Source organism: Mchenga conophoros, linkage group LG23 (genome assembly GCF_057382185.1).
Source record: "Mchenga conophoros isolate Kocher_MC1m ecotype Shallow Benthic linkage group LG23, M_conophoros_male_GT1.1, whole genome shotgun sequence".
NCBI classification, from domain to species: Eukaryota; Metazoa; Chordata; class Actinopteri; order Cichliformes; family Cichlidae; genus Mchenga; species Mchenga conophoros.
Genome location: NC_140547.1, coordinates 47,981,279 through 48,125,457, shown reverse-complemented (window position 1 = coordinate 48,125,457; position 144,179 = coordinate 47,981,279). Strand labels below are relative to the sequence as shown.

At 42.3% G+C, this 144,179-nt stretch overlaps 5 protein-coding genes, 1 long non-coding RNA gene and 1 pseudogene across 6 annotated transcripts in view; 2 read left to right on the top strand and 5 right to left on the bottom strand.

Annotated features, from left to right (window-relative positions):
- Nucleotides 1-6,424, bottom strand: part of LOC146548202 (NLR family CARD domain-containing protein 3-like) — a 6,467-nt gene extending 43 nt beyond the window's left edge. The window contains exons 1-2 of the mRNA XM_085266235.1: nt 6,151-6,424; nt 1-1,732 (exon numbers count right to left, since the gene is read on the bottom strand). The exon at nt 1-1,732 is cut by the window's left edge and continues 43 nt beyond it. Coding sequence (XP_085122361.1) covers nt 1-1,732; nt 6,151-6,424 — 2,006 coding nt within the window. The remainder of the gene's footprint in view (nt 1,733-6,150) is intronic.
- A 31,495-nt stretch (nt 6,425-37,919) lies between these two features.
- On the bottom strand, nt 37,920-70,035 carry LOC146548200 (ribonuclease inhibitor-like). The gene is made up of 6 exons (XM_085265038.1): nt 70,005-70,035; nt 68,418-68,517; nt 53,087-53,263; nt 50,804-50,980; nt 48,521-48,697; nt 37,920-38,115 (listed from the first exon to the last, which is right to left on the bottom strand). The coding sequence occupies exons 1-6, from the start codon at nt 70,033-70,035 to the stop codon at nt 37,920-37,922; spliced, it is 858 nt and encodes a 285-aa protein (XP_085121164.1).
- On the top strand, nt 61,421-62,987 carry LOC146548201 (uncharacterized; annotated as a pseudogene).
- A 4,896-nt stretch (nt 70,036-74,931) lies between the features above and the next one.
- Nucleotides 74,932-81,632, bottom strand: LOC146548199 (protein NLRC3-like). Its single transcript, XM_085265946.1, has 3 exons — nt 81,359-81,632; nt 75,189-76,959; nt 74,932-75,109 (listed from the first exon to the last, which is right to left on the bottom strand). The coding sequence occupies exons 1-3, from the start codon at nt 81,630-81,632 to the stop codon at nt 74,932-74,934; spliced, it is 2,223 nt and encodes a 740-aa protein (XP_085122072.1).
- A 20,791-nt stretch (nt 81,633-102,423) lies between these two features.
- Nucleotides 102,424-104,378, top strand: LOC146548198 (uncharacterized). Its single transcript, XM_085263850.1, has 2 exons — nt 102,424-102,923; nt 103,812-104,378. Exons 1-2 carry the CDS (start codon nt 102,664-102,666, stop codon nt 104,080-104,082), a joined length of 531 nt encoding a protein of 176 aa, XP_085119976.1. The 5' UTR covers nt 102,424-102,663; the 3' UTR covers nt 104,083-104,378.
- A 39-nt stretch (nt 104,379-104,417) lies between these two features.
- On the bottom strand, nt 104,418-114,495 carry LOC146548197 (uncharacterized). The gene is made up of 2 exons (XR_014890632.1): nt 112,645-114,495; nt 104,418-104,686 (listed from the first exon to the last, which is right to left on the bottom strand). It is a non-coding gene; the product is annotated as an uncharacterized LOC146548197 (long non-coding RNA).
- Nucleotides 114,496-140,143: 25,648 nt separating this feature from the next.
- On the bottom strand, nt 140,144-141,450 carry LOC146548196 (dynein axonemal heavy chain 5-like). The gene is made up of 3 exons (XM_085266304.1): nt 141,424-141,450; nt 140,529-140,715; nt 140,144-140,313 (listed from the first exon to the last, which is right to left on the bottom strand). Exons 1-3 carry the CDS (start codon nt 141,448-141,450, stop codon nt 140,144-140,146), a joined length of 384 nt encoding a protein of 127 aa, XP_085122430.1.
- Nucleotides 141,451-144,179: the final 2,729 nt, after the last annotated feature.

The following is a 144,179-nucleotide window of genomic DNA, read 5'->3' as shown; positions in this document are numbered from 1 at the left end:
AAAAATGCCTTCTCTGAACGGGAGTATTTCTCCAGGTCGAACTCATCCAGATCTGATGACAGTAAGATGAAGACCAGAGCCGACCACTGAGCAGGAGACAGTTGATCTGTGGAGAGACGTCCTGATCTCAGGGACTGTTGGATCTCCTCCACTAGAGAACGATCATCCAGTTCATTCAGACAGTGGAGCAGGTTGATGCTTTTCTCTGCAGACAGTTTCCCACTGAGCTTCTTCTTGATGTACTGGACTGTTTCCTGATTGGTCTGTGAGCTACTTCCTGTCTCTGTCAGCATGCATAGAAGATCCTGATTGGTCTGCAGTGAAAGACCCAGGAGGAAGCGGAGGAACAAGTCCAGGTGTCCATTTGGACTCTCTAAGGCTTCGTCCACAGCACTCTGGTAGAAGTCTTTTACAGTAAGTGTTTTCTGGAAGATTTTAAAGAGAGGAGATTGTTTCTTAAGCAGGTTGACTCCAGAGTTGATGAAGGTCAGATAGGCATGAAGAGCAGCAAAGAACTCCTGAATGCTCAGATGGACGAAACAGTAAACAACGTTGTTGAACATGTGACACTCATCAGCTTTAAAGATCTGTGTGAACACTCCTGAGTACACTGAGGCTGCTCTGATATCGATGCCACACTCTGTCAGGTCTGATTTATAGAAGATCAGGTTTCCTTTCTGCAGCTGATCAAAGGCCAGTTTTCCCAGAGACTCAATGATCTTCCTGCATGACTCTGTCTCAGCTCCTCCATCATACTTGATGTCCTTCGTTGTTAGGTGAAATAGCACAAGGCGTAGGTAGAGCTCTGTGAGAGTCTTAGGCAGATCTTGACTCTCTTTGTTCTTCATGACAAACTCCAGAACTGTAGCAGTGATCCAGCAGAAGACTGGGATGTGGCACATGATGTGGAGGCTTCGTGATGTCTTGATGTGGGAGATGATGCTGCTGGCCTGCTCCGAATCTCCGAATCTCTTCCTGAAGTACTCCTCCTTCTGTGGGTCAGTGAACCCTCTGACTTCTGTCACCATGTCAACAATGTCACAAAGGATCTTATTGGCTGCTGCAGGTCGTGTGGTTATCCAGAGGCGAGCAGAGGGAAGCAGTTTCCCCCTGATGAGGTTTATCAGCAGCACATCCACTGAGGTGGACTTTCTAGGGTCAGTCAGGATTGTAGTTTTGTGGAAGTCCAGAGGAGGTCGACACTCATCCAGACCATCAAAGATGAACACAACCTGGAAGTCTTCAAAGATGTAGATTCCTGCTTTTTTGGTTTCAGTAAAGATGTGATGAACAAGTTCCACCAAGCTGAACTTTTCCTCTTTCAGCAGATTCAGCTCTCTGAAAGTGAATGGAAACATGAACTGGATGTCCTGGTTGGCTTTGTCTTCAGCCCAGTCCAGAGTGAACTTCTGTGTTAGGACTGTTTTCCCAATGCCAGCCACTCCCATTGTCAGCACTGTTCTGATTGGTTTATCTCTTCCAGGTGGGAGTTTAAAGATGTCTTCTTGTCTGATGGTTGTTTCTGGTCTGTCTGGTTTCCTGGATGCTGTTTCAATCTGTCTGACCTCATGTTCATCATTGACCTCTGCAGTCCCTCCCCCTGTGATGTAGAGCTCTGTGTAGAACTGACTCAGGAGGGTCGGGTTTTCTGTTGTAGAAATCCCCTCGAGCACACACTGGAACTTCTGCTTCAGGTCTGACTTGAGTTTGAGCTGACACTCAGTGAGAATCTCTGCATGAATAAACAGCAAATGACACAAATGAGAAAACTGCATTCTGGTTACTGTGGTTATGTGTTCAGTTCACTGGACTCTTGGTGTCATGATCCGGGTGAGTCTGAGTAACTTTCCACAGGATCAGCTCTCCTCGCCTGGGTGGAGCCCTCCTCACTCCTCCCTGCTCCTCACCTGTTGCCAATTACTCCGGCAGTATCTATGAGCAGCACTCACAATGAACCTTCTCCAGATTGTGTGCTTAGCACAGTCAGTTCTCTGCCTCACATTTTGTCTTGTGCTCCTCAGCTTGTTTCGCGTAACCCTCTTTTCCTGTTCCCTAGTCGGCACCTGGATACATCTTCCAACTCTCGCCATAAGTCACGCCTCAGGATTCTGGCCTGCCACTGCTGGGAAAACTCACTCTTGCAAACTGCCATCCTCAGCTGCCTGCCTCCCTGTGCACCCACATCTCACTCTGTACCCAGATTTAATTCATCTCCTCCTCCAGCTGATCTCCACCTGCAGCCACGTAACACCTCTTAGTTTTTAAATCTTGGACTCATTCACTACACTGTGGACCACTCTGATTATTATCTCCTTTGTTCCAGTGATCCTGGATAGTTTCTATTCGCCCGATTCTGCCCCTGTTGTTCCTTTGACCTGCCTCAGCTTATGTTCTGGCCTCAGCTCTGCACTTCTCATAATACCTCGCTTGCTGTTGAATTTAGCCGTGATTCAGCTTTCTCCGTCAAGAAATCTAGTAAAATACATTTCTGTTAAAAGTCACTCAGCCTCCGTTTTTTGGTTCTGTGCTTGACTCCATTCCTTTTCATGAGCCATTGAGCCCTGACACTTGGGTTATAACTGAGGGCAGGTTTTATAGAGACACATTTGATTTAATTATGTTTATTTATACAGCACCAAATCAATACTAGCAACATTTCACATATTACATAAACAACACTATGGAGCCAGTGATGAATAAATATGTAGAATAAATGAAAGAATTTCAAGTATAAAAGTTTTTTTTTTAATTCCTCCAAATAACAACAACAGTCACCCCAATGTGCTTTATATTGTAAGATAAAGAACCTACAATAATACAACAGAAAAAACCCAACTATCTTTTTGGGTCCTGAAAACTGAAGGCTCTGCCTCCCATTCTACTTTTAAATACTCTGTGAACAACAAGTAGGCCTGCAGAGCGAGAGCGAAGTGCTCTAATAGGGTGATATGGTACTACAAGGTCATTAAGATAAGATGGGGCCTGATTATTTAAGACCTTGTATGTGAGGAGCAGGATTTTGAATTCAATTCTGGATTTAACAAGAAGTCGATACAGGAGAAATCTGCTCTCTCTTTCTAGTCCCTGTCAGGACTCTTGCTGCAGCATTTTGGATTAACTGAAGCCTTTTCAGCGAGTTTTTAAGACTTGCTGATAATAATGAATTACAGTCATCCAGCCTTGACGTAATAAATGCATAAACTTGTCACGGCTGGGGCAGCAGTCGTGCGGTGGAGTTAAATGAGGACCCAAGTTGCAGACAGTGGTGGAGATGTGAGTGAGGTTTTATTTACAGTGAACAAACCAAGGTGAGGGCAGAACTAAACATAAACCTAAACTGGAAAAACTACAGTGGCTTGCAAAAGTATTCGGTCCCCTTGAACTTTTCCACATTTTGTCACATTACAGCCACAAACATGAATCAATGTTAGTGGAATTCCAGGTGAAAGACCAACACAAAGTGGTGCACACGTGAGAAGTGGAACGAAAATCATACATCATTCCAAACATTTTGTACAAATAAATAACTGCAAAGTGGGGTGTGTGTAATTATTCAGCCCCCTGAGTCAATACTTTGTAGAACCAGCTTTTGCTGCAGTTACAGCTGCCAGTCTTTTAGGGTCTGTCTCTACCAGCTTTGCACATCTACAGACTGAAATCTTTGCCCATTCTTCTTTGCAAAACAGCTCCAGCTCAGGCAGATTAGATGGGCAGCGTTTGTGAACAGCAGTTTTCAGATCTTGCCACAGATTCTGGATTGGATTTAGATCTGGACTTTGACTGGGCCGTTCTAACACATGGACATGTTTTGTTTTAAACCATTCCATTGTTGCCCTGGCTTTATGTTTAGGGTCGTTGTCCTGCTGGAAGGGGAACCTCCGCCCCAGTCTCAAGTCTTTTGCAGACTCCAAGAGGTTTTCTTCCAAGATTGCCCTGTATTTGGCTCCATCCATCTTCCCATCAACTCTGACCAGCTTCCCTGTCCCTGCTGAAGAGAAGCACCCCCAGAGCATGATGCTGCCACCACCATATTTGACAGTGGGGATGGTGTGTTCAGAGTCATGTGCACTGTTAGTTTTCCACCACACATAGCGTTTTGCATTTTGAACAATAAGTTCCATTTTGGTCTCATCTGACCTGAGCACCTTCTTCCACATGTTTGCTGTGTCCCCCACATGGCTTGTGGCAAACTGCAAACGGGACTTCTTATGGTTTTCTGTTAACAATGGCTTTCTTCTTGCCACTCTTCCATAAAGGCCAACTTTGTGCAGTGCACAACTAATAATTGTCCTATGGACAGATTCCCCCACCTGAGCTGTAGATCTCTGCAGCTCGTCCAGAGTCACCATGGGCCTCTTGGCTGCATTTCGGATCAGCACTCTCCTTGTTCGGCCTTGTTCGATTACACACAGGTGCACTCTATTTAGTCATTAGCACTCATCAGGCAACGTCTATGTGCAACTGACTGCACTCAAACCAAAGGGGGCTGAATAATTACGCACACCCCACTTTGCAGTTATTTATTTGTAAAAAATGTTTGGAGTCATGTATGATTCTCATTCCACTTCTCACGTGTACACCGCTTTGTGTTGGTCTTTCACCTGGAATTCAAATAAAACTGATTCATGTTTGTGGCTGTAATGTGACAAAATGTGGAAAAGTTCAAGGGGGCCGAATACTTTTGCAAGCCACTGTAACAGACAAACCTGAAAACATAAGGACAGCGGGGAATACACAGAGATGACACAAAGAAGGCTGGATAGAGAGACGAGTAGTAACACTGATTAACACAGTAATGCAGACGACACAACGAGGAACACAGGCAGACACATACTATAAATACACACAAGGTAATGAGGGAATGACACACAGGAGGGGAGCACAGCTGATCCTAATTCACAAGACGAGACACAAACCTTCAAAGTAAAACAGGAAACAGACTGTTTTACAACACAAACTCGGGGACACGAACAGAACACAGAGGAAAGACACAGGTAGAGATCAACCTAAGAACTAATACAAAATCAGAATTAACACAAAGTACACAAGGTGATACCAAAAATGAAACAAAACGCTGAACGACCCAGGACCATGACAGAACTAGTTTTTCAGCGTCACTCTGAGACAGGATATTTCTAACTTTAGAGATGTTGCACAAATGGAAGAAAGCAGTCTTACATGTTTGTTTAATATGTGCGTTGAAGGACATGTCCTGGTCAAAAATGACTCCAAGGTTCCTCACAGCGTTACTGGAGGCCAAGGTAATGCCATCCAGAGTAAGAATCTGGTTAGATACCATATTTCTAAGATTTTCAGGGCCGAGTACAATAACCTCAGTTTGATCTGAATTAAGAAGCAGAAAGTTAGCGGCCATCCAGGTCTTTATGTCTTTAAGACATTCCTGCAGTTTAACTAATTGGTGTGTGTTATCTGACTTCATGGACAGATGGAGCTGGGTATCATCTGCATAGCAGTGTAAATGTATGCTATGTCTTCTAATGATGCTGCCTAAGGGAAGCTTGGTAACGGGAGCGTTGCCAGCAGAAGGCTGAAGTGGAATCTCCCAGAAAGCTGCAGAAGAAAAAACATGAGCTGAAATGGTGGATTTCAGTCAAATAAGGAGAACTGTGGCTTTCCTCCAACCTTTGACCAATCACCTTAGTGTCCTGTTTATCAACCATAATAAAAAGCATTTACTGTGTGGGCATTTTTTTGTTTGGGTCTCCAAACAGCAGAAAGAAATGGCAGCCATTTTTTTAACTTTACCTTCAACTGGTAAATAGATTTAAGAGAAAGCACTTTGATCATATTTGTGACGTGTCCCAAACTGTTGTTGTCGCCTCATTTATGTTGATAAAACAGCTCTAAAACCAATCTGACAATATAAATCTGTAAAATGGGCAGAAAACCTGCTGCTGGTCCCATTTTAATCAAACCAACCCAAAGAGCAGATATTCATGTGTGTACACAGGAGGTTATTTGTGCAGATGCATAAAACACAAACTGTTGGCTTTCTGCAGTCTCTCACTCCTGAAAGTGTTGGCAAGTGTTTTGGATTTATTATTTATATAGATTTTAATGGCACCTGTGTAATGTTAACTAAGGTTTTTATTGTTTATGTGTTTTTTGTTTAGTCATTCCCTGACTTACCTGTGGGTTCTGGGATGGTTTTATTTAAATTCTCCAACAGATCATTCCTGTTTATCCTCCCCAAAAGATTTTTAGCAACTTCAAAAGTGTTGATAGAGTAGGTATCAAACATCAGATCCACTATGTTCGTCCTCTCTGCATCCTCCAGTTCACTCTCTGGGATTGCTGGGAAACCTTCTACAGACCCGTTCTTCAGATGCCACTTAAATTCTTCAAAGTCATCACGTCCCAAATCCTTCAAAGTCCCCAGAAGGATTTCTTTAGGTGTCGTCATCTTTTACCCTGTAAGGACCCGATAAACAAAGACTGTAACAACAGCTGGAGAGGTAATTGTCTGATTTATCAGAATTTAACTTGATTCTAACAGCAGTTCATCACAATAAATTTCTTAGGCTCAGAATGCAACAAAATTGCACATGAAGAAGCACATAGAGAAGTATCCAAGTAACACTTTGCTACAATATAAAACAAACTATTATAAATAAAGAAAATATATAAACTAAATATATACACTACCCGTCAAACGTTTTAGAACAGCCCAATTTTTCCAGTGTTTTTGTCACGGTTTGCGAGCCGTGTGTAAATTATTAAAGGACCCTTTATGCAGGCAGCTCAGATGCAAGTGAGTTTATTCATCACATGGTGATACAAACAGAAATGGCGAAGGTGAGCATGGTAACTAAGCAAAAACCTAAACTGGGAAAACTAACAGTACACGAATATGAAGAATTACACGAAGGGAAGACGAAAACACGGAACACAAGGGGTGGGAGCAAAGCACCACAACACATCACTATATAGTAGTGATGGGTCCAGCAACACTGATGCACCGACGCTTGTATCAAGCTCACAGAGCGAAACCTGTGTCGGTGCGTGTGTCGCTTTAAGAAAAAGTCACGTGATCGATACAGCTGCTGTATCGCTCATTACCAACGCGCTAAACTGTGTTTAAAAGGTACCGCATCTGCATCTGTCAATGGGATGAGTCGCCACCAAAAAAAACCCCAAAAAACCAAAATTACTCTCGCAAAGATAAAAAAAACAAAAAACAAAAAAACATCTCTCCATAACAAAATTGAGCTTGAAAGAAAAAAAAATGTTTCTGCTGTGTGGGATCATTTTGATCTTTTAACTGCAAATAAGGGAATAGTTTGTCTGTCTTTGTTTCAGTGTAATCTATCAGAATAGGAAAAACAGCAATGTGACTTGCAGTGTAAATTATTTATTTTCTATTCTGCTGAGCTTTGTTACACAATCAAAAGCACCTCCTCAGTGTTCAGGCATTACAGAACCAAACATGAAAATGAGGAGACAAACACACCGAGAATGAACACAGGTCGGCCTATATTGACACTGAACTGCTTTATCATCATTTTTTAATTAACATGCGTTTTATTATTTTGAAATCAAGCACCTAGGAAGTCTGTTCTGGACCATGCAGTCCTGAGTTTTATTATAACGGACTGCCAACCCCTTAGTATTGTGGAGAGTGTCGGAGAGAAACATTCCAAGATCAGAGGATCCTTTAACGTACTGGGGGAACAGGAAGACATCTTATCTGAACCTTTTCCACCTGGCTTTACAGTTTTTGTGTACCCCAGCTTCATCTGTGGCTCTGAATTTTCCAAAGCTGGGGAAATGCACCTTAGAACACACATGCATCAACACTACAATGAGCGGGCGGAGGGAGGTTTTGGAGTCTTCTCACACCCCCGTTCTCTGCGACAGGCACGTGCAGAGGGGGGGGGCTAGAGGGGCTTGAGCACCCGCCCCTTTCCTGATGGGTGCCCAAGGTGCCCTTTTGTTGAGGCAACTTTTTAAAAAAAAAAAAGTATTATTTTTTTTTTATGTGTGTGTGCGTGCGGAGTCCTGTCTGTGCCCCTCAACAATAATATTTAACTATTAATCACAGTTTTGCTAAATAAAAGGATCTGGCTTGCATCAGTCACATGATCACATTTAACCAATGATCGCCCTCGACGGCAGAACGCGCTGGTTACGAGCCGGGAACGAGCTCACAAAGAGCACGCGCATTTGTTGCGGTCCGGAGCTGTAAGAGAAACACAAGTTAACTCAGAGACACAGACTGATGCGACAAACCCAGTAAGTAGGTGTACAGCGTACACTGTAGTGTGTAGCACCCAGGAGTATTAGCTTATTACGTACACGTTGGTAAGTTGTCTTGTGGCAATTTGACGAACTGAAACAAACGAGCGTGCTGTGTGTGCAACAGCGTGACAAACATTACCTGTCCTTTTATTAACTGCACAAGTAGTGCTGGTCATAGCTGCTGGCTACCTGTGTAAGGCTGTCATGGGTCTGTAGCTCTGTCACCGTTTTAGTGAACATATTTAGTTTTAAAGTAAGTTACAGAGCATTTCCTGCCCTTCTGGGGGGATTATATTTCACTAAAAAACGATCTAATATACATGTCCACATAATTATGCATTATTATAATTATAATATATTAAAAACACGCTGTATTTTAAAGAACATACATTAAGATGCAGATTATATTAGATTTATATTTTAAATAAGACAAAATTTGGATTTTACAGCAGTAAAATGATTGTATCTCTATACATGTAATAAGCTTTGCTCTGCACAGAGTGGATAGTGAAACAAATGCAATCATCATAAATACATTATTTCATATTTATTACTTCCCCCTCCTCATTGCTTTATTATTGTAGCTCTAGTAATAAATAATAATGTAAGGATTCTGGATCAGCACCATGATGCCCATAGTATATACAGTATTCTGAAGAAGGTCTAAAATGTCAGTGTGTTGCACCAAAATATTTAAGTAATTATCAGTTTTAGTTCTTAGAGTGTACCTCAAAGCACACTGTGTTCTGTTGATCTTATGTGCTGCACAATAATGTTTAATATTTAGTATTTACTGTTATATTACTATATATCATTGTGATGTTGTTTATTGTATTGCTCTCGTTTTCTTCTGCTTGTTTTCTTTTTTCTTTCTCAACAGGTGATCCAGGTGATTGATGTATGTGTGTGTGTGTATATATATATATATATATTTTTTTTTTTTTTTTTGTCTGCTTATTTAGTTGGTTTTTGTTTTTTTGCCCTTTATCCCTGTCCCAGGACACAGCTGGGAGTGATTGACAAGATGAGACAGAGGAAACGCAAACTAAACACACTGACATGAGACACGGACCTTCACCACAAAGCAGTAAATACATAGACTGAGGCTACGTCCACACGTACACGGGTATTTTTGAGAACGGAGATTTTCCGTTTTTGTTTTCAAAAATAATCCCGTCCACACGTAAAGGCAGAAATGAAGGAAAACACTGCTAGGAACATGCCAAAGCAACAGGTGGAGATATATTCCTAACCGTGCAGAAATGCTGGCCAATCAGAAGTCTAGAAGCCTCGGTGGGAAAAAGTAAACAAAGCTGGGGCATAGAAGGAGAACCAAGTCGTATGTGTGGAGGGACAGTAACTGTGTGTATATGTAATCATTTAAACACTGCAGAAAGTACAATTAACACTAATAGTATAATAATAGTACCTGAATTGTACGGAGCCCCTCTGATGACATGGTCCAAAAATAAATAAATTGTGGCCACAAAATACCCTCGAAATACTATTTTCGAGAGCACGAAATGGGTATAACGTGGCAACGAATTACGCATTTGTGGCAACATCATATTGATACAATTCCTGGACAGCTGCGTAGAGACACAAGCATGAGAGTAGGCTAAACCTATACACCGTGGACAGAGACGGTATGAGTGAGTTTTATTTTAGGCTGGGAATGAGCTACAATGCATTTTGAAAAGCCTGCAATGCAAGGAACCATTATTACGGAGAGACATTTAAACAGGATACTGAGAGCCCAGCTGCTTTACAGGACCTGGACGCCGGGATAGATTTTATTGTCAACCAACTGCAAGGGCCTGGGAAGGATCACGGTTATTGGTCAAGTGTTTCGTGCCCACAAATTAGCATTTCGTGCGCACGAAGTAGTATTTTGTGGCCACAATTGATTTATTTTTTGGACCATGTCATCAGAGGGGCTCCGAAGAATTGGGATACAGCCTCTGAGATAGAAAGTGTGCGACCGTGAACTCGACTCTCTTTATGACACATACACACACAGACACACACACAGACACTTGTTTTCAGATTTTAGTGAGGACACCAAAAAGCCTCAAAAATATCCTCAAACTCGTGAGGACGGCCATTTTGTGGGACTCTATTAGCCCACATAGTAGCATACCAACTCTTTGTCCTCACAAACATGTCTAAACAGGTACACACACACACACAGACACACACACAAACAGGTTTGTCAGGTTCCTCGGCTCGTTCTCTGCGTTCAGTCCATTGAAGGTGATTATTGAGCCAATCACAGCTACAGAGCTCACTGTGACTCTTCTTCTCTCTACAGTCACACAAACAAACACACTCAGAGACTCTGACAGCAAAACTACAACAATGTGGTGTTAACACTCACCCTGCCTCAGCTCCACCGTCCTCCTGCTGCTCTGACGGAGGCTCAGCTGTTTCTCTTCCTGTTCCCACCTGCTCGGGTGGCTCCTCCCCTCTGCAGTTACAGGAAATCAGGTGTGTGTGTCTCTTGTTGAGACTGGTTCTTCCTGCTCTCTATCATCACATTGGGTGTTTCCAAATTCAGGGAGAGGATGCTTCGAATGCCACATTTGTAGGAAATTGTATCACATGGACGCGACGAAGGCTGTTCAAATTTGAAGTCTTCCAAATGCGTCCTTCATTTCCCTGAATTTGAAGGATGGGTCAGGTGTGTCCTTTGTGGCCCAACATATCCCAGGATTCATTGCGGGCCATACAGGAGATATTTTTCTGATAATGATAGTGATCGAAGTGGGAGTTAATGCAGGAGACGAACACTTTCAAATGTAAGTATATGAAAATCTGGTGGTGCAAAAGTTTTTATAGCGGGTGTGTTGTTAGGCTCTGGGCATCTGCATAGACATGTTCTTTTTTTGAGAATGTGAGGACAAACTTGAAAGAGAGACACTGTGAGAGTGGACACATCCACACTGCTGCTGCATCTGTGCTCACCACGATGGCCTCCTTCAGAGAGATGGAGGACTCACTCTGTCTTCTGGCTGATGTAAGTGTTCAGCTTTGAACAGCTGTCGTTCCAGCTGCTTTTAACTTTGTAGTTTCACATTTGTACAGACTTTATATTTTTTATAGACGTGTCATAAACCAGTCCTTAAATCATTTTCATTATCACAGATACAGTCTACACTCTGCATCATGAGCTGGTCAATATCGCAAAAGTTGTAATTCGTTTCATGTTTCATGTAAACTGCTCTGAGGTCACAGTGACACCAGCAGATGTAGTTACAGCCTCTCTGTCCCCACCATCCCGGCCCACGTAGACCGCAAAGGCCGGGTCCTCCGAAGGATGCAGCCGACGAATTGGAACACAGCTCATGTCTGACAGCAGTTTGAAGAGGAAATGGATTCTGTTCTGTTCTTCACTCATCACCTACCTGACAGCTGACACCTCACACCTGTTTCTCAGCTGCAGGTCAGACAGAAGGACACACAGAGGATGGAGGGAAGGAGGATGGATCTGCTAGTCTGAAAGTTGGTATGTCAGTTTCTGGTCAAGTTTTTGTTCAACAGGAAACATAAACAGAAGCAGGATTCATACCAGCCTCCACTTGAACAGCAGCCTGCTTAAACTGTCTGCGTGTCTCTAGCTGATCTCTGTCTCCTGCTGATGTCACAACGTCTCCGTTTTATTTGAACACTGGAGGTGAAGATGGCAGATTGTTGGCTAAAATGGATGTCTGTGGCATCCTGCATTTAATGTTCAGCATCTTTGTGAAAAACCCTTTAAAAGTTGTTTAACATGTCCAAAAATCCAAAACTGTTACAGATTACAAAGATGTTGTTTCTATGAGCTCAGGCTGTACTTGCTAGTTCACATTTCGGTAGTAATGTTGATGATGAGGATCATTATTTGTCATTGCTTTAGTTTTTATTCCACTGTTTCAAGGACATGCACTTAGTAGGGACAGCGGACTGGACAGGTCTTCAGTCTGTCTCGCTCTAAGACAGCTGGGTTAGGCTCCAGCGCCCCCGCGACCCTGAAAAGGATCAGCAGAAGTGGATGGATGGAGGGTCAGTTTGTCAACATTAGAAAAACAAACATACTACCTGCCTTAAATGTGAAATGGACGGGCTTTATGTTTGCTCGTTGTTTGCTAAAGAGACTTTTCTGCAGCATTTCTCTCCCGACTTCTTTGTAGCACCTTTCACTGTCACACATTTGATCTTTACAGCAGGGCTGTGCCATATCATATACCATACTATAGAATTTTGACATAGTAGCTATATAATGTTACTCCTACTTTATAGATCTCCATCACCCGATCCTCCGAAAACCTCTTGGAGTTGGCAGCACTCGACTGAGCCATTTTGTGCAGAAGAAGATTAAAATGATGCTTTAAACTCCAGATGTTATCTGAGCTCAGATCCTAAAGCCAGACCTCTGCATCTTCATTCTTGTGGAAAAGCAGAGCAGATGTTGTTTTCAGGAGGATGCTGCTATAATGGCTTTAGTTCCTTGCAGGTAATTATGACGACAGCGGAAGCAGCAGGAACAACAAACAGCCCAAACTAACAGACAAACTATTAATGAAAGTCCAACCCAATCTCCTCCATCCCCGTATCCTCCACTATTTGCATCTTCATCTGTGAAACCTGCAGAGCAGAAACAGTGTGTGGACAAAGTTAGCCGGTATGCAGACATGTTTGCTTTTGTTACAGGAGTTTGAAACACATCTGCAGCTCATTCAGAGGCTTTGGGGCCGTACACACTTCATTTTAAATCAGTACAGCCGATCTCACAGCTGCTGGATGTTTCTTTGAATCATAAGAACATTAAGACAAACAAGATGATCATGAAAATCATATTAATGATTGATTTGGCCTACGTTTGATGCTGAACTGCAGTAGCTCCTGACATTGTGCTTTTATTTCGTCTGGATTAGTTTGCAGCACTGCTGCACAGTTTACATTAAAGTGCACTTTTGCAGAGCAGACGACCCCCTGCACGACTGATGGGGTGAACCAAGGCCCTGCATCAGACAAAGAAGCATTATTTCAACTGTGAGTCATGCAAAGCAGCTCTAGTAGAGTCCTGTAAATGAACAGACTGGATCCCTGTAACGTACCACCTCAGTGACCAGTGGAAACATTCAAATGTTCAGGTAGTCATCCTAACTGACTTGGGGTTTCTGCCAGTGTGTTACAAGTGAAGCAGCTCGCCTGGTCTACACACTGGGACTCGTTTCTTTAAATCACCATTAATACAGTTTCAGCTGCTGACACATTCACTAGTGGGTAGTAATTAAAGCATGCTGCACCACTCATGAGTGCTATCATTCAGCACTCTCATTCATTTGTCTTAAAGCTGGTAATTAAACTCCCTGATGCCTCACTCTGTCTCACTCTTTTCTGTGTGTGAGAGAAAGAAGATGCAGCTGTGTTTCTAACAGCTGCTCTGGAGGAAGCCCTGCAACTCTAGAATCTCACCTGAGTCTGTGCCTGTGAGCTTGATGGAGTGCCTGAACTCCTTGATGACTCTCTCACCACAGATGCTGTGGTTGGTTGGTTCACTCACTATGTATTAACAGACCTCTCTGCATTGAATCATATCTGTTATTAATCTCTGTCTCGCTTCCACAGCATGTCTTCATCCTGTCTTCCTTCTCTCACCCCAACCGGTCAGCAGATGGCCCCGCCCCTCCCTGAGCCTGGTTCTGCTGGAGGTTTACGTTGAAACCAAGCACACCATTGTTTTTCTTGTGACATTACCAATAAGTTTGATGTGTCACATGGCCCTCTTCCTATTGAAAAAACAAAAGTTGTATCCAAGATGGCCGACTTCTAAATGGCCACCATGGTCACCACCCATCTTGAGGAGTTTGCCCCTCACATATACTAATGTGCCACAAACAGGACTTTAATATCACCAACCATTCCCATGTTATTACGGTGTATCCATATAAATGGCCCACCCTGTACTTACATTATAACCAATCCGCTCCTTTATCCTCACTTAAAATATTTTTACTGAACTATTGTAATATTTGCTGCCATTGCTGCTCTCCTCTTGGCCAACTTACTCTTACAAAAGACATGTTTAATGTTAATGAGATTTTTTTAACTACATAAATAAAGGTTATATAAAAGTCGCTGCCAAAAACTGATCGCGGCTTCTACCTTGTTACACGAATGTTGTTTGTGGCTCAAGATGACTTTATGTCATCCATGAGGGAAGCATTTGACATATGTTTCACATATTATAGCCCAACAAGTTACTTATAGCAGTTTAAATACGAGCAATCACTTTTTGGCAAATACCAGAAATCAGTTTTTGGCAGACAATCACTTTTTGGCACAACACCGGTGTCTAGCAGGTTTTATATTTTAGAAAGTTTAAACATCAGCTTAATAGAAGTAGTGTGGTCGTGAGTTTTGCATAAACAAATTTGTGCAAACCTCAATGAAGTGAAGCAACATTATAAAGAAGAGTGAGCTTAAATGACTCCCCAATGATGTGAGAGACTGATAGTCATACAGAAAACAATGACTTTGAGCTGTTGCTGCTAAACGTGCTTCTACAAGCAACTGAATCTTGGAGTGTACTTTGGTTTGTCTGCTCATAAATTGGTGGTTCATGATGATAAATGAACTTCTGAACTGGTTTAACATCAGTGCAGTGGCTGGTCCATTCCTTGATGTATATGTCAACGTTCAAAATGAGCCATTTAAATCAGCTGTGTTGGATCAAGGACACATCTAAACCCTGCAGGACAGCGGCCCCGAGGCCTGGAGTTCCCACCCTCAGTGCAGTGGAAATAGTCTCGTGCCAGTCTTGGTGCTGCCTTTGAGTCTATATTGCCGAACACTGTGTGCACACATTTTTTTCCTTCCTAAACAAACACACATTTGTAAAGGAAAATTTAAATTGAACTCACAGTTGGCGGTTAATCGTTATATAGTTTAGATGTACACCGAGAGACGCATTTAGTGGGACTTTTACACCGCCACAGATTTTCTTCTTCTTTTTTGTTACATTATTGACATATACTAGATATTTTAACCTAAGCAGCAACAATCATGTCTCTGGTACAGGCACTTTCCACCATGCAGGTTAAGCTAAAATGTGACTTGAAACAAATTCTGGGTTTCCGTTCCATAAAGGTTCATTTCATCTGGTAAGTTAGCCCCTGAGGTAACAGTCTATGTGAACATAACATACTCACTGACTCACACTCAACTTGACTGATAGTGATTTCCTGAATTAGGCAAAGCGCACAGAGGAAATTCATTTGCATATGTTTGTTTTCACAATCACTGAAATCCAAGTTAGGCATGTTTCCCTTTTTTGTTGTTGTTCTTGACACGAGTGCTTCAGTTATTTTCTCATCAGTATGTTAGGACAGAAAGGATTCTGTTGTGGATTTATGATCATCTCACGTGTGTCCATCTTTCAAACTCTTAGATTGTGTAGACATTAATGCAGCTGTCAGACTGTAGGCCAGTTTCTTTGCACTGTAAGCATTGATTGGATGCTACTGTAGCAATCAGTGCTTACACAAAACGTCCCTGCGTAAACCCTCAGACACACAACAAACAGATCAATAGTATCTGAAATTCAGAGGACGGATCTTTTTACACATTTCTCACAGAAAATCACCTAAATCGCTTTCGTGTGAGATGCATATCATGTTTGCCTCATAAAGACTTGCCCTGTATGTATTCATTTCTTTTGACTTTCACGTGGAATTGTCACCTAATATAACAGGTCCATCAGTAAATGGTGTCTATCTTCAGTTTCTGTCTCCTAGACTTTGTCCCTGTCAGGTTACAGCTGAATAGATAGTCATATCATGCAGAGACTGCATCGTACTATAATGCTCGTATGATCGCGTTTGTCATAAGTGGACTGGTCTTGTTGAAACTTTGCATAAACCTTGCCCAGTAAACTGTGAGTGCTAACATTTCTATGGCATATGCAAATACTTTAGACAAATCCCACAGTTGTCTATATTTGTATATTTGACAGTTTAATGAAGCATTTAGAAATCAAAGGTCAGATTAAAATGCTATCACAATAGAATGTGATATCACACAATACAATATTTTTAATATCACACACAGCATGAAAGTTTGCTAGTGTATATTATAAAAATATTACAGTATGTTGGTATAACTTTATCCCCTCCTAGTTTTTAAGATACAAATTTTGGCCCACACTGATTTGTGATCATATTCCTCTGTCCACTAAATGAAGATGGAGGCTCTGCTCTTTATTTCTGTGTTTCTCTGGAGAATCCTGGTAACATGATGGCTTTCTGTCTCTAAACACACACGAGCTTAACTCCGAATGAACATGATCAGAGTTCATTGAACCAACTCTGATCAGTCTTTTCTAAGGGTTTCAAGCCTTTCTTGTTCGAGCCTCTCTTTGTTGTTGCTACAGTTATGTGTAATTATTAATAGTATTGCAGATGTTAGCCTCTGCCTGCAGTGTTGATGTGGGTAAAGGCTTTAACCATGGATTAGCGGCAGGTCCCAGCTTGTAAATTGTGGAGCATTAATGCCCACTCCAGCTCCTATAACCAAATATAAACAGTTGGGATGAGAGTTAGCTCAAGCCACTACAACAGCCAGCAAGAATGATCTGTTCATGCTAGCATTAACAGTGCCTATACACATAGCGACACACGGGGGAGGGGCCTAACTAATAACCAAGATGACTACAGGCTTGGAGGTGCTAAAAGTCAGATATACCAGGAGCAGTTTGGGCTTTAGAACAAATTTTGTGTAATTATAACAATATGTAATTTAGGACATGGTTACATATGATGCTGCTGATTTTTTAAATCTAATTTTTACGTTGCATTAATTTCTTTTTGTCAGACAGGGAATCAAACAAGTTCTGTTTTCTCGAATGAATCCCACTGTTATTTGTTTGTCCTACCAACAGGGATGTTTACATGGTATTCATGACTGCTGCACCTGATGACTTTCACAGCTTGAGGACTGCAAACATTTCCCAACAAGACATGAGTGGTGGGGTGATCGTTGGTATTCCTGATCAGGTGAGGATCTGTTCCCATCAAACCACCAAAACCAGTTTTTCAGGATGTTTACAGGATGAAGAATCCCCAGTTATTCTTTGTGGTTGGAATGTGCCTACATATGGCTGTGTGGGATTCTGGCTTACTTTAGGGTCAGAGCAGTTGGTATGTGGAGCAAATACTGACACAGTCAGAGTGGGCAAACCAGCAATAGGCTTGTTGTCATACCTGGAAGTCTGAAAGCTCCCGATGCTGGATGGTCTTTCTAGTTTTTAATGACAGGTCGTCTAACAAAGCTTCCATGAGGTGCTATAATGGAGACTGTCCTTTTCAAGGAGTTTCTCATGTCTTATCCTACTTTTTTCTTTTTTTAATTAACAGGAGTGAGAATTTGAAATCCTCTATATTGACATGATTACATTTCTTCTATTAAATGAGAAGTACATTTTGAACACAGTATAGTGAACACAATATCCAAGAAGCTAAATCTGGTGAAATGGTTTCTTTAGCTGTCAGCTTGAAAGGCTGATTGGGGTATTTTTGTCACCTTGCATGCGGGTGGCATGGACACCCGACTTTTGTGTGCATTTATCAAAAAGCTTGGATGATTTTGAAGATCAGTGGCATTCAACTCATGATCAGCGTTCAAGTTTTCTTAAAATCTTGTAACATGATAACTAGAAAGAAGACAGCTAGGATTTTCAAACTGATCCATAGATGGATCTACTATGAAGCTGAGGGACAGCACTGCTTAAAAGATCCTTTTTAAATGACTCCAGCTGTCTGATTTAATGAGACCACGTGTGCTCAAGTTTCCTGCTCTGACTCGGCCTCAGAATGTCTAGAGGCAGAAATCAAGCACACTCAAAGGAAATAAGCGTATCAGTGGGCATGTGCTCAGCACGCAGAGTGGGAGTGACTAAAGGTGCCACTGCAGAGCATCGCAGTTGTTTCGTGTGATTAAGTTGTGTGTTTATGAACCTGTGAGTGTTAGTCCTTTTGGCAGGATGACTCGCATGAAGCTGTTATAATTGTTTGTGCATGTTAAAGTTATGCCTCAGTTCTTTGATACCATGTTGGTAGGATTATTTGGCACTAAGTTAATAGCAGTGGCTGTAATCTCCCGCAGTCATTACATCCAGCGGTATTACAAATAAAGGACTTTTCTATTGTTTAGTTTAACTGTGGCTAGCTTGCCATGTCCGTGCCTTATGATTGGCAATTTGTATGACGTGCTATTTAAGCAATATATGAGCTATAGTGACCCCTTGTGGATATTGTGAGATATTGCTGTGTTGAGTACATTATGTTTTCAATTGTTTTTCTAGTTATTTGTGACTCTACTAATGATAAAATTGCCTGTTTCTGTTTCCAGAAAACCATTGCTCATAGTCCCACATACTATACAATGATAAGTTCAAGTATGGCTGTACCTAATTTGGATTAAGCCTGGCAAGCACTTTGATGTAAACATTTCTTCTGTGGGACTTAAAGACAGTTAACCCAACTCCTGGACTGCTGCAGTCTTCCTGACAGAAAGCTTAGGCCAGGCTTGTATGCCCAGTATATATATTCTATAACGTGTGTAACTACTTCGTTTAGTTGTTTTTGTTTGGATTTAGTTTTGTTTTTTTCTTTTCAGTGTATTTCAGTGTCAGTAATTTGTGTAGTGCTCACTCACATTTTCAACTGGAAAAGACCTGCAATAGAAACGTATTTAGGAGCAAACAAGTGAATGAAAAGTTTGACATCATTAAGGCCAAACAGCACCTAGTTTTCAACAAAAACACATAACATAAGAGCAGCAGTGACGATGCAGCTGACACAGACGAACCCATTTAAACTGGTCCCAGTGTTTTTAGCCTAACTTGAGTCTTGAACCATTGGGGCAAATGAAAAATTCCAGCAGTTCTTGAAAGCAGCAACTCTGTGCTTTTTTTGTGATGTTAGGGACATTATGGTAACTCGAGGCAGAACACCATCCAAATCTTGGTAAATAACACATGAAAGAACAAAACAAACAAACATGGTAAAAAGAAGCCAAACGTGTGATAACATTGTTCCATCACGCTCACTCACTATTCTCTCAACCTTTGCCTTCACGGGGCTGCTGCAACAATGTACCTGGGATTACCGTAATGATGCAAATATTAATGAAAAGTGCAGAGTTGCTGCTCTCAGGAATCATTGGACTTCTTTTAATTGAGGAAATGGATCAGGAGTTACGGTAGTTACAGATGTTTAATACAACCCTAGAAAAGAGCTTTCTGTAGTGCTTTGTGATACGGAAAGATTTTTTATGTCTCCGATACAAGTAAATACAGGGCTGATATGATCTATACTTTTTAATGTGGATGATGCATCATCAAAATGCCAAATTGTTTACATTTTCATGACCTTTACGTTGTTTTTTAGGGGGCTTCATCCTAATGATTATTAATGAGTTAAAACCGAGGACAGAAATAATAAAAGGATTTAGTTTGTAGCCCATAGTTTAAAAGCAGTAAACACACATTATCCCTTTCTTTAACAGCAACACAAAAGGGTAATTATATTCCATTAAATCTGAGCCATATTATATTCAGTATATTTATTTTAATTTCAGTAAATGTTTTTATTTAAATGACATGTTTCAGTGAGATAAATGTGTTATTTCAAGGTCGTTGCATCATTTTTACTTTTCGAGTTGGCTAAAATAAGAATTAGCCAGTTGCACTTTAAAGTAATATAACCAACATATCGCCACAGTTATCTACCTGGATATTCTTCAGAGCATGCTTTCTTGCATGTGACAACAAGAGACCTCTCGGTTGTCTGGTGGAGCATTTAGCGCCTCGCTACATGTTTCCAAATCGGCATTTCTTCTCAGTGAAAGCTGTCCTAGAGAAGTAAAGCAAGTTTGTAAGTTTCTCTCTCAATGTTTGTAACGCATTCCCACGTTAAGCTTAACAACCGATATATGGAGCGACTGCCGCGCCTCCTCTCCCCCTCCCTCTCCTGCTGCTACTTCAATCATGAAACTAATCAATGATCAGCTGATCGCAAGTTCCGTCTCTCTTGTTTGTTTCCCACTTTGCGCCAGAAAGAGGAAACCAGCAGATAAACCACAGCAGCACGTTTAAGCTTGATAAGCTGTTGTTAGAATTTATTTAATATTACTTTAATGCCTAATGCTATAAGTAGCTGACAGCTGGTAACTGTGCAGGGGCGGGTCTAGCACGGTTTTGCCAGGGGGCCAGCTGGGGCATTAACAGGGAAAAGGGGGCACAAAGAAATACTTTTCTTTCTTATTCTCGTTTAAAATGTCTCGCTTTTAATAAATAATTATCTGAATCTTACAACCAAAGTTTTTATCTAATGTAAAATGTATAGAAATCTAATATTGTATATAGTAACTATTAAGTCTAATATATACCCTAGTAAGTTATAGTACTTTTTCCTTTGGGAAGATACCATCTGTGCAGTCTGCAGTTCTGTTGAAGAAAGATGTTGAATCTATTTAATTGTTGTTGAAAAATAATTGATTTCTGTGCATTTTTTTTAAATACATGCATTAAATTAAAGTCGATTATGTGGATTAAGCATCACGAGGCAGAGGGTGGGCGATGGTTCCCTTTAGTTTTTTTTTTTGCTGGGAGTTTGCAACCCTATTAGTTAGGTTGTTTAATATTTCTGCTAAGTACTCTTTAAAATACCAGAATAGGGAGGATGGTGCAGGTTTAAGTTTATTAGATTGATCAGTGTTGCTGAACTATGAAATATTTTGGGTGCAGTGTGTTTTTTGCATACAGGTATAACTAAATAACTTTAATGTTTTATTTTTTAAAACTTGAGTATGAACTTATACAAAATAAAGAAAGATATTAAAAAAACTGTTTTATTGATTATAAAAATACGCTGTATCGGATTCATATCGATACTGGACACAAAAAAGTGGTATCGTGCGTTCTCTAGTCCATACAGGAGAGAACCAGAAACTAAAGAAACTAAATTGCGTGTTTACCTTTATGTTGACATCAGTGTCTGTTTTTTTTATTATTATTATTTCAGCATTTCAGCATCTCAAAATATTTTTTAGATAAAAGCAGTCAAAATATTTTTCTTAACAGATGAATCATTAAAGGATGGCAATTTCTAAAATGGTAACCAAAAGACCCGTGTGTTTTCTCTTTTGAATAATAATTATTATTGCTCATTAATAAGAAAACTATTTCTAATCCAATTCAATTTTCGAACAATCAATAAAATACTTTATGACTAAAATAATGAATAACTGCAGCCCTAGAATAAACACATTTTAGAGAAACTTGTGATTTTTGAGATGATGCAGTTTTAATTTGATAGTTTTTCCCCTTTGGTAACTTTGCTGTCCTCGCCCTGAGTTCCTTAGTTTCACCAGCTAGACAGCGAGATAACGATGCTCCAATAACCAGACTTATTTTCCTTTCTGCGCTGATTTATTGAAGAATGGCCTCTGACCATTGCCTTCTCTTTGACCATCGTAAAACTGAAAGTACAAAATACTGTATTAGCTAACTAACATTGTAAACTAGCTTGTTACACTCTTACTGCAAGCTAACAGTAGATTACAGCTCAGTATTCAATACCATCGTTCCCTCGAAGCTGGACAGGAAACTGCAGGATCTAGGACTGAGCAGCTCCCTCTGCAGCTGGATCCTTAACTTCCTGTCTGATAGACGCCAAGTAGTCAGACTGGGCAGCATCACCTCATCCCCCATCACACTGAACACTGGTGCTCCACAGGGGTGTGTACTGAGCCCTCTCCTGTACTCACTCTACACCTATGACTGCACAGCCACTAACAACTCCAACATCATTGTGAAGTTTGCGGACGACACTACAGTGGTGGGTCTTATCACCAAAGGTGATGAGACGGCTTACAGGGAGGAGGTCAGCGCCCTGACCCACTGGTGTCAAGACAACCATCTCACCCTCAACGTCGCAAAGACAAAGGAGTTGATAGTGGACTTCCGGAGGTGCAGAGAAGTACACACCCCTATCACCATCAACGGCGCTGCTGTGGAGAGAGTGAGCAGCTTCCGCTTCCTTGGTGTACACCTGGCTGAGGATCTTACGTGGTCAGTACACGTAAACAAAACAGTGAAGAAGGCGCAGCAGCGCCTCTTCTTTCTCAGGAGACTGAAAAGATTTGGCATGAGCCCCCGCATCCTCAGGACCTTCTATCACTGTGCCATTGAGAGCATCCTCACTGGATGCATCACCACCTGGTATGGCAACAGCACCGCCTACAACTGCAAAGCTCTCCAGCGAGTAGTGCGGTGCTCTGAACGGATAATTGGAGGTGAGCTTCCCTCCCTCCAAGACATCTACAGGAAGCGCTGCCCGAGGAAAGCGGGGAGGATCATCAAGGACTCCAGTCACCCCAGCCATCAACTTTTCAGACTACTTCCATCAGGAAGGAGGTTCTGCAGCATCCGGTCCCCAACCAGCAGACTGAGAGACAGCTTCTTCCACCAGGCCATCAGACTGCTGAACACGTCATAGACACCTCACCTTCACTACTGGAACTTCAACATTATGCACTACACACTAGGGCTGCTCGATTATGGCAAAAATGATAATCACGATTATTTGACGATATTTATTTAACCCTTTGAGACCTACTATAGAACCAAGTCCACCAGAGCTTATATTATTTTTTTTTTATATGCTGTAGTGCCATTTGTGGGAGCATTTCAAGTTGCTATACATCAATACAACTGTTATAGCCCATATTTTAATAATATGTATGCATTAAGTCCATAGTAATTACATAAATTGCAAAAAAGTGCAATAAACTACAAAAAAAATTGAAAATCGTTTTTGTTTTGTTTACATATATTTCTACTTGGAGAAATTTAAGAGGTTTATCCCTCAAAACTTTAAATACAATAAAGTTGCAAAAAATAGTTTCCCACCACAGGAAATTTATTTTGAGTGTCTTCATAGTTTTATTTTGGAGATACAGCAATTTTTATATACTGCAGGAAAAACAAAAAACAATCCTATGATGCAAATTTGCAAAGAAAACAGCATGTGCATCATTTCACTGTGGGAAGTGTTACGAACAGCTGATAGGAACGGCAAAGCGTGTTTCTGGAATATTATGTTTTTGTTCCTGCAAGCGCTTTTTATGCAATTTTTGCAAAGCTATATGTGGAACGAAACCGTGACCGAGGACAAGCTGATGGCATCAGATGTAAGTACAACTCCTCCGGTTTCATATGCAAAACAAATTATTGCGCTAGCTTACACGGTTCAGGTTCTACAGGGATTTAAAAATAGTTACGCAAAACGGAGCGTGCTGCTCTGACCGGCTTTAAAGGGTTAACAATGACTTTTTAAAAATAACATAAAATGGTGTGCAACACCACTGAAGTTTTTTTTTTTTAAACTCTCTTTTCAACCAACGGCAGTCACTCTCCAAATAACTTCTGCTTAGCTTTCCGAGCTTCCCTCGGGTCCTCTTAATCAGCGGTCTCCAACCTTTTTTGCGCCACGGACCGGTTTATGCCCGACAATATTTTCACGGACCGGCCTTTAAGGTGTCGCGGATAAATGAGGGAGGGGCTAATAATCGGCTCAGTCATTTTTAATGATCGTTGAAAGCCCAGATCGTAATCGTGAATAAAATTCGATTAATTGAGCAGCCCTACTACACACTGTATATAAATGCCACTTGTTTTGCACATGTCCAACTACCAACCTCTGTATATTTTATTTTATTGTTTACTCTATTTAATTTGTAAAATATGTACACACACACACGCGCGCACGTAGAAAAACATATTTAGTATACACATCCAGTAATGCATGTACTATTATATATTGTACATATATTTATTAGTCTCAGATTTAGCCGTTCTTATATTTTGCTTGTTTTACGTTATTGTATTTTTGCACACCTCTGTTGCTTGTGAAGCTCGCAAACAAGAATTTCACTCACATGTACTGTACCAGTGTACCTGCACATGTGATGTGACAATCAAAGTGATTTGATAACAAGATAAAACTTTCAAATGTACAAATTATCGTACCATTTTTACACAAAACAAAAGATAATAATTATTTTATCGTCACTCATACTTACAGACATATCTTGTCCAAGGCAACAACATTTTAAGGTCCATATCAGCTTAGAACGATAACTTTCCGCCATCTTTGATTTTTTCACCTTCTCATTGTTCCTTTCCCAAAGTAGTCAAACCCATATTACAAAGCAGCCACTAGAGGGAGCTCTAGGGCCGTTTGCAACCATAATATCCAGTTTACCTTATAAAAGGCAGAACAGTAACTATAGTGTTTGCAATAAATGGAGACATTTAAAAACAGAAAGCTATCATCTACTGTGATTCAAGTGTATAAACTAAACCACATAAAATGGCTTAAACTGAATATGGTCACGTTTTATTTTTTGTGTGGCCATTACTGCATTTTAATGGTGTTATAGATGCTGTCGAGGCTAAGCCTACATTTAAAGCCACTAAGCTGTTTGTTGGCAGGTTAATGCAATGTCACTGGTATGAATAAACGTATTAAACTTAGTTCAATAACTGAAACCATACTTATCTTGTCCTTTAGATTCTTTATTCCAACACAATTTAACATAACAGCGCAGCGGTCACAATCTGTTTGCTCCTTCCCAACAACAACACACCTGCTGCTAATGACCTATCTACCTTAAATAGACACACCATATGTAACACAAAAGGTGACCCCTAGTGGCATACATGAGGTACCCACACAAAAATGGCTCCTACAGATACTGAGCACAAATATGAGTACAGAGAATTTCCAGCAAGCTTTTAATACTGTCACAAAAAGGTCTAGAGGGATTTATCAGCATCATCCTGTCAAACTGGTTTTATGGTGGTTTTGATGAGAACAGATTATAGCTTGATCAAGAAGACCAACCGTCGAAGTCCTGTTGGGAAACCTTTGCACTTTTTCAAGGTGTGAGTATCATCAAGTGTAGCAGTGATGTCCTCATTGGTCGTTGACACAGTTGACAACTTGTTTGAGGGATGAAATTGTGGCGTTTTGGTCAGAAAGTTTATACTTGTAAATCAGACTGCAGAAATATTTCTGGAAATGTAGTGGTTTGTTTGTTTGTGGTTTGTTTGTTTGTGGTTTGTTTGTTTGTGGTTTGTTTGTGGTTTGTTTGTTTGTGGTTTGTTTGTTTGTGGTTTGTTTGTTTGTGGTTTGTTTGTTCATGTTTTTTGTTTGTTTTTATTTCAAATATCTTATAACAAGATGAAACTACAATTGTAAATGCAATTTGGTTTTTTGGTTTTTCTCAAACTTAAGTAACTGAAACCTTTCATTGAACTACAGCAGAAACAGATTGGAAATGCCAAGTTATTCTAACACTAGTGGACTTGTTAAACAAAACATTTGTTTCACTTCTTTCTCAACATGCAGCACCATTAAGAACAGTGGACCAGCATAGTTGGTCTGCATGAGCACACTTACTGCAACAGGTGTACATGCTGAAACTGGTTGCTGGCAGCTGATGTGAAGAAATGTCTGGACACATCAAAAGTTTTCTTTTTCATTTTCTTCCTCCCTTGGATAACATACACATGGCAAATAAAAACATGTAACTAGGGTGACGTGAAGTGTGTATCATCAGGTTTAACTAAAATATAATGAGGCTGTCCATCTGTGAAGTAATTGTTCCTTCAAAAACCACTGTGACAACAGATTTTATTTCATTCATTTGATGGTTTTCTATTCTGTATACTGGAACTTTTTAATAGCCCCCCTGTCCACACATCCTTGACATGAGACTTTCTGCAGAGTTGCACATGATGAATGCACACAAAACTTAAAGTGTTGCTGATCGGCCATTGGACTGCTGAGCCTGCAGTGAACAGCCAGTCACTGACTCTTGATGCTAGAGCAAGGACAACTGAGCTCTCTCTCTCTCTCTCTCTCTCTCTCTCTCTCTCTCTCTTTTAAATAAATAATACGTTCGAGCTGTTTATGTTTTTGACTTGTTATGGACTCTGACTGGCAATGGGAGGGCTGGCGGACTCATATTATGGAGGTGGAGGGTAGACACATTTTGTGTGCAAGAGACCACATACTACAGTGGTGATTGACACAGACTTCAATGGACATTTAGGTGAAGGGAACAGAGGTTATGAGGTGTTGGGTAGGTGTGGTGTTTAGGAGAGAAATCTAGAAAGACAGATGTGGGGCAGATTTTCCAAGTGGAAATGGCCGTGGTGCACACATACTTCAAGAACAGGGAGGAACTTGTAGAAATATATGAAAGTGGAGGAAGCTGCACACAGGGCAACTAAATATTATGCAGAAGGTGAAATCAAAAAGACAGGAGACAAGGAGGTGTCAGGGAGAATGCAGCTATGCAGCATCAAATGGTAGTTTGAAGGATGAGTTTGGACATCAAGAAGAGGAAGTGAGTGAAGGCAGAGACATGCAGGAGTATAAACAGGCTCTGGGTAGTAGGGAAGACTTACCAGATGGCTGGGATAGTACAGCTTTATTGAGATAAACTGCCAAGAAGGGGTTTGACGTCTTCTCTGCACAGAAGTGATTTTGAAAGTATTTGAAGGAAGAGATTTACAAAGAAAAAGAAGTGTAGTTAGCGAAATGAAGAAAATAGACCAAGAAACTGGGAGGCTAGGCATGTAGCAGAAAGAGGTGACAAAGGAAAAGGCTCAGTGCCACGTATGTGAAGCTGGACCCCAAGGAAATGAGGGAATGAGACTTGCTAGGCAGAGAGTGAGTTTGAATGGATGTTCAAACCCCCCAAAAAAAGATATATTCACATAACATAGATTGAAAGAAGCTGCAGGTGGCACAGCAGCTTTAATGTCTTCCAGACAGGAAGTTTTGGAAAGAAATATCATCATTTCCCAGATTTTACTATCTTAGTGTTCTGTAACAAAATCACTGTTGTGCGCATGGTGTTAGAGATGATGATGATTACAAAAAAACTTAATGTGCTAGTCGTGCTTTTCTTGAGGGATTTGTCCTTCGACCAGTTTTCATGTCATTGGAATCATTTGTATTCACTGATTCTGGCACTTATTTCATCAAACCAAACTCCAAGTAAATACTTTCGGCTTTTTGGTTTTGTCAAACGAACTAATGTAAAGAATGCCTGGCTGTGCACTACACCACGCAGTGGGAATTTGTCTTCTCCAGTTAAATTCAGGATTAACTTGCTTTATAACACAGACCTCAAAAGTAACCGTTATAACCCCAAACACAAGAAAATGTGATCTACAGCACAGTGAGAACTGGCAACGCTTATCTGGAGGGGTCAGAGTGAATGAACTGGACACCTGTAGAAGCAGGATTTGATTTCCACTGATTTCCTTTCCGATCCGATACCAAGTAAAATTCAGGGTGGTATCGACGATACTGATCTGATACCGATACTCTGAACAAAAACTTATTTTTTTTACTCTATCTTTTATTTTATCTCAAATTATAGCGTCGTAATGATCACAGGACATCAGATTACTTGTTCTTATCACTTAATGATGCAGAATTATCATATAGAAATGAAAAACCTGAAGTTGTGGCTATTTGTTGCCTGCCTGCAGCATTAAAGGACTCCGTGAGAGACGTCTGTCTCGCCCTGGCAGCACCTCTCCCTCTCCTCCTCTTCAGTTCGCCTCAACATACGCTCGTCATATTCTGTGATATGATTCACTCTGAGGTGTTTGACCAGGTCAGCGGTGTTACCACAACACCTCACATTCTTGCCACATGTATGGCAAACCACGTCTCAGCTGTTCGTGGAGGTAAAATACGTCTGCACATGACTCTGTTTACGCTCAGCCATTGTTGTGAGTGTGCACGCCAAGGGGCCGGACACAATGACGGGTATCGGAGGAATCGATATTTCAGTATCGATCCGCACATCACTAGTTGAGATACGTTTTAAACTGGTCCAAAAAACAAATGCATATTTTCCCGAACCACTGTTCCTTGACTAAGGTGGATAACGTGATGAGGTCAAGGAAGGGTGTGACGGAGATTTGATTGAAAAACTTGCAATTGTCGTCCGTTAAAGTTTCACGTTGGCTTTTTCATCTTGAAAGCCCTCTCTGCTCGTGTCCAACCCGTGTGAACAATCACAGATGTGAGAAATGTAAACAAACCGTCCGCAGAACGCTGATCAGGTTATTTTAAGCGCAAGAAAACAAAAACGTTGCGCTCACCGTCGGCGTCACGGACGAGGCCTGGGGGTCCGGGCCCGTCCACAAAGGTCATTGTAACACAAATCATACGATTGCTAATGAAAATGCTATAAAGCTACATCGCAGATAAGTCTCTGGAGTAACAATCAAGGCCATGTTAGTTATTTGATGAATAGTATCTGTGCCACTCATGGCGCATGACTGAGGAGGACGTTGACCTCTGCAAGTCAGGAAAGTCTGCTACTCATTGTATAAATATGAGATGTTTTTCAAAAACCAGCCATCATCTCGGGAGGCTGACTCCAAAGTACCATCTCACTTCAAACTTGCAAAACAAGTCGAGTCGATGCGAGCGCACTGCTTGTTTCTAGTTAGTCTTTAAGGATGACAGCATTAGTCTGCTCCTTTGTATGAAATAAAGTGAGTCGAGTCCATGTGGTCTGGCACCCACCCACATTTCTCTGCTAGTGATCCATGAGGACTCCACCTTGTTGCCAGTTCTCTTGTGTGGAAGCTTCAGGAAATGACAGCTTCACTCTGACGTGTGTGAGCTGTGTGAGGTCTGTGGTTAGAAGTTTACAGTGTTTGCTCTTTGTGTCGTCTGTAATATGCTCTATGGCTTTAAAAAAATGGCCACATGTTTCTGTAGCTGAATTTGTCCATCTCTGACCTTCTGAGACTGTATTTTCAAACAGGGACGTTCTGACTTTTCTTCACCTTGTACTTCATTCTGCAAATGTTTTATACTCTATTAGAGTTATTACATTATTCTGTTATGCTATAAAATCAACCCCCATATAAGATCGTACTTAAGAAATACATTTAAAAACCCTTCCTGTGCAAATAACCCAAGTTATCTAGAAGAAATAAAAACTGCACCGCAAACCAAACTCAGGTGTTCGACCTGTTGAGCTCGGGAAACTAACTGGTGTTTCATTTTAGTGAGTGCTTTGTTAGATTCCTTCATTTGAACCAAATGAAGTTGATTAAAGTTGATGCATTGATGTGTTTGAAGTGTTTTGTTAGTTGCGATGGATCTCCTGCTGTCTTTTTTCCTCATTATTAAAAGAGGATTTCTTTGAATTTCAAACATCCATTTCCTGTTTATCTGGTCCCGGGTCACAGGTGCAGCAGTCTAAGCAGAGAATCCCAGACCTCCCTAAACAACCACTTCCTCCAGCATATCCAGGACAATACTGAGGCATTCCCAGGCCTGCTGAGAGATATAACCTCTCTAGTGTGTCCTGGGTCTGCCCTGGAGACTCCTCCTCATGGGACATGCCCCAAACACCTCACCCAGGATATTTTTAATGAAAACATCACAAATAAGTCGTCAGGTCTGATGGTCACATTTGTGAGATTCAACCACCATAAAGCAGAGATCACACAGGACACACTGTGTAACCCTCAGCTCAGATGTGTTCAGGACATTTGCTTGGAAGAAGCCGTCTGTGGATAAATCCTGCTCTCCACCTCAGCTGTCAGGTTTATCCAGAGAACGGCCGTCCTGACTTCCAGCAGCCCCACAGTCCTCGTTTCTAATAAACTGGCATCACTGAAATGAACTGTCTGCCTCGCTGTTCAATAATCTGCTCTTTGCCAATTTCCCAGCAGAACCTTCCACTCATATCAGCATTTTTCTGTGATTCTCACATGAACTAAACATAAAAAGCTGAAGCCAACCTCAGAGTTCCCCGTAGTGAGGAAGAGTTTCCTCTGAGCCACAGCTGAGTTTGATGCGTCCACAAAGGAAGACTGACGGGAGGACAGACTCTGGGAGAAAGGCAGATATTAAAAGATATGAATACAAAGTACGCTGCAACAAACAGGACAGCAGATTATGAAGAGCGGTTAGACCTTCATGTGTCAGTCATTGAAATGTGATCAAAGTTACCTGTTTGACATCCTGATAGAAGAAAATCAGCTTCTTGGATCCGTTTGCAGCAAAGAATTCATGGATCAGACTGAACTGGAAGAATCAGACATTAATGACTCAAAGGTTCAACTCTGAGGAAGGATCACGTCTCTGAACTTACTCTGTCATCAGAGACGATGGCGTCTTCCACCGCCGCCTCCTCCAGGCTGCCGGCGTCGGCCAGCCTGCTCATCAGGTATTTATGTCGGGCATCCAGAGCTGCCCGCCGTTCCTCCTTCACGGCTCTCGCCTGTTTGGCTACTTCTCTCCTCGCCTCATTGGACAGCAGCATCGTCCTTTTACCAGACACCTGGAGAAACATCAGCTCAGTCTACAGACGCAGAGACCAGTGAGAGCTTGGCCCAAACATCTGCAGGTTTCTGAGGACCACGTTTGACCCTGACTGGAGGCATCGATTCTGAGTGTGACTGCCTAAACTGAGCTACTGTCCCCCCTCCACTGAGACGTTCTCCTGTGATGTGTCATGGGGGGAAGTGTTCCTCACGGTTGGACTCGTGAGAAGTTCAGTCAGTTTATTCAAACTTTAAAAAGACGCATTTTCAGTCTCTGGATTTCAGCAGAAACAAATGTGAACACAGCACTTTTTGATTGAGTATAAAAGGATGAAAGAGTCAGTGATCAGTAACATTGTTGCTGACTGATGCTGTTGTAGAGCTGTCTTTGGATCCTCACCTTCCTGGAAGCCTTCCCTGGATTGCTCATATATCATTAACTTGTTTGTGTTCAGTAGAATCAGGTGTTGTGGATGCAGGTCGTAGCTGTGTGAGGCCTGTACAGTCAGCGCTGTGTGAGCGCTGTGTAACGTTAGCTTAGACTTCTTTCTGTTGTTATCATCCTTCAGGTTAATGTTGTTTTCATTATGCATCACAGGAAGTGTGAGTGGCTGTTAGCCTCACAGCTCATGGAGAGTTGCTGCTGCTCTGCCTCCTTTTTGATGTTTCTGCTCTTTGTGGCTTTGTGTTACTTTGTGTCGTGTCTGAAACAAAGTGAGTGCATGTTACTAACTGTAGTCGGCTCTCTGTCTCGTGCACAGCTGACTGTTGTCTGAATGAAAGTGTTTTTGTACTTTGTGTAATCTGTTGGGTCTTTGAGCCCTTTTTAAACAGCATATGAGCCATATGTATGTGTGTATATGAAAGGTTGTTTGTAAGACATCAAATTGTTGCTTATTCTAGAGCTGCTGCTGTGCCTGATTGGTCTACTCGCTCGAAACTGAAGGTTGACTTGATTCTTTTGGTTTTTTACATTTTGTCAATAAACCAACTTCTTTATGATTTGAACGGCGTCTCTGACGTGTCACAGGCCTGTCAGCTTTTTTGGTGATTGGTATAGATTTGAGCTTCATGCTCTGGCTGTTGTTGGGTTTTCCTCTTTCATATTAAAGCTTTTGTCCTACATTTGGCTCTAAAGTCTAATTCTAATCCCAGCACTGTGTCTGGGTGTGTGATGCTTGTTTTCCTGCTCTTTCTCATGAAACAGTCACAACATTCTCAGTCCAACTTTCACTCTTTGCTGCGTTTGCTGCAGCTGCAGTGAACATGGTGCCGTTTGCCTTTAAGAAAGTTGTGCACAAAGGCTTTTTCTCTAGCAGACAGGTGTGTGGCTAAAAGTCAGATCATTTTTTACCACCTCAGTCACACTGGACTGAAACAAGAGTGAAACTAGGAAGAATCAGAGTTTGTCCAGTGACTGCACTGATTTTCTTCATATTCACAAACTGATTCTAAGTAGTTGCATCAGCTAATCACCCGGACACTGAGCGTCCAACACGCTCCCTGAAGGGAAACGATTACATCCTCCAAACAATCACAATCTGTCTCTGAATGACTGGAATTATTCTCTGATTTGTCAATAACTGGAGTTTATCAATGCAGACACGTTGCCAACATGATGAAGTCAGTCTGAGTCGCATCTCTTTGGCTAACTTAACTCAAGTGGTTGCCGACTATTCTGGTTCTATTCCCATATAACAGCAGGGTTGCTGAGCACCTCTGTCACTCTGCACTTATGTTCCCAGTTCTCTTTTGTGGAGGAATTTTCCAGGAATTCCTGGGACCAGCTTTCCATGAGAGACCCGATCAGGAGCGACTGTCCTGGACACTCCCAGCATCACAGGGACTCACAAACCCGTCTACCACAGTGAGAAGACTGATGGTCACAGGCCCACATGTAGCTTTAGATCACACGTGTGCACTTCCTGTGGTCACTGCTGGAACTCTAGACTCACCGAGGGGCCAGTGGTTGGTGAGGCAGCAGCAGCTGAAGTCATGTGACTAATGGCTCTCAGCTTCTGTCCTCCTATTCGCCGGTGTCCTTCACCTGTCACACCTGGTCAAGAAAGAGTGAGAATGTTCAGAGCTTTAATGGAAAAGAATATTATTACATATAAAAGGCCTCTAACAAGTATTGTAGTGTTAATCAGGATGAAGTCCATCATGAACACTTCAGAGTGGTTCAGACAGTCGGTGTTTCATCCACAGAGCCTCCAGTCTGCATATCAAAGTATCCTGAGGAATGACAGTGAACCCCGAGTTCCCCTCATTACATTCATGTGTGTGACTGTGAGGAAAAGGTGATTGTATGAACGTGTGTGAGCGAGTGAATGAGGCTTGTATCAGAGTGGAGATAATGTCAGCGGCACAAGCTGGACGCTGCAGGTGTCACATGTGAATCTGTGCATCAGTGTCTGCACCTTTGTGGAGGTGAAGCTCAGGAGGTTTGGATTTGTTCAAAGCTCTGTCTGCTCCATCTTTCTTTCCCTCAGGCCTCTCCAGATCAGGAAGGAGGTCCTGTTCTCCTTCTCCCTCCTGGATTTCTGGATCCAGGGAAGGATCAAAGTCTCTCAGCCCAGCATCAGAGCTTCTGGCTGGGGGAGGACTGGAAGTTTCAGCTGGAGGCTGAGAGCCTGGATCTGCCATCTGAGTCACAATTCAAATATTCTCAGTAATCTCAAAAAGCAACAGAAAGGTGCCATTTTCATGAGCAGTGGGTTATCCAGCAGTTTGATTCATGTCAGCAGCATTTAGTTTGTAACTGCTGACTCACCTCTGGCTGTGTCCTGCTCTCAGGGTCACAGTGGACACTGTACCTTTGACCGAAGCTGCAAAGACAGTCAGCAGGGGTCTGGATGCATTCAGCACCACGTCCTTGTTGGGCAGACACCTTCAGTGACAGGACAGACAGTCCAAAGTAAGGAGACGTGGGACACAGTGAAGACACAGAAACAGAAACCAGAACTATAATCACAAAACAAACTCAGAAACATAAAGAGTGAATCAGCTGATTCAGTGTTTGTGACAAAAACATGGATCCTGGTTAATAACTTTTATTTGTTTGTTTCTGTATTATTTTGTGTATCGTTCTTATGAGCTGTTGTTTTGTCAGTGAAATATTATTTCATTGTTTTAAGCTTTTTGTTGACTTTGAAGTGCTTAAGTTGATATTTTTGAACATTTAATTTGTTCGATTATTGTCGAGTCGATAAAACTGTCAAACGCACAGCTGCTTCCAGCACGGCCGGAGGAGAGGTGGCCGAGCAGACGCACAACACACACAGCTCACAGGTTTGCATTTCTAGATATTGCAGATGTTGCAGAAATTGAGAGTAAAGAACTCGGAGATCCAGCGCTGTCTCCTGCCCCTTATTTATACACCACAACACAACGACAGGCGTAACTCACACAAACGGGTAACATGAGGCTCAGATGCTTTGGACGTGTTCACATATACTGGACACAGAATGATGAAGATGGAGCTGCAGGAAGGAGGAAAAGAGGAAAAACACAGAAAAGATTCACAGATGTGGTGAAAAAGGACACGACAGCTTCTGTTTGTTCGTTTGGTTTTTCTTTATTTGGTAAAGATTCAGAAATAAAGAGAAGATCACATGTTTGAATATTATATTAACGTTCTGTAATTACAACAAGTTGTAAAATCTTTCCAGAGTGAGACAGAGACTGTGCAGAGACTGTAGAAGGACAGAGCAGCAGCAGAGCAGTCCAGATACACTGATGATCCTCTGTCAGATCCAGAGGGACACACAGGGCTGATGCTGGACTCTACATTGTGTCTGACAGTGGAGCTGTTCTCAGAGCAGTTCACTCTGCAGCACTGACAGTCATCTGCACTTCATTCCTCTGTCAGTCACTGCTGGATGAAGCTCTCCTCTCCACCTCCCAGTAACATGGCCCAGTCAGAGCGTCTCTACACACAAGCTGCTGCTGCTTCAACCTCTCTGGATCATCAGGACACAGCTGCTCCTCTCTCAGCACACACACCGTCCTGTTTAATGCCACAACCTCCACCTGCAGAGAGAAGGAGGAAGAGCAGAGGAGATAAACGAGTGTTTCCAGAGACTCTTCATCAGCTGTCAGTCAGTGATGCAGCACATCCAGTATAAAGAGCAGCAGGGACGTCAGTGCTGGGACTGTACTAGGACTCATTGTTGCTTCACTTTTTCTAATCTTTGGATTTTTATTGAAGTTGCTGAAAATGTTTTTCCCTCCTAGTTTGAGTTTGGACTTTCATTCATTAGAAGAACCTTGGTGTGTCCACTCTGAGCTCTGTAGGAACCCCAACAACAAGCCCAACAATCCAGATGGACGGTTCCAGCTGTTAACTGGAGAAATTCCATCCAAACATCTGCTCTCACTAAATTCTTCCTCACCTACAGACTGTGTTCTTCACTGCTTTAAACTTGGAAATCAATGCAGTCATTGGTCTGCATGCTGCTTTGTTCAGAGAGCTGATTGGCTGTTGACAGTGTTTGATCAGAGCGTGTCAGCCGTTACTACGGTGACCATAAAGGTGAGAAACAGGAAGTGTTTGTGTCCAATCCTGAAGCCTGTCACCGTTCTCCTCTCACAGCTTCACTGAGAAGCTGCAGCTTTACAGGAAACACTGGATCTTTGTTTCATACTGACTGTGTTTAGTACAATACTGCTGACAGCACCACCCACTCACTCCATCACTCTACTGACCCCAGAGTCTCCAGTCTGTAGTCTGGACTCTCCTGAAGATCAGACAGCTGCTTCACATCTGGATCCTTCAGCTTGTTGTAGTACAGGTCCAGCACTCTCAGATGGGAGGGGTTGGACTTCAGTGCTGCTGCCAGATAATCACAGCTGATCTTTGACAAACCACAGCTCTGCAATCTGTATAAAGAATGAAAGATGTAAGTTTATTAGACAAAGTGCTTGAAATCATTCAGTGTTTCATCATCTGTTCAGAGCTGAAGAAGGTTCAGAATGTAGAAGTTTAGAAAATGGAAACTCCAAACAGCTGAAGCCAACAGGAAGCAGCTTCAAACAGGAAACTGTGCAGAGTTTCAGACTATATGTCCTGATGCAGCCAGTTGGATTTTGGAGATTTGAATCTCTGTTCTGTGACTAAGTCCTTGAATCATTTCTTCCAGTTGGTCCAAATAGACAGACTAAGTATTGGACATGTGTTGTGGCTCCATCAGGGGAGCTTCTAAATGTGATGTGATGGCCCCTCTGGGTCTGTCAGGTCACAGCACTGAAGAGAGCTCAAACTGGGCACACAGCTGTTCCAGTCTGGACCAAAGACTCTATACTGGGACTGAGGGACTGCTTTGACTGCACCCACTGGGACTTTTTAAAGGCTCATGTTCTCACTTAGATCATCGATTTCTACTGACATTTCTTTCTGGGAAAAATGGGGATTACTTTGCAAACAGGAAGTATTTTCCCCAATAAGCAGCCCTGGATTAGTAAATCACTCCAACATGTTCTCAGGCAGAAGAAGCTGTCTTGTTATGAGGGAGAGAAGAAAAAGATTGAGGCACAGAAACCTGTTGAAAGAGAGATAAAGCAGCTAAAATCAGGTGTAAAAGTAAAGCAGAGGATGAGCTGAATAAAGGACACTCAAGGCTGGCTTGGAAAGGAATGAAGTCCATGGTGGGGATGCAGAACAAGGAGCAAAGATGAATGTGATGCTGAATCAGCAGAAGACTTGGACTCATTTGATTCCAGCTTTGATATCATTGATTTCAATGAAGAGCTTTGTGATTGTAGCAAAGGGCTGGTAGCTCTGAGAGTCCCACTGATGAGGTGTTTGTGTGGAAATCTCTTAGTGGGACCAAAGAGAGAAAAAGCCCTGGTCCTGATGCTGTGGGAGGGAAATGATTGAAGTGTGCTGTGAGGAACTGACTGGGAGATTTTCACACATTTTCCAGTCCTCCTGGGAACAACAGGAAGTTCCCAGCATATGGAAACAAAGGTTAAGTGTCCTATGGCACTCAGTGATGATGGTGCTGTGGCCCCACCACCTCCACCTCTTTGTAAAGGAACTAACTGTAATCTGAAGCTTCAAATGGAACTAAGACTTCCTCCACTAGGTGGCAGTGTCTGATGAGAAAGTGTTAGTGGAGCTGGCCTGGAGTCAGAAACAGGAAGATGCAGGATTTGGGCTGAAATGGGCAAAAGTGGTTAGCACTAGTGCCTTAGAGCAAGAAGGTTGTAGGTTGAAGCTTGTTGGTCAGCTGGGCCTTTCTGTGGAGGTTGGATGTTCTCCCACAGTCCAATGAAATGCTGCTTAGGTTCATTGGTGCTTCTACATTGGCTGTAGGTGTGGATGTGAGGGAGTGCTTCTCTGTCGCTCTCTGTTGGCCCTGTGATGGACTGCTCACCTGTGCAGGTGGACCACGCCTCTTGCCCTATGACAGCTAGGGCACAGGCTGCAGCCCTGTGAGCCTAAGCTGAATAAACAGTTAGTAAAAATGATCCATAGATGGCCTGAAATCCCCCAGTTAGCAGTTTGGTAGATAGCTATGACATGCTAATCCCATCCAGCAGCTGTATTCTACCTGTAAGCTGATCCCTGCTGAGCCAAAGCACTTTTTCATATGCAAATTACAACCTTTAATAGAAACCTATTGGTCAGCATCTTATTAGCCTGCTGTTAGCTTCATTCCACAGAAAACTGAGAGAAACTAACAGAGTTGATAAAGAATAAAGAGAAATGTGCTGATTTAAAGCCTTTGAAGTGCTTCAGATGATCTCTGTCCACTTCTGTCCACTCATTCATTCATGTAAGCTTTCTAATGCAGCTTTGATCTTCACAGTCTGCTTGATGAAACTCATTCTAACCCTGAATGTCAGAGTGTTCCTCCTTCTCTTTCCCATCATTCATGCTGGCAGTGGAGGAGATTTGGATGTTGGACTGTGTTTTGGATGATGTGTGTATGTTTGTGTTGGACTGCTGTCTGTAAAGCAAACGCACATTTTGCTTTGGATTTCAGTGTCACACAGACTTTAAGGTGCAATGAAGAGTTTGAGAGTTTCACAGTGAATTTTCCAGTGGAGGATTTTTCTTCTTCTTTGAAGGTTTGAAATGTGAACATTGTTCTGCTGCAGTCAATGGACTAAACCAGAGAAGAAGAAAACAGACTTTACCATGAAGATCCTCAGTGTGGATCAGTATAATATCAGCCTGATGTCTGCAGTTTAGTGTCAGCACAACTTTCACATCATATTCATCTCAGCACAACTAAAACACGCTGACTGACCTCAGAGTTTCAAGTTTACATCCTGGACTCTCCAGGAAACCACACAGATGCTTCACTCCTGGATCCTGCAGCTTGTTGTTGGAGCTCAGGTCCAGCTGTCTCAGATGGGAGGGGTTGGACTTCAGTGCTGCTGACAGATAATCACAGCTGATCTCTGACAAACCACAGCCCCACAATCTGTATAAAGAATGAAAGATGTAAGTTTATTAGACAAAGTGCTTGAAATCATTCAGTGTTTCATCATCTGTTCAGAGCTGAAGAAGGTTCAGAATGTAGAAGTTTAGAAAATGGAAACTCCAAACAGCTGAAGCCAACAGGAAGCAGCTTCAAACAAACACAACAAGAGAAAAAACTCTGAATGTTTCACATTAAAGTCGAACATGTCTCATAAAAACAGGACAAAGTCTTGAAAAAGTCGTGTTTTTCCTTCCAGGAACCACATGGCTTCACTTTTAAAGGTGAAGTGTGACAGAAATGGACATATTTGAAGTCCAACACCTTTTTCCAGTCACATTATTAAAGCAGACAAACTACAAGCTCATTTTCATTCCAACAAGTCATCTTCTGACCTGGACTAACAACACTGGTCTCTATGTGCAGCTGGCTGTGAGGCCAGTGCTCAGGGAGCGTCTACAAAGTGCAACACTGAAAGAACATCACACACTCATTTGCTTCCAGCACTTTCACACAAACATCTACTGTCATTATTGTCACCAAACTCTGTGGATCCTTTATTGCAAATTCAAATGGGATCAAATGGTCAGACAAAATAGGGTTATGAGGAAATATGATGAAATGTTGTGTATTAGCAGCAAGTTATTGAATCATTTTCCTCAGAAACCAAACAAAATGATTGACAAACATGTTTTTACAAACTCAGTGTTGGACTTGGATCAGCAGGATAAGCTGATGTTTAAAGGCATTTGAGTCTCGCTGTATGAGAGTCCAGTTCTTACTCAATATTTATGGATGATGTTCTTTCAGTGTTGCACTTTGTAGACGCTCCCTGAGCCTCACAGCCAGCTGCACATGGACCAGCTGACATTACCCAGCATTAGAGGCGGCTGTAAAAAATTCATGTTCCCATTTAAATGGTTTTAATTTGAATAAAACGATGTTGATTCATTCAATCCTGAATCGATGTTTAATATAAATGTATTTTGCCAGAATCTCAGGTTAAAGCTCACAAACTATTTCAACAAGCAGCAAACAGATAAAACAGTAAATGAGAGCAGCTAAACACACAAAGATGGAAACACAGAGCGTGGATCGTTCACTCGACGGCACGTACACGGACACGCCGTCGGGGCTGAAAGTGGACAGCTCACAGATCCTGAAGCTGCAGGTTTCATCTGTCTCCAACCAAAACTGAGTGAAGCAGCAGCAAAAGAAGATCCAAACTCTGCTTCACGTTTGATCAATATGCTCATGAATTCTCTCTGACTTTGGCTGTTCCTGCCTGCACAGCTCTCTCTCTCTCAGTGTACTCCAAGAACAGCTTCAAACATCTGTTTCTGCATCATTCACTGTTTATTAGCCACCAGTCTGCTGTTGTGTTCAGTGCTGTCGGCCTCTGACAGTAAAGCCTCATTTCTGCTGTTCCATGGAAACTTTTTAAAATGATGACAGATTACAAACTCTCAGCTGTGTCTGTAATCAAACCTCTGTAACTTTGCTTCACTTCAGCAGCATCAGCTCATGTTCACATGTTGCTTCATGGTTTGCTTCAGTTTTTGATCGACTGCAGAATATTTTGAAGGTTATCTGCTATAAAAAGCCAGAAGAGGAAAATCTGCTTCATGTGTTTCTGTTTGATCCTCAGTGACTTTGACACAAAGGCCTCTGCTGTGATGATCACACCTCTGATCAAGTCTCACAGTGTCACAACTGATAAATGATCAGAGTTAGAATATTTCTGACTGTCTGCTGTGTGCCGTGACCTTTGACCCTCTAAAGACAGTCAGCTGTGGATTATTCATTGTTGTGTCTGATACTTAGAACTGTGAGGAAGAAGCTACACAGTTAATCAGGGTCCCCTCTCTCTGAATCAGGAAAGGTGGGCAGGCCGCGTGTGGGCCGCGGGCCATACGTTGAGTATCACTGTTTGAAATGTGAACATTGTTCTGCTGCAGTCAATGGACTAAACCAGAGAAGAAGAAAACAGACTTTACCATGAAGATCCTCAGTGTGGATCAGTATAATATCAGCCTGATGTCTGCAGTTTAGTGTCAGCACAACTTTCACATCATATTCATCTCAGCACAACTAAAACATGCTGACTGACCTCAGAGTTTCAAGTTTACATCCTGGACTCTCCAGGAAACCACACAGATGCTTCACTCCTGGATCCTGCAGCTTGTTCTTATTCAAAGACAAGGAGTCATTACTCAGGTCCAGCTGTCTCAGATGGGAGGGGTTGGACTTCAGTGCTGCTGCCAGATAATCACAGCTGATATCTGACAAACCACAGTTCTTCAATCTGTATAAAGAATGAAAGATGTACGTTTATTAGACAAAGTGCTTGAAATCATTCAGTGTTTCATCATCTGTTCAGAGCTGAAGAAGGTTCAGAATGTAGAAGTTTAGAAAATGGAAACTCCAAACAGCTGAAGCCAACAGGAAGCAGCTTCAAACAAACACAACAAGAGAAAAAACTCTGAATGTTTCACATTAAAGTCGAACATTTCTCATAAAAACAGGACAAAGACTTGAAAAAGTCGTGTTTTTCCTTCCAGGAACCACATGGCTTCACTTTTAAAGGTGAAGTGTGACAGAAATGGACATATTTGAAGTCCAACACCTTTTTCCAGTCACATTATTAAAGCAGACAAACTACAAGCTCATTTTCATTCCAACAAGTCATCTTCTGACCTGGACTAACAACACTGGTCTCTATGTGCAGCTGGCTGTGAGACCAGTGCTCAGGGAGCGTCTACAAAGTGCAACACTGAAAGAACATCACACACTCATTTGCTTCCAGCACTTTCACACAAACATCTACTGTCATTATTGTCACCAAACTCTGTGGATCCTTTATTGCAAATTCAAATGGGATCAAATGGTCAGACAAAAGAGGGTTATGAGGAAATATGATGAAATGTTGTGTATTAGCAGCAAGTTATTGAATCTTTTTCCTCAGAAACCAAACAAACTGATTGACAAACATGTTTTTACAAACTCAGTGTTGGACTTGGATCAGCAGGATAAGCTGATGTTTAAAGGCATTTGAGTCTCGCTGTATGAGAGTCCAGTTCTTACTCAATATTTATGGATGATGTTCTTTCAGTGTTGCACTTTGTAGACGCTCCCTGAGCCTCAGAGCCAGCTTCACATGGACCAGCTGACATTACCCAGCATTAGAGGCGGCTGTAAAAAATTCATGTTCCCATTTAAATGGTTTTAATTTGAATAAAACGATGTTGATTCATTCAATCCTGAATCGATGTTTAATATAAATGTATTTTGCCAGAATCTCAGGTTAAAGCTCACAAACTATTTCAACAAGCAGCAAACAGATAAAACAGTAAATGAGAGCAGCTAAACACACAAAGATGGAAACACAGAGCGTGGATCGTTCACTCGACGGCACGTACACGGACACGCCGTCGGGGCTGAAAGTGGACAGCTCACAGATCCTGAAGCTGCAGGTTTCATCTGTCTCCAACCAAAACTGAGTGAAGCAGCAGCAAAAGAAGATCCAAACTCTGCTTCACGTTTGATCAATATGCTCATGAATTCTCTCTGACTTTGGCTGTTCCTGCCTGCACAGCTCTCTCTCTCTCAGTGTACTCCAAGAACAGCTTCAAACATCTGTTTCTGCATCATTCACTGTTTATTAGCCACCAGTCTGCTGTTGTGTTCAGTGCTGTCGGCCTCTGACAGTAAAGCCTCATTTCTGCTGTTCCATGGAAACTTTTTAAAATGATGACAGATTACAAACTCTCAGCTGTGTCTGTAATCAAACCTCTGTAACTTTGCTTCACTTCAGCAGCATCAGCTCATGTTCACATGTTGCTTCATGGTTTGCTTCAGTTTTTGATCGACTGCAGAATATTTTGAAGGTTATCTGCTATAAAAAGCCAGAAGAGGAAAATCTGCTTCATGTGTTTCTGTTTGATCCTCAGTGACTTTGACACAAAGGCCTCTGCTGTGATGATCACACCTCTGATCAAGTCTCACAGTGTCACAACTGATAAATGATCAGAGTTAGAATATTTCTGACTGTCTGCTGTGTGCCGTGACCTTTGACCCTCTAAAGACAGTCAGCTGTGGATTATTCATTGTTGTGTCTGATACTTAGAACTGTGAGGAAGAAGCTACACAGTTAATCAGGGTCCCCTCTCTCTGAATCAGGAAAGGTGGGCAGGCCGCGTGTGGGCCGCGGGCCATACGTTGAGTATCACTGTTTGAAATGTGAACATTGTTCTGCTGCAGTCAATGGACTAAACCAGAGAAGAAGAAAACAGACTTTACCATGAAGATCCTCAGTGTGGATCAGTATAATATCAGCCTGATGTCTGCAGTTTAGTGTCAGCACAACTTTCACATCATATTCATCTCAGCACAACTAAAACATGCTGACTGACCTCAGAGTTTCAAATCGACATCGTGGATTCTCCAGCAAATCACACAGATGCTTCACTCCCGGATCCTGCAGGTTGCTGTAGGTTCCACTCAGGTCCATCTCTGTGGGATACGAGGGGTTGGACTTCAGTGCTGCTGCCAGATAATCACAGCTGATCTCTGACAAACCACAGTTCTTCAATCTGTATAAAGAATGAAGAATGTAAGTTTATTAGACAAAGTGCTTGAAATCATTCAGTGTTTCATCATCTGTTCAGAGCTGAAGAAGGTTCAGAATGTAGAAGTTTAGAAAATGGAAACTCCAAACAGCTGAAGCCAACAGGAAGCAGCTTCAAACAAACACAACAAGAGAAAAAACTCTGAATGTTTCACATTAAAGTCGTACATTTCTCATAAAAACAGGACAAAGACTTGAAAAAGTCGTGTTTTTCCTTCCAGGAACCACATGGCTTCACTTTTAAAGGTGAAGTGTGACAGAAATGGACATATTGAAATCAATGATATCAAAGCTGGAATCAAATGAGTCCAAGTCTTCTGCTGATTCAGCATCACATTCATCTTTGCTCCTTGTTCTGCATCCCCACCATAAATATAAAGAGGCAAAACTCACATTTTCCAAAATCCTCTTTAAGCTTCGACAATAAAGGAAGATAGTTTTATACAAGTCTTTGTGGTTTTCTTGTCACCCAGATGCCCGAGTACTTAAACTTCTTATAGCTGGGTTTAAAAGGGGCTAAAATACACAAAACTCCCCAGTTGTCGTACAGATATACTTTGCCTCGCTCTTCCCAAAATTCACTTTATATCCAGAAATTGTCCCAAATTCCTTAAGTATGCATTAAGGTGACCTTGAGGCTCTTAAAGGCGCCTATAAATAAAACGTATTATTATTATTATTATTGTAAGTCTATCCAAAAGTTTGCGGAGGCTGTTCGATGGGTTGGAAATAAATAAAATCATGTCGTCGGCATAAAGAGAGACTTCATGTTCGATACCCCCTCGATGTTTTCCCTCAACACCAACACATTGTCTCAGAGCAACAGCTAGCGGTTCAATGGCAAAAAGGAGACAGAGGGCATCCCTGTCCTGGGGGGCAGATTATTGTTAGTCTGGACGGCTGTTAGAGGGGAGCAATACAATACTTTTATCCAAGATACAAAATTAAAGACACATTTTTTAAGCGTATAAAAAAAAATCCCATCTCACCCGATCCAACGCCTTTTCTGCGTCAAGCCAAATGACAGTTTCCAATGTATCACCTTTAACATGGGTATAAATGATATTTAATAGAGCTCTAATGTTCAAAAAAGAGTGCCTAATAAAGCCCGTCTGGTCTGGTGAAATAATGGAGGACAAATACTTGTGTAAGCGACGGGCCAACACTTGAGCCAGGATCTTGGTGTCTGTGTTGAACAAAGATATTAAACGACATGAACGACAATCTAAATGGTCTTTTTCCTGTTTTACAATTAAACACATCACTGCTTGATGCATTGTTGGAGGCAACGACTGTGAGAGGAAGGATTCTTCAAAAGTTGATTTTAACAGTGAATTCAGTCGGTCAGAAAACTTTATGAAAAAATCAGATGGATACCCGTCGGGGCAGCAGATTTTCCAGACTGCATGCTCCGTACGGCCGTTTCAATTTCAACATTAGAGACAGGTTCCTCCAGACTAGCGATCGCATCTTCTCCCAAGGAGGGAATATCAAACACCTTATTGAAATCATTGTGGATCTCAAGGATAGTTTGGTTGTCTGTAGACCTTATTCCCTGGTCATTGTAGATCTCAAGGATAGTTGGTTAGCTGTTCTTAGTCGTAGCTGGTGAGCTGATAACTCGCCTGTTTTTTCTCCATGTTCATAAGCGTAGCTGCAACTTTGACTAAGCTTGTTTTGTAGATATGAGATTGTATTCAGTTTGTCATTGTAACCGCTGTGTATATAATACAGGCTCAGGAGAGTGGCTGTACACAGCATGTAGTTTAGTCATTTCATCAGCTAACTGAGAGAGGCGCTCGGTCCCTATTTTATTCCAACCGCCCCCAACATGTCCGGCTGGATAACCACTGCTCATCTACCATCACAATGAACACCGGTGTACCACAAGGCTGTGTGATGAGCCCTTTCCTCTACTCCCTCTTCACCCACGACTGCAGACCTGCTGATGGTTCCAACACCATCATTAAGTTTGCAGATGACACCACGGTGATTGGCCTCATCAGTGACAACGATGAGGCCGCCTACAGGGAGGAGGTGGATCGTCTGGCTGAGTGGTGCGACAGAAACAACCTGCTGCTTAACACTGAGAAGACCAAGGAGCTCATCGTGGACTACAGGAGGAATGCTGACCCACATCCACCCATCCACATTAAGGGGACAGCTGTGGAGCGTGTGAGCAGCTTCCTGGGAGTCCACATCTCCGAGGATCTCATCTGGACGACCAACTGCTCCAAGCTGGTCAAGAAGGCTCACCAGCGCCTCTTCTTCTTGAGGACTCTGAGGAAGAACCACCTGTCCTCAGACATCCTGGTGAACTTCTATCGTTGCACCATCGAGAGCATCCTGACCAACTGTATAACAGTCTGGTACGGGAACTGCTCTGCCTCGGACCGGAAGGCGTTGCAGAGGGTCGTGAAAACTGCCCAGCGCATCGCCGGAGCACCACTTCCTGCCATAAAGGAGATCTACAGGAAGCGGTGTCTGAAAAGGGCTGGGAAAATCATCAAAGACCCCAGTCACCCATCACATGGACTCTTCACCCTCCTGCCCTCTGGGAGGCGCTACAGGAGCCTCCGAACTAAGACCACCAGGTACCGGAACAGCTTCTTCCCCACAGCTGTCAGACTCCTGAACTCTGCCTCCTGACATCTGACCCACGTTAAACTCATGGACTGAACATACACACACCCACAATGGACAACTGTACCCTCAAACACACAATAATAACATGGACTGAATCACCACTCACAACCACCAGCACTTTATATAGCCTCTGTAGAAACTATCTACATATCTCACTTATCTTAACTGCACTAGCTCTGTGTAAATAATCATTCTGTACATTCGATAATCTTTAATCCTACAACTGTTTACAACTTGCATAGTTCCCATTTCTGTATAGCTGTATATCTCAGATTTCTGTAAAGTTATTTATTTCATATTCTGTATAGTTTTTCATATTTATATCCTGTTCATATTCTGTACATAGCTCGTACTCACTACAGCCTGTACATACTTATAGTTATAGAATATTCACAACATACTTCATACCGTGTACATTATAACATACCATAATAGACCCATTTCTGTAATATACTCACATATCTATATTATTGCTAATATATATTGTAATGTATCTATGTCACTAAAGCACTTCTGGATGGATGCAAACTGCATTTCGTTGCCCTGTACCTGTGCATGTGCAATGACAATAAAGTTGAATTCTATTCTAATTCTATTCTATTCTATTCTGTTTGGCACAAAATGAAATTATTTGGCCTCTCAGATGCTTTTAGAGATTCCCAAATGACTGATGATGACATCTCTGGGGTCTGATTGATAGAAAAAAAATGTCTTTGAGACCTTTTGTAACTGACAAACTCTTCATCTGCTAACAACACTGAGTTGAATCTCCATGGCTGATAGTTGGAGCAGGCATCAGGAATACACATTGAAAAAACAAGGGGAGAAATCACCAGAGTCTTATAATCACATTCTGTAACTAAAGGGAGACGTTTTTCTATACAAATATATGTTTTATGGACATTAGAAAAAAAAAGAGTATTGATGTGAAGCAGGATTATGAAATCTCCATACATCAGCCAGCCCATAATGATCAAGAAAGCTCTGAATGACGCATGCTGACTTTGGACTAAGTGTACTTTTGTGTGAACTGTGGTCCATAGCAGATAATGAGCAGTTTAGGTCTCCCTCAAAGATGATATTGTGTGATGACATATTGGGGAGCCGCGCAAAGACATTAGTGAAAAATCTGTGATCGTCCCAATTAGAGGCGTAGATATTTGCTAAGATCAAAGGAAAACCATAAACTATATTTTCTGCACTTAAAATCCTGTAATTTTCTCATAAATCGACAGTGCGCCTCATGGATGAATTCTGGTTGTGCTTACTGACCTCGAACCGATTTTATGTGGTACACGGCGCTCAGAAACCTTTCAAAAGATGTTTTGGTACGACTTTGCTCAGCTACGAGGCTGCACCGCTTGATGGATTGTTGGAGCATTACAGCTACGAGGAGCCTCGCGGAGTGATACGTACTCTGCTTCAACGTAATATTACTGTATTGAGTGTGTATAAGGACCATAAATGGCACCTGTTACATTCGCGCTGTCTTCTCTGCATCTTTCCCCTTTTCCTCTGGTAGAGTCGGACTCATCCAGAGGAAACATTCCTGTTTACCCTCAACTTTCTCAAGATGTTTGTCCACTCCTGACTCGGTTACAAAGAGGATTTCAAACTCCAGGCTGTCAGTCACGCAGTAGAACCTGGGAACAGAGCAGCTGCTTGTTATTATGCTCAGCGTCTGTTTACATTTTGACTGCACGATTGTGAGCTTTTTGTTATGCACAAAAACAACATTGTTTTCTTTTATTTATGGAGCATTATTATTTAATAAATGCTGATCATTTATTTCTGAGTAATTGTTTCATGTACATCTACGCTGTATGTTAATAAATGTGCCTGTGTGAGATTTGGGACACAGCTTTGACTAAGAACTCTCTTTTTGTTCGAACTTTCTGGCTTTAAAAATATCGAGATATATATCGTATATCGCCACCCAGCTAAAGAATATCGAGATATGAATTTAGGGTCATATCGCCCAGTCGTAATATTGCAATAGGTTGTCCGTTAAACTCAAGCGGGGCTTGGGCCCTGGCACGGCGTAGCCACACAATCCTGGTAGTAGTAACGCTCGGCTATGACGGCGTGTGGGTTACCAGCTGGCTTTCTCAGGATAGGGCTCCTGTGTGAGCGGTCGACAATAACGTCTTTATCCATACCCAGCACTTCACGTAGTAGCACGGATACGGCCGTGGAGGAGCTCGAGTCCAGGCCCTCTGGGATCCCTATGATGTGGATGTTAGCTCTCCGCTTCCTGCCTTCATCACATTTATCCTTCAGGTCAGACAGCTCCTCCTTCATACTCTCTACTGTAGACTGCAGGGTGGTCACCTCATCGCTCCACATTGACAGCCCATCCTCAGCTTCTTTCACTCTAACCTTTACTCCATCAACTTCGCCGCACGTCGTGTGAGTGTAAACCACTACAACATGTAGACGGCCGTCTGCAGGCTGGATGTAGCACCACCGCAGAGACGTGCTGCAGCTCTGTTTAGTTACCCAGCTGACAGCAGAGGCTGTAGTTTACTGTTACCAACATGGAAAACTGAAGCTTCATCAGATGGAGCTACAGAGCTGGAGAACAAAGGAGACTGAGAGGCCAGAATGATGTGGGAGGAAACATCAAGAGCCTGTTTGAAAGGAGACACATGTGGATGCTGTGCCAGTCTGTGGTCTGTCAGAAGTCAGCTGAGTCACACTGCAAGAAGCTGCAGAATCTCAGAGGAGGAGATTTGGAAGTGTTTGTGGGACAAACTGGACTCAAAGAAAGAAGATGTTTGTGAAGTCTTTGGTGGAGGTGAGCAGTGTGAAGCAGAACACATGCAGATGAATCAGGAGGGAACAAACTGAGTGGGCGGAGCTGTCTGAGCCCCACCCACACAAACACAGCTCTCTGAATCAGTAAAGGTGGGCAGGCCGCGTGTGGGCCGCGGGCCATACGTTGAGTATCACTGTTTGAAATGTGAACATTGTTCTGCTGCAGTCAATGGACTAAACCAGAGAAGAAGAAAACAGACTTTACCATGAAGATCCTCAGTGTGGATCAGTATAATATCAGCCTGATGTCTGCAGTTTAGTGTCAGCACAACTTTCACATCATATTCATCTCAGCACAATTAAAACATGCTGACTGACCTCAGAGTTTCAAGTTTACATCCTGGACTCTCCAGGAAACCACACAGATGCTTCACTCCTGGATCCTGCAGCTTGTTGTTGGAGCTCAGGTCCAGCTGTCTCAGATGGGAGGGGTTGGACTTCAGTGCTGCTGCCAGATAATCACAGCTGATCTCTGACAAACCACAGCTCCTCAATCTGTATAAAGAATGAAAGATGTAAGTTTATTAGACAAAGTGCTTGAAATCATTCAGTGTTTCATCATCTGTTCAGAGCTGAAGAAGGTTCAGAATGTAGAAGTTTAGAAAATGGAAACTCCAAACAGCTGAAGCCAACAGGAAGCAGCTTCAAACAAACACAACAAGAGAAAAAACTCTGAATGTTTCACATTAAAGTCGTACATTTCTCATAAAAACAGGACAAAGACTTGAAAAAGTCGTGTTTTTCCTTCCAGGAACCACATGGCTTCACTTTTAAAGGTGAAGTGTGACAGAAATGGACATATTTGAAGTCCAACACCTTTTTCCAGTCACATTATTAAAGCAGACAAACTACAAGCTCATTTTCATTCCAACAAGTCATCTTCTGACCTGGACTAACAACACTGGTCTCTATGTGCAGCTGGCTGTGAGACCAGTGCTCAGGGAGCGTCTACAAAGTGCAACACTGAAAGAACATCACACACTCATTTGCTTCCAGCACTTTCACACAAACATCTACTGTCATTATTGTCACCAAACTCTGTGGATCCTTTATTGCAAATTCAAATGGGATCAAATGGTCAGACAACAGAGGGTTATGAGGAAATATGATGAAATGTTGTGTATTAGCAGCAAGTTATTGAATCATTTCCTCAGAAACCAAACAAAATGATTGACAAACATGTTTTTACAAACTCAGTGTTGGACTTGGATCAGCAGGATAAGCTGATGTTTAAAGGCATTTGAGTCTCGCTGTATGAGAGTCCAGTTCTTACTCAATATATATGGATGATGTTCTTTCAGTGTTGCACTTTGTAGACGCTCCCTGAGCCTCACAGCCAGCTGCACATGGACCAGCTGACATTACCCAGCATTAGAGGCGGCTGTAAAAAATTCATGTTCCCATTTAAATGGTTTTAATTTGAATAAAACGATGTTGATTCATTCAATCCTGAATCGATGTTTAATATAAATGTATTTTGCCAGAATCTCAGGTTAAAGCTCACAAACTATTTCAACAAGCAGCAAACAGCTAAAACAGTAAATGAGAGCAGCTAAACACACAAAGATGGAAACACAGAGCGTGGATCGTTCACTCGACGGCACGTACACGGACACGCCGTCGGGGCTGAAAGTGGACAGCTCACAGATCCTGAAGCTGCAGGTTTCATCTGTCTCCAACCAAAACTGAGTGAAGCAGCAGCAAAAGAAGATCCAAACTCTGCTTCACGTTTGATAAACATGCTCATGAATTCTCTCTGACTTTGGCTGTTCCTGCCTGCACAGCTCTCTCTCTCTCAGTGTACTCCAAGAACAGCTTCAAACATCTGTTTCTGCATCATTCACTGTTTATTAGCCACCAGTCTGCTGTTGTGTTCAGTGCTGTCGGCCTCTGACAGTAAAGCCTCATTTCTGCTGTTCCATGGAAACTTTTTAAAATGATGACAGATTACAAACTCTCAGCTGTGTCTGTAATCAAACCTCTGTAACTTTGCTTCACTTCAGCAGCATCAGCTCATGTTCACATGTTGCTTCATGGTTTGCTTCAGTTTTTGATCGACTGCAGAATATTTTGAAGGTTATCTGCTATAAAAAGCCAGAAGAGGAAAATCTGCTTCATGTGTTTCTGTTTGATCCTCAGTGACTTTGACACAAAGGCCTCTGCTGTGATGATCACACCTCTGATCAAGTCTCACAGTGTCACAACTGATAAATGATCACAGTTAGAATATTTCTGACTGTCTGCTGTGTGCCGTGACATTTGACCTGCTAAAGACAGTCAGCTGTGGATTATTCATTGTTGTGTCTGATACTTAGAACTGTGAGGAAGAAGCTACACAGTTAATCAGGGTCCCCTCTCTCTGAATCAGGAAAGGTGGGCAGGCCGCGTGTGGGCCGCGGGCCATACGTTGAGTATCACTGTTTGAAATGTGAACATTGTTCTGCTGCAGTCAATGGACTAAACCAGAGAAGAAGAAAACAGACTTTACCATGAAGATCCTCAGTGTGGATCAGTATAATATCAGCCTGATGTCTGCAGTTTAGTGTCAGCACAACTTTCACATCATATTCATCTCAGCACAACTAAAACATGCTGACTGACCTCAGAGTTTCAAGTTTACATCCTGGACTCTCCAGGAAACCACACAGATGCTTCACTCCTGAATCCTGCAGCTTGTTGTTGTCGCTCAGGTCCAGCTGTCTCAGATGGGAGGGGTTGGACTTCAGTGCTGCTGCCAGATAATCACAGCTGATCTCTGACAAACCACAGCTCCTCAATCTGTATAAAGAATGAAAGATGTAAGTTTATTAGACAAAGTGCTTGAAATCATTCAGTGTTTCATCATCTGTTCAGAGCTGAAGAAGGTTCAGAATGTAGAAGTTTAGAAAATGGAAACTCCAAACAGCTGAAGCCAACAGGAAGCAGCTTCAAACAAACACAACAAGAGAAAAAACTCTGAATGTTTCACATTAAAGTCGTACATTTCTCATAAAAACAGGAAAAAGACTTGAAAAAGTCGTGTTTTTCCTTCCAGGAACCACATGGCTTCACTTTTAAAGGTGAAGTGTGAAAGAAATGGACATATTTGAAGTCCAACACCTTTTCCAGTCACATTATTAAAGCAGACAAACTACAAGCTCATTTTCATTCCAACAAGTCATCTTCTGACCTGGACTAACAACACTGGTCTCTATGTGCAGCTGGCTGTGAGACCAGTGCTCAGGGAGCGTCTACAAAGTGCAACACTGAAAGAACATCACACACTCATTTGCTTCCAGCACTTTCACACAAACATCTACTGTCATTATTGTCACCAAACTCTGTGGATCCTTTATTGCAAATTCAAATGGGATCAAATGGTCAGACAAAAGAGGGTTATGAGGAAATATGATGAAATGTTGTGTATTAGCAGCAAGTTATTGAATCATTTTCCTCAGAAACCAAACAAAATGATTGACAAACATGTTTTTACAAACTCAGTGTTGGACTTGGATCAGCAGGATAAGCTGATGTTTAAAGGCATTCGAGTCTCGCTGTATGAGAGTCCAGTTCTTACTCAATATTTATGGATGAAGTTCTTTCAGTGTTGCACTTTGTAGACGCTCCCTGAGCCTCACAGCCAGCTGCACATGGACCAGCTGACATTACCCAGCATTAGAGGCGGCTGTAAAAAATTCATGTTCCCATTTAAATGGTTTTAATTTGAATAAAACGATGTTGATTCATTCAATCCTGAATCGATGTTTAATATAAATGTATTTTGCCAGAATCTCAGGTTAAAGCTCACAAACTATTTCAACAAGCAGCAAACAGCTAAAACAGTAAATGAGAGCAGCTAAACACACAAAGATGGAAACACAGAGCGTGGATCGTTCACTCGACGGCACGTACACGGACACGCCGTCGGGGCTGAAAGTGGACAGCTCACAGATCCTGAAGCTGCAGGTTTCATCTGTCTCCAACCAAAACTGAGTGAAGCAGCAGCAAAAGAAGATCCAAACTCTGCTTCACGTTTGATCAATATGCTCATGAATTCTCTCTGACTTTGGCTGTTCCTGCCTGCACAGCTCTCTCTCTCTCAGTGTACTCCAAGAACAGCTTCAAACATCTGTTTCTGCATCATTCACTGTTTATTAGCCACCAGTCTGCTGTTGTGTTCAGTGCTGTCGGCCTCTGACAGTAAAGCCTCATTTCTGCTGTTCCATGGAAACTTTTTAAAATGATGACAGATTACAAACTCTCAGCTGTGTCTGTAATCAAACCTCTGTAACTTTGCTTCACTTCAGCAGCATCAGCTCATGTTCACATGTTGCTTCATGGTTTGCTTCAGTTTTTGATCGACTGCAGAATATTTTGAAGGTTATCTGCTATAAAAAGCCAGAAGAGGAAAATCTGCTTCATGTGTTTCTGTTTGATCCTCAGTGACTTTGACACAAAGGCCTCTGCTGTGATGATCACACCTCTGATCAAGTCTCACAGTGTCACAACTGATAAATGATCACAGTTAGAATATTTCTGACTGTCTGCTGTGTGCCGTGACCTTTGACCCTCTAAAGACAGTCAGCTGTGGATTATTCATTGTTGTGTCTGATACTTAGAACTGTGAGGAAGAAGCTACACAGTTAATCAGGGTCCCCTCTCTCTGAATCAGGAAAGGTGGGCAGGCCGCGTGTGGGCCGCGGGCCATACGTTGAGTATCACTGTTTGAAATGTGAACATTGTTCTGCTGCAGTCAATGGACTAAACCAGAGAAGAAGAAAACAGACTTTACCATGAAGATCCTCAGTGTGGATCAGTATAATATCAGCCTGATGTCTGCAGTTTAGTGTCAGCACAACTTTCACATCATATTCATCTCAGCACAACTAAAACATGCTGACTGACCCCAGAGTTTCAAGTTTACATCCTGGACTCTCCAGGAAACCACACAGATGTTTCACTCCTGGATCCTGCAGCTTGTCGTTGTAGCTCAGGTCCAGTTCTCTCAGATGGGAGGGGTTGGACTTCAGTGCTGCTGCCAGATAATCACAGCTGATCTCTGACAAACCACAGTTCCACAATCTGTATAAAGAATGAAAGATGTAAGTTTATTAGACAAAGTGCTTGAAATCATTCAGTGTTTCATCATCTGTTCAGAGCTGAAGAAGGTTCAGAATGTAGAAGTTTAGAAAATGGAAACTCCAAACAGCTGAAGCCAACAGGAAGCAGCTTCAAACAAACACAACAAGAGAAAAAACTCTGAATGTTTCACATTAAAGTCGTACATTTCTCATAAAAACAGGACAAAGACTTGAAAAAGTCGTGTTTTTCCTTCCAGGAACCACATGGCTTCACTTTTAAAGGTGAAGTGTGACAGAAATGGACATATTTGAAGTCCAACACCTTTTTCCAGTCACATTATTAAAGCAGACAAACTGATAATGACATCTCTGGGGTCTGATTAATAGAAAAAAAATCTCTTTGAGACCTTTTGTAACTGACAAACTCTTCATCTGCTAACAACACTGAGTTGAATCTCCATGGCTGATAGTTGGAGCAGGCATCAGGAATACACATTGAAAAAGCAAGAGGAGAAATCACCAGAGTCTTATAATCACATTCTGTAACTAAAGGGAGACGTTTTTCTATACAAATATATGTTTTATGGACATTAGAAAAAAAAGAGTATTGATGTGAAGCAGGATTATGAAATCTCCATACATCAGCCAGTCCATAATGATCAAGAAAGCTCTGAATGACGCATGCTGACTTTGGACTAAGTGTACTTTTGTGTGAACTGTGGTCCATAGCAGATAATGAGCAGTTTAGGTCTCCCTCAAAGATGATATTGTGTGATGACATATTGGGGAGCCGCGCAAAGACATTAGTGAAAAATCTGTGATCGTCCCAATTAGAGGCGTAGATATTTGCTAAGATCAAAGGAAAACCATAAACTATGTTTTCTGCACTTAAAATCCTGTAATTTTCTCATAAATCGACAGTGCGCCTTATGGATGAATTCTGGTTGTGCTTACTGACCTCGAACCGATTTTATGTGGTACACGGCGCTCAGAAACCTTTCAAAAGATGTTTTGGTACGACTTTGCTCAGCTACGAGGCCGCACCGCTTGATGGATTGTTGGAGCATTACAGCTACGAGGAGCCTCGCGGAGTGATACGTACTCTGCTTCAACGTAATATTACTGTATTGAGTGTGTATAAGGACCATAAATGGCACCTGTAAGAGACACGGTTACAAAGAGGGTTTCAAACTCCAGGCTGTCAGTCACGCAGTAGAACCTGGGAACAGAGCAGCTGCTTGTTATTATGCTCAGCGTCTGTTTACATTTTGACTGCACGATTGTGAGCTGCTTGTTATGCACAAAAACAACATTGTTTTCTTTTATTTATGGAGCATTATTATTTAATAAATGCTGATCATTTATTTCTGAGTAATTGTTTCATGTACATCTACGCTGTATGTTAATAAATGTGCCTGTGTGAGATTTGGGACACAGCTTTGACTAAGAACTCTCTTTTTGTTCGAACTTTCTGGCTTTAAAAATATCGAGATATATATCGTATATCGCCATCCAGCTAAAGAATATCGAGATATGAACTTTGGGTCATATCGCCCAGTCGTAATATTGCAATAGGTTGTCCGTTAAACTCAAGCGGGGCTTGGGCCCTGGCACGGCGTAGCCACACAATCCTGGTAGTAGTGACGCTCGGCTATGACGGCGTGCGGGTTACCAGCTGGCTTTCTCAGGATAGGGCTCCTGTGTGAGCGGTCGACAATAACGTCTTTATCCATACCCAGCACTTCACGTAGTAGCACGGATACGGCCGTGGAGGAGCTCGAGTCCAGGCCCTCTGGGATCCCTATGATGTGGATGTTAGCTCTTCGCTTCCTGCCTTCATCACATTTATCCTTCAGGTCAGACAGCTCCTCCTTCATACTCTCTACTGTAGACTGCAGGGTGGTCACCTCATCGCTCCACATTGACAGCCCATCCTCAGCTTCTTTCACTGTAACCTTTACTCCATCAACTTCGCCGCACGTCGCCGCCATGCTGTTAGCGATCTCATTTCTCAGTCCTTGCACGTCAGCCCTTATATTGTCAAAATCTTCTTTCAATGCATTTCTGACTTCTTCTTTTAACAGCGTACTAATGTCCTCTTTAATGGATTGAAGAAGCTCCAGTTTTAGAGCAGTAGGATCCACATCACGCGCGTCTGTTGAGTCTGCTCTTCAGCGGCCGTAGAGCTGGACGCTGCCCTTTGGCCATCATCGATACTCTCGCCCGAGATCGCACCGGGGCTAAAATATTCACCTGCTCAGCTGTTTTTGATCAGTTTGAGCCTGTGTGGTTTGATCAGGTGGAGGAACGATGTGATGCTATAAAGACATCATCTTGTCCAAATGATGTTGTTCCAACACGTGTTTAAAAAGATTTTAAAGGTTGTCGGTTCCGACATCTTAGTGATTTTTAACAGCAGTCTTAGTTCAGGTGTTGTACAGCCTGTTTTAAACATGCTGTTGTACAGCCTGTACTAAAAACCTGATCTGGATCCTCTGTCTGCTCAAATTTCAGGCCTATTTCAAAGCTTCCCTTCCTGTCGAAGATTTTGTAAAAGATTATATTTGTTCAGCTGCAATCTGTTGTAAAGGTTTCAGTCTGGTTTTAAAGCTCTTCACAGCACTGAAACTGCCCTTTGAAAAGTTCTTAATGATCTTTTATCAGCCACTGATCAGGAGACTCCGCTGTGCTTTTGGATCTGACCGCTGCCTTGACCACAGCATCTTGACCTCACCATTGGAGCATGGCGGCATCAAGGGCGCTCTATTAGACTAGTTCAGCTCTTTTATTAAATCGCATTATTACATTTGGGGCTTATATTTGACGGCAATTTGAAAAACAGCTGAGCTCAGTTGTACAGCGGTCTTTCTTCAAACTGAGGCTTTTATCTAAGGTGAGATCATTTCTATCTTTTAAAAACCTTGAACGGGCGATCCACGTTTTCATGACGTCCCAGCTGGATTATTGTAACTCCTTATATGTTGGAGTTAGTGGGACCTGCCTGGCAAGACTGCAGCTGGTCCAGAAAGCTGCAGCTCGTCTTCTGACACAAGCTCAAAGACATTTATCGTCCCAACAACCACATATACGCTGGTCCCTCGCTGTAACACAGTTCACCTTTGGCGGCCTCGCTGTTTCGCTGATCTTTTTTGTGCAATTTTGCATGTTTTTGTTTTTTACAGCGCGTTGTGCTCTGCGTCCTGATTGGCTGTAGACCATTGTCAGCCAATCTCGTGCCGTGTCTCTTGTACAGTACAGAATGTGTTCAAATTTACAGCAGTGTGACTCTGCAGTGCTGCACTGTATGTTTGTACGTTTTGTCCCAACAAACAACAATGATGACGAGACGTTTTGCACCTGTGGTAGCAGCCAAAGGCAGAGGAAGATGCTGACCATCATAGTTTCAACAAGGAGGCAAAAAGGTTGTAACTGTCCACAACAAGAACATCGTAAGGATGGAGTCAGCTTTGGCTTTGTGGCTCAGTGACCGCAGGAAAAAGAACATCGTGCTGGACACCAACATTATCTGCAGAAAAACTCAAAAGCTTTATGAAACTTTACCTGACAGCGAGGAGCCCAGGCCATGGACGAGTGCTCCTCACACAGAAGCTCATTTAATGCCAGCAAAGGCTGATTTGACACATTTCAGAAACACTTTGCTTTCACTCTTTAATAATGAACTTATTTTTCTATGAAGGTTTGAACTTTGTTTAAACAAGAGAGAAAAGTGTGAAAATGTTCATGCCTGTCTGAGAAAAGTGTAGAAAGTGTGCAGTGAGGGTTTAACTGCCTTAAAACTTCTATAATACTTATAAAACATAAAGCTGCTACTTCATTCTGAGACTTATTTTTAGAACGTAACTCGATAAACGAGCGACCGCAGTAATGTATTGTGTTTATTTTGAAAACTCTCAACAGGATCTTCAGATTTATTTTGAAAGCTTTATCTGGAAAACATACAAACACATAAGCAGGAAACAAAGAGCGTGATATGAAACGATAGACGTTTTCATATGGTCATCATATATACATCGTTCTATCGAACAGCCCCAGCTCCTGCTGTCAGTCTCTGTAAATCTGCTCTTAAAACACATTTGTATTCACTGGCTTTTAATACAGCATGAGAGTTATTTGATATTTGATGTGTGATATTAATATTAGGAGTTATTTTAATAGTTATTTTGGATTCTTGTACAGCACTGTGGTCAACGCTGCTCCTGTAATTAATGTGCTATAAACACATAAACAATCTGCAGTTAAACATCCAAAACTAAAGATGTGATCGCTGCCTTTAGAAAATGTGCTGATGCACAAGATATCAGCTCCATTAAGGTGGAATGTGGCCGTGTTAGAAACATGTTGGAAGAAGTTTGAAGCTGAAACTGTGAAGCTGAGAGTGAAAGAGCTCCAGCGTCTGTCACAGGAAACTTTCTTATTTCCACACTGATGAAAGCATCAAGCTTTGATTTCCTGCTGCTTTTATTGAGTCACACTGTGAAACTGAGCCACAGCTGAACCAGCATCCCTGTACAGCAGACACTTACAGCGCTTGGCTGCTTCCATTGGACCCTCTGCACAGAGCTTCAGTTTCCTCTTCTGGTCCCAAAGTGCAGAACAACAAGGTTTCAAACAGCTTCGTTCCAGCAGCATCAGCCACAGACATGCAGAGAGAATCCTTTGGTTGTGTTGTGTGTTTGCATATCTGCTGTGTTGCTTTGTGAGGATGGATCATCTCCTGCAGCTCCAGATAAACAAGCTGGACCTGAACCTGGTAGCTTCACTTAGAAGACACTTGTGATGGGAACGTGTGAGAAGTTTTGTGCAGACAAGTGTGGATTTAGAGTGTGGGACGAGCTCTCCACAGTCTTTGTGGAGATCCACATTCTGCATACTGCCTGTGAGAAGCTGCAGACATTTGTCCTCCAAATCCACTGAGCAGCTGCTCGTGGTGGTATTAGCTTCATGTGTGCGTGTTAGCATGAAGCCTCGGTCACACTCTGCTGTGGACACGGTCACGGACAGCTGGACACCTGATGGACGAGTCGTCCTTCCTGTTAAACTTCTTTGAGCATGAGAATAGCATAAGAAGCTCAGTGGACACTGTTCAGTGTTTTAACTCTCGCTTTCTGATGGGTTTAGATTTTATTATTGTCATTTGTATTAGGAAATATTTAACCATATATTCTTAGAGGTGTATAATCAATTGTGTAGTGATAGGATGTGTGATCTTTAGCAGGCTGCAGGGGCTTGGTGTGTATTCCACACTAGAATGCACACCCACATCCTGGGAGCACGAGAGAGGTCGTACCTTCTCTTATTGTTTTATGGCAGGATTAACGTAGCTACGTCTGTTCTAGTCTAAGTGCTTTTTGTTTAGATGAACTGCTGGACTTCCTCACCATGTTATCTAGGGTGAACCATCTAGGGTGAAGGGGGGTCTACCCTCTTCCTGACCAAGGATGTTATATGACCCTTTGATCAGCAGTACCACACACACACACACACACACACACACACACACACACACACACACACTATTCTTTGTTCACATGTATACCTATGTGAGATGCTATATGTTAATGACCCTATGCATATTCATGTAACCACAATAAAAGGAGTGCTATGGGGAGCCTGGCTGAGAGTCTGATGGTGGTCAAGTGGTGGAACGACGCTTGGCTCCAGCCAGGTCTCCCTCATGCATGAGTAAACCAGAGAACTTTGGTGCCTTGTGTCTTGCTTTTTGCTGCGTAGCAGATTGTCCTTAACGTTCCAGTGGATAGGTTCAAACTACAAACCTATCATTAATTGGTCCTTCGAGAGCCGGATCCCTGGAGTCGACATTCACCGAGGGGAAAAGAGACACGCCGACAGACTGACGTCAGCCAGGACTTATAGAGGTCCTGCAGCAAAGTCCCGAGGCGTGAGAATTCGTCATCGAGCCGGTGGATTAGCCGTCTGTTTTTTCTCCTCGATGGATGACGATTGACGGGATTCGGGACTGATGCTACTCGCAATAAGCAACACCAAGTAGGTATGTGAAAAATCTAAGCCACTGTGTGAGGCTGAGTTGTAAAGTCTTTATCACTGTGTGCGATAAAGCGTGTAGTCACTGTGTGCGACTATTCTTTGCCGCTGTGTGCAGCAAAGCGCGCATCCACTGTGTGAGGTTGCGTTGAAAGTCTTTATCACTGTGTGCGATAAAGCGCGTGATCACTGCTATGTAAGTCTTTGCCACTGTGTGCGACAAAGCACGCAGTCACTGTGTGAGACTGCGTTGAGACAATAGGCCTAATTTTTGTTGTTTGTGTGTGAGGATATTTTTTGTTGTTGTTGTTGTTGTGTGAGTGTGTGCGGAGCAGAACACGTGGTCTGTGACGTTGGCAGCTGTTGTTGTTATTATGGGTTCCCAAGCAACCAAGAGTGTGTCAGAGGGTGACGAGAAGTTTATGGTGAAATTCGCTCCCGGTAGCGCAAAGTATTTAGGACATTGGCGCAAGAAATATGATTTTGAAGGTAAATTGGTTGTAGGACAATGTCAAATGTTAGTAGACCAGTTGACAGTGAAAGCAGCTTGTGCGACAGGGAAATTGAAACAGGAGAGAGAGTTACAAGTGGCGTCCGCTAAATTGTGGTTAGAACAGGCGCAGAAGAGACAGGAGGCAGTGACTATATATACTGACAGTCAGTATGCATATGCTACACTTCATTTCTTTGCCGCTCAGTGGTCAAGACGAGGCATGACAACATCAACAGGTAAACCTGTGGAGCATGCGACATTGTTGCAGGCCCTGTTGAAAGCAGTCTTACTGCCTAGTAAAGTTGCGGTTTGTAAATGTGCAGCACACACACGTGGCACTGACCCCATTGTACTAGGCAACGCCTTTGCAGATAAAATTGCAAAGGAAGCGGCCCTTGGAACACATGGGGTTCATGTTCTGGCGTCACAGGAGCAAACTACGCCCATCACACATGATGTGTTAGCAGACATGCAGTCACACTCACCTCCAGCTGAGAAGCAGCTGTGGCTCACTAAAGGAGCAAGCCTGCGAGGTGATGTCTACTATCTTTGTGATAAACCTATATTGCCTAAGAACCTATATAGGACTGCTGCAAGTTTGAGCCACGGGCTCTGCCATGTCTCGACAGCTGGGATGGTGGCAGCAGTCGAACGGCAGTTTTTCACACTGGGATTCAATGCTTATTCAAAACATTTTTGTAAAGCATGTTTAATATGTTGTAAACATAATGCTCATGGAAACCTCAGACCTAGGAGAGGAAAGTCTCCCAGACCCAGCTACCCATTTGAAGTAATCCATATGGATTTCATTGAGTTGTCTAACTGTAACACCTACAGGTACTGCCTGGTGATTGTGTGCCCGTTCTCAAAGTGGGTAGAAGTTGTCCCCACTAAGAAAGCAGATGCTATTTCAGTGGCTAAAGTGATATGCAAAAATGTGATCCCAGAGCATGGGATCCCCCAGACTATTTACAGTGACAATGGTCCTCATTTTGTGAATGAAGTAATTGAGAAAATGTCACAACATCTGGGGATAACGCTGAAAAACCATTGCTCATATCACCCACAAAGTGCAGGGCTGGTTGAAAGGACTAATGGCACAGTAAAGCTGAGACTCAGGAAAACAATGGAGGAAACAGGCAGAACATGGGTAGACTGCATTGAGCTAGTGAAAATGTATATGAGAATCACGCCAACTGATAATGGCCTAACGCCTTTTGAAATAATATATGGCAGGCCATTTAGAGTTCCAGTGTTTTGTAATGATAATGATAAAGCAGAAGAAGAAAACACACTAGCAGACTGGATGATTAAAATGCTGAAAAGCAAAGAAGTCATGAGTGCAAATAATCTGCCAGATGATTCTGTTTCTGTACAGGAAGAACGTCTGAAGCCAGGGGACTGGGTACTGATAAAGGTCATAAAGAGGAAGTGCTGGTCGAAGCCACGGTGGGACGGACCATACCAGGCTCTGCTGACAACACCAACTGCTGTGAAGATTGCAGAACGACCCACCTGGATACACCAAAGCCACTGCAAAAAGATGACACACATCCAGGCCAGCTCGGAGTAAGTGGCAGGAAGACCGGGTACAAAGGGGGGGAAAGCCTCTAGGGCCCTTCGTCTCAATCCGGTGAAGAAACCAACTGAGCCACAGGTACTCATCAGAATGGCTGGTAAAGTGTTGTCTACCCTGCTGGGTGTAATGGCTTTGATGTCATCATGGTCAGCTGTGGAGACCCTGTATGTCCAAGGAAACCACACCCAATACCCTCATGGCTATTCTACAAACTTTTGGTGGCAGTTTATGAATACAACTGCTCACTTGAACAATAGGACGGACTGCTATGTGTGTGCTCATATGCCGTTATCCGCATATACATCTGGACTGTGGCCGTACAGCATACCAGAGGACAGGAGTTGGTGTCTGTTGGGCTTAGCAACTCATCCTGGCAAAAGAGTCCTCTGGTCCCAGGCCAACTATAGTACACCTCTGAACATCACCTGGAGTAAGTCGCCACTTATAGATGTGAATTGTTCTGAGCAAACTGACTTATTGGCCTGGCCTCAAGTGTCAGACCCACTGCCAGACATAATATTGCTGAACAAGCTGAATACAGCTCAACTGCCGTTGTGTGTGATGAACAATGGATCACTGTCAGTGGGGGAGCTGCCGCTTCGTTTATGTGGATACATATACACCTACTGCCCTCCAGAGAATGAGAGCAGGTGTATGAAATGCTTGACCAGTGCAAAGTGAGCTGAGAACTTGACATTAAGGAGGACTGAATGCAAGTCCAACCGGGCTTACAGGATACCAGTAAAAGCAAAGAGTCAGAAGTGGACAGGATGTGCAAGGATGGTGCCGAGCAGTAAAGGAACAAGAGTTTTGGCTGATTGGTATTTCTTGTGTGGACATAAAGCCTATCTATCACTCCCTGAGGGATGGGGAGGATTGTGTGCCGTGGTGAAGTTATCGGATCATGTCTTCTTCATGGACAGAGTTGAACATCACCCTAGCAACCGACGGAAGCGTGAGGTGAATATAGCCTCACCTAACTCTTTTGGAGTGACAGTAGACACTGGAGTGCCACGAGAATTCCGCATTTGGAGTGGAGGAGCTAAATTCTTCCAAAGTTTGATCCCAAACATCGGAGTTGCAGAGGTGCGGGATCATGTGGAGATCAACCGATATGCCTTACTGCGACACATTAATCTCACTAAGACTCTGGGAACAGCCTTAGCGGAGGAGCAAAAGGCCATCAGAACGATGGTACTGCAGAACAGGCTGACCCTAGACTTGATAACAGCATCACAAGGAGGAGTGTGTAAGCTGATTGGAGAGACATGTTGTACGTTTATTCCGGATGGATATACGACTGGAGGAGACATTTATGAGGCACTGCAGAACTTAACTGCTCTGCAGAAATATGTGGCGGACCACACATCAGGAGGAGACACGTCACAAGGCTGGATAGCCTGGTTGACATCTGGACCATGGTGGAATATGTTTCTAAAGTTTTTGACTCCCATTCTTACATTATTGGCTTTGCTTTGCTTGTTTACAGGTTGCATCTTGCCATGTGTAAGATCGATGGTGAATAAAATGATTGCTAACACCTTTACCAATTTCATACTGTTGCAGCAGAGTGACATGGATGCTAAGGCTAATATGTGTGTATGAAATGAAGCCTGCACTGAAAATGTTGACAAGTGGTGTAGAGCTGAAGATATATATATGCCGTATAGCCTTAAAAAATGACAATACAGGGTGGTGATGATGGGTTTAGATTTTATTATTGTCATTTGTATTAGGAAATATTTAACCATATATTCTTAGAGGTGTATAATCAATTGTGTAGTGATAGGATGTGTGATCTTTAGCAGGCTGCAGGGGCTTGGTGTGTATTCCACACTGGAATGCACACCCACATCCTGGGAGCACGAGAGAGGTCGTACCTTCTCTTATTGTTTTATGGCAGGATTAACGTAGCTACGTCTGTTCTAGTCTAAGTGCTTTTTGTTTAGATGAACTGCTGGACTTCCTCACCATGTTATCTAGGGTGAACCATCTAGGGTGAAGGGGGGTCTACCCTCTTCCTGACCAAGGATGTTATATGACCCTTTGATCAGCAGTACCACACACACACACACACACACACACACACACACACACACACAGTATTCTTTGTTCACATGTATACCTATGTGAGATGCTATATGTTAATGACCCTATGCATATTCATGTAACCACAATAAAAGGAGTGCTATGGGGAGCCTGGCTTAGAGTCTGATGGTGGTCAAGTGGTGGAACGACGCTTGGCTCCAGCCAGGTCTCCCTCATGCATGAGTAAACCAGAGAACTTTGGTGCCTTGTGTCTTGCTTTTTGCTGCGTAGCAGATTGTCCTTAACGTTCCAGTGGATAGGTTCAAACTACAAACCTATCACTTTCACTTCAGCTTCACCACAAGCACAAGCAGAGCAGCCCACTGCCTGCATGGCTGGGACAGCGCCCCCTGGTGACTGTAAACCACTACAACATGTAGACGGCCGTCTGCAGGCTGGATGTAGCACCACCGCAGAGACGTGCTGCAGCTCTGTTTAGTTACCCAGCTGACAGCAGAGGCTGTAGTTTACTGTTACCAACATGGAAAACTGAAGCTTCACCAGCTGGAGCTACAGAGCTGGAGAACAAAGGAGACTGAGAGGCCAGAATGATGTGGGAGGAAACATCAAGAGCCTGTTTGAAAGGAGACACATGTGGATGCTGTGCCAGTCTGTGGTCTGTCAGAAGTCAGCTGAGTCACACTGCAAGAAGCTGCAGAATCTCAGAGGAGGAGATTTGGAAGTGTTTGTGGGACAAACTGGACTCAAAGAAAGAAGATGTTTGTGAAGTCTTTGGTGGAGGTGAGCAGTGTGAAGCAGAACACATGCAGATGAATCAGGAGGTCAGCATCAGTGTCTCCTTGTGGTGGACGGTAAAAGAATCAGAGCCAACGCTCCTGTCCACCCTCGGCATGAAGCAGTGCTGTTTCTGAAACAGGAGGACAAGTCCAGAGAAGACAGAGGAAGCAAAGATGAGGGTGGGACAGGACAGCAGGACTTCCTTCACACCTGCAGCTCCATCACACTGCTGTAGGTCCTCTTCATCACACACGTACCTGCAGCCTGTCTTCAAGTCCAGGAGTCACCTCCACACAGTGTAGAAGCCTCCTGTGCAGACCATGGAGTCCAGCCTCTGTCAGGGAAGTCGGCACTAAAGCCTGAAAGACTTCAATCTGTCTCTGCTCCACCCGAGAAAGACCAGCACCGTACTTGTTGTGCATTCAAGGGGGGAACATCAGCGCTGCATCGTGGGAACAACACCGCAGGAACAAAGACACAGCACGGCCGATGAAGGACGAGGACAAAGGAAAGGTGAGTGAGAAGACCCTGGTGGTGTGGACGGACCTGCAGGGGCTCCAAGACTGAGGAGCAGAGACGTCCATGTACCAGCTGAGGATGCTGCAGTGATCCAGGGAGCTCGGTCCAATCTGAGGCCGTGTGAACTACGTGGACCACAGTTTCTTCACAGACTTCAGCCACGTGAACATCTGGAGATCCAACAGTGTACGAGCTGTGAGCCATCAGCTGTTTCTCTCATCAGCTGCTGTAATGAGAGCTGCTGGAATCATCTCGAGCAGCAGGAAATCACTGATGTTGTTTCTAACCAAAGATATGGGACTGAGCTCCGCTGAGCTCCTTCTACTTTCATCCAGATAGAAACTGCTACAGTCTGCTGATTATTGCTTTGCCTCCATCACACGAGCTCTTTATCCTGTTCTTCACTCTCATTGGTTCTTTGTCTGCTTGTTTTTACAACAGTAGTCTTCTGATTGGTCAAAGACAATCAGCTGTGACTAAATGTAGCTCCTACAGCAGTGATGGGAATAACTACTGAAGCTAATCCAGTATCAAAGCTCAGGAATCAGCAGCTCCCACCTCGTTTTCTTTCAACAACTATTTTTAGCTGCTGTGTTTTTGTGTTTCTGCAGACCTCAGACATCCTGCTGCTCTGGACAACTTTTTCATTCTTTTGTATCATTATTTTGCTTTTCTTTTATTATTATGTTATATGTATTAATATGTGAAACACTTATTCTTTGTGTTTTTGCTTTGCTCCTGTCAAACTGCTTTAATAAAATCTGCTGCACACTAAACTGTGGACGTTCCCTTTTTAACCCTTTGTGAAACAATAAAGGTTTAAATCTGAGTATTCATCTATGTTAGTGTTTAATGGGTCTAATAGGTTGCTTTGGCCTTTCCCAGTAATATCTTCCCTTGCAGTCTGTGGTCCAGGCTTCTAAAACCATCCCAGGTTAACAAGAACTACAATCTAGAGGAGAGCTGCCATAACAGGTGTGACTGATGAGATCTGACCTGCAACGTTACTCAGGTTTGTTTGTATCAGGACAAGCAGGGAAGCCGCCTGGACGTCAAAGTAGTTAGAGCTGGGCGAGTGTCCTCACCCACATCGGCTTCACAACTCTGCATCATCTACTGAGTAAGACTCAGAGCATCAGAGATTAGAAGGTCTACAAAGAGCTGAACCAGACTTCCTGTATAAAGGTTTTAGTTCCACAGATCGACAGTGTCAGCACAACTAAAACGTGGAGACTGACCTCAGAGTTTCAATTTGATGTTGTGGATTCTCCAGAAGAACACACAGATGCTTCACTCCTGAATCCTGCAGCTTGTGGTAGCTCAGCTCCACCTCTCTGGGATACGAAGGGTTGAGCTTCAGCACTGCTTCCAGATAATCACAGCTGATCTCTGACAAATCACAGCGCTCCAATCTGTATAGAGAATGAAAGATGTAAGTTTATTAGACAAAGTGCTTGAAATCATTCAGTGTTTCATCATCTGTTCAGAGCTGAAGAAGGTTCAGAATGTAGAAGTTTAGAAAATGGAAACTCCAAACAGCTGAAGCCAACAGGAAGCAGCTTCAAACAAACACAACAAGAGAAAAAACTCTGAATGTTTCACATTAAAGTCGTACATTTCTAACAAGAGTGTTTTAAAGACAGAGTCACTGATGATCATCTTCTGCCCAGTAAAACTTTGGTTTTCCACATGTGAGTGTTAATGATGCACAAAGACTGTGAGTGCAAAGAGGGAGCGAGGAGGATGACAGAGAGATGGTACAGGAGCATCAAGAACCCGGCGAGGAAATGAGCAGAAGGACTTTGGAGCCTGTTGGATTGAAGCTTTCACAGAGACGTGTTTGACTGGACACCACCAGGACAGACTTTTAATCCCAGGATTTGGATGAGCTTTCTGTCTTTATGGTCACAAATGATGCTGTAACTCTGTGAATGTCCTGGAACTGTCAGCAGTGTGGTTACGTCCTTTTGACCTGAGTTTCCACAGCTCTTATAACAGCAGTGTACATTCAGACTGAGACACGCTTCAGTCTGTATGGACCTGTTTCTGTAGCTGCCACCATCATTCTACGGTCGTGTCCAAATTCATGGGCTGCATCCTCCCGAGGACCCGGCCTTTGCGGTCTACGTGGGCTGGGTCCTCAGAAGGTCGGGTAGGCTGGAAATAAACGGCTGGGGAAATTGGACGGTCTAGCCTTCTGATTAGCGTCACCGCTGTCTCGGTGGAGTTTAATAAACTCAGCCGTCTGCTCCTTGCTATCTAAAATATAACAGGACACTGGCGTAAATTCTCGACCGTCTCATACTTCTGTTTAATCAGTTTTCTGTTTGACGTTTAGTCAGCTCTGTAAAGACCAAGGAGGAACCCACCTGGGGGATTAATAAAGTTTTATTTTATCTAATCTAATCTAATAACTTTAATCTCAGCCAAACCGATTTACTCACGAACAAACAAAACACTGAAAGAAGCCCAACAATAACATTTTGAGGTTGTCTAAGTGACTTATATATCACGTTTAACCTGAGTAGCGAAAGTCCGCGGTGATCTGAAAATGATGTGCCGGGAGTTGTGCCGTTCTCGGCGGCTTCAGTGACCCTCGAGCTCCCGGCGAGCTATCGAGCTGGTGGGTAGCAGACGTCTCCGAAAACGTCGAAGCACTTTTGCAAATATGCGGTATCTTGATAAACCGAGCAGATATTTGATGTTTACACAGCTACTTTCTCGCCTGAAAATATGTTAAAAGTTTATTTTGTGACCGAAAAAGATTAGTATGAGTCATTTTAAAACTTAGTAGCGGCTGCCATTGTTGGAAACTGGAGTTTGGCTGGGCCGCGCTATGAATTCTGGGATATGGTAGGCCACGAAGGACACACCCGACCCATCCTTCAAATTCGGGGAAAAGGAGGACGCATTTGTTGGCTGCATTCGGAGGAGTCTACGAATTTGGACAGCCTTCGACGTGTCGCTGTGACGTAATCGGTCTACAAATGCGGCCTCAGGAGGATGCAGCCCATGAATTTGGACACGACCTACATGTTTGTACATCAGCTTATCAAATACTGTCTGCTGTCTTCATTTATTACTCTTCACCTGCTTCACTGTCACTGTGTGGGCGGAGCTGTCTGAGCCCTGCCCACACAGACACAGCTCCTCTCTGGAGCAAAACTTCTGCTTCATCTCCGCCTCTTTTCTTCATCCTCCACCTCTCTTTTCTCTTCTTCGGTGTTCTGCAGCCACAGAGCCTCACAGCCATTAGCACGCCCATACCTGAGCAGCTAGCATTACCCAGCATGCCGTGCAGCAGTGTCAGTTTGTAAATGTGCAAGAATTCCTGCTCCAAACTGTTTCACAGAGTGCTGTGTGCCGTGACCTTTGACCTGCTAAAGACAGTCAGCTGTGGATTATTCATTGTTGTGTCTGATACTTAGAACTGTGAGGAAGAAGCTACACAGTTAATCAGGGTCCCCTCTCTCTGAATCAGGAAAGGTGGGCAGGCCGCGTGTGGGCCGCGGGCCATACGTTGAGTATCACTGTTTGAAATGTGAACATTGTTCTGCTGCAGTCAATGGACTAAACCAGAGAAGAAGAAAACAGACTTTACCATGAAGATCCTCAGTGTGGATCAGTATAATATCAGCCTGATGTCTGCAGTTTAGTGTCAGCACAACTTTCACATCATATTCATCTCAGCACAACTAAAACATGCTGACTGACCTCAGAGTTTCAAATCGACATCGTGGATTCTCCAGCAAATCACACAGATGCTTCACTCCTGAACCCTTCAGGTTGCTGTAGGTTCCACTCAGGTCCACCTCTGTGGGATACGAGGGGTTGGACTTCAGTGCTGCTGCCAGATAATCAACGCCAATATCTGACAAACCACAGCCCATCAATCTGTATAAAGAATGAAAGATGTAAGTTTATTAGACAAAGTGCTTGAAATCATTCAGTGTTTCATCATCTGTTCAGAGCTGAAGAAGGTTCAGAATGTAGAAGTTTAGAAAATGGAAACTCCAAACAGCTGAAGCCAACAGGAAGCAGCTTCAAACAAACACAACAAGAGAAAAAACTCTGAATGTTTCACATTAAAGTCGTACATTTCTCATAAAAACAGGACGAAGACTTGAAAAAGTCGTGTTTTTCCTTCCAGGAACCACATGGCTTCACTTTTAAAGGTGAAGTGTGACAGAAATGGACATATTGAAATCAATGATATCAAAGCTGGAATCAAATGAGTCCAAGTCTTCTGCTGATTCAGCATCACATTCATCTTTGCTCCTTGTTCTGCATTCCCACCATAAATATAAAGAGGCAAAACTCACATTTTCCAAAATCCTCTTTAAGCTTCGACAATAAAGGAAGATAGTTTTATACAAGTCTTTGTGGTTTTCTTGTCACCCAGATGCCCGAGTACTTAAACTTGTTATAGCTGGGTTTAAAAGGGGCTAAAATACACAAAACTCCCCAGTTGTCGTACAGATATACTTTGCCTCGCTCTTCCCAAAATTCACTTTATATCCAGAAATTGTCCCAAATTCCTTAAGTATGCATTAAGGTGACCTTGAGGCTCTTAAAAGCGCCTATAAATAAAACGTATTATTATTATTATTGTAAGTCTATCCAAAAGTTTGTGGAGGCTGTTCGATGGGTTGGAAATAAATAAAATCATGTCGTCGGCATAAAGAGAGACTTCATGTTCGATACCCCCTCGATGTTTTCCCTCAACACCAACACATTGTCTCAGAGCAACAGCTAGCGGTTCAATGGCAAAAAGGAGACAGAGGGCATCCCTGTCCTGGGGGGCAGATTATTGTTAGTCTGGACGGCTGTTAGAGGGGAGCAATACAATACTTTTATCCAAGATACAAAATTAAAGACACATTTTTTAAGCGTATAAAAAAAAAAAATCCCATCTCACCCGATCCAACGCCTTTTCTGCGTCAAGCCAAATGACAGTTTCCAATGTATCACCTTTAACATGGGTATAAATGATATTTAATAGAGCTCTAATGTTCAAAAAATAGTGCCTAATAAAGCCCGTCTGGTGAAATAATGGAGGACAAATACTTGTGTAAGCGACGGGCCAACACTTGAGCCAGGATCTTGGTGTCTGTGTTGAACAAAGATATTAAACGACATGAACGACAATCTAAATGGTCTTTTTCCTGTTTTACAATTAAACACATCACTGCTTGATGCATTGTTGGAGGCAACGACTGTGAGAGGAAGGATTCTTCAAAAGTTGATTTTAACAGTGAATTCAGTCGGTCAGAAAACTTTATGAAAAAATCAGATGGATACCCGTCGGGGCAGCAGATTTTCCAGACTGCATGCTCCGTACGACCGTTTCAATTCCAACATTAGAGACAGGTTCCTCCAGACTAGCGATCGCATCTTCTCCCAAGGAGGGAATATCAAACACCTTATTGAAATCATTGTGGATCTCAAGGATAGTTGGTTAGCTGTTCTTAGTCGTAGCTGGTGAGCTGATAACTCGCCTGTTTTTTCTCCATGTCCATAAGCGTAGCTGCAACTTTGACTCAGCCTGTTTTGTAGATATGAGATTGTCTTCAGTTTGTCATTGTAACCGCTGTGTATATAATACAGGCTCAGGAGAGTGGCTGTACACAGCATGTAGTTTAGTGTCACGGTCGCAGTAGCTGACCGTATGGAGAGTGTGTGGAGGACTCAGGCGCAGACACTGGCGCAGACATGAAACTGAGTTTTGAACGAAAAGCGAGCCTTTATTTCGGCTGAAGACATCAAACAAGGCAGAATCACAGTGAAGAGAACTAAACTGGGGAACTAATACTATAATAAATCATGAAGACACGGAAAGCTATGGCTAAGAATACAAAAGACTGGGCATGAAAATATGGAGGGTGGGAACACAGACGATGCGACACAGAGACTAAATACACATGAGGGATGATCAAGTTCCAAAGATTAAAACTGTCAAAACTGCAGGGGGGATTGGCTGTTCCAAACCTGAAATATTATTTCTGGGCAGCTCAGATGAGACCCCTGACTGTATGGGTGCGGGATTTGTCTGAAACTCAGTGGCTAAACATTGAGAAGACAATGTGCGAAAGATCATTGGAATCCCTGCTTTGTTCTAACATTTCAATTAAAAATGTGCATATGGGGGAACGGACGAGGGTCACACTAAAGATTTGGCGTAGAATCAAACAATCATTTGGTCTTCCAAAAGAAATTTCAATGTTATCAAGCCTCTCCTCCCTGCAGGGTTTTTCTCCTATTGTGGAAGACTCTGGCTTCAGAGCATGGTCACATAGCGGGCTTCATAAACTTTGTCATGTTGTGAGGAATGGGCACCTGAGCTCATTTGAACAGTTGAGGTCAGTTTCGGCTTCCTTCTTCTGACTTTTTTAGATTTCTGCAGCTAAGAAGCCTTTTGACAAAACATAAAGAATGGAGGCAAGTTTTGGAGCCCTCACCCATTGAGGAAATATTTCTAAAAACATTTCAAAGTAATTCCTCCCCAAAATTAATCACTCATTTTTATAACGCATTTATGAGTTTCAATACAAATGCAACTTTGGATATTAAGGCAAGGTGGGAAGCTGAGACTGGCACTCAAATCTCAGAGGACACCTGGGAAGAGGTGTTCGGTGAAGCCCATCTGGTGACTAATTCTGGGCTGTGGAGAGAATTTAAATGGAAGGTGGTCATGAGATATTTTAGAACCCCAGAGATAATGGCCAAAATGAAGCCTACAAATCCTGACACCTGCTGGCGAAATTGTGGTACTTCTTTAGGAACCCACTCACATATATTCTGGTCATGCCCAAAAATCTGCTCACTTTGGAATGACATATTTAAAGTCTTCAGTACAGTTTTCCAACAACCATTAACAAAAGACCAACAGTTAGCCATTTTAGGAGTCTTACCAAATGGTTTTGCGGGAAACAATAAAAAGTATCTCTTAAGAATCTTACAGCAGCACTAAAGTGTATCACTATTAAATGGCTGAATCTTGACCCACCTTCATATAATATGTGGATTGATAAAGCAAGAGAAATTTACCAGATGGAGGAAATAACATCTGCTCTGCGGATTCAGAGAGAATTGTTTACTGAGCGTTGGCGACCCATACATGCTTTACTGTTTCAATAATTTAGCATAGGTCTGTTTCGTTTTGTCCATTTACGGCTAAGTTTGTCACATGTTATTTAATATTACATAAAGTTTTTGTTTTCTTTTTGTTTTTGTTGTTGTCTGTTTGTTTGCTTGCTTGGGTTTTGTTTTGCTTCCCAGTTTTGTTTTGTGCTTCCTAATTGCAGTTCTTATTTTAATCTACATTTCTGCATTGCGGTTCCTGTAACTGTCCTACTTGTGAACACTGACAAGTACAAGTTGTAATGTTGTAAATTATAATAAAAATTTAGTTAAAAAAAAAAAAGAACATTAAAGTCGTACATTTCTCATAAAAACAGGACAAAGACTTGAAAAAGTCGTGTTTTCCCTTCCAGGAACCACATGGCTTCACTTTTAAAGGTGAAGTGTGAAAGAAATGGACATATTTGAAGTCCAACACCTTTTTCCAGTCACATTATTAAAGCAGAAAAACTACAAGCTCATTTTCATTCCAACAAGTCATCTTCTGACCTGGACTAACAACACTGGTCTCTATGTGCAGCTGGCTGTGAGACCAGTGCTCAGGGAGCGTCTACAAAGTGCAACACTGAAAGAACATCACACACTCATTTGCTTCCAGCACTTTCACACAAACATCTACTGTCATTATTGTCACCAAACTCTGTGGATCCTTTATTGCAAATTCAAATGGGATCAAATGGTCAGACAAAAGAGGGTTATGAGGAAATATGATGAAATGTTGTGTATTAGCAGCAAGTTATTGAATCATTTTCCTCAGAAACCAAACAAAATGATTGACAAACATGTTTTTACAAACTCAGTGTTGGACTTGGATCAGCAGGATAAGCTGATGTTTAAAGGCATTTGAGTCTCGCCGTATGAGAGTCCAGTTCTTACTCAATATTTATGGATGATGTTCTTTCAGTGTTGCACTTTGTAGACGCTCCCTGAGCCTCACAGCCAGCTGCACATGGACCAGCTGACATTACCCAGCATTAGAGGTGGCTGTAAAAAATTCATGTTCCCATTTAAATGGTTTTAATTTGAATAAAACGATGTTGATTCATTCAATCCTGAATCGATGTTTAATATAAATGTATTTTGCCAGAATCTCAGGTTAAAGCTCACAAACTATTTCAACAAGCAGCAAACAGCTAAAACAGTAAATGAGAGCAGCTAAACACACAAAGATGGAAACACAGAGCGTGGATCGTTCACTCGACGGCACGTACACGGACACGCCGTCGGGGCTGAAAGTGGACAGCTCACAGATCCTGAAGCTGCAGGTTTCATCTGTCTCCAACCAAAACTGAGTGAAGCAGCAGCAAAAGAAGATCCAAACTCTGCTTCACGTTTGATCAATATGCTCATGAATTTTCTCTGACTTTGGCTGTTCCTGCCTGCACAGCTCTCTCTCTCTCAGTGTACTCCAAGAACAGCTTCAAACATCTGTTTCTGCATCATTCACTGTTTATTAGCCACCAGTCTGCTGTTGTGTTCAGTGCTGTCGGCCTCTGACAGTAAAGCCTCATTTCTGCTGTTCCATGGAAACTTTTTAAAATGATGACAGATTACAAACTCTCAGCTGTGTCTGTAATCAAACCTCTGTAACTTTGCTTCACTTCAGCAGCATCAGCTCATGTTCACATGTTGATTCATGGTTTTCATGGTTGATTTACCTCATTTTTTCAAAAATGACCTCTGACAGGAAAGTCTCATTTCTGCTGCTCAACACTGAAGAAATGTAAACTTTTCAAAATGATGACAAATTGGAAAACACCTAAACCCAGGAGATGTAACCCTTCTCTCTGGGGCGGAGGCAAGCGGACCACCTCTTTGATTAGAGCTGTGTCTCTAATCAAAGCAGAGATGGAACAATGCCACCTTTTTTTTTTAATATCTTGCTGCATTTTGTATAAGTTCATACTCAAGTTTAAAAAATCTAAACACTAAAGCTGTTCTGTTATACCTGTCTGCAAAAACACACTGCAGCCAAAACATTAGACAATACTGATCTTTGTATTTTGATGCGGACGTCAAAAACTCTTTGGTTGTGAATAAAAGAAGTGCAACATCAGCACAAAATAATGTTTCTATTGAACAACTAACACAAACAGGTTGTAGAATGGAGCCTTTTCTACTCACAGCTGAACAGAAACAACATCCAGAGTGGAAAACAGTGCAAATAACTGCAAACAGGCTTCATGACACTCATGTTTGATCAGATTCACTCCCTGCTCTCACACACCAACTCCAGACCTGCATTCATCTTTTCCCTCTGAACCCCCCAAACATACAAACCCTGAGACACTACCATTGCCCTTTCACTGACTGCCCCACTCCACCATTTGACCCTTAGAACTGAAGACGCTTCTCTCATAAGAGGTGAAACATCTTCAAGGAAACTTAAAGAAGTCCAGACGCTTTTCTTTCCAAGCTCCTTAGACTACGATGACCTGGATGTCTGAGAACCTTCACAGACTGATTTTACAAGAACAACTTGTGTCAAAAATCCCTGGCAGTGCCTCTCTGTCACACACACAAATCACTACAGTTACAAATTTAATAACTTAAAAAGTAAAAAGACCACTTTTGAGCTGTGTCTTTTTGGCCATAACGAATACCAAAAGAACCGAAATTTAATAACATTAAAACCAAACAATAAATGAGCAAAGTAGTGCATGATAAATATAGACAAATACAAAGTGCAATATAGAAACACTGGGTAAAAAGAAATGAACAATTAAAAAGGAGGATAACAGATGTGAGCAGTAGTTAAACAGTAGAAATAAATATATAATAAACAAACAAAAATAGATAATAAATGAAAGCCAGGTCTGAAAGGTGAGTTTGGCTTTAAAAGCATGAAAACACACTGCTGTCTTCAGGAAGGCTGCTCCAGTAACAGAAAGTCATCTACATGTGGGTTTAGTTCTGACTTTAGGGACAAGTAAAAAAATAAAATAAAATAAAAACATCTGTCCAGACAACCTGACAGTCAAAAATATAAACTCAGGAACTTAAAAGGAAAATTGTGCTGACTTTGAACGTCCACATCAAGATAAACTTACAGATTTAAGAGTCAAAAAGTGTCAAAACGTCTGTATCCTTACCTGAGAGTTTCAAGTTTACAGTCAGGACTCTTTAGTCCAACACACAGCAAATCCAATTCTGAATCCTGCAGTTTGTTCGAGCTCAGGTCCAGCTCTCTCAGATGATTGGATGGGGAGCTGAGAATTTCAGACAAAGCTTCAAAGCTTCTTTTTGAGAGTTTACAATCTCTCAGCCTGAGGAAGAATAACAATGGAGACATATTCTTTTATTCATCTAGCATTATTAAACATATTTGTTCATAGATTCACTTACAGCACTTTCTTGGATGCTTTGACCACTGGCAGCAGCTTCAACAATGCCTCCTCTGAACGGGAGTATTTCTCCAGGTCGAACTCATCCAGATCTGATGACAGTAAGATGAAGACCAGAGCCGACCACTGAGCAGGAGACAGTTGATCTGTGGAGAGACGTCCTGATCTCAGGGACTGTTGGATCTCCTCCACTAGAGAACGATCATCCAGTTCATTCAGACAGTGGAACAGGTTGATGCTTTTCTCTGCAGACAGTTTCCCACTGAGCTTCTTCTTGATGTAGTGAACTGTTTCCTGATTGGTCTGTGAGCTACTTCCTGTCTGTGTCAGCATGCATAGGAGATCCTGATTGGTCTGCAGTGAAAGACCCAGGAGGAAGCGGAGGAACAAGTCCAGGTGGCCATTTGGACTCTCTAAGGCTTTGTCCACAGCACTCTGGTAGAAGTCTTTTACAGTAAGTGTTCTCTGGAAGATTTTAAAGAGAGGAGATTGTTTCTTAAGCAGGTTGACTCCAGAGTTGATGAAGGTCAGATAGACATGAAGAGCAGCAAAGAACTCCTGAATGCTCAGATGGACGAAACAGTAAACAACGTTGTTGAACATGTGACACTCATCAGCTTTAAAGATCTGTGTGAACACTCCTGAGTACACTGAGGCTGCTCTGATATCGATGCCACACTCTGTCAGGTCTGATTCATAGAAGATCAGGTTTCCTTTCTGCAGCTGATCAAAGGCCAGTTTTCCCAGAGACTCAATGATCTTCCTGCACGACTCTGTCTCAGCTCCTCCATCATACTTGATGTCCTTCGTTTTTAGGTGAAATAGCACAAGGCGTAGGTAGAGCTCTGTGAGAGTCTTAGGCAGATCTTTGCTCTCTTTGTTCTTCATGACAAACTCCAGAACTGTAGCAGTGATCCAGCAGAAGACTGGGATGTGGCACATGATGTGGAGGCTTCGTGATGTCTTGATGTGGGAGATGATGCTGCTGGCCTGCTCCTCATCTCTGAATCTCTTCCTGAAGTACTCCTCCTTCTGTGGGTCAGTGAACCCTCTGACCTCTGTCACCACGCCAACACAGTCAGGAGGGATCTGATTGGCTGCTGCAGGTCGTGTGGTTATCCAGAGGCGAGCAGAGGGAAGCAGTTTCCCCCTAATGAGGTTTATCAGCAGCACATCCACTGAGGTGGACTTTCTAGGGTCAGTCAGGATTGTAGTTTTGTGGAAGTTCAGAGGAGGTCGACACTCATCCAGACCATCAAAGATGAACACAACCTGGAAGTCTTCAAAGCTGCAGATTCCTGCTTTTTTGGTTTCAGTAAAGATGTGATGAACAAGTTCCACCAAGCTGAACTTTTCCTCTTTCAGCAGATTCAGCTCTCTGAAAGTGAATGGAAACATGAACTGGATGTCCTGGTTGGCTTTGTCTTCAGCCCAGTCCAGGGTGAACTTCTGTGTTAGGACTGTTTTCCCAATGCCAGCCACTCCCATTGTCAGCACTGTTCTGATTGGTTTATCTCTTCCAGGTGGGAGTTTAAAGATGTCTTCTTGTCTGATGGTTGTTTCTGGTCTGTCTGGTTTCCTGGATGCTGTTTCAATCTGTCTGACCTCATGTTCATCATTGACCTCTGCAGTCCCTCCCCCTGTGATGTAGAGCTCTGTGTAGATCTGACTCAGGAGGGTCGGGTTTTCTGTTGTAGAAATCCCCTCGAGCACACACTGGAACTTCTGCTTCAGGTCTGACTTGAGTTTGAGCTGACACTCAGTGAGAATCTCTGCATGAATAAACAGCAAATGACACAAATGAGAAAACTGCATTCTGGTTACTGTGGTTATGTGTTCAGTTCACTGGACTCTTGGTGTCATGATCCGAGTGAGTCTGAGTAACTTTCCACAGCATCAGCTCTCCTCCCCTGGGTGGAGCCCTCCTCACTCCTCCCTGCTCCTCACCTGTTGCCAATTACTCCGGCAGTATCTATGAGCAGCACTCACAATGAACCTTCTCCAGATTGTCTGCTTAGCACAGTCAGTTCTCTGCCTCACATTTTGTCTTGTGCTCCTCAGCTTGTTTCGCGTAACCCTCTTTTCCTGTTCCCTAGTCGGCACCTGGATACATCTTCCAACTCTCGCCATAAGTCACGCCTCAGGATTCTGGCCTGCCACTGCTGGGAAAACTCACTCTTGCAAACTGCCATCCTCACCTGCCTGCCTCCGTGTGCACCCACATCTCACTCTGTACCCAGATTTAATTCATCTCCTCCTCCAGCTGATCTCCACCTGCAGCCACGTAACACCTCTTAGTTTTTAAATCTTGGACTCATTCACTACACTGTGGACCACTCTGATTATTATCTCCTTTGTTCCAGTGATCCTGGATAGTTTCTATTCGCCCGATTCTGCCCCTGTTGTTCCTTTGACCTGCCTCAGCTTATGTTCTGGCCTCAGCTCTGCACTTCTCATAATACCTCGCTTGCTGTTGAATTTAGCCGTGATTCAGCTTTCTCCGTCAAGAAATCTAGTAAAATACATTTCTGTTAAAAGTCACTCAGCCTCCGTTTTTTGGTTCTGTGCTTGACTCCATTCCTTTTCATGAGCCATTGAGCCCTGACACTTGGGTTATAACTGAGGGCAGGTTTTATAGAGACACATTCGATTTAATTATGTTTATTTATACAGCACCAAATCAATACTAGCAACATTTCACATATTACATAAACAACACTATGGAGCCAGTGATGAATAAATATGTAGAATAAATGAAAGAATTTCAAGTATAAAAGTTTTTTTTATTAATTCCTCCAAATAACAACAACAGTCACCCCAATGTGCTTTATATTGTAAGATAAAGAACCTACAATAATACAACAGAAAAAACCCCAACTATCTTTTTGGGTCCTGAAAACTGAAGGCTCTGCCTCCCATTCTACTTTTAAATACTCTGTGAACAACAAGTAGGCCTGCAGAGCGAGAGCGAAGTGCTCTAATAGGGTGATATGGTACTACAAGGTCATTAAGATAAGATGGGGCCTGATTATTTAAGACCTTGTATGTGAGGAGCAGGATTTTGAATTCAATTCTGGATTTAACAGGAAGTCGATACAGGAGAAATCTGCTCTCTCTTTCTAGTCCCTGTCAGGACTCTTGCTGCAGCATTTTGGATTAACTGAAGCCTTTTCAGCGAGTTTTTAGGACTTGCTGATAATAATGAATTACAGTCGTCCAGCCTTGACGTAATAAATGCATAAACTTGTCACGGCTGGGGCAGCAGTCGTGCGGTGGAGTTAAATGAGGACCCAAGTTGCAGACAGTGGTGGAGATGCGAGTGAGGTTTTATTTACAGTGAACAAACCAAGGTGAGGGCAGAACTAAACATAAACCTAAACTGGAAAAACTACAGTGGCTTGCAAAAGTATTCGGCCCCCTTGAACTTTTCCACATTTTGTCACATTACAGCCACAAACATGAATCAATGTTAGTGGAATTCCAGGTGAAAGACCAACACAAAGTGGTGCACACGTGAGAAGTGGAACGAAAATCATACATGATTCCAAACATTTTGTACAAATAAATAACTGCAAAGTGGGGTGTGCGTAATTATTCAGCCCCCTGAGTCAATACTTTGTAGAACCAGCTTTTGCTGCAGTTACAGCTGCCAGTTTTTTAGGGTCTGTCTCTACCAGCTTTGCACATCTACAGACTGAAATTCTTGCCCATTCTTCTTTGCAAAACAGCTCCAGCTCAGGCAGATTAGATGGGCAGCGTTTGTGAACAGCAGTTTTCAGATCTTGCCACAGATTCTGGATTGGATTTAGATCTGGACTTTGACTGGGCCGTTCTAACACATGGACATGTTTTGTTTTAAACCACTCCATTGTTGCCCTGGCTTTATGTTCAGGGTCGTTGTCCTGCTGGAAGGGGAACCTCCGCCCCAGTCTCAAGTCTTTTGCAGACTCCAAGAGGGTTTCTTCCAAGATTGCCCTGTATTTGGCTCCATCCATCTTCCCATCAACTCTGACCAGCTTCCCTGTCCCTGCTGAAGAGAAGCACCCCCAGAGCATGATGCTGCCACCACCATATTTGACAGTGGGGATGGTGTGTTCAGAGTCATGTGCAGTGTTAGTTTTCCACCACACATAGCGTTTTGCATTTTGAACAATATGTTCCATTTTGGTCTCATCTGACCAGAGCAGCTTCTTCCACATGTTTGCTGTGTCCCCCACATGGCTTGTGGCAAACTGCAAACGGGACTTCTTATGGTTTTCTGTTAACAATGGCTTTCTTCTTGCCACTCTTCCATAAAGGCCAACTTTGTGCAGTGCACGACTAATAATTCCCCCACCTGAGCTGTAGATCTCTGCAGCTCGTCCAGAGTCACCATGGGCCTCTTGGCTGCATTTCGGATCAGCGCTCTCCTTGTTCGGCCTTGTTCGATTACACACAGGTGCACTCTATTTAGTCATTAGCACTCATCAGGCAACGTCTATGTGCAACTGACTGCACTCAAACCAAAGGGGGCTGAATAATTACGCACACCCCACTTTGCAGTTATTTATTTGTAAAAAATGTTTGGAGTCATGTATGATTCTCATTCCACTTCTCACGTGTACACCGCTTTGTGTTGGTCTTTCACCTGGAATTCAAATAAAACTGATTCATGTTTGTGGCTGTAATGTGACAAAATGTGGAAAAGTTCAAGGGGGCCGAATACTTTTGCCACTGTAACAGACAAACCTGAAAACATAAGGACAGCGGGGAATACACAGAGATGACACAAAGAAGGCTGGATAGAGAGACGAGTAGTAACACTGATTAACACAGTAATGCAGACGACACAACGAGGAACACAGGCAGACACATACTATAAATACACACAAGGTAATGAGGGAATGACACACAGGAGGGGAGCACAGCTGATCCTAATTCACAAGACGAGACACAAACCTTCAAAGTAAAACAGGAAACAGACTGTTTTACAACACAAACTCGGGGACACGAACAGAACACAGAGGAAAGACACAGGTAGAGATCAACCTAAGAACTAATACAAAATCAGAATTAACACAAAGTACACAAGGTGATACCAAAAATGAAACAAAACGCTGAACGACCCAGGACCATGACAGAACTAGTTTTTCAGCGTCACTCTGAGACAGGATATTTCTAACTTTAGAGATGTTGCACAAATGGAAGAAAGCAGTCTTGCATATTTGTTTAATATGTGCGTTGAAGGACATGTCCTGGTCAAAAATGACTCCAAGGTTCCTCACAGCGTTACTGGAGGCCAAGGTAATGCCATCCAGAGTAAGAATCTGCTTAGATACCATATTTCTAAGATTTTCAGGGCCGAGTACAATAACCTCAGTTTGATCTGAATTAAGAAGCAGAAAGTTAGCGGCCATCCAGGTCTTTATGTCTTTAAGACGTTCCTGCAGTTTAACTCATTGGTGTGTGTTATCTGACTTCATGGACAGATGGAGCTGGGTGTCATCTGCATAGCAGTGTAAATGTATGCTATGTCTTCTAATGATGCTGCCTAAGGGAAGCTTGGTAACGGGAGCGTTGCCAGCAGAAGGCTGAAGTGGAATCTCCCAGAAAGCTGCAGAAGAAAAAACATGAGCTGAAATGGTGGATTTCAGTCAAATAAGGAGAACTGTGGCTTTCCTCCAACCTTTGACCAATCACCTTAGTGTCCTGTTTATCAACCATAATAAAAAGCATTTACTGTCTGGGCATTTTTTTGTTTGGGTCTCCAAACAGCAGAAAGAAATGGCAGCCATTTTTTTTAACTTTACCTTCAACTGGTAAATAGATTTAAGAGAAAGCACTTTGATCATATTTGTGACGTGTCCCAAACTGTTGTTGTCGCCTCATTTATGTTGATAAAACAGCTCTAAAACCAATCTGACAATATAAATCTGTAAAATGGGCAGAAAACCTGCTGCTGGTCCCATTTTAATCAAACCAACCCAAAGAGCAGATATTCATGTGTACACAGGAGGTTATTTGTGCAGATGCATAAAACATAAACTGTTGGCTTTCTGCAGTCTCTCACTCCTGAAAGTGTTGGCAAGTGTTTTGGATTTATTATTTATATAGATTTTAATGGCACCTGTGTAATGTTAACTAAGGTTTTTATTGTTTATGTGTTTTTTGTTTAGTCATTCCCTGACTTACCTGTGGGTTCTGGGATGGTTTTATTTAAATTCTCCAACAGATCATTCCTGTTTAACCTCCCCAAAAGATTTTTAGCGACTTCAAAAGTGTTGATAGAGTAGGTATCAAACATCAGATCCACTATGTTCGTCCTCTCTGCATCCTCCAGTTCACTCTCTGGGATTGCTGGTAAACCTTCTACAGACCCGTTCTTCAGATGCCACTTAAATTCTTCAAAGTCATCACGTCCCAAATCCTTCAAAGTCCCCAGAAGGATTTCTTTAGGTGTCGTCATCTTTTACCCTGTAAGGACCCGATAAACAAAGACTGTAACAACAGCTGGAGAGGTAATTGTCTGATTTATCAGAATTTAACTTGATTCTAACAGCAGTTCATCACAATAAATTTCTAAGGCTCAGAATGCAACAAAATTGCACACGAAGAAGCACATAGAGAAGTATCCAAGTAACACTTTGCTACAATATAAAACAAACTATTATAAATAAAGAAAATATATAAACTAAATATATACACTACCCGTCAAACGTTTTAGAACAGCCCAATTTTTCCAGTGTTTTTGTCACGGTTTGCGAGCCATGTGTAAATTATTAAAGGACCCTTTATGCAGGCAGCTCAGATGCAAGTGAGTTTATTCATCACATGGTGATACAAACAGAAATGGCGAAGGTGAGCATGGAAACTAAGCAAAAACCTAAACTGGGAAAACTAACAGTACACGAATATGAAGAATTACACGAAGGGAAGACGAAAACACGGAACACAAGGGGTGGGAGCAAAGCACCACAACACATCACTATATAGTAGTGATGGGTCCAGCAACACTGATGCACCGACGCTTGTATCAAGCTCACAGAGCGAAACCTGTATCGGTGCGTGTGTCGCTTTAAGAAAAAGTCACGTGATCGATACAGCTGCTGTATCGCTCATTACCAACGCGCTAAACTGTGTTTAAAAGGTACCGCATCTGCATCTGTCAATGGGATGAGTCGCCACCAAAAAACCCCCCAAAAAACCAAAATTACTCTCGCAAAGATAAAAAAACAAAAAAAAAAAAACATCTCTCCATAACAAAATTGAGCTTGAAAGAAAAAAAAATGTTTCTGCTGTGCGGGATCATTTTGATCTTTTAACTGCAAATAAGGGAATAGTTTGTCTGTCTTTGTTTCAGTGTAATCTATCAGAATAGGAAAAACAGCAATGTGACTTGCAGTGTAAATTATTTATTTTCTATTCTGCTGAGCTTTGTTACACAATCAAAAGCACCTCCTCAGTGTTCAGGCATTACAGAACCAAACATGAAAATGAGGAGACAAACACACCGAGAATGAACACAGGTCGGCCTATATTGACACTGAACTGCTTTATCATCATTTTTTAATTAACATGCGTTTTATTATTTTGAAATCAAGCACCTAGGAAGTCTGTTCTAGACCATGCAGTCCTGAGTTTTATTATAACGGACTGCCAACCCCTTAGTATTGTGGAGAGTGTCGGAGAGAAACATTCTAAGATCAGAGGATCCTTTAACGTACTGGGGGAACAGGAAGACATCTTATCTGAACCTTTTCCACCTGGCTTTACAGTTTTTGTGTACCCCAGCTTCATCTGTGCCTCTGAATTTTCCAAAGCTGGGGAAATGCACCTTAGAACACACATGCATCAACACTACAATGAGCGGGCGGAGGGAGGTTTTGGAGTCTTCTCACACCCCCGTTCTCTGCGACAGGCACGTGCAGAGGGGGGGGGGGGGGGGGGGGGGGGGCTAGAGGGGCTTGAGCACCCGCCCCTTTCCTGATGGGTGCCTAAGGTGCCCTTTTGTTGAGGCAACTTTTTAAAAAAAAATATATAATTTTTTTTTAATGTCTGCGTGCGTGCGGAGTCCTGTCTGTGCCCTTCAACAATAATATTTAACTATTAATCACAGTTTTGCTAAATAAAAGGATCTGGCTTGCATCAGTCACATGATCACATTTAACCAATGATCGCCCTCGACGGCAGAACGCGCTGGTTACGAGCCGGGAACGAGCTCACAAAGAGCACGCGCATTTTTTGCGGTCCGGAGCTGTAAGAGAAACACAGGTTCATCAGAACCGTGGTTGAACGATTACACCCGCTCCCTCAGACGCGACTACAGACGCGCTGAAAGGAGATGGAAAAAGGACAGATTGTATGTTTCCTTACAGATTTTAAGGACTCGTCTCTCTGCTTATCAAGAAGCTGTAAAAACTGCAAAAACACAATTTGTCTCAAACTTAGTATCAGCAAACGGTCATAGGCCTCAGGTACTTTTTAACATTCTTAATCGTTTTTTTAGTTTATGTGATAATCCTGGAGTTACTTCTTCATCAAGTATGTGCGATGATTTTTTAGCATTTTTCAATAACAAGATCTTATCGATTAGGGCCCTTGTTTCGTTGTCTGTTGTCTCAGTTCAAAGCCCTCCACCTGTGTGTTCAGCTGTCTTAGAGCAGTTTGATCCCGTCTCCCTTAAGGACCTGACCGCGATAGTTAGTGGCCTAAGATCATCACACTGCCCCTCTGATTCTCTTCCCCCGAGTCTGCTCAAAAACACTTTTAATATTGTTGGCCCTTTTATTCTGAAATTGATTAATACGTCCCTTACTACAGGCTGCGTCCCACTATGCTTCAAACAAGCTGTAGTTCAGCCTCTTCTTAAAAAACAAAACCTGGACCCAACTGTTCTGTCTAATTACAGGCCCATCTCAAAGCTTCCTTTTCTATCTAAAGTTTTGGAGAAAGTGGTCTATCTACAGTTGCAGGCACACCTCGATTCTAATATGATCTTAGAAAAATTTCAATCTGCTTTTAAATCATTACATAGCACTGAGACAGCACTTTTAAGGATTTTTAACGATATTCTCTTAACTATGGATTCTGGCAGCCCTGCTGCCCTTTTACTGTTGGACTTGTCAGCAGCTTTTGACACGGTTGACCACGACATCCTGTTATCACGGCTAGAATCGCATGCTGGCCTAAAAGGATCTGCCCTTCAGTGGTTTCGCTCCTACTTGACAGAAAGGTTCTTTTATGTCAATATGGGCCCCCACAACTCCAAATTAGCTCCTCTTAAATACGGCGTTCCTCAAGGCTCTATTTTGGGTCCCGCCCTCTTCGCACTCTATTTGCTGCCATTGGGCTCCATCTTCTCGCGGTACAGCATTTCATTTCATTGCTTTGCGGATGATCTACAGATTTATCTACCTTTAAAATCAGGATCAGATCAACCGCAGCTCTTATTACGCTGCCTTGACGACGTTAAACAGTGGTTATCATTAAATTTTTTACAGCTAAACGAAAACAAAACTGAGGTTGTCATTTTTGGCAATTTCAATCATATCGACAGCACGTTGGGTACCCTCTCCTCGTATTGTAAAACACATGTAAAAAACCTCGGAGTTTACATTGATGGTTCTTTTAAATTGAATAAGCAGGTGAGTGCAGTAGTTCAGTCCTGTTTTTTTCAGCTAAGACAGCTAGCCAGGATAAAGCCATACCTTCCGGCTGACGTCTTCGAGCGTATCATCCACCTTTTTCTTACTTGCAGATTGGACTACTGCAATTCATTGTATTATGGCCTAGATCATGCCACCATCCATCGCCTTCAGATGGTTCAAAATGCTGCTGCTCGCCTGCTAACCGGTACCAAACGGAGAGAGCATATAACCCCAATTTTAGCCTCTTTACACTAGCTCCCTGTCCCCTACAGGATCCAATTTAAACTCTTACTTTTTGTTTTTAAGTCACTCAACGCCCGAGCCCCCCCCCCCCTACTTGTCAGAGCTCCTCTCTGCCTATGCTCCAGGAAAACCCACGAGATCTAGTTCAAAACTATTGTTGTCCATTCCACGGACTAACCTCAAATCTCGTGGTGATAGATCCTTCTCTGTGGCAGGTCCCAGACTTTGGAATAGTCTCCCCTTTAATATTAGATCTGCTCAAACTCTTGAGCAATTTAAATCTTTACTAAAGACACACTTTTACGCTCTGGCTTTTAACACATTATGACCCAAGCATTTTGGATTTATCTGAATTAGTTAGTATTGTTTCAATTCTTCTATTTTATTGTTTCTATTGTTATTATTGTATTACACTGTAGTTTTTAATTTTATTGTTATTGTTAAGCACTTTGTGCAGCATCGGCTGTTGGAAATGTGCTATATAAATAAATCTGACCTTGACCTTGACAAGTTAACTCAGAGACACAGACTGATGCGACAAACCCAGTAAGTAGGTGTACAGCGTACACTGTAGTGTGTAGCACCCAGGAGTATTGGCTTATTACGTACACGTTGGTAAGTTGTCTTGTGGCAATTTGACGAACTGAAACAAACGAGCGTGCTGTGTGTGCAACAGCGTGACAAACATTACCTGTCCTTTTATTAACTGCACAAGTAGTGCTGGTCATAGCTGCTGGCTACCTGTGTAAGGCTGTCATGGGTCTGTAGCTCTGTCACCGTTTTAGTGAACATATTTAGTTTTAAAGTAAGTTACAGAGCATTTCCTGCCCTTCTGGGGGGATTATATTTCACTAAAAAACGATCTAATATGCATGTCCACATAATTATGCATTATTATAATTATAATATATTAAAAAACACACTGTATTTTAAAGAACATACATTAAGATGCAGATTATATTAGATTTATATTTTAAATAAGACAAAATTTGGATTTTACAGCAGTAAAATGATTGTATCTCTATACATGTAATAAGCTTTGCCCTGCACAGAGTGGATAGTGAAACAAATGGAATCATCATAAATACATTATTTCATATTTATTACTTCCCCCTCCTCATTGCTTTATTATTGTAGCTCTAGTAATAAATAATAATGTAAGGATTCTGGATCAGCACCATGATGCCCATAGTATATACAGTATTCTGAAGAAGGTCTAAAATGTCAGTGTGTTGCACCAAAATATTTAAGTAATTATCAGTTTTAGTTCTTAGAGTGTACCTCAAAGCACACTGTGTTCTGTTGATCTTATGTGCTGCACAATAATGTTTAATATTTAGTATTTACTGTTATATTACTATATATCATTGTGATGTTGTTTATTGTATTGCTCTCGTTTTCTTCTGCTTGTTTTCTTTTTTCTTTCTCAACAGGTGATCCAGGTGATTGATGTATGTGTGTGTGTGTATATATATATATATATATATATATATATATTTTTTTTTTTTTTTTGTCTGCTTATTTAGTTGGTTTTTGTTTTTTTGCCCTTTATCCCTGTCCCAGGACACAGCTGGGAGTGATTGACAAGATGAGACAGAGGAAACGCAAACTAAACACACTGACATGAGACACGGACCTTCACCACAAAGCAGTAAATACATAGACTGAGGCTACGTCCACACGTACACGGGTATTTTTGAGAACGGAGATTTTCCGTTTTTGTTTTCAAAAATAATCCCGTCCACACGTAAAGGCAGAAATGAAGGAAAACACTGCTAGGAACATGCCAAAGCAACAGGTGGAGATATATTCCTAACCGTGCAGAAATGCTGGCCAATCAGAAGTCTAGAAGCCTCGGTGGGAAAAAGTAAACAAAGCTGGGGCATAGAAGGAGAACCAAGTCGTATGTGTGGAGGGACAGTAACTGTGTGTATATGTAATCATTTAAACACTGCAGAAAGTACAATTAACACTAATAGTATAATAATAGTACCTGAACTGTACGGAGCCCCTCTGATGACATGGTCCAAAAATAAATAAATTGTGGCCACAAAATACCCTCGAAATACTATTTTCGAGAGCACGAAATGGGTATAACGTGGCAACGAATTACGCATTTGTGGCAACATCATATTGATACAATTCCTGGACAGCTGCGTAGAGACACAAGCATGAGAGTAGGCTAAACCTATACACCGTGGACAGAGACGGTATGAGTGAGTTTTATTTTAGGCTGGGAATGAGCTACAATGCATTTTGAAAAGCCTGCAATGCAAGGAACCATTATTACGGAGAGACATTTAAACAGGATACTGAGAGCCCAGTTGCTTTACAGGGCCTGGACGCCGGGATAGATTTTATTGTCAACCAACTGCAAGGGCCTGGGAAGGATCACGGTTATTGGTCAAGTGTTTCGTGCCCACAAATTAGCATTTCGTGCGCACGAAGTAGTATTTTGTGGCCACAATTTATTTATTTTTTGGACCATGTCATCAGAGGGGCTCCGAAGAATTGGGATACAGCCTCTGAGATAGAAAGTGTGCGACCGTGAACTCGACTCTCTTTATGACACATACACACACAGACACACACACAGACACTTGTTTTCAGATTTTAGTGAGGACACCAAAAAGCCTCAAAAATATCCTCAAACTCGTGGGGACGGCCATTTTGTGGGACTCTATTAGCCCACATAGTAGCATACCAACTCTTTGTCCTCACAAACATGTCTAAACAGGTACACACACACACACAGACACACACACAAACAGGTTTGTCAGGTTCCTCGGCTCGTTCTCTGCGTTCAGTCCATTGAAGGTGATTATTGAGCCAATCACAGCTACAGAGCTCACTGTGACTCTTCTTCTCTCTACAGTCACACAAACAAACACACTCAGAGACTCTGACAGCAAAACTACAACAATGTGGTGTTAACACTCACCCTGCCTCAGCTCCACCGTCCTCCTGCTGCTCTGACGGAGGCTCAGCTGTTTCTCTTCCTGTTCCCACCTGCTCGGGTGGCTCCTCCCCTCTGCAGTTACAGGAAATCAGGTGTGTGTGTCTCTTGTTGAGACTGGTTCTTCCTGCTCTCTATCATCACATTGGGTGTTTCCAAATTCAGGGAGAGGATGCTTCGAATGCCACATTTGTAGGAAATTGTATCACATGGACGCGACGAAGGCTGTTCAAATTTGAAGTCTTCCAAATGCGTCCTTCATTTCCCTGAATTTGAAGGATGGGTCAGGTGTGTCCTTTGTGGCCCAACATATCCCAGGATTCATTGCGGGCCATACAGGAGATATTTTTCTGATAATGATAGTGATCGAAGTGGGAGTTAATGCAGGAGACGAACACTTTCAAATGTAAGTATATGAAAATCTGGTGGTGCAAAAGTTTTTATAGCGGGTGTGTTGTTAGGCTCTGGGCATCTGCATAGACATGTTCTTTTTTTGAGAATGTGAGGACAAACTTGAAAGAGAGACACTGTGAGAGTGGACACATCCACACTGCTGCTGCATCTGTGCTCACCACGATGGCCTCCTTCAGAGAGATGGAGGACTCACTCTGTCTTCTGGCTGATGTAAGTGTTCAGCTTTGAACAGCTGTCGTTCCAGCTGCTTTTAACTTTGTAGTTTCACATTTGTACAGACTTTATATTTTTTATAGACGTGTCATAAACCAGTCCTTAAATCATTTTCATTATCACAGATACAGTCTACACTCTGCATCATGAGCTGGTCAATATCGCAAAAGTTGTAATTCGTTTCATGTTTCATGTAAACTGCTCTGAGGTCACAGTGACACCAGCAGATGTAGTTACAGCCTCTCTGTCCCCACCATCCCGGCCCACGTAGACCGCAAAGGCCGGGTCCTCCGAAGGATGCAGCCGACGAATTGGAACACAGCTCATGTCTGACAGCAGTTTGAAGAGGAAATGGATTCTGTTCTGTTCTTCACTCATCACCTACCTGACAGCTGACACCTCACACCTGTTTCTCAGCTGCAGGTCAGACAGAAGGACACACAGAGGATGGAGGGAAGGAGGATGGATCTGCTAGTCTGAAAGTTGGTATGTCAGTTTCTGGTCAAGTTTTTGTTCAACAGGAAACATAAACAGAAGCAGGATTCATACCAGCCTCCACTTGAACAGCAGCCTGCTTAAACTGTCTGCGTGTCTCTAGCTGATCTCTGTCTCCTGCTGATGTCACAACGTCTCCGTTTTATTTGAACACTGGAGGTGAAGATGGCAGATTGTTGGCTAAAATGGATGTCTGTGGCATCCTGCATTTAATGTTCAGCATCTTTGTGAAAAACTCTTTAAAAGTTGTTTAACATGTCCAAAAATCCAAAACTGTTACAGATTACAAAGATGTTGTTTCTATGAGCTCAGGCTGTACTTGCTAGTTCACATTTCGGTAGTAATGTTGATGATGAGGATCATTATTTGTCATTGCTTTAGTTTTTATTCCACTGTTTCAAGGACATGCACTTAGTAGGGACAGCGGACTGGACAGGTCTTCAGTCTGTCTCGCTCTAAGACAGCTGGGTTAGGCTCCAGCGCCCCCGCGACCCTGAAAAGGATCAGCAGAAGTGGATGGATGGAGGGTCAGTTTGTCAACATTAGAAAAACAAACATACTACCTGCCTTAAATGTGAAATGGACGGGCTTTATGTTTGCTCGTTGTTTGCTAAAGAGACTTTTCTGCAGCATTTCTCTCCCGACTTCTTTGTAGCACCTTTCACTGTCACACATTTGATCTTTACAGCAGGGCTGTGCCATATCATATACCATACTATAGAATTTTGACATAGTAGCTATATAATGTTACTCCTACTTTATAGATCTCCATCACCCGATCCTCCAAAAACCTCTTGGAGTTGGCAGCACTCGACTGAGCCATTTTGTGCAGAAGAAGATTAAAATGATGCTTTAAACTCCAGATGTTATCTGAGCTCAGATCCTAAAGCCAGACCTCTGCATCTTCATTCTTGTGGAAAAGCAGAGCAGATGTTGTTTTCAGGAGGATGCTGCTATAATGGCTTTAGTTCCTTGCAGGTAATTATGACGACAGCGGAAGCAGCAGGAACAACAAACAGCCCAAACTAACAGACAAACTATTAATGAAAGTCCAACCCAATCTCCTCCATCCCCGTATCCTCCACTATTTGCATCTTCATCTGTGAAACCTGCAGAGCAGAAACAGTGTGTGGACAAAGTTAGCCGGTATGCAGACATGTTTGCTTTTGTTACAGGAGTTTGAAACACATCTGCAGCTCATTCAGAGGCTTTGGGGCCGTACACACTTCATTTTAAATCAGTACAGCCGATCTCACAGCTGCTGGATGTTTCTTTGAATCATAAGAACATTAAGACAAACAAGATGATCATGAAAATCATATTAATGATTGATTTGGCCTACGTTTGATGCTGAACTGCAGTAGCTCCTGACATTGTGCTTTTATTTCGTCTGGATTAGTTTGCAGCACTGCTGCACAGTTTACATTAAAGTGTACTTTTGCAGAGCAGACGACCCCCTGCACGACTGATGGGGTGAACCAAGGCCCTGCATCAGACAAAGAAGCATTATTTCAACTGTGAGTCATGCAAAGCAGCTCTAGTAGAGTCCTGTAAATGAACAGACTGGATCCCTGTAACGTACCACCTCAGTGACCAGTGGAAACATTCAAATGTTCAGGTAGTCATCCTAACTGACTTGGGGTTTCTGCCAGTGTGTTACAAGTGAAGCAGCTTGCCTGGTCTACACACTGGGACTCGTTTCTTTAAATCACCATTAATACAGTTTCAGCTGCTGACACATTCACTAGTGGGTAGTAATTAAAGCATGCTGCACCACTCATGAGTGCTATCATTCAGCACTCTCATTCATTTGTCTTAAAGCTGGTAATTAAACTCCCTGATGCCTCACTCTGTCTCACTCTTTTCTGTGTGTGAGAGAAAGAAGATGCAGCTGTGTTTCTAACAGCTGCTCTGGAGGAAGCCCTGCAACTCTAGAATCTCACCTGAGTCTGTGACTGTGAGCTTGATGGAGTGCCTGAACTCCTTGATGACTCTCTCACCACAGATGCTGTGGTTGGTTGGTTCACTCACTATGTATTAACAGACCTCTCTGCATTGAATCATATCTGTTATTAATCTCTGTCTCGCTTCCACAGCATGTCTTCATCCTGTCTTCCTTCTCTCACCCCAACCGGTCAGCAGATGGCCCCGCCCCTCCCTGAGCCTGGTTCTGCTGGAGGTTTACGTTGAAACCAAGCACACCATTGTTTTTCTTGTGACATTACCAATAAGTTTGATGTGTCACATGACCCTCTTCCTATTGAAAAAACAAAAGTTGTATCCAAGATGGCCGACTTCTAAATGGCCACCATGGTCACCACCCATCTTGAGGAGTTTGCCCCTCACATATACTAATGTGCCACAAACAGGACTTTAATATCACCAACCATTCCCATGTTATTACGGTGTATCCATATAAATGGCCCACCCTGTACTTACATTATAACCAATCCGCTCCTTTATCCCCACTTAAAATATTTTTACTGAACTATTGTAATATTTCCTCTTGGCCAACTTACTCTTACAAAAGACATGTTTAATGTTAATGAGATTTTTTTTTAACTAAATAAATAAAGGTTATATAAAAGTCGCTGCCAAAAACTGATCGCGGCTTCTACCTTGTTACACGAATGTTGTTTGTGGCTCAAGATGACTTTATGTCATCCATGAGGGAAGCATTTGACATATGTTTCACATATTATAGCCCAACAAGTTACTTATAGCAGTTTAAATACGAGCAATCACTTTTTGGCAAATACCAGAAATCAGTTTTTGGCAGACAATCACTTTTTGGCACAACACCGGTGTCTAGCAGGTTTTATATTTTAGAAAGTTTAAACATCAGCTTAATAGAAGTAGTGTGGTCGTGAGTTTTGCATAAACAAATTTGTGCAAACCTCAATGAAGTGAAGCAACATTATAAAGAAGAGTGAGCCTAAATGACTCCCCAATGATGTGAGAGACTGATAGTCATACAGAAAACAATGACTTTGAGCTGTTGCTGCTAAACGTGCTTCTACAAGCAACTGAATCTTGGAGTGTACTTTGGTTTGTCTGCTCATAAATTGGTGGTTCATGATGATAAATGAACTTCTGAACTGGTTTAACATCAGTGCAGTGGCTGGTCCATTCCTTGATGTATATGTCAACGTTCAAAATGAGCCATTTAAATCAGCTGTGTTGGATCAAGGACACATCTAAACCCTGCAGGACAGCGGCCCCGAGGCCTGGAGTTCCCACCCTCAGTGCAGTGGAAATAGTCTCGTGCCAGTCTTGGTGCTGCCTTTGAGTCTATATTGCCGAACACTGTGCGCACACATTTTTTTCCTTCCTAAACAAACACACATTTGTAAAGGAAAATTTAAATTGAACTCACAGTTGGCGGTTAATCGTTATATAGTTTAGATGTACACCGAGAGACGCATTTAGTGGGACTTTTACACCGCCACAGATTTTCTTCTTCTTTTTTGTTACATTATTGACATATACTAGATATTTTAACCTAAGCAGCAACAATCATGTCTCTGGTACAGGCACTTTCCACCATGCAGGTTAAGCTAAAATGTGACTTGAAACAAATTCTGGGTTTCCGTTCCATAAAGGTTCATTTCATCTGGTAAGTTAGCCCCTGAGGTAACAGTCTATGTGAACATAACATACTCACTGACTCACACTCAACTTGACTGATAGTGATTTCCTGAATTAGGCAAAGCGCACAGAGGAAATTCATTTGCATATGTTTGTTTTCACAATCACTGAAATCCAAGTTAGGCATGTTTCCCTTTTTTGTTGTTGTTCTTGACACGAGTGCTTCAGTTATTTTCTCATCAGTATGTTAGGACAGAAAGGATTCTGTTGTGGATTTATGATCATCTCACGTGTGTCCATCTTTCAAACTCTTAGATTGTGTAGACATTAATGCAGCTGTCAGACTGTAGGCCAGTTTCTTTGCACTGTAAGCATTGATTGGATGCTACTGTAGCAATCAGTGCTTACACAAAACGTCCCTGCGTAAACCCTCAGACACACAACAAACAGATCAATAGTATCTGAAATTCAGAGTACGGATCTTTTTACACATTTCTCACAGAAAATCACCTAAATCGCTTTCGTGTGAGATGCACATCATGTTTGCCTCATAAAGACTTGCCCTGTATGTATTCATTTCTTTTGACTTTCACGTGGAATTGTCACCTAATATAACAGGTCCATCAGTAAATGGTGTCTATCTCCAGTTTCTGTCTCCTAGACTTTGTCCCTGTCAGGTTACAGCTGAATAGATAGTCATATCATGCAGAGACTGCATCGTACTATAATGCTCGTATGATCGCGTTTGTCATAAGTGGACTGGTCTTGTTGAAACTTTGCATAAACCTTGCCCAGTAAACTGTGAGTGCTAACATTTCTATGGCATATGCAAATACTTTAGACAAATCCCACAGTTGTCTATATTTGTATATTTGACAGTTTAATGAAGCATTTAGAAATCAAAGGTCAGATTAAAATGCTGGATCACAATAGAATGTGATATCACACAATACAATATTTTTAATATCACACACAGCATGAAAGTTTGCTAGTGTATATTATAAAAATATTACAGTATGTTGGTATAACTTTATCCCCTCCTAGTTTTTAAGATACAAATTTTGGCCCACACTGATTTGTGATCATATTCCTCTGTCCACTAAATGAAGATGGAGGCTCTGCTCTTTATTTCTGTGTTTCTCTGGAGAATCCTGGTAACATGATGGCTTTCTGTCTCTAAACACACACGAGCTTAACTCCGAATGAACATGATCAGAGTTCATTGAACCAACTCTGATCAGTCTTTTCTAAGGGTTTCAAGCCTTTCTTGTTCGAGCCTCTCTTTGTTGTTGCTACAGTTATGTGTAATTATTAATAGTATTGCAGATGTTAGCCTCTGCCTGCAGTGTTGATGTGGGTAAAGGCTTTAACCATGGATTAGCGGCAGGTCCCAGCTTGTAAATTGTGGAGCATTAATGCCCACTCCAGCTCCTATAACCAAATATAAACAGTTGGGATGAGAGTTAGCTCAAGCCACTACAACAGCCAGCAAGAATGATCTGTTCATGCTAGCATTAACAGTGCCTATACACATAGCGACACACGGGGGAGGGGCCTAACTAATAACCAAGATGACTACAGGCTTGGAGGTGCTAAAAGTCAGATATACCAGGAGCAGTTTGGGCTTTAGAACAAATTTTGTGTAATTATAACAATATGTAATTTAGGACCTGGTTACATATGATGCTGCTGATTTTTTAAATCTAATTTTTACGTTGCATTAATTTCTTTTTGTCAGACAGGGAATCAAACAAGTTCTGTTTTCTCGAATGAATCCCACTGTTATTTCTTTGTCCTACCAACAGGGATGTTTACATGGTATTCATGACTGCTGCACCTGATGACTTTCACAGCTTGAGGACTGCAAACATTTCCCAACAAGACATGAGTGGTGGGGTGATCGTTGGTATTCCTGATCAGGTGAGGATCTGTTCCCATCAAACCACCAAAACCAGTTGTTCAGGATGTTTACAGGATGAAGAATCCCCAGTTATTCTTTGTGGTTAGAATGTGCCTACATATGGCTGTGTGGGATTCTGGCTTACTTTAGGGTCAGAGCAGTTGGTATGTGGAGCAAATACTGACACAGTCAGAGTGGGCAAACCAGCAATAGGCTTGTTGTCATACCTGGAAGTCTGAAAGCTCCCGATGCTGGATGGTCTTTCTAGTTTTTAATGACAGGTCGTCTAACAAAGCTTCCATGAGGTGCTATAATGGAGACTGTCCTTTTCAAGGAGTTTCTCATGTCTTATCCTACTTTTTTCTTTTTTTAATTAACAGGAGTGAGAATTTGAAATCCTCTATATTGACATGATTACATTTCTTCTATTAAATGAGAAGTACATTTTGAACACAGTATAGTGAACACAATATCCAAGAAGCTAAATCTGGTGAAATGGTTTCTTTAGCTGTCAGCTTGAAAGGCTGATTGGGGTATTTTTGTCACCTTGCATGCGGGTGGCATGGACACCCGACTTTTGTGTGCATTTATCAAAAAGCTTGGATGATTTTGAAGATCAGTGGCATTCAACTCATGATCAGCGTTCAAGTTTTCTTAAAATCTTGTGTAGCGCCTCTACTCAGGACCAGTACACTCTCACTTCAAATAGAGACCCTAGACATCTTTCTAGGTTCAGGAGGAGGTTTTGTTTTGGAGACTCACAAAAGGAGTTGGCTTGGAAGTGAATAACTGGGACCTTTATTGCCTCAGTACCATTTATACACATATACAACACAATAACCCAAATTGCACGCTAATAGTGCATTTTTAAAGGTGAATACATGTAAAACAAAACAAAATAAAGACATTTAAATGGAAGATTTATACTGAACAGTATCAGAGCTCTTGGGAATGAATGAAACAGATTAAAGTGTTCCTGTTGTGAAGTTTGAATTGTCCAGTCTGAATTGTCCTTTAAAGTCGTTGAAAACCCAAACAGGTGTACTGTAGGGGAATTGTCAGTGTGCAAACCCTATTATCCGGGTAGGAAAAGTAGTGGATAGGGCTTATCTGTAATCCAGGGTTGCTTGAATCAGTTTCTTAGGCAAATCCCACAATCCGATCGCATGGCTGGCCACACCATTTCACGATCATCCAGGATCTCATTTGGGCTGTTCTCGCCGTCAGTGGTTCTCCAGAATTCTTCTAGTAGTTAAAAAAAACCAATCTACACAAACAGTGCAGAACAATCAATTTCTTTTCCCATTTTGTGTTCTTAACATGAGCTCATTAACTTCTTTTCCAAATGTATTAATCACAAATGGCATTCCCTTTAGCTTTACCAAGTTACAAGAGTTACAGTAACTTGTTTGTACCAGTATCAACAATTTTATCAAAATTATATCACAACAAAGAACATCAGCAGCTTAAACAGTAATGTAAACAGTCATAGCAATGAAAGTGACATTCATCCTTAAGGCTGACAAGCAAATGTAACTTAATTCAGTGCAAATACTATTAAACTTGAAATATGAATATGCTCATTCTAATATAAACAGAGCTATTGCTTCTACTTGAATACCTCCCCCCGATCGGAATATGGCTTCAGTGGGGTGGGGTGGCTAACAGCTATTAGCAGCTAGCATCGCATCTAGCATCGGCATCGTTTAGCTCAAAGCATTCAACACTTATAACACACTGTAAAGAACAACAGGAGAAGTGAAACAACACGCCAGATTCTCATAGCTCCCGATTGGTTTTTGTTCAAAGGTTTCTGAGCTGAATCGGCTAGTGAAATACATTATCTAACTTAACAGGTAGCTAACGAAAGCACGTGACTCACCGGGATTTTCAGACACAAATAACGTGACAGACGTTATTCCCTTTGTGGTCAGAGTTCGGGGCCTAATAAAAGAGTACCTTATTAGCATTTATACGTAAAACAATCTGGTCTCATTAACCGGGTTGCAGTATTGCATACCAAGATACTTTTTCCATGCGCTCCGACACGTACTTGACCGCCATCAGAGGGAAGATCTCACAGGAAGAGAGAGGTAATACTTCCTGCGCACTAGACGCAAGGTCGTCAGAACACAAGACTGCATCACAGCGCCCCCTTGTGACAATAACAAGCTATAGCCTTAGATTACAAAAAGGGATTTTGCAGCCCTGTATTTCACATGGGTTACACCCTCCCCCTTTGACCCAGCATGAGCCCCTTCATGCGTCACGCTGTGGTCTACAGATGAACTCTCATAGTCACCTATTGTATAAAGTGCTTGGTTAAAGCTCTCTATGAGGCTCTGCGCAAAGGAAATTAAGGGATTTCCCAACTCAGGATAATGGAAGCGCCTTGGTGGTCGACGTGTCCTTTCTGACTTACGAACATGGTCATTTTTTTCTCCACTGTCAACAGTTTCCTTATGCTCCAGAGCTACCTCAGGGGTTTGTGGGTTCAGATCAATGGTTTCCGTAGCTATAGGAGCCTCTACATCAATGGACGGTACATCAATGCTGTCTTCGGCCACAGCTGATTTTTGATTAGTCATAGTTGGTAAAGTTACATCGTCTTCAGTAGGGTGTTGCTCAGCCACAACATCTGGCTCCTCTCCTTCAGCTACTTCAGGAGGTACCCCTACAGGCTCTGCAGGCAGCAAAGGGGAGCTGCCTCTGCAAGGCCCATCCTGAGGCTGAGGGTTTACACAGTCTGCTGGCATAGCTGGTATACAACTACCCTCCGGTACTGTTTTTCCTGTTTGCTGTCGTCTCTTCGGGATTTCAAACACCTGAACCAACTTTCCAGGAATGACAGAAGACTGCCTAGGATAGACAGGTGAGTCGTCTTCAGATTCTGATTGCTCCTCCAGTAACAGAGGCTGACTGCGCCTCGTTCTTGGCCTGCAACTCTTTGGCTTGACCTGGTCAACTTCCTCAGCTTCAGATAAGTCACCACAAGGGAGTAAGAGATCCCTGTGAAGAGTTCGAATAGGACCATCTCCATTCATAGGCTGTACAACATACACAGGTAGGTCTACCATCTTTTCCACCACTCTGTACATGGTTGACTCCCACTTATCTGCAAGTTTGTGTTTATTCCGAAGTCGCAGGTTCCGCACTAGCACTTGATCACCTTTCTCCAAAGTTGACTCCCTGACAGTTTTGTCAAAACGGCGTTTATTCCGTTCAGCAACCTTCTGAGAGTTTTTGGCAGCGATCTGATAGCTCTCTTGAAGGCGAGCCTTCAGAGCTCTCACATACTGAGAGTGAGATGTAGGAGAGCCATCTTTAACTGGCAGGCAGAATGCAATATCCACGGGAAGCCTCGGCTGGCGACCAAACATTAACTCGTATGGGCTAAACCCAGTGGTCTCGTTCTTGGTGCAATTATAGGCGTGAGTTAGTGGTTTCACATAATCGCGCCAATGAGTTTTCTCTTTGTCTCGTAGAGTTCCTAACATGCCAAGAAGAGTTCGGTTGAACCGTTCAACTGGGTTTCCCCGTGGATGATAAGGACTGGTGCGCACCTTCGTGATACCAGCTAGGGCACAGAGCTCTTTAATGAGTTGGGACTCAAAATCCCTGCCCTGATCACTAAGCAGGCGCTCAGGAAAACCATAATGCACCAGAAACTGCTCCCAAAGACACTTCGCAACTGTTGTAGCCTTTTGGTCTTTTGTTGGCATAGCAACAGCGTATTTGGTGAAATGATCAGTTATGACCAGAATGTCTTTGGTGTTGTGACTGTCAGGCTCCAAGGATAAATAGTCCATGCATACGAGTTCCATGGGACGGGTTGTTTGGATACTCACAAGAGGTGCTGCTCTTTCAGGAAGGGTCTTCCTTCTAACACAACGTCCGCAAGACTTAATCTTTCTCTCTACATCAGTTGCCATTTTAGGCCAATAAAATCTTGACCTAACCAAGTCGAGGGTTCTTTCCAAACCCATATGCCCCATGTCGTCATGAAGGCAAGTGAGAATGGTGGACCTTAAAGACTCAGGGACGACAAGCTGAAAGGTGACATTTTCACCTGATTTGCGGGTTCTGTAGAGGAGACCATTTTTCAGTTCCAAACGTTTCCACTCTTTGAGCATTAGTTTAAGCTCTAAGGATGCAGAGTTCGGATTGGAATTTGCTTCACCTCCATTTTCTAACATGTTGACCACATACCCAATAATTGGGTCAGACCTCTGATGCTGTTGGAGTTCTACCTCACTATAGGTAGGTATGACAGAACAACCTAATGTTCCATCATCTGCGTAGACGTCTGGCACCGCATCGGTATGTAGAGCAAGGGACTCTACCAAAGTGATAGAAGGTAGGCTATTGTCAGATTCACCTAAGAGATGACGGTGGCACAAGACACTGAATGTGTCAGCTGTCACATCTTGTCTGTTGGGAGATGAAGAGAGATGATGGGAAGCAAATTGTTTCATTCGCTCTTTTTCTTCAAGAGAAGCATAGTCATCATCCACAGTATCATGTGGCCGCCTAGAGAGGCCATCTGCATCTTGATTGCTCTTACCAGCACGATACTTAATATTAAAGTCGAAGGTGGAGAGAGCGGCCAACCAGCGGTAGCTGGCAGCATCGAGCTTGGCTGACTTCAAAACATAGGTCAATGGGTTGTTGTCCGTTAAAACCGTGAATGTGTTCCCGTAGAGATAATCTTGGAACTTCTCTACAATGGACCACTTTAATGCAAGAAATTCCAGTTTATGAGCTGGATACCGCTTTTCACTGGGTGAAAGTCCTCTACTTGCGTAGGCAATAACCCTCACTTCACCATCCTGTTCTTGATACAAGGCTGCCCCTAACCCAGAGGTGCTCGCATCAGTATGGAGGACGTATGGTAATTTTGGGTTAGCATATCCAAGCACTGGAGCTGATGTCAGTTTCTCTATGATTACCTCAAAAGCTTCCTGACAAGCAGGTGTCCAACGGCTGGAAAGAGGCTCTTTAGGGTTCAAGTATCCGCTAGGACCGGGTGTCACCTTTCTGCCCTTCCTGTATGGTGGGTAGCCTTTGGTAAGATCATTCAGGGGTTTGACAATTTTTGAATAGTCCAGTACAGGACGTAATTTAACTCTTTCGGCACCGCTGGGTGAATGAGACGTTGACAGATCTTTTTTTTTCTTCTTTCTATCAGGTTTGCTTTTCTTTACTCGAAGAGATCAAATTATTGGTGAGGACAATTCAATAATCGCTGGATATTGGTGGGGACATGTCCCCTCCGTCCATGCCAAATCGACGCCCTTGCCCGAATCGATTCAATCCATGATTCGATTCGATTTGGGGAAATTTTGCCTCAGACAGTCAGCAATATTATAATTTAGATCATACCCCTCCCCCCCCCACACACACACACACAGCCTTATGGGTACAGTAGTCTCCCGCTACACCTCCTTTTAGCTAAAGACATACTTCACAATGACTCACTCAGCTCACAAGAACAGGAATGCAGAGCATTATCAAACGTTAAAATGATACACATCTCTCACTTGTTCACTTACATTTAAACGAAACACATAATTGTAAACATCTCTAACAGCCTAAGCCAGCTTTGAATAGGGCCTGAATGGATAACTTCAGAGAATTACACATCCAATCTTACACGAGGTCTCACCGCTCGACCAGATCTGGTAACAGTCCCTGTTGGTGTGAGGTGGCTCCTATTTCTCCTTAGAAAACCTGTCTGTCTCTACCACATAAGATCTGGGAGCACTGGCAGGTCCAACTACTGCTCCAGTGGTTCCTTCAGTAGTAATCCACACCTTCTGTCCTGACTCTATGTCTGCGGTTGTAGTGTTTTGCCTGCTCACGCCTCCCCTCCTCATCCTTCTCGCGAAAAGCCTGTAGGTCGGGCCACTTTGGCACCAGCTTCGCAGCAGCTTGTGGCAGAGAGGTACGCAGGTGTCTCCCCATGAGCAACTGTGCCGGTGAGAGCCCATGTTCCAGTGGGGTGGCCCTGCACGCTAGCAGTGCTCTGCTGTAGTCACAGTCCTTTCAAATCTTTAATGGTACGATCAGCGCGTTCTGCCTCCCCGTTGGCTTGGGGGTACCTGGGGCTGCTCGTTTCATGTGTGAACTGGTACTCTTTAGCAAAGTGCTTGAACTGTTCTGATGAAACTTGCGGCCTGTTGTCCGATACCACAGTCTCGGCAACTGCATGTCTTGCAAAGGCTTCTTTTATAGCATTAATAGTGACCTCTGCTGTTGTGTCTCTCAGTTCAGCAAGTACCAACGACCAGATTTGGTGTGTGGTAGTAACAGGCAAATGAACTTTTGTTTTTTAATGATTTGAATATATATGAATGCTTGTGCATAAATACACAAACAATACACATATGCTTTCATGCTTTCAATTGTGTCATTTACGTGATCTAGGTCAGCGGTCTCCAACCTTTTTTGCACCACCGACCGGTGTATGCCCGACAATATTTTCACGGACCGGCCTTTAAGGTGTCGCGGATAAATACAACAAAATAAAACTAGTACCGAAAAAAGAAGATTTATTCATAACACACGTGAAAAGACCCAGGAAAACCGAGTTAATGATAAAAACGATAACAAAATAACGCTGAAAAGCGATAAAAACCCTGAAAACCAGACATTTCACACCTGAGCCTCAACTCTCGCGGCCCGGTACCAAACGACTCACGGACCGGTACCAGTCCGAGGCCCGGGGGTTGGGGACCGCTGTTCTAGGTAGCTCTGTTTTGGAAGTTCAGTTCAAGCTAGAAATGTGCTTTGGAGTTTGTACGTGTTTTGTCTCTAGGGGCCACCACATATATTTCTATTTACATTCAGGTGACAGCAATCCATGGATGGTTTCGACATGCAAGAGGATATTTTCCCCGGTGCCCAGCGGGAGAAGACACTGCTTGCGATGTCGATGAGGTCCTGTGGCCAGACCCCAACAGACGGCGGGATCCATGAGCCCACGTATGCACAATTGTCATGATTTTTTGTGTGTACAGTATAGTGTTTTTTCTATTACTGTATTATGTTTGTGTTTTGCTTTATCTGAATTCATGGTGCTGCAGTGGACAATATTGAGTAGGCCTATTTGCTTTTTTTGGTTGTTTGTGTCTCCTGAAAATGTGCCTTCAGAATAAACAATGACAATGAAAGACTGCAGTGTTTTATATGAAGTAGACTAGTGTGTCCCCCTGATCTGATCTGCATGTGATGCAAGTATGTGTCATTTTGTCAACAGAGTTACATCTTGACAGAGGAATGTTAGGTTTTGACAGCAGAGTTTCAGTTTGGCACAGATGTGAATGGTATATTTTGATGTGTCATGTTTACTTGTGTTTAGAGTTTTGGCACAATGAGCGACGTTTTGCAAAATGTGTTCAAGCAACGGGCAAAAACTGTAACATGTTTTTCACCAAAGATTTCAGCAATTATAAAAATTCAACTCAAGCTATTCAGCTATTAGCATTCACACTGCATTTTCTACAGGAAGTACATTTTATATACCAGTTTCAGTTCAAAGTGCATTAAAAATAATAAATAATTATTAAAAATAATACCATCAATATGTTACTGCACTACACTTACTGGACTTGTGGAAGTATTTTGAGAACCATAAGAGATTCTTACAAATGTTTGAAAGAAAAAAAATCTTTAACATAGCTGGAGACTCGTGTAGAAATATGAATGAGTTTATAAAGTTTCTGTCATGGTGTGCTGTGACAGGCAGGTAGTAGGACCCAAACACAGGACTCTACGGTGTGTTCACACCGAACGCGTTACGGTGTGTTCACACCGAACGCGATGGACGCGAATAAAACGCCCCAAACGCCCCTAATTTGACGCGTGTACATTCGCGTCTCAACGCGTGTCCAAGAAAAATCCATCGCGCGTCAAAATATGATATTTTGACGCGCGTGAACCGGAAATGTGGGAGGAATGTGGGAGGGAGTTGTGCCAGACCGGTATCTTTGCAAGATGGCAGCTATCGAGCTAGCGCTTGAAGAGAGAGTCTCCCTTCTCTATGTACTGTGGAGAGCAGAGCAGCAGCGTAAAAGACGTCCTCGCCGTACCTGGGTCCATCAGGTCCTCCAGAGGCATGAGCAGTTTGGTGAGTTTCACCACTTGCTCCAGGAGCTGCGCCTGGATGACGGCCGATTCCAGCGCTATCACCGTCGGCCAGTTTGAGGACCTGCTTTCCCTCGTCGGTCCCAGCATCGCCCGCCTAGACACCAACTACAGACGCTCAATCCCACCTGCAGAGCGCCTGTCCGTCTGCCTGAGGTTAGTAAAACTATTTAATACGGTAGTCCTTTATTGATATCTGTGCTAATATGCTAATCCATCCAGTTATACACTGCTAACATGGATGTGCTATGCTAACAGTGAATGCTGTCGGTGTTTACTGAAAGCAAACTGTGGTACAGAGACGACTCTTTATAATATTTCTAGTGATACTCAGAAGCTCTCATCAAGCCCCGATTTAATTCGATTTATGCTGTTATCAGTGTTTGCATGATAGCATGGCTGTGGTGTCACATCAATGTATGCGCTCGGTGTTTGCTGATATCAAACTGTAGCATTAGGACCACTGAGTTAACCTTTGTAGTGATACTCACTCCTTTTTATTTAGACCTGGTTTAATTCTGGGATAGTTGAATATTTGTATATAATCCCTGCAGCTGTCAGACTCTATAGCAGGGGTCACAGCCTTTATTAAAACAGAGTTAGATAAAACTGTGAACAGTTTGGTTCATCTCTAGTTACATGGTTCTATCTTGATAAGCTGTCTTATCACAGATTAATTTTTCAAAAATATTAATGATTTAAGCAAGGAAAGGGCTACATGTCAACACACAACTCTTTATTTCTATTAATGTCTCACTTCATTCCTGCCTGATTGACATGTTTAGGAATTATGAGTGATTGGCTCACTGTAGTTGTGAAAGTTGCTACCAATCAAATTATGATATGTTAAAGTTAAAACAAAACACAACTGTTTTAGATATGACCTAATATACATTTTGTAATTATCCTTATAATTACAAAATGTTTTATGTAAGATTCATGTTTTGTGATTTATATCTGACATCACAAAAGTATTTTGGAATTTGAATAATGTATTTTGTAACTGCAGTACACATAATACTGATTTTGAACAATTTTGTCCAGGTTCCTTGTCACCGGGGACTCCTTCAGGACCATCGCGTTCAGTTTCAGAGTCGGTGTGTCCACGGTGAGCCAGATCACCCCCCAGGCAGCGACGTCCATCTGGGACTGTCTAGTGGACGACTTCATGGCTGTGCCTTCACCTGGAGACTGGCGGTCCATCACAGAGGGATTCCAGGAGCGCTGGAACTTTCCTCTGTGCTGTGCAGCTCTGGATGGGAAGCACATCCAGACAAAGGCACCCCATATATCATATAGGAGACACACACATTGATATACACTAAATATTCATTTCATTTCTTTTTTGTGGTGCCCAAATTGATGCACCTGCTTGATTTTGTTTAAACAATTATTGCACACTTTCTGTAAATCCAGTAAACTTCTTTTCACTTCTCAAATATCACTGTGTGTGTCTCCTGTATGATATTTAACTGACATTTTTTATTGTAACAACCAACAATTTATACAGGAAAATAATGTCTATTAACAAGGTTGCCCAAACTTCTGCATCCCACTGTATCAGTATATTTTGTCATTAGTATAATATGAAATAAATTCTACATGTGTCAAGTCGTGTGCCAACATTTGCTGTGTAGTAGAACTGAGACATTAGTCATTATAAACATTTATTTGAAATAATATTAAAAGTCTCAAACAGAAAAACATTAAACATAAATATATAAAATATAAGAATTTACAGAGAAACAGGAATAAAAAGGACCAGCTGCTCTCCAGAGCAGGAACAAGGCTGAGGAGGAAATGCTCCATTGGAGACTGGTGTGGCCTCTTCAGGTACTCCAGGATGGCCAGCTCCACCGCCGATGGACCGTCCTGGGACCCGTCCCTCATCTGCCTCGGAGCCGTCCTCCTCTGTGGGCCTGTAAAACAGCACAAAACACAAAGAAATGAGAAGGCTGCTACTAGATTTTAATTTCAACATTGAAAAAAAAAAACAAAACAATAACAGGATATAATCAGATTGGTTGTAGATATTTAGTAAAGGTGATCACAAGGGAATCCCACCGACTAAAAAGGTATCAGTGCTTGCTGTACATATCTGTGGGTGCAGCAGCAGGAGCTCAGGGACTGGGGATGCTCTGCTGCAGAATCAGTTGGTTCTATCAATTGTTACGTCTGGTTCAGTTTGGGTAAGAAGGAAAAACAGCCGAGTCCGTGTAGGTGACAAAAATAGTGATTTTATTGCATGCTTCTAAGACAGAAGCATGGGAAGACAAGCGTACAGCCACAGATCTTCAAAGAGTGGACAGCTCCCCGTCCTTATGTAACCCATGATGACATCACACAGTTAGACCTTACTGGAAATGATAACAGTCTCCCCATAGTCCAAAGTTCTCCTTATACAAACATCAGATGATACTTTAGAGAAAACCAAGTGTGTGACATGTCATGTTGTGCAGTTCGGTGAGCCTGTGTGTCCAACTAGAGAATGTCCTGACATGACCTCCCTGTGTAAATAAGGGTGAACGTGCGTGTTTACATAACTCTCTATGTGCATGTTCTGATGTAGGCCTGCAAATGAATTAGAACAAGGTCCTGCTAGACCCTCCAGTTATGGACGGTGAATACAATGCTGTGGATACCATTTGAGACTTGATTACAATGATGATAACCTGCATACATTAATCTTTACTCAGATTACCATAGATATAAAACAAAGATTATACTGTCATCAGATTCCACAATGGTAAATGATTAATGATTGATACTTCTAATTATAACTGTGATCATAAGAATACAAAATAAAATATCTCCTGGTCACATTCCTCCTCTTTGGGCTGGCTTGCCAGCCCAACTCACACCAGGATCTGTGTCCAAACCAAACAAACACGTTATGACACTTATCAACCCCAACACCTCCGTTGTTTTCCAATTTCCCCACAACCCAGCTGTTCTTTTAGCTTCAGACTCGAGTGTCAGCCTGTCACGCTTCAGGCCCCTTTACCACCTCCTCTTGGAGTGAAGAAACGCCCCCGGATTCTTCTTTCTTCGACTTCCGGGGTTAGACCACCCTTCAGTCGTTACACAGATCTGGGGATCATTCTGCCCCACTTTCAAACAAAGATCTGTGTGTTTGTTGTCCGTTGTCACCGCCGTGTCCCCCTTTTTGCCAAAAGCCTCTCGAACCTCGTTGGTCTCTGGTGTTCCTAGCTTTTGCCAACCCCTTCCTGGTTATCGCTGTGGTTATGGGATCCATCTTCTCAAGGAGCCCCAAGGCCATGACACTTGACCCCAGTTGCTGTGAAGGATCCCCATATCTCCGTGTCCCCGTCTGGTGTCTGTTCCCTTCTCTGCAAGAGACAGAAAGCCAACACCTCTCCTGCGCTGGCTCTCCTAACCTAATGTTGTTGACTTTGTTTATTCCAATCCTATGCCATGCTTATGTGTGTAAGCGTGCATGCACTTAACCCTCTGCACGTGAAGTCAATAGCTCCAATATATCAATCCGATCCGTTGTCGGATGAAGCTTTTGACCTTCACAGACTAAGTGCCAGCTCCTTATAAGCACATTTGCAATGTGTGTATAAAAATGAACAACAGACCTCAAACAAATTGGGCATTCTTAATTCTAACTTGAGTGTAGTACTCAGTTTCTGATCATCTAATTATGCTTCTCACTGGTCCCCTAAATTGTCTAAAAACCTTTAATTTGCCATACCTAAATCATTAAAACACAGACCAAATCATAGACCCCCTATATAGCTTTTGCCTTTATGAGCACACTTCAATAATGAGCAACAACCTGCAATCTGTACCAAAAATCTTCATGGTCACACCTGCAATTAAAGATCAAATGCACTTTATACCTGTTTTAATTCTTCCTTATATAGAACCTCCTCAGTTTCAGGTTAGTTGCGATTAGTCTCAATTAATCGTTCTAGTTGTATTTTGCAATTCAGCTAAAAAGCAAACCTGTTAAAGTAAACAGCTTATTTACAACCACCTGCAAATCATAAGAGTAATAAACGATTCAGCACGACAGACAAGTATCATGTTCAGGATTTCTCCAATCATTAAACCACTATTATTGCCGCAATTTGTTTTATTCACCCTTTGGGCAATATTACTCCAAGAGAGAGAGCCCCTAATGGCCAGTTAGTGGGCTCTAGGTTAAACTGTCCCCAAATTAGTTATTTGTTATTATTACTTGTTTTCATGTCACTTGTCTGTTTTCTACTGCACCCTTCTCACCAAAGCAAAGCAAACATTAGCAGCACATTGACCGTAGTCAGGCATCCACCTTCCATAGGTGCTATCAAAACATTTCCTGTAAAAGAATCACAGTTTTCAAGACAGGGTGTGTCTCCCCCAACACTCTCACCAGAATACAGTGTAATAGCATCCCCAACTCCTAACCCATAAACACCGTTTCTTCACACATCCGCCCAGAAATCCTGTAATAGAAAAACATTAAAACTGTAACCCTGTAGGGAAGAAAATGTAAATGGTAACGCTGCGCAGTTACCTCTGTAAACAACACAAGACACAAAAATGGCATTTACAGGTTCACTCATCCTCGAATATTTTGTCATCCTTCTACTCCTGTAAAAAGAAACACACATAAATTCATCCACCCTTTTATCCTATCTAGGTGGAGGTGGTTAACCTTGAGTCGTAGTCAAGTCTTGTCAGCTTTTACCAGTCAGTCCGTTTGTTTTATTTCCAGTCTTTCATCCATTCATTCATTCATCCATTTTTCTTTCTTTGCTGATAGTGGAAACCATCGCCGCATTTAGATTTCCGCCCTCAGCAAAATGAGCTCATTTCAAAAAGAAAACAAGAACTTGAGTTTGGATTACCTCGCTGAATCCTTTTTTGGGCAGGGACTCTCATTTTCTAATTGTCCCCATAAGTGGTTTCCTCCAGAGCCAATTTCAATGCGGAGAAACTCACTTACAACAATTTTCTCGCCGACGTGTAACGCTTGTAATTTCCGATGTGCAGATCTGCTTAAAGAAAAGATTCACAAACAAAAATCAGTGCACTGTTCAAAATATAAAACAAAATAAAATGAAAAATAACAAAAACAAAATGCAGACGCCCGGGTCTTAGGACTTGTCACTGAATATTCCTCCCATCAATAAAAATACCCACCTAAACCTACACAGAGTCAAATCAACACCACCTCAACTTTTTCATATTCATAAACCTATATGTTTTGCGTTCGTGAAACAAAATAGAACCGTTTCCATATTAAGTAATTTGAGCTCTTGAAATGTTTTAATTCTCTTAATTCTGCCAGTTTATTTCAACACTTATTCAATGACTTTTATTCAACTGCTACTTGGTCACTCAAATTTTACCTGTTCAAATTGCCTAGGGTTCAACAAAGTCTAAATCCCCGTTATCATGAAACTTGAACGGGTGTACGATGATTTACTTACAGTAATTTAGAATCATCACTCAACCTAGCTCTACTACTGGCACTGCGTGACTTTTCTCACACTGGAAACCAGAATTTAGTACAGAACTTTAATACCTCAGGCAATCGTGTTCAAGGGCTGCCCCCCCCCCTTTCTCTTCTTCTTTGTCCGTGTGTTCCTCCTTTTATTAAATCTCCATCCCAATGATGTGGCGCTCTGAAATAAAACTCACACTGTTAATTCATCGTTTTCACTCTGCACCACTGCTCAGGCTGTTTTCTTTTCTTTTTAGTGTGCATGGGAATTTTTAGTGTACAGTAAACAATTGAGTCGAGGCCTTAAGCCCCAGATATCTCGCACGGGCATCGTTTTCATAACCAAACCGCTCCGGACTCTGCTCCCCAGACCACACAAATGCCCTCTGGGCTTATTATTATAGCAAATTCTATATTTGACTTTGTTGTGTGCAGCATTGAGCCTTTGTCAGTAAAGCATTCTTCATTGCAGCAGCTGGAGCATTGTGTGTCACTTCTTAGTGAATTAAATCAACATTTTGATTTTGGTGCATGGGTGTGTATCAGTTTTCACTCACTCCACGAGTGCATAAGTGTTCATGTGTGTGTTTCTCTTCATTCTAAGTCGGCGGATGCAGAAGTGTGTGTTTGTGTGTTTGTGTTCATCACCTTCCTGTTCTGTTGTTTGGGTAAACCAGCGGCCTGACGCATGCCCTGGGGTCCTCCCCTCCTCTTTGGGTCTGTTTTCATCCGTTGTTGCAGCTGCCTGCATCTTCTCCTTGTAACTTGACCCTTTTGCTTCTGAAGCTCTTTCAGGGTTTACTCCTGCTGTTGGAGCTTTGCGTCAAGTCTGACGACCTCCTGCTCCAGCAAGCTTCCGCCTGATTTCAAGTCCTGTACGTGTAACTCCACGTCTGACTGATGAGTTCAACTAGCAACCAGCTCCTCCGGAGCCGTGCTCAGTTTCTGCTCCGATGCCTTGAGCTCTTACTGAAGGCAAAAACCTCAGAGTCTTTTCCTTCCACGTCAGATTGGAGTCTGTTTATGTTGTCCTTACTTTGCTCCACGGCCTTCTGCAGCTCTGCTGTTCGGCTCTTCTCAGAGGTCAGCATTCTTTTGCTCACCCTCCCTTTTCCTCCGGGCTTAATGCGCGTCTCGTCATAGCTTTGTCAGCTGAAGCTTTAGCGTTCTCCATCTCCGCTGCATGAGATTGTTTTCTGCAGCACTGTTGACATCCTCAAGTTGTTGTTATGAGTCCAGCTGGTGTGGCCTTCAGGGGTCAAAGGGTCAAAGATGGTCGCGGAGAGGGCAACGATGGTAGAGGGGAGGGTAGGAGTCCAGGTCAGCTTCGGCTTTCAGAAAAAACAAAAACAAAACAAAACAGGCGAACAGGAAAATGATGTTGTGTTGGCTGTGCTGTGTTGGCTGTGTTATCCAGAGAGGGGAGAAACAACGGGGTCACCTCTCCCCCCTTTTTTGTTTTTTCTCACCATATAATCAACTTATAACCCCCCAAGTTGACAGGACAACACAGGTACGTGTTAAAATTCTTAAGATCCTGTTTAGAAACCTAAAAAGGAATTTTCTACCATTCAGTAGTCATTTGTCTTAAACAATCAACAAAAACATGTCCCAATTTAACCACTAAATTTGTCGTATCCTCACTTATTCATCAGACCAGTGTCTTTGTCTTTTGGCGTTAAGTTGTTGTCTTGCAACCCAGAGAGTTTATTTGTCAGTAATGTATAAACTATATCATTTAAAAACAGGTGTATGTTAAGTGTCTCTACTTTAATCTTGCATGTACGTGCACATGTATGTAAGCTGTTTCTTCATTGCATGTATGGGTGCGTCTGTATATGGGTTAATTTAACTTTTTCTCAAATGAGGCATTTCTCTAACACGCACATGTGTCTGTTCCTCACACTTCTCATACCTTTCTCTGGTTGTGTGTGGTTTTATTTGTTTCAGTCATTTACCAGGAACATCTCTTCCTTTTCCCCATGTCTTCCACCAGAGGTTAACACTGGTGAGATTCAGGGACACAGCACCCAGAGCAGTTCAGCGAGAAAAACCTGCCTAAAACTACATTCTCTCTTTTTTTTTTTTTTTTTTTTTTTTTTTTCCGGGTGGGGACAACTCTGGTGTCCAGCCGTGAATTTTTAGCCAAAGCTTGGCCTGTCTTCTGCTGCCGTACTCAGGTTTCCAGGTTAAGAAAAAACACCTGTATGAAGACACTAAACATACATTTAGTATTTGTATAAACATAACTGCCTAAATTATTGAACTGAACCAAGGATCAGTTGAAGACCTTATAAATCCTGCTTCATTTCCCGTATTTATCACTCACTCCTAGTCTTGAGGAGGGTGGATTTAACTCTTTACTAACTTTAAACCCCACAAGTAAAAATTTCATATGTTCTTGACTGCAAACACAAAAACTGCTTGATGTTATTACTAATCATTTTCCTCCACAACACTCCAAATCATGTTCTCTCTTGTGTCCAGCAGGGGAATAAGGTGACCTCTACTCTCACTGCTTCCCCAGTCAGAGACAATATCTCACTCACACTTCCACACTTTATTGTTTTCCCTTTTTCTTAACTATTATTATTTCACAGAAAATCAACTGACCTACTTCTCCTTCCTCTTCTGTCATGCAGAAAGTCACACACACACAGCACTCGGCCCCCACCTTGTCTTTCTCTCACAGACACACCTACACACACACACACTCTAATCGTCCTTTCACAACAAAACTTCACAAACGTCCACTGCAACAGTTTTAAGCACGCAAAGCCAGCGAAAATTCACTCTCACATTCACTTCCCTAACAACTACAAAGTTTTCACATAGAAAAATAATCCAGACAATCTACCATGCACCGTTTTCCCTCCTTATACGAGAGACTCAACCAACTTTTAAAAGCTTTATTTACACAACATCAAATAAAGCACAGATCTCTGCCTTTTCCAGGTAGAGAAGGAAATACGACCCAACTAAAAATCTCCCAGCAATCACACAAAGTTCTCAAATTTTGTCAAGATATTTATCCCCGCACTCCTACCTTACGGGAGTTTTACACAAGGGATCATTACTCTTTGAATTCTATTAAACCATAGTCACATTAGGAAATCACAAACACAAGACTACAAGGTTTAGTTTATTTAATATACTGAAATCTTTTAACCATACTTCTGAGACCCCCTTTCACCTAACAAAGAGAAGCTCAGAAGGACAGAAATGGAGAAATAGGGAGATGAAACCAAGGGCCGCAGCTGTACACACACACACTCCGCTCGTACTCGCGCGCGTGTGCCCGCTACCGCGCAGCACCACACAACCCCTCCTCTCTCCTAAGGAGAAATACACACACACGCACACTCCTCTTTTCTAACAGCGAGAGAAGAGAAAGGCGTTTTCGTTTTTTCACACTCTGGATCCACACAGAAGAAATTCAACAACACAAGACAGTTTATACAATTTACACTTTTAAATGCACACACACACACGGGTAATTTACATACAATATACACACGGGCCCGTATAAACACACCGCATGCCAGAACCACTTATCTCGTATATTTCTCTAGCGGTGTTCCTATATTTTAGACTGATTTATAAGCATCTATAGCCCAGGGCCGCGCCCTTGCTGGTCAATTAACGTTTCAAGTACGCCGCCTTGAAAACGGTCACATTACTAAATTCTACTTAATTTATAACCGTTTCCCGCAGCTGGAAAGGAGCTCCACCTCTGGCGCTAGTATCAAACCCACGCCTTCAGCTATACTTAAAACTCACAAGGCAGCCACGTTAAAAGGTCCCGGCCGGGTCCGCGACCCTGTCGATCAAAAAATGCAGTATAAGACAATCACCCATTGATTGTCTAGCCTTTTTTGACGGGAGTCCGAATCCCCGCGGAAGGCCAACTCCGGGCTAAAACCTAACCACGCGTCCGCGATTAGGGGTCAGTGCCACCTGCTGGACGAACTGCATTCCTAGGAGACCGCGTCTCCAGTCCTAAATAAATATACTTGTTTTAAAAGCCTCACGGTGAGCTCTCAGCCCCCCCCGTTTAATTATCTGAAGCCCAAAACCGCGTTTTTGCTACCCAATTAAAACCAAATGCCCTACACTACCGATTGACTGGCTGGCATTCCCAGTCAACCCACATTTAAACCTCTTAAACCGTATTTATTTGTTTCCACACACCTTAAACCGTATTAACTTAAACACATAACCTCTTAACTCAACAGTTCACTCTCAAAATAAACAGCAATACATTTACTCAGTTCACTATTCCCTACCTTTAACACTAATTACCCCAAGATCACCATGGACCAACGCCAGAAGCCCATACTGAGTGAATATTATTTAATTAAATTTAGTTTTAACTTCCAATATAGCGCCTTTGGATAAAAATCAACAGGTGGCACTCACCTTTTTTATGTCGCCTGGCGTCACTCAGATAGGCTGCTGGCCTCCGCCCCTGTTTGTCACCCACACGATAGCTGCAAGCTCCCCTCCTCCCCAACCGGAGTTTCGGCACCAAGTTGTTACGTCTGGTTCAGTTTGGGTAAGAAGGAAAAACAGCCGAGTCCGTGTAGGTGACAAAAATAGTGATTTTATTGCATGCTTCTAAGACAGAAGCATGGGAAGACAAGCGTACAGCCACAGATCTTCAAAGAGTGGACAGCTCCCCGTCCTTATGTAACCCATGATGACATCACACAGTTAGACCTTACTGGAAATGATAACAGTCTCCCCATAGTCCAAAGTTCTCCTTATACAAACATCAGATGATACTTTAGAGAAAACCAAGTGTGTGACATGTCATGTTGTGCAGTTCGGTGAGCCTGTGTGTCCAACTAGAGAATGTCCTGACATGACCTCCCTGTGTAAATAAGGGTGAACGTGCGTGTTTACATAACTCTCTATGTGCATGTTCTGATGTAGGCCTGCAAATGAATTAGAACAAGGTCCTGCTAGACCCTCCAGTTATGGACGGTGAATACAATGCTGTGGATACCATTTGAGACTTGATTACAATGATGATAACCTGCATACATTAATCTTTACTCAGATTACCATAGATATAAAACAAAGATTATACTGTCATCAGATTCCACAATGGTAAATGATTAATGATTGATACTTCTAATTATAACTGTGATCATAAGAATACAAAATAAAATATCTCCTGGTCACACAATACAGTATTAAATGTTAACAGGTTGGATATAATAATCGTAGAGTAGACAGTGGTCCCTCATTTATTGCAGGGGTTCTCAGAATAACTAGCCCCTGGTCACAGTTCTCACAATTGATTCTCAAAGTGCAAACCTTTGTAGATTGCAAAACGTAAAAGTATTATTATGCCGCGGTTTGTCTTCATCTGCCCGCCACTTTCGTGCGCCTTTTTCCCTCACGGTGCAGGTGTCTATTTCCGAATGAGGCTCATAGTTATGGGTGTTTTTGTGCTGTTTTTTCTATTGGACGCGATGGTTATCAAAACCAAACGTGATAAATTTGGCAAGCGCAGGAGATTTGTCAATCAGGCTGCAGAATGCAATGCTGTACTGTGCAATAAAAAATCAGCGAAAAAGCAAAGCAGTGACGGATGAACAGCGGGACCACTGTGTGCTGTTTATTAATAAACAATAAAATATATTCCTAAATGACAACATGCATAAAAGCAGAACGGTATTTGTACGTCAGTGGGAAAATAGCGGTGGCTTGCTAGCTTTTGTGCGGCTTCCCCGGGTCAGTGAAAACTTTCAAAAGAGAAATGAATGAACTTACCAGGTTGCCCGATCTCTTCACATATCTTCCTCCAAGCTCGGTCCTTTTTATTCCTGTCTCGGTACTGAAAGCAGCTGGTGTTGTACAGCTCCGAGTTGTTTGCTACCGCATTGATTAGCCTTCCCCTCCATTGAAGTATGAAAGGCTTTGGCTGGATCTGCCCCTTTGACCTAGGTAACAGCCACGTCACCAGGCTCCTGATTGGTTGTCGCGGCGCGATTTGACGCTGGAGTTCAGATTTTTCCAACTCGAGCGGTAGACGCGAAACGCGCGTATGCACAAAATGCAACACAAAAACTCACGCGCGTGGTTTTATTCGCGAGTCAAACGCGCCAGACGCGCTACACTGACGCGCGTTTCACGCGTTTTGGCGTTTTCGCGACGCAAATCTGCTTCCGAATTTTCGCGGGACCCGCAATCGCGCGTCATCGCGCCTTTCCATTGACTTTACATGTAAACCTGACGCTCTATTCGCGTCCATCGCGTTCGGTGTGAACACACCGTTAGTTTTGCGCCAAGCTACGCGAACTGAAGTGCTGCTGTTTTGCCTTGCTGTGCTTTTACCGTCTGTTCCCGTTGTGAGAATTCTTTCCCTGCTGCTGTCAGCTTTTACAGTGGACGTCGGCGTGGACAACGGCCATATGCATGCCGGTTATCGGAGTCAGCTGGCGTGCATATTGATTGACTGTTAACTTATCGTCGTGTGGACGGCAAGTTGGAGCAGTACGGCGATTCCGTTTGCTCCAGATTTTAGAGTTTTATTCAGATTGTATGTTGTTTTATTGCTTTTTGATTTGTAGTTTGGATTTTCTGTTACACCACTGGTGGGAGGCCCTTTTTCTAGCTGTAGATCACCAGTGTGGTCCTGCAGTTGGGTTATCCCCCGGTGCTACACATTAGTTTGTTGTAATATATTAACATTTTCTTTGTTTCTTTTATTCAGATGCGGAGTGCCGACGTGGAGGAGACTAGGGTGCCTTGGTGGTGGGATCCCTTGAGTGTACACACCTGCCTTGTCTAGTTTATTAGTGTGAGTGTGTGATAGTGTGTTGCACTTGTGTTTTGGTGTGTTTTCTTTCTTTAGTTGTGTGTGGCATCCCTGCCCCTCCACTGGTAAGCCTCAGCTCTGAATACCTTTTTAAGCATATTTGTATTTGAATATTTATGATTATGTTTTTATTCGGTGTTTTAAATAATTACCAATAAATTGTCAATTTGTTTATTATTGAACCTCGTCTCTGGATTGAGTATAGCGAACCTAAGTGCCTTTTTGGTGATTTAGTGTCATTTCCAGTATTCTCTGGGTGAAATTCCCAGGGTGGCGTTGTCGTTCTTTAAAACTGAAGAGTATTTACTTTATATCCCAACCTCGTCTCGCCACATATGCATTTTTTCTTTTTTCCTGCCCATTCTGTTGGTTTTTGTTTTTTGCCCTTCTCCCCCGTCCCTCTTCTAAGCTGTTTCTCTTTCCCTCTTTCTTTCTCTCCTTCTTTCTCCAGTCAAGTCTGTCCCGTATACAGCAAGTGAAAATAAAATAAACAATAAAAGGTGAATCAAATGGACCATTATGGCAAGGCTGGGATGGTCAATTTGGTAAAGTAAATCCGTTGGGCATCTTTCTTTGCCTTTAGACAATAATTCTGATGGCAAAAGAGCCAAACGGGACAGGCCAAAAAAAAAAAAAAAAAAGAATAAATGAAAGAATTTCAAGTATAAACGTTTTTTTTTTAATTCCTCCAAATAACAACAACAGTCACCCCAATGTGCTTTATATTGTAAGGTAAAGAACCTACAATAATACAACAGAAAAAAACCCAACTATCTTTTTGGGTCCTGAAAACTGAAGGCTCTCCCTCCCATTCTACTTTTAAATACTCTGTGAACAACAAGTAGGCCTGCAGAGCGAGAGCGAAGTGCTCTAATAGGGGGATATGGTACTACAAGGTCATTAAGATAAGATGGGGCCTGATTATTTAAGACCTTGTATGTGAGGAGCAGGATTTTGAATTCTGGATTTAACAGGAAGCCAATGAAGGGAAGCCGATACAGGAGAAATCTGCTCTCTCTTTCTAGTCCCTGTCAGGACTCTTGCTGCAGCATTTTGGATTAACTGAAGGCTTTTCAGGGAATTTTTTGGACTTCCTGATAATAATGAATTGGAAGTAATAAATGCATGAACTAGTTTTTCAGAGTCTCTCTGAGACAGGATATTTCTAACTTTAGTTGCACAAATGGAAGAAAGCAGTCTTACATGTTTGTTTAATATGTGCGTTGAAGGACATGTCCTGGTCAAAAATGACTCCAAGGTTCCTCACAGCGTTACTGGAGGCCAAGGTAATGCCATCCAGAGTAAGAATCTGGTTAGATACCATATTTCTAAGATTTTCAGGGCCGAGTACAATAACCTCAGTTCGATCTGTATTAAGAAGCAGAAAGTTAGCGGCCATCCAGGTCTTTATGTCTTTAAGACGTTCCTGCAGTTTAATTGGTGTGTGTTATCTGACTTCATGGACAGATGGAGCTGGGTGTCATCAGCATAGCAGTGTAAATGTATGCTATGTCTTCTAATGATGCTGCCTAAGGGAAGCTTGGTAACTGGAGCGTTGCCAGCAGAAGGCTGAAGTGGAATCTCCAAGAAAGCTGCAGAAGAAAAAACATGAGCTGAAATGGTGGATTTTAGTCATATAAGGAGAACTGTGGCTTTCCTCCAACCTTTGACCAATCACCTTAGTGTCCTGTTTATAAACCATAATAAAAAGCATTTACTGTCTGGGCATTTTTTTGTTTGGGTCTCCAAACAGCAGAAAGAAATGGCAGCCATTTTTTTTAACTTTACCTTCAACTGGTAAATAGATTTAAGAAATAGCACTTTGATCATATTTGTGACGTGTCCCAAACTGTTGTTGTCGCCTCATTTATGTTGATAAAACAGCTCTAAAACCAATCTGACAATATAAATCTGTAAAATGGGCAGAAAACCTGCTGCTGGTCCCATTTTAATCAAACCAACCCAAAGAGCAGATATTCATGTGTACACAGGAGGTTATTTGTGCAGATGCATAAAACACAAACTGTTGGCTTTCTGCAGTCTCTCACTCCTGAAAGTGTTGGCAAGTGTTTTGGATTTATTATTTATATGGATTTTAATGGCACCTGTGTAATGTTAACTAATGTTTTTATTGTTTATGTATTTTTTGTTTAGTCATTCCCTGACTTACCTGTGGGTTCTGGGATGGTTTTATTTAAATTCTCCAACAGATCATTCCTGCTTAACCTCCCCAAAAGATTTTTAGTGACTTCAAAAGTGTTGATAGAGTAGGTATCAAACATCAGATCCACTATGTTCGTCCTCTCTGCATTCTCCAGTTCACTCTCTGGGATTGCTGGTAAACCTTCTACAGACCCATTCTTCAGATGCCACTTAAATTCTTCAAAGTCATCACGTCCCAAATCCTTCAAAGTCCCCAGAAGGATTTCTTTAGGTGTCGTCATCTTTTACCCTGTAAGGATCCGATAAACAAAGACTGTAACAACAGCTGGAGAGGTAATTGTCTGATTTATCAGAATTTAACTTGATTCTAACAGCAGTTCATCACTACCACCAATAAATTTCTTAGGCTCAGAATGCAACAAAATTGCACATGAAGAAGCACATAGAGAAGTATCCAAGTAACACTTTGCTACAATATAAAACAAACAATTATAAATAAAGAAAATATATAAACTAAATATATACACTACCCGTCAAACGTTTTAGAACAGCCCAATTTTTCCAGTGTTTTCGTCACGGTTTGCGAGCCGTGTGTAAATTATCAAAGGACCCTTTATGCAGGCAGCTCAGATGCAAGTGAGTTTATTCATCACATGGTGATACAAACAGAAATGGCGAAGGTGAGCATGGAAACTAAGCAAAAACCTAAAAACTAATAGTACACGAAGGGAAGACGAAAACACAGAACACAAGGGGTGGGAGCAAAGCACCACAACACATCACTATATAGACAGTTACACAGAGGGAGACACAGAAGGCAACAACACAGGGCGGAACAAATGGACAGAGAAGACTAAACACAGAACAGAGTGCACAGAGAAACAAGGGGGGCAGGGAATCAAAACCTAGGAAGCATAGAATAACTCACAAACTAAACTGGCATAACACAAAAATCACAAAGAACTGAAACCACTAGATCAGGAGACCCAGGACCCTGACAGATACACAGACAAACCAGCAACTAACAGAGGCAAACACAAGGCTTAAATACACAGAGGGATAACGAGGGAATGAGACACAGAAGGAGGACACAGCTGGGAGTGATTGACAAGACGAGACAGAGGAAACGCAAACTAAACACACTGACATGAGACACGGACCTTCAAAGCAGGAAATACAAAGACTGATCTTAGAGGTACAACAAAACACAGAACCAAAACGTAAGAATAAACAAAGATACATCATGAAATCAAAGATTAACAATACAAAACAGAAAACACTGAGTCACAGACCCAGGATCGTGACAGTTTTATTGAAAATATCCTTTTTATTTCTCATTGCACTCTGAAATGAAAGCATAGTACAAATAAGCAGTTGGAGTTAAAAATAAATCATGAAACACATTTATAGACCAAAGTTTATTCTAAACGTTTGACTGAACACACCCGTGGCTTCTGTCTACAATAGAAATCAAATATTCTCCCATATCTGTGGCAGATGTTCCCGTAAATGTGGACCTTGTAATAACAATAATAACTTTATTTATAAAGCGCTTTCAAACAAAGTGCTGTACAACTAAAGAGATAAATAAAATAAAAGCGATACATAGCAATACAGGTAAAAGACACAATACAAGTTAAAAACAATAAAAATGTAAAAACTAAAAGCCATAGAATTAAGACATGTAGGATCGGGTGAACAAATGTGTCTTCAACTTGGTTTTAAAAACCTCCACAGAGCAGCCTGCCGAATATCTTGTGGGAGGTTGTTCCACAGAAACGGGGCATGAAAAGAAAAAGCTCTCCAATTGTCTTTTTTCTGGCTCTAAGAACTTTTAGAAGACCAGAGTCCTGAGATCGGAGAGCACGAGATGGAACATAAAGGTGTAAAAGGTCGGAGAGGTATGAAGGTGCCAATCCGTTTAAAGCCTTGTAGGTGAGCAGCAGGACCTTAAAATCTGCTCGAACCTGACAAGGTAGCCAGTGAAGACATCTCAGAACAGGGGTAATGTGCTCAAATTTCCCAGTTCTTGTTAAAATGCGAGCAGCTGCATTTTGCACCAACGCCAGAATCTCAGGTTAAACCTCACAAAACTTTAACAACCACCAAACAGCTGAAACAGTAAATGAGAGCAGGAACACGGATTCTGCACAAAGACGTAAACACAAAGCTCAGAGCCGCCGACACATCAGAATCAGTGAGATGTCGCCTTTCTCACCCGATGGCACGGACACGGTCGGGGCTGAAAGCCGACAGCTCGCTGATTCTGATGTTTCGGCGGCTCCGAGCTTTGTGTTTACGTCCTTTTTACGCTGATTCTAAAGCTGTTAGTTTTATCTCTCTCCAAACAATATTGACTGAACCAGCAGCAAAAGAAGATCCAAACTACGCTTCACATAAACATCGTCATGAACTCACTCTGACTTTTGCTGTTTTGCTTCCACCAGGATAAAATCACACGTCATGCACAGCTCTCTCTCTCTCTCTCTCTCTCTCACACAGTTTCCTGTCTAAAAATCTGTTTTCTGCATTATTCGCTTGCTTGTTACGCGCAAGTCTACCGTTGTTTACAGCGCTGTCGGCCGCTGTTTTTTTCCTTTTACTTACTTCCGAAAAGAAAACCTAATTTCTGCCGTTCAACAGGCTTCTGAACAAATTTAAACTTTTTAAAATTATGCAAATTGCAAAACGCTGTGTCTGTCATAAAACCGCTGTAACTTCAGAGGTAATGTTCATATGTCGATTAATGGTTTTCTTTCGTTTTTGATCTACTGTAGAATATTTTTATAAAACCACCTTCATGTTTTTCTGTTTTATCTTCAGCTACTTTGACACAAAGGCCTCTGCTGTGACGCTCACACCTTTGATAAAGTCTTGCGAGTGTCAGCTTCCTTTTTATAGATACAAAAATATGTAAATGTACTGATCTGAATTATAATATTTCTGACTGTCTGAGGCAAAATTTCCCAGATTCAAATCGAATTGAATCGAATCGTGGATCGAATTGATTCAGGACCTTGTGAATCGGAATCAAATCGATTCTAGAATTCAGTGACGATACCCTGCCCTATTTGCGACCATGTCAACATCCAGTCCAGGCTTTTTCAAGATTGGTACTACCACAGCTGATTTAAAACATTCAGGAAAGACTCAATGAAGTATTTAAAAGAAACAGGTTGTAGGGTCCTAATGCTGACCACAGTTCCTTTATAGCCCAGGCTGGTAGAGGATCCAAAGAACAGGTTGTACATCGAGCTGCTTTTACAAACTTACTTAATCCAGAAAGGGAAATAGAGATGGACCAATATTACATATCGGTCCAATACTGACGGAAATTACTGGATCGGATATTGGAGAGAAATTAAAAATGTAATCCGATCCATTAAATATCAAAAACTTGCGACATGGCATAACTCGGCTCATAACCGTAGCACGTCGCAGCAGTATGCGTCACGTGAGAGAGCTGCTGCGTGTATTTGGAGCCTCGCTACCAACCCGGCATTTCATCTCCGAGGAAGTTATCCCAGAGAGAAGTAAAGCAAGTGTGTAAGTTCATCTCTGAATGTTTGTAAAGCATCCCCGCGTTAAGCTTAACAACCGATATATGGAGCGACTGACTCTTCTCTCCCCCTCCCTCTCCTGCTGCTACTTCAATCATGAAACTGATCAATGATCAGCTGATCGGCTTTTCTGTCGCGAGTCCGTCTCTCTTGTTTGTTTTTGGCCCACTTTGCACCAGAAAGAGGAAACCAGCAGCTGAACAACAGCAGCACGTTTAAGCTTGATAAGCTCTACACCAGGAGTAGGGATGGGTATCGAAAACCGGTTCTTGTTGAGAACCGGTTCCAACTGTTTCAGTTCCTTGGAATCGTTTGCCATTTTTGCAAAACACACGATGACCTTAAATGAATGTCGTGTTTTTAATTTTGCTCCAGCCTCGTGAATCTCAACCCAGCAGCAGCGGTAATGTTTGCTCGTCCTCTCCCGTTAATGTGGCAGGTAAATAATCAACTAACAGTGCATATTATGTTAGCGTGATCTGCCTTATTACAAAACCTGCCATTACTGTGCATTTAGGTGACCATGATGAGAGCGACAGAGTCGGGCTCAGACGCCGGCAGTTCTCGCTGCAGTTTACCGGTAGCGTCTCCTTTCAAGCCAGGATAGATGAATGTCACCGAGCAGTGTCTAAGTTTGTGGTCAAAGGCTTGCAGCCATTTGCCGCAGCAGATGCCCCGATTTTCAGTAAGTGAATGTGTTTAATTGTAGGCAGGGACATTACTGGATATTCTTGTGTAATTGCTACAGAATAATTTATGTTATACTTTGTTATTGCAACAGAAGAATATTTATTTTATTATTTTACATTTACAATTTTTTCCCCGGGGACCCTGTGACACCACATTGAAGAGCCGTAGGCTGTGGATCTCTCAGAAGGTGATTTGAGCAGAAGGTTTTTGAGGTGAGCAGAAGGATTTGACCGGGTGCACGTTTGCATAATCACACCAGCTGTTGTTGATCATGAAACATACACCACCGCCTCTGCTCGTCCGCTCGTTCACACTACAAATAAAATGTGACAGCAAACGTACTCTAGCGTGAACGCTCAAAGCGGCCGCAGGCGCAACGCGCTCTGTTTAGACCCAGAGCCAACAATATGTTTGACTGATGGCCCTTAATATAAAGACTTCGGACTTCACGTTTCCCAATTTTTGCTTTAAGTTATTTTGTTATCTAGATAATAATGCAGATAACCTAATATTGATCCTTATTGCTGTTTTAGAGGAGCGGTGCTTCAAAGGATAGCTGCAGATTTCTGTCAGAATCTGGAGATTATACAGTACAAATAAAATGTTCACGTTTCTCCAACGTTGTCTTCCTAACAGTTTCACCGGATGGCCAGGAAGCTTTCACGATGTCTTCTCCAGCGCTGATAATTGGCGTCTGTCTTGTGTCAGTGAATTAAAAGACGGATTTAATGCGACATGACCGTTCACACAGCAGTCGCTTTCTGAAACATCGGATATGTATCGGATTCAGGACCACATACGAAAGTGACCCAGATCGGATTTGAAAATATCGGATTTGTGACGTTCACACTGTCATACCATGATCGGATATGGGTCGCATAGGGTCAAAAAAATCGGATTTAATGTGCTTTCGCCTTCAGTGTGAATGTAGCCTTTGTCAATGTACCATGGTAATAACAGAAGCGAAACGCAATATTGTGTCAGGACAATTCACTATTTATGCACAATAAATAAAGGAGCATAGCGCGACAATTTCTGTTCAGCGCCAGACTTGCTTGTAACCTATATCACTAATTATGTTAAGAAAAATGACGTATTAATACTACAAAACTCTGACCTTTGTGGGAATGCTTGGAGCAGACTAACATGTGAGCTGGAGTGTTCTGAGACGTTATATTTGGTATATCCAGACCATCCGTCGGCTCTTACTTCGTAAACATGGCTTAAAAAATTTCTCTTCAACGACGTAATCCGATTAAAAAAAGATCTCTTTACCCGTCGGCTTCCCGTGGCTGTCATGCGACCGGCTATTGCAGTTAATAATACAACAGCTTCTTGCCATTTTTTGGGTTTCTTTTTATCGCTGTGTAACTGAGTTCAATTGAACGCCTGCGTGCGCTAGTACCTCTTGCCACAAGTTCCCAGAATCCTTTGCGGTTTTACCCCTGAATGACGTCACATTTTCAATCTTTATCCTGGTGGGCCGGTCTGTAGTCACAATGCTCGGGCCGATTTTTTGTCCCAGTCCAGCATTGCTCATCATGGTCACCTAAACGCACAGTAATGGCAGTAATGGCAGATAAGGCAGATCGCGCTAACATAATGTGCACTGTTAGTTGATTATTTACCTGCCGCATTAACGGGAGAGGACGTGAAAACGTTACCGCTGCTGCTGGGTTGAGATTCACGAGTCCAGAGCGGAATTAAAAACACGACATTCATTTAAGGTCATCGTGTGTTTTGTGAGCAAATGCTTTTGCATATTCGTAGTGTTTCCTGCCAGGTAAATTACGCTCCGCAACGTGGTGACGTCATTCAGGGCGACTGGAATCGATGAGAATCGTTTGCAAAAATGGCAAACAATTCCAAGGAATTGAAACAGTGGGAACCGGTTGTCAACAAGAACCGGTTTTCGATACCCATCCCTAGTCTCTGTGATAGAAAGTGTGCGACCGTGAACTCGACTCTCTTTATGACACATACACACACAGACACACACACAGACACTTGTTTTCAGATTTTAGTGAGGACACCAAAAAGCCTCAAAAATATCCTCAAACTCGTGGGGACGGGCATTTTGTGGGACTCTATTAGTCCCCACAAGTATAGTAGCATACCAACTCTTTGTCCTCACAAACATGTCTAAACATGTACACACACAGACACACAGACACACACACACACACACACACACACACACACAGACACTTGTTTTCAGATTTTAGTGAGGACACCAAAAAGCCTCAAAAATATCCTCAAACTCGTGAGGACGGCCATTTTGTGGGACTCTATTAGCCCACATAGTAGCATACCAACTCTTTGTCCTCACAAACATGTCTAAACAGGTACACACACACACACACACACACACACACACACACACACACACACACACAAACAGGTTTGTCAGGTTCCTCGGCTCGTTCTCTGCGTTCAGTCCATTGAAGGTGATTATTGAGCCAATCACAGCTACAGAGCTCACTGTGACTCTTCTTCTCTCTACAGTCACACAAACAAACACACTCAGAGACTCTGACAGCAAAACTACAACAATGTGGTGTTAACACTCACCCTGCCTCAGCTCCACCGTCCTCCTGCTGCTCTGACGGAGGCTCAGCTGTTTCTCTTCCTGTTCCCACCTGCTCGGGTGGCTCCTCCCCTCTGCAGTTACAGGAAATCAGGTGTGTGTGTCTCTTGTTGAGACTGGTTCTTCCTGCTCTCTATCATCACATTGGGTGTTTCCAAATTCAGGGAGAGGATGCTTCGAATGCCACATTTGTAGGAAATTGTATCACATGGACGCGACGAAGGCTGTTCAAATTTGAAGTCTTCCAAATGCGTCCTTCATTTCCCTGAATTTGAAGGATGGGTCAGGTGTGTCCTTTGTGGCCCAACATATCCCAGGATTCATTGCGGGCCATACAGGAGATATTTTTCTGATAATGATAGTGATCGAAGTGGGAGTTAATGCAGGAGACGAACACTTTCAAATGTAAGTATATGAAAATCTGGAGGTACAAAAGTTTTTATAGCGGGTGTGTTGTTAGGCTCTGGGCATCTGCATAGACATGTTCTTTTTTTGAGAATGTGAGGACAAACTTGAAAGAGAGACACTGTGAGAGTGGACACATCCACACTGCTGCTGCATCTGTGCTCACCACGATGGCCTCCTTCAGAGAGATGGAGGACTCACTCTGTCTTCTGGCTGATGTAAGTGTTCAGCTTTGAACAGCTGTCGTTCCAGCTGCTTTTAACTTTGTAGTTTCACATTTGTACAGACTTTATATTTTTTATAGACGTGTCATAAACCAGTCCTTAAATCATTTTCATTATCACAGATACAGTCTACACTCTGCATCATGAGCTGGTCAATATCGCAAAAGTTGTAATTCGTTTCATGTTTCATGTAAACTGCTCTGAGGTCACAGTGACACCAGCAGATGTAGTTACAGCCTCTCTGTCCCCACCATCCCGAGGCTGACGGCGCTCTGTAAGCTCTTCATAGAAGTTTTGCTTTAACGGCTTTGAATCTCAGTGACCTCCACCTCAAGGAGAATTTTACTCAGCTTCCTCCTAATATTTCACAATAAAAGCTGTGCTCAGTGTTTTTGTGAACATGTTGCTTGTGGTGTGAGGCCGAGCGTCCCAGCAGGAAGCGCCTTTATGGCTGTTGTTTGGCTCCTGTGGGACTTTCTGAAAGAGTGTGAGTGAATTCCTGGAGTGCTGCAGTGTTTCTGACAGCAGACTGAGCTCAGACGTGTCTGCCACTGAACCCTCAGTGAAAACACACCAAATAAGATGTGAACTGAAGCAACATGGCCGTCTGCTTTGTGCTCTGTACAGTAATCATATTCATGCTATTTATTTCAGACAGTAACAGACCAGCTCAGCTTCCCCGTTCTCCACTGACGTCCTCGCTGTGACCCAGGCCCCAAAAAACAAGTTCCCCTCAGCTGTGGACTTTCTTGGAGCTCCAGAGATCCACCCAGCAAGGTTTAAAGGTCCTGCTGGTGATTACCTGGGCAGTGTTTTACCTGTGGCTGTGTTCAAACGTGTTCACACCTGAATCCTCACAGCTCCAATCACGTCTGACACATCCTGATAGGAATACTTCAATCAGTGAAGTACTCGAGTAAATGTACTCTGTTACATTCCAGCACCGGTCATATCCACGCTGTCGCCCAGTGGGGTCGGTGCCCCCACTGTGGGCACGCCCCTGTGTAGGGGCGGGGTTTAAACTTTTTTTAAAACAGCGTGACAATAAAGAAATGTTCTTTCCAGAGTTTGTGTGTAAAAATGATCCAAATAAAGGTTGAAATCAAAGTGAAAATGTGCAGAACGTTGTTTATTTTATTTATTTATTTATTTGGCACTTTTAATTACAACAGTGGTGCTGTACAAACATAAAAATTACACAATAAAATAGCAATATCAATTAACATCAATGCTAAATAGGTAATAAAAAATGAGTAAATAACTCTCATGTAGTATTAAAAGCCAGTGAGTAAATGCACGATCACCTCTAAGAACCAGCCTCGACCTTGGTGATCTAAGAGCTGTAGGGGGCATATAAGGCTGCAGTAGGTCTGACAGACACCCTGGGACCTGTCTATTCAGTGCTTTATAAGTCGCCAATAAGATTTTAGGCTTTTAACAGTTTTTATTCATTATCAGGAAAAGCATTAAAACATAACAAAGCAGACAAACAAGAGAAAAAACCCCCAAAGGAAATACATTGAAGTCATTATCCCATATGGAAAAGATATATAGAAATCTTATAACAATTTTATCTGTCTTGTATGAAACTTGTATGAAAAGCATACAGGAGTGAAAGCACATATAAGATCCCTTGAAAAATTATATAATGAAACTTGTATGTTTTATATACTTACTAAAAAATATATGAAAGTAATGAGAAAGTGACCACTTTCATGAGTAAATCATATATGTTTTTACTATTTCTTTTCCATATGGGATATACCTGTGCAAATACACATATCGGGGGTGGGGGGGGGGGGGGACTGAAAGAAGAGAGAAACAAACAAAGAAACAAAAAAGAAAGGAAAAGAGAAAATAAATATTTACTCACAGATTTAGAAAAAAAGATAAACTACAAGAGTGAACTGTTGTGCTTTACACTCACTCCATATTTACCTGAGGACATCTTAGAAGCAACTCCCCCCCCCTCAACAGTTGGGACAGATCATTTGGCAAATAAAAAAAGCAACGGGGACCAAACATTTAGAAACAGATCCTCATTTGGACGGGCTTTATGTTTGCTCGTTGTTTGCTAAAGAGACTTTTCTGCAGCATTTCTCTCCCGACTTCTTTGTAGCACCTTTCACTGTCACACATTTGATCTTTACAGCAGGGCTGTGCCATATCATATACCATACTATAGAATTTTGACATAGTAGCTATATAATGTTACTCCTACTTTATAGATCTCCATCACCCGATCCTCCGAAAACCTCTTGGAGTTGGCAGCACTCGACTGAGCCATTTTGTGCAGAAGAAGATTAAAATGATGCTTTAAACTCCAGATGTTATCTGAGCTCAGATCCTAAAGCCAGACCTCTGCATCTTCATTCTTGTGGAAAAGCAGAGCAGATGTTGTTTTCAGGAGGATGCTGCTATAATGGCTTTAGTTCCTTGCAGGTAATTATGACGACAGCGGAAGCAGCAGGAACAACAAACAGCCCAAACTAACAGACAAAATATTAATGAAAGTCCAACCCAATCTCCTCCATCCCCGTATCCTCCACTATTTGCATCTTCATCTGTGAAACCTGCAGAGCAGAAACAGTGTGTGGACAAAGTTAGCCGGTATGCAGACATGTTTGCTTTTGTTACAGGAGTTTGAAACACATCTGCAGCTCATTCAGAGGCTTTGGGGCCGTACACACTTCATTTTAAATCAGTACAGCCGATCTCACAGCTGCTGGATGTTTCTTTGAATCATAAGAACATTAAGACAAACAAGATGATCATGAAAATCATATTAATGATTGATTTGGCCTACGTTTGATGCTGAACTGCAGTAGCTCCTGACATTGTGCTTTTATTTCGTCTGGATTAGTTTGCAGCACTGCTGCACAGTTTACATTAAAGTGCACTTTTGCAGAGCAGACGACCCCCTGCACGACTGATGGGGTGAACCAAGGCCCTGCATCAGACAAAGAAGCATTATTTCAACTGTGAGTCATGCAAAGCAGCTCTAGTAGAGTCCTGTAAATGAACAGACTGGATCCCTGTAACGTACCACCTCAGTGACCAGTGGAAACATTCAAATGTTCAGGTAGTCATCCTAACTGACTTGGGGTTTCTGCCAGTGTGTTACAAGTGAAGCAGCTTGCCTGGTCTACACACTGGGACTCGTTTCTTTAAATCACCATTAATACAGTTTCAGCTGCTGACACATTCACTAGTGGGTAGTAATTAAAGCATGCTGCACCACTCATGAGTGCTATCATTCAGCACTCTCATTCATTTGTCTTAAAGCTGGTAATTAAACTCCCTGATGCCTCACTCTGTCTCACTCTTTTCTGTGTGTGAGAGAAAGAAGATGCAGCTGTGTTTCTAACAGCTGCTCTGGAGGAAGCCCTGCAACTCTAGAATCTCACCTGAGTCTGTGCCTGTGAGCTTGATGGAGTGCCTGAACTCCTTGATGACTCTCTCACCACAGATGCTGTGGTTGGCTGTAATCTTACATTCATATCTTCCTGTATCGCTGATGCTGATGTTCCTCACAGTCACAGAAACGTCTCGCTCCTTCATGGATGAGCGTCTCAGCTCCACTCGGCATTTGAAGGACTCGTGCTGATAGTTCTCATCTGAGTGATGGCTTTGGAAGAACACAGAGCCGTCTGACTCGAGCTCGGGTCTGCTCCACTCTAATGCTGTGATATCTGCATCTGTGGGTCCCCGACACTGAAGAGTGACGTCTTGTTCAGACCTCACTTTGACATCTGTGTGGTCTAAAATGAAACTTCACTCAAATGTGTGCTCAGATGAAATGATCAGAAGAGTTTCGTGATGAGAACTTAGAGTCAGATCAATATTGCTGCAGTTTATTACTCGAGACTATAAATTTCTATAATTCCATAACTATGAGTGTAAGATTATTATATTATCTTATGCCACGTTGTACCCCTAATAAAAGATTGTGAAATTATTATGTAGTTTTAGTTTGCATTATTCTCCAGACTTAGAAGAAGGTGATAACTATTTGATTTATCAGACTGATTTGTATTACATCAGACTGCTGATTTATGGTGAATGAATGATATTGTTTTATGATGCATGATACTGCTGAGTTATAAGAAATACTGTTTTCAGAGAATCAAGGCCTTATTTGTCTGATTAGAAAAGAACAGAACATACTGCACAGGAAGCCGAGGTCATAACTCAGGCTCACTGAGAGAGAAAGAATGTGGATGTTTAGCTTGGAGGGGCTGAAGCTATAAGAATGTGAGAAACACTCAGACACTTGGAGATCAGGCGGACACCCTCCCGCGCTCATCTCCCCATCCGGATGGTTTATGGTCAAAGTGTTTGTCTGGAATAAAGAGATTGTTGATTGAGCATTTATACACCGAGTGCTGTTCTTCCTTCAGCCCAAAGATCAAAGAACTGGAATATTTAACATGAGAAAATCAAGAGGATTTTTTGCATTTTCTGTATATTTTGCAGTAACAGCAGTAGTAGGATGATCCAAACTCACCCGAGGCCTCACTGTGAGCTTGATGAAGCACTGAACGATCTCTCTGTGCTGTTTTTGTTCCTGAACACAATCCGACACTTGTTTGTGCCGTTATCGCTGATGATGACGTTCTTCAGAATCAAAGTGAGGTCTCCATCCTTCAACTCCACTCGGTCTCCAAAGGACTCAGGCTGCTGTCTTTGAAACAAGTTACGATAGAACAGAGGATCCAGGCCACGTCTGCTCCACTGCAGCAGGGTGATGGCTGCAGCTCTGGGACACGGACAGCGAAAGGTGGCCTCTTGTCTGGGCGTCGCTTTGATTTCTGTGTGAGTCATGGACACACACACACCATCAGTGGCTCTGATGCCAATAGACCTGTGTCTGTTTCTGATTGGTCAGAATCGTAAACATGGGAACACTGCCTCTTTCATGTGAACACACTCTTACCTATTGATTGAAAAAGTCTGAGGTAATTTATCAAGTTGAAAAGCACCTTCATGTGACCTCTCATCAGTAGGAGTAACGCAGCTCAGACAGGTAGGTGGGGTGAGAAAATAGAAGGATTTAAAAATAAATACAAGAACTTGGAAATGTTTTCACTGCCCACATGTTTCTATATCAGCACTGCCAGTGAATTTTGTCCCCCCTTTCCTTTAGTCTGTGTGTTGTGGCGTCTCCCCGTGCTTTCTTTTCCTTTTCTCCCTCCTTTTATCACCAATACACCAGCAGATGGCCGCGCCTCCCTGAGCTTGGACCTGCTGGAGGTTTCCTCCTGTTACAAGGGAGTTTTTCCTTCACACTGTTGCTAAGTGCTTGTTCACAGGGAGCCGTGATTGTTAGCATTTCCTCTGTATTAATGTAAACTATTTCAGTCGAGTACAAAATGCTTTGAGGTCACTGTTCTTGTGATTTGGTGCTAAAAAGATGGAGCAGAACTGAAAGTTTGGGGGACTTTGGTGTGTTAGCCTCGTATGTTGACAAAGGGATAAAATTGCATTTTTTGAAACACACTGTTCTTTACAATCACTGCTCATATTTTTTATAATTTCCTTGTTTGCACATGTTATTAATAATCTGGTATCACAGATGTTTGATGTAGACTAAAGCTCGTCTGCGTCATCATCACCTGACTGCCAGCAGGTGTCAGGCTGACTGTGAACTGCCCGTCTCAAATATACAGTGTGTCATGTTTCGGCTGTGTACAGGCAAGAGAAGGACCCAAACGCAAAACTCACCACGCAGGAATAAAACTCAAAAAGCTGCTTTATTGCAGAATGGCACAAAAATATAACAAAACTAAACTGGGGCATGGATAAACTGACACACAGGGAAACACAGCCATGAGGGAGACTACGACACTGACAAAGAGAAACACAGGGCTTAAATACACTGAGGGATAACGAGGGAATGAGACACAGAAGGAGAGCACAGCTGGGAGTAATCAGGCTGGATGAGACAAGGGAAGCAAAACTAGAAACACTCACATGAGACATGGACCTTCAAAATAAAACAGGAAACACACTGAACTCTAAACATGCAAACTTAACAGCAACTGAGAAGACAGAACATAGGGACCAGAAACATGGTATAAAGAGGTCACAGTAGACACAACATTGAACACAGGGAAGCCATATTACAAAGCCAAAGAACTAAACCTATGATAACCATAACTGAAATCTAGGGAAACAGGAAACAGTACAACAAAGGACTCAAAACATAATCCATAATATAGAAACACGAGATCTCTTCAAAATAAAACAGGAAACACGAGAGGCAGACATGACAACATAAGACAACAGACATGAAACACACGAAGGGCAAGGGAGACTTCACAGGGGTTGAAAACACAAGGGGGAGCTAATAAGCAAACGAACATAGGAAACCTAATAAGCTTAAACATACACTATAAACATCAAAAGAACTAAAACTCCAAACACTGGGTCATAAGACCCAGGATCGTGACACAGTGGCTTGCAAAAATATTCGGCCCCCATGAACTTTTCCACATTTTGTCACATTACAGCCACAAACATGAATCAATGTTAGTGGAATTCCAGGTGAAAGACCAACACAAAGTGGTGCACACGTGAGAAGTGGAACGAAAATCATACATGATTCCAAACATTTTTTACAAATAAATAACTGCAAAGTGGGGTGTGTGTAATTATTCAGCCCCTGAGTCAATACTTTGTAGAACCAGCTTTTGCTGCAGTTCCAGCTGCCAGTCTTTTAGGGTCTGTCTCTACCAGCTTTGCACGTCTACAGACTGAAATCTTTGCACATTCTTCTTTGCAAAACAGCTCCAGCTCAGTCAGATTAGATCAGGGGCGTCAAACTCAATCGCACAGGGGGCCAAAACTCAAGGCACACTTTAGGTCGTGGGCCAAACAAGATAAACATTTATTGAACACACTAAAACAATGTTTTTTTAAACATAAATATGAATAAAAACAGACAGGAATAATATTCCAGATTAAATAAACTTTAAATATTTTGCTCTTCATAAAAATATATCCTGTCAAAATTATGCAAGTTAGAAATGTGAACATGCTGCCAAAACCCCCAGAAAAAGCAAAAAAAGCACACACAAGGGCAGTTTCATGTCGGTTACACTTTAACATACGTTTTCAAAAATGTCTTTCCCTGTCGTTGTCCCGTGCATCGATTTAATGTTCAGTATTTCCTCTCCACGGATGAAGATGGCCAGCTGTGCAATGTCCATCATGTCTGTACTTTCATCCACAGCAAGCAATAAAGTTTTTGCTTCTTTCACACAACTGTGTTCTTAAATCAGTGGCCATCTCACAAACCCGATCAGCAATCGTATTTCTGCTCAGGCCCACATTTGCAAAAATCTGCGTTTTGTTTGGACACAAGACGTCGCACAGCTTCATCATGCAGCTCTTCAGAGTGGTATCGGGCTGATTTGGCTCCTCTGCTACAATAAAACTTGCTCTCACAACAGCTTCACTTTGTGATTTTGCTCTGGTGATGTTACACCCTGAAAAGGGGCTGAAAAGGGGATAAGTCAATGACGACGCTCAGACACGATGCTTCTCCTTCAGCAGCTTCATTGCTTCGTGGCCAGAGCTCCCCCTTCCGGCAACGGCAGGCATAACTAATCAATCGTGATCACTAAATCACATGGATTATTCCCCAGGCTCAACAAGTAGATCACAGATTGAATGTTACACAGGTTGTAGTCGCATTAAGGATTATTATCCGGTTGAACATAGTCATGAACTCTTTTAACTATTTTAGCCTGTGTTACATTACATCTCTTTGATGGGACTTCGTTTACCCTTGTTTATACATTTACATATTTGAAATAAATTGAATAATATATTGGGTAACTTTTAACCACAACTTTTTACTCCATTATGAACTTCAACAAATAATCAATCTATCACAGTGACAAACGTCTGCTGAAATGTCAGATTCTTCTTTAGCTCTTCTACTTTCTGTAGTTTCTGCTCTGCATTTAGGTTTTTCAGGTTATCCTGACGTTTTGTCTCGAAGTGCCGTCTTAAATTAAATTCCTTAATTACAGCCACATTAGCTCCACTAATAAGATACATGGGTTTACCAGCATGTCTGTAAACATATATTCAGTCTCCCACTGGCGCTGAAAGGCTCTGCTTTCAGAATCAACTTTTCTCTCCACCATTGTGGGCGGCTAGCTTCAATAACAGAAGTTTGACTTGATTGATGCGGGAATGTTCCCAGTTAGCCTGGGTGCTTCAGCACCCCCCAAAATGAATCAAAGCACCCCCAAAGATTTCTTACTTTTTTGACAATATTTGCTGTTTGTGTGACACACTACTAAAAATATAAAAAGCATACAGACTTGGTTGAGACGTAACACTTTAACAACAAAAGTATAGATAACCTCCCCCCCCTCCTAAAGTGGTTTGTTCCAGCTCTCCCCTGCTCTGGCTTTAGCGCCCTTTCTGCCAGAGGATGGTGGCTGAGACGCAGCAGAGCGGAGGTGTAAGTGCCTGGCTTAAAACAGGACATATTGGCTGCATTTAACCTTCAGTTACTCTTTATATAGTTAGGTAGGAGTCAGGCCATGTTTCTTTTAGCTGAAAAACATTACACCAGGTAACCTGCAGTGTTGAAAGCGTGTTTTCCCACGATGTTTGCTACCCTACAATCCGTCCTACTCTGTAGTAAAATCAGCGACATTTGACCGTCCTGTTGCTCCCATTGAAATGTATACAGACTATTTAAAATCTAAAACTTATAATTGTCCGTAGCCTGCTGTTGTTACCACTGTCCTGTTTTAAATGGATGCTAACTAGCTAACTGACTGAATGCCCATTAACCTTATAACTCCTGTTGTGTGTGTGTGTGTGTGTGTGTGTGTGTGTGTGTGTGTGTGTGTGTGTGTGTGTACAGAGAGACAGCCAGGTTCATAATGGATATAAGGAAGTTTTTTCAAAAAAAGGAGCCACATTCAGGAAAAAGTGTAAGATCAAATGATCCGTGAATCAAGAATAATGTTGGATCAGTGTTTCAATGTTTATATCTTTTATTAGATGTTCGTGTGGTTTGGTTATTTGCCTTTTGGTTGAAAGTAGACTGAGAGAGGACTTTTTGTTAGTGATCTTAATAGTATTTTTTCATATTAATTTAATTTTTCATCTGATTGAATACAATCTATTTGGGTATGATTGTCAGTCGAAAGAGGGAGAGAAGAAAGAGGGGAACGTGAGGAGAAAGTACAAGGTCAGGAAGAACCAGGTAAGAAAACAGACAGGGAACAGTGACAGGCACAACAGAAACTGTTAAACTGACAAAGAGAAAAAACCTGATTTTACTCACAATATCTGGAAGTTGTGTTCTCCCTATATTAAAGCTGCTAAACAGAATCTGCAAAACAAACTGGGTTGAAACATTTTGACCCTCTTTAACAACATTCCAACATAACATTATCATTGATTGGGGAGATTAAAATTAATGATATATTTTTATGTGGTTCAGCCACAACTCTACTAAAACCTCAGCCAGTAATAGGTCGGCCAACTTTTGGACCGTCCACTTGTCTGTACGACTGCCGCAGTACATGCATCACATTTGCACACTATCAGAGCCAAACAGCCCTGGTGGAGTGAGGAGCTGTAAAGAGAAGCAGATGCTCTGTTTATATTCTACAAATGTTTTAAGCTTGTTTCAAAGATTCTGTACTGCACCTTTAAATGTTTTCCAGAAGCACACAGACACTTATCAGTGTTTTTCACACTTTTTACAGTGTGGACCACCTGATAAAAATGTCAAGCTCTCCCAAGCACCACTATGAAAGCATGAAACTCATAAATCTAAAAACACAAAATTAGTATCTGCAGTAAAGATTTTTTCATGCATTGTATACATTCTACCACAGGCAAAGTTGCCTCCATTTTTATATTCGTTTTTTAAATATTTTGTAATAATTTATTTGTAATAATTTATTTATTTATTAATGTAATTATATTTTTTATGTATCTGTATTATATTATACAAACACATTAAAAGTGAATCTCTGTCCAAAATATGCACTCAGTTTACTTCTTACTCACTATGAGCATCATTCATTATTCTCCTCCAGTAATTAAGGTTAGGATATGTATTTTTTTTATTCCAATCCATTCTTCTTTGGCAGCATTTAAATAACCTTGATCAGAATTGATGGTTTTGTTACAGACTTTTCAAAAAAGTGTTTTGCTTTTCTTTCACAAATGTGGGATTAAATTGTTAAAAAGTACAAAACAGTGATGTCATGTTTTGTGACGAGGACCCAGGCACAGAGAGACTTGATGGATTTAAGAATCTTTTGATTTAATAAAGAAATTTGCAGACTTGCACAGAGATGGTAAAATTATGATGACTGATAACGGAGACGAAGACAACATGAGGACAGGGAGGATGCAGGGACCGACAGAGACGGGGAAGAAGTCTCATTGTGACGAGTAAAGTGTATCTTGGCTGGCTGGGCAGCTCTCTGGGTGCTCAGCCCCCCAAAGCTCTGATCCTAGAATCGCTCCTGCAAAAATTTTACATTTTCTGTAAATTCTGTGAATCTCGGGCAGCTCGACTTGCGTGAAGTGTTTCAAGCTGGGCGTCGTGTACCTGGAGTCGAGTGTTTTAATTGAAACGATACATTTTTAGACATAAGTTGTAACGGCCGCCGTTTTCTTTGTGAGTATTTATTCCACGGCGTGCTGCGGGGACAAGCCTGTTCTAACGTTTGAGTCTAAGCTTTAGTTTTTGCTTCTCATCCGTAAACACTCTGCATCTTTCACGTGATTCAGTTTATTTTGAAAAGTCTCAACAGGCTTTATGGCTTTATTGTGAAAGGTTTATGTGGAAAATAAACAAGCGGACAGTCGATGGTTTTACCATCGTTGTTGCTGACGACAACGCATAAAAACAGGCGCTTGTCCGTCCGTAGTGTGGTTATATTAAATATAAGAGAAAGAGAACTTTAAGAAATGAATATAGCCGCTACAGTGACCATCAAAACATGAAAAAATATTGCTGTAAACAGTTTATTTTGCGACACCACGAAACAAACAATGGCGTAAAATGAAACGATAGATGTTTTTGTATCGTCATCCGACACATATCGTTATATCGAACAGCCCTAATCAATACAGTTTTCAAAAAATGCTTCTCTGTGCAGAATCGTTTTAAAAACATAAACAGCTGTGGGATGCTGCTTGTCCGTGATTTGGACATCATATTTTCTTGTTTGGCTTGGAAGGAAGTTGGTTTGGAAACATATCTGGCGATGCTTCATCTTCTGCTTTGCAACTGTGTGGGATTTAAAAACCTGTCCATGATGCTGGCAGTGTCCAAGCATGTTGTTGTTTTTAAGTTCATATCCCCCCTGCAACGGCTCTGAAAACATGTGTTCTAACAGCAGCAGTACTGAGCTCAGTCTCAGAGAGATGCAGATGCAGTTTGCATGTAACTACACGCAGCCTTCCTCTTTCTCTCGCTCCTCTCTCCCTCCTTCTTGTGGAGCAGGTCTCTCTCTCTCTGGTACACAACTGCACGCACACGCGCGCACACACACAACAGAAGAAAGGAGAACTGGAAAGCCGAAGACTTGTTGACTAGATTCCCAAGCAGTGACGCGGTGGATATTCATCATCATTTGCCCTCCTGTCCACCTTTGATAGTTTACACTCATTCTCTTGTGCCCTTATTTCCCTTTACACCACATAAAGGGGGGGGGGGGGGGGGGATTAATTTGATGCTACAAGTGCCTGAAGCAGGTGCCCGAGAGGATCACATATGGAGAATGATGTATGGCCACATCTGCGCATCTGGTTTAGTAGCAGCCTTGGATGAATAGACTGTTGTGTTGCTTTAAGAGGCCCCATGGGCAGATTAGCTCTTCTAGTCCAAGACAAAGCTCAGATTATAGAGGCAGTGCCATTTCACATCCTCTGAACACCCACAGTCCCGCACAACTCCTACAGATTAAGCTGTGATGAAGCTCCACTGTGATGATGATGATGCTCCCGTGCGCACATTTTATTACTAACAGTCATGGAGGTCATGCTGAGCAGGGAGGGGATGATACGGATCAATAGCACTGTAGTGTAACATGGGTAAAAAAAAGCCATCAGGGGAGATCAGGTAGAGAACATGAAGGTCCAGTCACACTAAATGGATTCATTTTTACCAACAAGTGCTTTAAAGAGAGCTCCTGCTTGGCACAAACACCTGTGTGCCTTCAGAGACTCAACTTCCATCAAATATTTGTTTTTTAATTAAGGCACAAGTGCACAGGCAGCAGTCTGTGTTCAGAAAAACCCAAAACATTTGATTCAAATTTAGAACAAAAACACCACAGTGGGAGGGAAACAGAGAAACTGGCTTCTTTTTTCCACTATAACTGTGTTTACAGGCCGTTCCAGTCTTTATCTGTCTCACACACTCGACCAAATAACAAACACAAAATAAAAAAAGAACATCTCACATAAATAAATACAGAAATAATCCAAAAGTAGCTATATTAGTAGTGAAACAAACAAGAAAAGCATTTAAAAACCAAACGTGTAAAATCAGTCAGTGCATGATTACATTGCTCCGCCCATCAAAAAGTGACCTGTGTGAATATCACCATCTCATTTATAGGACTGATGAACGTTGGTTGGAACATTTGTAGTCCAATCATACTTCACAGACATCTTTAATCCTTCACTGAGTCAGGCTGTTGTTCTCACAAGCCTCAAACTCTCCACCATCATTCCTGTGCTGAAGTAGTCGTGTCCCTCCTGCATGAAGGACGACTGTCCGGTCCCACTCACCTCCATCATTATGAAGAGCTTTGAACAGTTAGTCATGCATCAAATCAAAACTTCCCTCCAACCTGGATCCATGTCAGTCACATACCGCTCAAACCGCTCGACCGATGATGCGATTTCAACTGCCCTCTTATTCAGCCCTCACACATCTGGACACTCATACGTTAGAATGATGTTCACAGACTTCAGCGTTCAACACCATCTTTCCCCAGCAACTCATTCACAAACTGGATCTGCTGGGCATCAGCACCTCGCTGTGTCACTGGCTGCTGGATGTCCTGAGAGGAAGACAGCAGACAGGTCGGCAGCAACACCTCCAGCACAAGAACACTGAACACAGGCTCCCCAAGGATGTGTGTCGAGCCCCTTCTCTTCACTCTGCCTCTCATTTCTTATCATTTTCAGTCTTTTAAAAGGTGAAGTGTTCAAAAGAACAACAGCACCTGATCTCTGCTGAGGTGTTAAAGAGCTCTTATTTTAGGATGTGATGATGAGACAGCATACAAACTTACAATTACATGATAATAATACATTTGTAATACACAACATTTGGCTTGTAATTGGTGACATCTGTAACACCACATTTGTGATCGAGACCTTTTGAGGTCAACATGGTGACTGAGGACAACGGGTCCTGCAGAGTCAGTAGTTTCTATTCAGCTGTTTTGTTTTCATGTCTTCTCCTCCATCATCAGTTATCAGGAGAGCCGACAGTCAAAGTGCAAGAATTCAAAGAAACACAGAGATTCTCCTTACAGAGCAGACACAGCACAGATGTTTCCTTCATCGTCCTTCTCACTCGTTTCAGCTTCTTTTCATTTCTGTCACTGACACCAAGTAAAGCCGCCCTCTTCCTCTGAGCACCAGCTTTTCTATTATTACAAAGAAGAAGAAACCATTAAAACACCAAAGCACAAACACACTGTGGAGCCTTTTTGGTTTTCTTAACACACTTTTACAGACACTGAAAGCACAAAGCTGCTCCACAAACACAGGATTAAGAAAAGAAGAAGGTTTCTGTCAGGAAGCATATCTGGAAGAATATTCAGGCCCAATCTGACACACAGACCATAATAATAAAAGTGGAGAATGATCAGAATCATTTCAGAATTTTCAAATAAATCCAGATTCAGTTTTGGCAGCAGAGCACAGGGATGCACATGAGACTGAAAATCAAGTCTTCTGTATCTTTGTAAGTCCTGTGACTGTCTGGCAGTCGGTGACCTTCACCTCTGATGAAAAACTGAAATGAGATCTTTTCTCAGCTGATTTTAAAAAAGAAATGTGAGTAATGATCCAATCAATCATTGTTATTGTTGGCCAATACTGTGAAGACAAAACTAGGATTCACGTAAACGCTGAGATTCAAAGTATAATTCAATGATTATTGTCATAAATGACAGATATAGTATTTTTCTATTTTGTCTCGTATGTTATTCTGTTTATCTGATTCTATTGTTTCCCCTTGAAATCTCCTCCAGTTTGCGCTGATCCAGGACGTCACAGGTCTTGGACTCAGTCGTGGAGACGATGGTCTGGTAGCGAACACAGATCTTCTCCACGCCCTCCACCTGAAACACACCTGAGCTCAGTTTGAATCCGTCTCATTTCTGGAAAATAGACTTTTGACACGATTAATAAATAATAAAAGGAGGAAATACATTTATACAAGATCATTACAAATGTCCATTCATCACTGTAGCTTTGCATCGACTTTAATTCGACCATTTTTATATTATAAATGTCTTATTATAATTATTATTGTGCATTGATGAATATCTGATGGAGTCACTTGTTTCTAATCTGACAATCATCCACCTTCATGCTCTGCAGAGCAGCCAGGCTCTCCAGCGTGGACGCCATGTCGGCCATCTTCTCCAGACGGCGGCAGAAAGAGTCAAACTTCCCGAAGATGTAGTTCTCACTGAAAACACGCACACACATGTGTAAAGGTTAGCATGACGCTGCTGACACGCTCTGACTCAGAGTCAGTTACTGATCACCTGAAGTCAAACTGGCTGTTCTCAGGTTTCCTCTCAGTTTGTCTCTGACGCTGTGGAAGCTTCGCTGATACGCCGCATTCAGATTACAGCAGTCAGAGACTCACTGCAGCACACACACACACACACACACACACACACACACACACACACACACACACACACACACACACACACACACACACACAGTGTTGATGTTGTACTTGCACATAAACCTCTACATTGGACTCTGATGTGTCGCGCCATACCTGCCACCTACTGGTCAGCCAGTGTAAGTGCACAAAACATTTCTTCAAACCAAGATGGAAAAATGCATGTTTAAAAAAATGAAGTTCAAAAATCTTTTTTCATCCCTAAAGATGAATAAAAATACTAAAGAATAAATCCTGATTGATGTCGTCATAATTCATGCATGAAAGGGTTAAAAACTATTCTACAAACAAACAAACATGAATATTTTGGAACATTTCAACTTTAAAGAGCAGAAAGAGAAAGAACAGAAAGTTATATTGTGTAAAAGTGGTTTTGTCCTGAAGTCTCAGAGTGGAGACTAAACTGTTGCAGGTCTGAGGAGCTTCTGTCCACAGACGTCAGATCATGTTTGATAAACTGAGTTTAAAGTGAAACCTGTAAATGCTGACGCTACAGGAGATCCAGCTGAGAGGACGCGTCTACCTGTTGAAGGTCACCGTGCGGCTCTTCCAGCGCTCCAGCTCGGCCGACGGCCCGACGTCGTCGGCCTCTTTCCTCATCTGCTCGCTCTCCGTCAGCACCTGCTTGATTTGATTGGTCCACAGGGTCGACACCTCCTCCGGACGCTCCACCAGCTCACTGTTATTGGCTGAGAGCGAAACACACGAGTTTCTCTAAACACGCGTGAACACGGACTCATTATTTCAAAGAAGCCATCGTCTCAGGTCAGATGCTTCCTTCAGCTTCCACAGATAAACTGGTTTGATTTACCTGAGAGTTGATTTTTAAAGCTTTAAATGATGTTTCCTGTATTTCCAACAGTCTTATTGTTTGTGTGAGATGTGAACAGCTTGAGCTTCATACCTGCTGCTCTGTAGTCTGCAGGGCTGCTCAGCTGGCTGATGGCGTCAGGAAGCTCCACGTGCTGCAGCTGCAACTTTCTCTCCATGTTCAGTCGGGCTGAGCTCAGATTACTGACAAACTGATCCACCGAGGACAGGAAGGACTGGACGCGTGGACACGAGGCGCCGTCCTGCACAGAGCCCCACGACTGGGCACAGGGTCAAAGGTCAGCAATAACAACAAAGGTTAATGTGTTTTCCTGTTTCACTTTTTACCTCATTCACAGCCAAAAGCATCAGGAGGAGCACTGCACACAAATAAGACTTTTCATGGATCATTATGTAACAGCTGCTCTACAGTCAAAGCCCACAAAGAGAAACCAGCAGGTACAGATGAGCCCAAGGTGTGGCCTCCAGTAACACTGTGAGGAACCTTGGAGTCATGTTTGACCAGCACATGTCCTTCAACGCACATATTAAACAAACATGTAAGACTGCTTTCTTCCATTTGTGCAACATCTCTAAAGTTAGAAATATCCTGTCTCAGAGTGACGCTGAAAAACTAGTTCATGCATTTATTACTTCCAGGCTGGACGACTGTAATTCATTATTATCAGGATGTCCAAAAAACTCCCTGAAAAGCCTTCAGTTGATCCAAAATGCTGCAGCAAGAGTCCTGACAGGGACTAGAAAGAGAGAGCAGATTTCTCCTACACTGGCTTCTCTTCACAGGATTGACCCCTCATGGCTGCCCCTCCCTGCCCCTTTCTTTGCTTTCAGTCTCTTCCTGTTTAAAGAGAGTTCTTCCTTCCCACCATCAACAAAGTCTTCATATATGGCGTCATGTGATTACTGGAAGCTTAAAACATCTCCCTTTTTGTGCTCAGTGAAAGCCTGAATGGATGGAGGTGTTTTACCTGCTGCGACCTGAGAGCAGGTAACATGATGTGAGTCAGCAGAGTTTCCAGACTGTTCAGGACGCCGCCGCCGCAGTCCAACACGCCAAAGTTCACTTCCTGGAAACATCAGGTTGCACGAGAAGATCAGAATGATTGGCTGCATCCACGTCACAGTCAACCAATGAGGTCTGTGCGGTTTGTTAAATGTGCAGGTGAGGAGGTGACCCAGACCAGTTACTGACCTGCTGCACGTTAGCGGTGGTTATGGCCTTCTCAGTGGTTCTCAGGAAGAACAGACATTTCCCCAGTAAAGGCTGGAAATACAGAACGTGATGGAGTTCAGATTCCTTTAACGTGACGCAGACAGAGCACTTCCTCTGCACTCTGTCACCAAAGTTCACCATGCAAAGGAAAACCTTTCATGGGCTTTAAAGACGGGGTGGTTGGAGAGCTCTGCAGGCTGCTTGTTAGGTTTGTAGCATAAACCTATTCGCTGGAACGTTAAGACAATATAATTACACTGCAAGCAAGACGCAAGTAGGCAAACTTCTTCATGGTACTCGTGCACGGGAGAGAACCAGACAAACGCCGTTCCTTCGCTTGACCCCAGTAGCTCTCGTCCGTCCTCCCATACACTGTCCTTTTATTGAGGTTACATGAATATGCATAGGTTCATTAACATACCGACGTCTACATACAAACAAAGAGTACCTTGCCTGTGTGTGTGTGTGTGTGTGTGTGTGTGTGTGTGTGTGTGTGTGTGTGTGTGTGTGTGTGTGTGTGTGTGTGTGTTGCTGATCAAAGGGTCAAACATCCTTGGTCAGGAAGAGGGTAGACTAGACCCCCCCCCCCGGTGAGGAAGTCCAGCAGTTCATCTAAACAGAAAAGCACTTAGACTAGAACAGACGTAGCTACGTTAATCCTACCATAAAACAATTAAAACAAGATGCGACCTCTTCCCGTGCTCCCAGGATGTAGGTGTGCATTCTAGTGTGGAATGCACACCAAGCCTCTGTAGCCTGTTAAAGATCACACAACTTATCACTACACAATTGATTATACACCTCTAAGCATCTATGGTTAAATATTTCTAAGCATAAATGACAATCAACAATACAAACTCTAACATTCCCCCGTTTTTGACCTTTATGCTAGAAAGTTCCCAGTTATGCATACCTCATGTCTGACAGTTTCAATGCAAACATTTTTTTACTCAGCATATGTCAAATCACCCTAAATTACTGTAAAAGTTACACAGTTTAATAAATGTATTAGCAGTTACCCCATTCATTGAGCTCATCTCATGGCAAACTGCATCTTACGAGCAACCAAAGAAATTGTTAATTTAATAGTAAAAATAAAAAAGTAACATTTTCAAAAACATCTCAGCTTGGTAATGCTTCCTCCGGGTGTGCAAATCACATGTCTCTCTGCAGAGTGGTTTGAGTTCTGCAGGGCGTCATGAATGTCTCTTCTAGTTGTTTCGTTGTCCATAGGACCAGAGTCCAAATGTATGTAGAATAAACATTCAAACATACCAGTTAGTTTTGTTGTTTGTCAACATGGGTCTCAGCTATTTCCAAAGCTGCAGACCTCTCAGCACTCTAGTTTTATGGCCTCCCATCACCTCACTTCAGGCCTTCATCCTGCGAGGGGGATATTTATGACTCCTTCATTGTCCACGCTCTGCAGAGAAACACCTCTGTGGAAAGGGTGCAGGGTTCAGTTGTCTTACTGCTGTTATGATCCCAGCAGCCTTCAGAGTGTCATCGTATGCACAGTATAGTGGCACAGCATTAGGTGATGTTCATAGGAAATTGCTGTCATCACCACCATAGCTTCTGGTTCCTGTGCTTTTCACAGAATCATGATGTCATCCTCGAACTCCTTCTGCGCTGTCGATGGAGCCCTCATCCCTCGAGTTTTCATATCCCAACGCTGCTGAAGATTTAAGGCAGAGCACGTCGTACACCTTAATTGTCTTTCTCAGCGTCAATATTGAATGTTTCATTTTATTTAACATCTTGCTGTGGGAAGTCTCCTCTTGATCTCCTGGAAGCTCAGTAGCACAGCTCTCTGTGTGATGTCTGCTGTGCTGAAGATGATCTCTGATCCTCCTGAAGCCTCTTTCCCATCTTGTGGACGATCCTCTCCTCTATTTTGCAGGCAGTTTCATGGTCCTTGCTGTGGCTCCAAGGTCTGATCTCATGATGGGCCCCAACCAGCTTGACCTTTGACCTCAACCACTGCCTGGCTGTCAGCTATGCCTGGAATGGTTCACGCTTCTCACTGGGCCTCTGAAGATTTCTCAGGAGATTACTGCTGCACCTGTATTTCCTTGCTAAGAAGAAAAACTTCTATTTGGAGAGCATGTCAACAATCATCAAACCACATTCTTTAGTTCAGTGAACTTCACTTATAGGCCATCAAAGCCTCATCTGAACATGGATGCACCACTTGCATAGGTTTAATATTTGTAAATAAAACGGCTAATCACACAAATCACTGCAACAATAATAGTAAACATTGTTTAATGTTAATCCTTGCACTCCACCTCTTGACGCATGGACATTCCCATGCGTCAACTCACCAAACCTGGATCCCTGTCTTAAAGAAAAAGATTAGCTAGACCATGTCCCAGGCAACACCAGGGCATCTCCTCTGGAGTAGCTCCGTAACCCTGCAATAAAAGATGTTAGCGTGTGTTGCATATTAAGTTTGCTTAACACCTGGCTCTCCCAGGAGCCTGCATACACACCATCACGGCCTGGAAA

What these genes read in the sequence shown, in the direction of transcription:
- LOC146548200 (XM_085265038.1), bottom strand. Translation starts at nt 70,035, where the DNA reads ATGCAGTCTGGAAAATCTGCTGCCCCGACGG. An exon ending in TGTAAACTTGAAACTCTGAG is followed by an intron (nt 48,698 to 50,803) that starts GTCAGTCAGCAT and finishes TTCTTTATACAG; the next exon opens with ATTGAGGAGCTGTGGTTTGT. An exon ending in TGTAAACTTGAAACTCTGAG is followed by an intron (nt 38,116 to 48,520) that starts GTCAGTCAGCAT and finishes TTCTTTATACAG; the next exon opens with ATTGTGGGGCTGTGGTTTGT.
- LOC146548198 (XM_085263850.1), top strand. Translation starts at nt 102,664, where the DNA reads ATGTACTGTGGAGAGCAGAGCAGCAGCGTAAAAGACGTCCTCGCCGTA. An exon ending in CGCCTGTCCGTCTGCCTGAG is followed by an intron (nt 102,924 to 103,811) that starts GTTAGTAAAACT and finishes AATTTTGTCCAG; the next exon opens with GTTCCTTGTCACCGGGGACT.
- LOC146548199 (XM_085265946.1), bottom strand. Translation starts at nt 81,632, where the DNA reads ATGACGACACCTAAAGAAATCCTTCTGGGGACTTTGAAGGATTTGGGA. An exon ending in AACCATCCCAGAACCCACAG is followed by an intron (nt 76,960 to 81,358) that starts GTAAGTCAGGGA and finishes TTATTCATGCAG; the next exon opens with AGATTCTCACTGAGTGTCAG. An exon ending in AAAGCATCCAAGAAAGTGCT is followed by an intron (nt 75,110 to 75,188) that starts GTAAGTGAATCT and finishes ATTCTTCCTCAG; the next exon opens with GCTGAGAGATTGTAAACTCT.
- LOC146548196 (XM_085266304.1), bottom strand. Translation starts at nt 141,450, where the DNA reads ATGTTACCTGCTCTCAGGTCGCAGCAG. An exon ending in CTGCTCTCAGGTCGCAGCAG is followed by an intron (nt 140,716 to 141,423) that starts GTAAAACACCTC and finishes CCCTGTGCCCAG; the next exon opens with TCGTGGGGCTCTGTGCAGGA. An exon ending in TGCAGACTACAGAGCAGCAG is followed by an intron (nt 140,314 to 140,528) that starts GTATGAAGCTCA and finishes TTTCGCTCTCAG; the next exon opens with CCAATAACAGTGAGCTGGTG.